This window comes from Tachyglossus aculeatus, chromosome 5 (genome assembly GCF_015852505.1).
Source record: "Tachyglossus aculeatus isolate mTacAcu1 chromosome 5, mTacAcu1.pri, whole genome shotgun sequence".
Lineage (NCBI taxonomy): Eukaryota > Metazoa > Chordata > Mammalia > Monotremata > Tachyglossidae > Tachyglossus > Tachyglossus aculeatus.
The window spans coordinates 8,339,514-8,483,692 of NC_052070.1; the positions used below are offsets into that span (position 1 = coordinate 8,339,514).

The following is a 144,179-nucleotide window of genomic DNA, read 5'->3' on the forward strand; positions in this document are numbered from 1 at the left end:
GCCATCAACGTGTCTCAGAAGAGGAAATACAGGTAGGTCTATTTCCCCTCCCATCCCGCCGCCAAACCGCGGCACGGACCCCCAGACTAGGCGCTTAAAACGGCAGCTGTGCGCTTAGTACAGTGCCTGGCACATAATAAGTGCCTAACCGTGTAAGAGAAGCAGCGTGGCTTAGTGGAAAGCGCCCGGGCTTGGGAGTCAGAGGACGCGGCTTCCAATCCCAGCTCCGCCACTTCAGTCATTCATTCAGCGCGGCTCAGTGGAACGAGCCCGGGCTTTGGAGTCCGAGGTCATGGGTTCAAATCCCGGCTCCGCCAACCGTCAGCTGGGTGACTTCGGGCGAGTCGCTTCACTTCTCTGGGCCCCAGTTCCCTCGTCTGTAAAATGGGGATTAAAACTGTGATCAGCGCGGCTCAGTGGAAAGAGCCCGGGCTTTGGAGTCCGAAGTCATGGGTTCAAATCCCGGCTCCACCAACCGTCAGCTGGGTGACTTCGGGCGAGTCGCTTCACTTCTCTGGGCCCCAGTTCCCTCGTCTGTAAAATGGGGATTAAAACTGTGAGCCCCCGTGGGACAGCCGAATCAACTTGTAACCTCCCCAGCGCTTAGAACAGTGCTTTGCACGCAGTAAGCGCTTAACAAATACCATTCTTATTTTAGTATTATTTATTCAGTGTATTTATTGAGCGCTTATTATGTGCAGAGCACCTGTCTGCTGTGTGACCCCGGGCAAGTCACTTCACTTCTCTGGGCCTCAGTTCCCTCACCTGGAAAATGGGGATTAAAAGCGTGAGCCCCACGTGGGACAACCTGATTACTTTGTACCCACCCCAGAGCTTAGAACAGTGCTTGATACATGGTAAGCGCTTAGCAAATACCACAATTATTATTATTATTATTAACAAATACCATAATTACTGTTATTATCATTGGGACTTGTGAACCTTTGGAAAAACAGCACAGTCCTTTTGCATTCGAGAAGCAGCACGGCCTAACGGATAGAGCCCGGGCCTGGGGGGTCAGAAGGCTCTGGGTTCTAATCCCGGCTCTGCCCCTTGGCTGCGGACCTTGGGCAAGTCACTTCACTCCTCTGGGCCTCAGTTCCCTCATCTGGAAAATGGGGATGAAGGCTGGGAGCCCCCCGTGGGACAACCTGATTACCTTGTATCTCCCCCAGTGCTTAGAACAGTGCTTGGCACATAGTGCGTGCTTAGCAAGTACTGTAATTATTATTGTTATTCTAAGTCACTTTACTTCTCTGGGCCTCAGTGACCTCATCTGGAAAATGGGGATGAAGACTGGGAGCCCCATGTGGGACAACCTGATTACCTTGTATCTCCCCCAGTGCTTAGAACAGTGCTTGGCACATAGTAAGCGCTTAACAAGTACCATAATTATTATTATTATTCTAAGTCACTTTACTTCTCTGGGCCCCAGTTACCTCATCTGGAAAATGGGGATGAAGACTGGGAGCCCCATGTAGAACAGGGACTGTGTCCAACATGATTAACTTGTATCTACCCAGTGCTTAAAACAGTACTTGGCACATAGTGTGCCCTTAACAAGTACCGTTATTATTATTATTATTATTATTATTATTATTATTATTATTATTATTATTCTAAGTCATGTCACTTCTCTGGGCCCCAGTTACCTCATCTGGAAAATGGGGATGAAGACTGGGAGCCCCATGTGGGACAGGGACTGTGTCCAACATGATTAACTTGTATCTACCTTAGTGCTTAGAACAGTGCTTGGCACATAGTGCGTGCTTAACAAGTACCATAATTATTATTATTATTATTCTAAGTCACTTCTCTGGCCCTCAGTTTCCTCATCTGGAAAATGGGGATTAAAATTGTGAGCCCCACGTGGGACAACCTTACAACCCTGTGTCTACCCCAGTGCTTAGAACAGTGATTGGCACATAGTAAGCGCTTAACAAATACCATTATTCTCCTTATTATTATTATTATTATTACCTGATTAGCTGTGTTCAGTGCCTGGCACATAGTAAGCACTTAACCGTCATCACCATCAGTGATATTTGTTGAGTTGTGTGCAGAGCACTGTACTGAGCGCTTGGCCTCAGTTACCTCACCTGGAAAATGGGGATTAAAACAGTGAGCCCCACGTGGGACAACCTGACTACCTTGTATCTTTTCATTCATTCATTCAGTCGTATTTATTGAGCGCTTACTGTGTGCGGAGCACTGTACTAAGCGCTTGGGAAGTACAAGTCGGCAACATCTAGAGACGGTCCCTACCCAACAACGGGCTCCCAGTCTAGAAGGGGGAGACGGACAACAATACAAAACATCATCATCATCATCATCAATCATATTTATTGAGCGCTTACTATGTGCAGAGCACTGTACTAAGCGCTTGGGAAGTACAAATTGGCAACATCTAGAGACAGTCCCTACCCAACAGTGGGCTCACAGTCTAAAAGGGGGAGACAGAGAACAAAACCAAACATACTAACAAAATAAAATAAATAGAACAGATAGGTACAAGTAAAATAAATAAATAGAGTAATAAATATGTACAAACATATATACAGGTGCTGTGGGGAAGGGAAGGAGGTAAGAAGGGGGGGATGGAGAGGGGGACGAGGGGGAGAGGAAGGAAGGGCCAAACATGTAGGCAGGTGTCAAAATCGTCCCACCTGGGGTTCACAGTCCTAATCCCCATTTGACAGATGAGGTCACTGAGGCCCAGAGAAGTGAAGCAACTTGCCCGAGGTCACCCAACGGACAAGTGGCAGAGCCGGGATTAGAACCCAGGTCTTTTGACTCCCAGGCCCGGGCCCTAGCCACTAGGCCTCGCTGCTGCTTCTTGTGTTCTTTGTTGTTTTTGTGCTTTTCTCACTGCTTGTTTCCTCACGCATCCATTGCCCACCCCTTCCCCAAGCTCCACATCTGTTACCTGTGGATTTAGCGGCGTGGCTCTTTTAGACTGTGAGCCCACTGTTGGGTAGGGACCGTCTCTATATGTTGCCAACTTGTACTTCCCAAGCGCTTAGTACAGTGCTCTGCACACAGTAAGTGCTCAATAAATACGATTGATTGATTGGAAAGAGCCAGGGCTTGGAAGTCACAGGTCATGGGTTCAAATTCATTCATTCATTCAATCGTATTTGTTGAGCGCTTACTGTGTGCAGAGCACTGGACTAAGCGCTTGGGAAGTACAAGTTGGCAACATATAGTGATGGTCCCTACCCAACAACGGGCTCACAGTCTAGAAGGGGGAGACAGGCAACAAAACAAAACATGTGGACAGGTGTCAAGTCATCAGAATAAATAAAAGTAAAGCTAGATGCACATCGTTGACAAAATAAATAGAATAGTAAATATGTACAAGTAAAATAAATACAGTAAAAATCCCAGCTCCGCTAGTTGTTAGCTGTGTGACTTTGGGCAAGTCACTTTACTTCTCTGGGCCTCGGTTCCCTCAACTGTAAAATGGGGATGAAGACTATGAGCCCCCGTGGGACAACCTGATCACCTTGTAACCTCCCCAGGGCTTAGAACAGTGCTTTGCACAAAGGAAGCGCTTAATAAATGCCATCATCATCAGCGTCTCATACAGTGCTATGCCAGAGTCAGCAGTTAACGGGCACAATAATAATAATCATTAATAATTATGGTATTTGTTCAGTACCTACTATGCGCTAGACACTGTTCTAAGCGTGGGGGAGATACAGCCATATTGGGGCAGACACAGTCCCTGTCCCACGTGGTGCTCACAGTCTCAATCCCCGTTTTCCAGATGAAGGAACTGAGGCCCAGAGAAGTGAAGCGATTTGCCCAAGGTCACAAAGCAGACAGGTGGCGGAGCTGGGATTAGAACCCAGGTCCCTCTGTCTGCCAGGCCCGGGCTCCATCTATTATTATTATTATTAGCAATAATAATAATAATAATGGTATTTGTTATGCCCAAAGTCACACAGCTGATGAGTGGCGGAGCTATTCATTCATTCATTCAATCGTGTTTATTGAGCGCTTACTGTGTGCAGAGCACTGTACTAAGCGCTTGGGAAGTCCAAGTTGGCAACATATAGAGACAGTCCCTACCCAACAGTGGGCTCACAGTCTAGAAGGGGGAGACAGACAACAAAACAAAGCATGTTAACAAAATAAAATAATAGAATAAATATGTACAAATAAATAGAGTAATAAATCCGTACAAACATATATACATATATACAGGTGCTGTGGGGAGGGGAAGAAGGTCTAGGATTAGAACCCACAACCTCTGACTCCCAAGCCGGGCTCTTTCCGCTAAACCTCGCTATCAGGCCACGCTGCTTCGCATTAGCATGAAACGGATGAAGCCAGACCCCAGATTTGATGATTGAAGCAAGTTTATGTTAATGTCTGTCTCCCCCGTGTAATAATAATAATAATGACGGTATTTGTTAAGCGCTTTCTATGTGCCAAGCACTGTTCTAGCACTGGGGGAGATATAAGGTAATCAGGTTGTCCCACATGGGGCTTACAGTCTTAATCCCCATTTTCCAGATGAGGGAACTGAGGCCTGGGGAAGTGAAGTGTCTTACCCAAGGTCACACAGCAGACAATAATAATAATGGCATTTATTCATTCATTCATTCAATTGTATTTATTTAGCGCTTACTGTGTGCTTAAGTGCTTACTATGTGCAAAGCACTGTTCTAAGCGCTGGGGAGGTTACAAGGTGATCAGGTCCCACGGGGGGGCTCACAGTCTTAATCCCCATTTTACAGATGAGGTAACTGAGGCCCAGAGAAGTGAAATGAATTCTAGACTGTGAGCCCACTGTTGGGTAGGGACCGTCTCTATATGTTGCCAACTTGTACTACCCAAGTGCATAGTACAGTGCTCTGCACACAGTAAGTGCTCAATAAATACGATTGAATGAAAGAATGAATGCCCAAGGTCACAAAGCAGACAACAATAATAATAATGGCATTTATTTAGCGCTTACTATGTGCAAATCAATCAATCAATCGTATTTATTGAGCGCTTACTGTGTGCAGAGCACTGTACTAGGCGCTTGGGAAGTACAAGTTGGCAACATATAGAGACAGTCCCTACCCAACAGTGGGCTCAAAGCACTGTTCTAAGCGCTGGGGAGGTTACAAGGTGATCGGGTTGTCCCACGGCGGGCTCCCAGTCTTCATCCCCATTTTCCAGATGAGGGAACTGAGGCCCAGAGAAGTGAAGTGACTTGCCCAAAGTCACACAGCAGACAAGCGGTGGAGCCGGGATTAGAACCCACGACCTCTGACTCCCAAGCCCGGGCTCTTCCCACTGAGCCACGGGTGTAGACCGTAAGCTCTTTGCGGCCAGGGAGCACATCTACCGACGTCTATCGTACCGTGCCAGGGGCTTAGCCCAGCGAGCGCTCAGTAAATACCACCGACCGGTGGATCGGTCTCTATTCCCAGCCGTTGTCTCCGCTTTGGCTAAAGATCATTCATTCATTCAGTCGTATTTATTGAGCGCTCACTGTGGGCAGAGCACTGTACTGAGCGCACGGGAAGTTGGCTGGATCACCTCATCCCCTTCTCAAACCCCTGACTTCTGCCCTCCCGTTTCAGGCAATACATGAATAGAAAAGGAGGATTCAACAGACCTTTGGATTTCATCGCGTGATGGCCTTCGCTTCAACCGGGAATCCCGACGGTCCGGCCGGGCGCCCGCTGACCCTCTTCTCTCACGCTTAAAAGGACTTGAAATGGAGGAGACGTTCGGAAAAACTCGCCCGGCCCGGGAGCCGAAGACCGGCGTCACTCCCCGCCTTTCCAGAAGACGGTATCCTGACGTCCTTCCCCGACTCACCCAGTTGGATGGGATTCGTTAGGTCGCCGCGTGTCTGCCTCGGGAATGCTGTTTTTGATATCGTTCCCAATGAAGTCGTATTTTTCCCCCCCCTCCCAACGGTGTTCTGGTTCCTGAACAAAATCAATCAATCAATCAGTCGTATTTATTCATCGTCAATCGTATTTATTGAGCGCTTACTATGTGCAGAGCACTGTACTAAGCGCTTAATGAAGTCGTATTTCCCCCCCACTTCCAACGGTGTTCTGGTTCCTGAACAAAATCAATCAATCAATCAGTCGTATTTATTCATCGTCAATCGTATTTATTGAGCACTTACTATGTGCAGAGCACTGTACTAAGCACTTAATGAAGTCGTATTTCCCCCCCCTTCCAACGGTGTTCTGGTTCCTGAACAAAATCAATCAATCAATCAATCGTATTTATTCATCATCAATCGTATTTATTGAGCGCTTACTGTGTGCAGAGCACTGTACTAAGCGCTTGGGAAGTCCAAGTTGGCAACACATAGAGACAGTCCCTGCCCAACAGTGGGCTCACAGTCTAAAAGGGGGAGACGGAGGACAAAACCAAACATACTAACAAAATAAAATAAATAGAATAGATATGTACAAGTAAAATAGAGTAATAAATATGCACAAACATATATACATCTATACAGGTGCTGTGGGGAAGGGAAGGAGGTAAGATGGGAGGGGATGGAGAGGGGGACGAGGGGGAGAGGAAGGAGGGGGCTGAGTGTGGGAAGGCTTCCTGGAGGAGGTGAGCTCTCAGTAGGGCCTTGAAGGGAGGAAGAGAGCTAGCTTGGCGGCTGGGCAGAGGGAGAACAAAAGAGGGAGAACAAAAGAATTCATTAGGCCTTCTGGTTGCCAGAGAAGCGGCGGCGTGGCTCAGTGGAAAGAGCCCGGGCTTGGGAGTCCGAGGTCACGGGTTCTAATCCCGGCCCCGCCACTTGCCTGCTCTGTGACCTTGGGCAAGTCACTTCACTTCTCTGGGCCTCAGTTCATTCATTCATTCATCCAATCGTATTGAGCGCTTACTGTGTGCAGAGCACTGTACTAAGCGCTTGGGAAGTCCAAGTTGGCAACGTATAGAGACGGTCCCTACCCAACAGCAGGCTCACAGTCTGGAAGGGGGAGACCTCTAACCTCTCAGTTACCTCCTCTATGAAATAATAATAATAATAATAATAATGGCATTTATTAAGCGCTTACTATGTGCGAAGCACTGTTCTAAGCGCTGGGGAGGTTACAAGGTGATCAGGTTGTCCCACAGAGGGTTCACAGTCTTCATCTCCATTGTACAGATGAGGGAACTGAGGCCCAGAGAAGTGAAGTGACTTGCCCGAAGTCACCCAGCTGACAATTGGCGGAGCCGGGATTTGAACCCGTGACCTCTGACTCCAAAGCCCGGGCTCTTTCCACTGAGCCACGCTGCTTCTCAAATGGGGATCAAGACTGTGAGCCCCAGTGTGGGACAACCTGATCACCTTGTATCTCCCCCAGCGCTTAGAACAGTGCTCGGCGCATAGTAAGCGCTTAACAAATACCAACATTATTATTAGTAGTATTATGTAAGCGCTCAATAAACTGGAATGAATGAATGAATGACCGGGCTGGACTTTTAAAATAGCAGGATTTTTGTAGTTTTTCCAACCAGATTCGTCTTCTACAACAGGCTAATTATACTTTAAACCCCTAAAGACTGGAAGCTCACTAGGGGCAGGGAACATGTCCGAAGCAGCGTGGCTCATCATCATCAATCGTATTTATTGAGCGCTTACTATGTGCAGAGCACTGTACTAAGCGCTTGGGAAGTACAAATTGGCAACATATAGAGACAGTCCCTACCCAACAGTGGGCTCACAGTCTAAAAGTGGGAAGAGCCCTGGGCTTGGGAGTCAGAGGATGTGGGTTCTAATCCCGGCTCCGCCACTTTTCTGCTGGGTGACCTTGGGCAAGCCACTTCACTTCACTGGGCCTCAGTTCCCTCATCTATTGATGATGATGGTATTTGTTAAGCACTTACTATGCGCCATTCATTCATTCATTCATTCATTCGATCGTATTTATTGAGCGCTTACTGTGTGCAGAGCACTGAACTAAGCGCTTGGGAAGTCCAAGTTGGCAACATCTAGAGACGGTCCCTACCCAACAGGGGGCTCACAGTCTAGAAGGGGGAGACAGACAACAGAACAAAACATTAACAAAATAAAATAAATAGAATAAGTACGTACAAGGAAAATAAATAGAGTAATAAATCTGTACAAACATCTATACAGGTGCTGTGGGGAGGGGAAGAAGGTAAGGCGGGGCGGATGGGGAGGAAGAGGAGGGGGAGAGGAAGGAGGGGGCTCAGTCTGGGAAGGCCTCCTGGAGGAGGTGAGCTCTCAGTAGGGCCAAGCACTATTTTAAGCACTGCGGTAGATACAAGGTACTCAGGTTGCCCCATGTGGGGCTCACAGTCTTCATCCCCATTTTCTAGATGAGGGAACTGAGGCCCAGAGAAGTGACTTGCCCAGAGTCACACAGCTGACAAGCGGTGGACCGGGGATTAGAACCCACAACCTTTGACTCCCAAGCAAGGGGCTCTTTCCACTGAGCCACGCTGCTTCTCTGGGTCTATTCGATGAGGACGACACGCAAATTCATGAAGCGTTCCATATTTTTATGTGTTGCCAACTTGTACTTTCCAGGCGCGTAGTACAGTGCTCTGCGCACAGTAAGCGCTCAATAAATACGATTGAATGAATGAATGAAGACAGTGAGCCCCATGTGGGACAACCTGATGACCTTGTATCTACCCCGGCGCTTAGAACAGTGCTTGGCACATAGTAAGTGCTTAAATAGCGCTTAACAAATGCCATCATCATTATTATTATTATTATAAGACCGTTAGACACAATCCCCGCCCTGAAAGAGCCAACACTCTACTGTGTGCCGAGCACTGTATTAATCATCATCATCATCAATCGTATTTATTGAGCGCTTACTATGTGCAGAGCACTGTACTAAGCGCTTGGGAAGTACAAATTGGCAACATCTAGAGACAGTCCCTACCCAACAGTGGGCTCACAGTCTTAAAGGGGGAGACAGAAAACAAAACCAAACATACTAACAAAATAAAATAAATAGAATAGATATGTGCAAGTAAATAAATAAATAAATAAATAAATAGAGTCCATTAGAGCTTTAGTAGACATGATCCCTGCCCTCAAGGAGCTGCCAGTCTACTGTGTGCAGCCTAAAATTGTGCTTTTCACCTAAGGTGCTGGGGTTGGGGTGGCAGAGGAGGGCTCAGGGGACCCTGAGGAGAAGCAGTGTGGCTTAGTGGCTAGAGCTGTCGGGTAGGGACCGTCTCTATATGTTGCCAACTTGTACTTCCCAAGCGCTTAGTACAGTGCTCTGCACACAGTAAGCGCTCAATCAATACGATTGAATGAACAGAGCCCAGGCCTGTGAGTCAGAAGGTTGTAATAATAATAATAATGATGGCATTTGTTAAGCACTTACTATGTGCCAAGCACTGTTCTAAGCATGGGGGGGATGCAAGGTGATCCGGTTGTCATCATCATCAATCGTATTTACTGAGTGCTTACTATGTGCAGAGCACTGTACTAAGCGCTTGGGAAGTACAAATTGGCAACATCTAGAGACAGTCCCTACCCAACAGTGGGCTCACAGTCTAAAAGGGGGAGACAGAGAACAAAACCAAACATACCAACAAAATAAAATAAATAGAATAGATATGTACAAATAAAATAGAGTAATAAATATGTACAAACATATATACATATATATATACCACGTCGTGCTCACAGTCTTCATCCCCATTTGACAGATGAGGGGAACTGAGGCCCAGAGAAGTGAAGTGACTTGCCCAAAGTCCCACAGCTGATTAGTGGCAGAGCCAGGATTTGAACCCATGACCTCTGACTCCCAAGCCCGGGCTCTTTCTGCTGAGCCGCGCTGCTTCTCTAATAATAATGGCATTTGTTAGGTGCTTACTATGTGCCAAGCACTGTTCTAAACGCTGGGCTAAATACAAGGTCATCAGGTTGTCCCAGGGGGGACTCTCAGTGTGAATCCCCATTTTACAGCTGAGGTAACTGAGGCCCAGAGAAGTGAAGTGACTGGTCCAAAGTCACGCAGCTGACAATTGGCAGAGCTGGGATTTGAACCCATGACCTCTGACTCCCAAGCCCAGGCTCTTTCCACTGAGCCACGCTGCTTCTCTGTGGTCATGCGTTCTAATCCTGGCTCACTTCACTTCTCTGGGCCTCAGTTCCCTCATCTGTATAATGGGGATGCAGACTGAAAACTGCATATTCATTCATTCATTCAATCGTATTTATTGAATGCTTACTGTGTGCAGAGCACTGTACTAAGCGTTTGGGAAGTCCAAGTTGGCAACATCTAGAGACGGTCCCTACCCAACAGTGGGCTCACAGGCTAGGAGGGGAAGATAGACAACAAAACAAAACATATTAACAGAATAAAATAAATAGAATAAATATGTACAAGTAAAATAGAGTAATACATCCGTACAAACATATAGACATATATACAGGTGCTGTGGGGAAGGGAAGGCGGTAAGGCGGGGGGGATGGAGAGGAGGAGGAGGGGGAGAGGAAGGAGGGATGGGGACTGTCCAACCTGATTACCTTATATCTACCCCAGCGCTTAGTATTCATTCATTTAATCGTATTTATTGAGCACTTACTGTGTGCAGAGCGCTGTACTAAGCACTTGGGAAGTACAAGTCGGCAACACATAGAGACGGTCCCTACCCAGCAATGGGCTCACAGTCAAGAAGGGGGAGACTAGACAACAAAACAAAACAGGTGGACAGGTGTCAAGTCATCAGAAGAAATAGAAATAAAGCTAGATGCACATCGTGAATACAATAAATAGAATAGTAAATATGTACAAGTAGAATAGAGTAATAAATCTGTACAAATATATATACAGGTGCTGTGGGGAGGGGAAGGAGGTAGGGCTGGGGGGATGGGGAGGGGGAGAGGAAAAAGGGGGCTCAGTGTGGGGAGGCCTCCTGGAGGAGGTGAGCGCTCAGTAGGGCTTTGAAGGGAAGAGAGCTAGTTTGGCGGATCAATCAATCAATCAATCATATTTTTTGAGTGCTTACTGTGTGCAGAGCACTGTATTAAGCGCTTGGGAAGTATAAGTTGGCAACATCTAGAGACAGTCCCTACCCAACAGTGGGCTCACAGTCTAAAAGGGGGAGACAGAGAACAAAACCAAACATACTAACAAAATAAAATAAATAGAATAGATATGTAGAAGTAAAATAGGGTAATAAATATGCACAAACATATATACATATATACGGGTGCTGTGGGGAAGGGAAGGAGGTAAGACGGGGGGATGGAGAGGGGGGCGAGGGGGAGAGGAAGGAAGGGGCTGAGTGTGGGAAGGCCTCCTGGAGGAGGTGAGCTCTCAGTAGGGCCTTGAAGGGAGGAAGAGAGCGAGCTTGGCGGATGTGAGGAGGGAGGGCATTCCGGGCCAGGGGGAGGACGTGGGCCGGGGGTCAATCAATCAATCAATCAATCAATCAATTAATTGTATTTATTGAGCGCTTACTGTGTGCAGAGCACTCGACGGCGGGAAAGGTGAGAACAAGGCCCAGTGAGGAGGTGAGTGGCGGCGGAGGAGCGGAGGGTGCGGGCTGGGATGGACAAGGACAGAAGCGAAGGGAGGGAGGAGGGGGCCAGGGGATGGATGGATGGATGGATGGATGGACAGCCTGGAAGCCCTGGGGGAGGAGTTCCTGCTTGGTGCGCAGATCGATTGGGAGCCACTGGAGATTTTTGAGGAGGGGAGTGACATGCCCAGAGCGTTTCTGCACAAAGATGATCCGGGCAGCGGCATGAAGTATGGATTGAAGTGGGGAGAGACACGAGGATGGGAGATCAGAGAGAAGGCTGGTGCAGCCGTCCAGTTGGGAGAGGATGAGAGATTGAACAAGCACCGGGGGCTCACAGTTTTAATCCCCATTTTCCAGATGAGGGAACTGAGGCCCAGAGAATTGAAGTGACTTGCCCAGCGTCACACAGCTGACAAGTGGGAAGCAGCGTGGCTCAGCGGAAAGAGCCCGGGCTTCGGAGTCAGGGGTCGTGGGTTCAAATCCCGGCTCCGCCAACTGCCAGCTGTGTGACTTCGGGCAAGTCACTTCACTTCTCTGGGCCTCAGTTCCCTCATCTGGAAAATGGGGATGAAGACTGGGAGCCCCCCGTGGGACAACCTGATCACCTTGGAACCTCCCCAGCGCTTAGAACGGTGCTTTGCACATAGTAAGCGCTTAATAAATGCCGTTATAAAAAAAAGCGGTGGAGCCGGGATTAGAAGGGGGTAGGAGTCAGGGAAACGGGGCCTTAATCAGGGAAGGCCTTTTGGAGGAGGTGGGATTTGGGGAGAGTTGATTCAATCGAATGAATGCTTAGAACAGTGCTTGGCACCTAGTAAGCGCTTAACAAATACCAACATTATTATTATTACTGCCTAGTGCAAGTGAAAGGCGTTATCATCATCATCACTGTGTGCAGAGCACTGTACTAAGCGCTTGGGAAGTACAAGTTGACAACATGTGGGATTAGAACCCACGACCTCTGAATCCCAAATCCGGGCTCTTTCCATTGAGGCAGGCTAATAATAGTAATATTTGCTAAGAGTTTACTATGTGCCAAACACTGTTCTAAGCGCTGTGGGGGGGATAGAAGGTCATCAGGTTGTCCCACGTGGGGCTTACAGAAGCAGCAAGGCTTAGCAGCAAGAGCCTTGTCTTGGGAGTCAGAGATCATGGGTTCTAAACCCATCATCAATGGGATTTACTGAGCGTTTACTGAATGCAGAGCGCTGTACTATCAATCAATCAATCAATCGTATTTATTGAGCGCTTACTATGTGCAGAGCACTGTACTAAGCGCTTGGGAAGTACAAATTGGCATCACATAGAGACAGTCCCTACCCAACAGTGGGCTCACAGTCTAAAAGGGGGAGACAGAGAACAGAACCAAACATACCAACAAAATAAAATAAGTAGGATAGAAATGTACAAGTAAAATAAATAAATAAATAGATAAATAGAGTAATAAATATGTACAACCATATATACATATATACAGGTGCTGTGGGGAAGGGAAGGAGGTAAGACGGGGGGATGGAGAGGGGGACGAGGGGGAGAGGAAAGAAGGGGCTCAGTCTGGGAAGGCCTCCTGGAGGAGGTGAGCTCTCAGCAGGGCCTTGAAGGGAGGAAGAGAGCTAGCTTGGCGGATGGGCAGAGGGAGGGCATTCCAGGCCCGGGGGATGACGTGGGCCGGGGGTCGATGGCGGGACAGGCGAGAGCGAGGTACGGGGAGGAGATTAGCGGTGGAGGAGCGGAGGGTGCGGGCTGGGCAGTAGAAGGAGAGAAGGGAGGTGAGGTAGGAGGGGGCGAGGTGATGGACAGCCTTGAAGCCCAGGGTGAGGAGTTTCTGCCTGATGCGCAGATTGATCGGTAGCCATTGGAGGTTTTTGAGGAGGGGAGTAATATGCCCAGAGCGTTTCTGGACAAAGATAATCCGGGCAGCAGCATGAAGTATGGATTGAAGTGGAGAGAGACACGAGGATGGGAGATCAGAGAGAAGGCTGGTGCAGTAGTCCAGACGGGATAGGATGAGAGCTTGAATTAGCAGGGTAGCGGTTTGGATGGAGAGGAAAGGGCGGATCTTGGCAATGTTGCGGAGCTGAGACCGGCAGGTTTTGGTGACGGCTTGGATGTGAGGGGTGAATGAGAGAGCGGAGTCGAGGATGACACCAAGGTTGCGGGCTTGTGAGACGGGAAGGATGGTAGTGCCGTCAACAGAGATGGGAAAGTCAGGGAGAGGACAAGGTTTGGGAGGGAAGACACGGAGCTCAGTCTTCGACATGTTGAGCTTTAGGTGGCGGGCGGACATCCAGATGGAGATGTCCTGAAAGCAGGAGGAGATGCGAGCCTGGAGGGAGGGGGAGAGAGCAGGGGCAGAGATGGAGATCTGGGTGTCATCAGCGTAGAGATGATAGTTGAAGCCGTGGGAGCGAATGAGGTCACCAAGGGAGTGAGTGTAGATTGAGAACAGAAGGGGACCAAGCACTGAACCTTGGGGAACCCCCACAGTAAGAGGATGGGAGGGGGAGGAGGAGCCTGCAAAAGAGACTGAGAAGGAACGACCGGAGAGATAAGAGGAGAACCAGGAGAGGACGGAGTCTGTGAAGCCAAGGTCAGATAACGTGTTGAGGAGAAGGGGGTGGTCCACAGTGTCATTACTGACTAAAACAGTAATTTACTGACTAAACAGTCATTCACATTTCTCGAGCGCTTACTATGTGCAAAGCACTGGGCTAAGCGCTTGGGAGAGGACAGTAGAACAACAGACACATTCCTGCCCACAGCAAGTCATTCATTCATTCAATCGTATTTATTGAGTGCTTACTGTGTGCAGAGCACTGTACTAAGCGCTTGGGAATTCCAAGTTGGCAACATATAGAGACAATCCCTGCCCAACAGTGGGCTCACAGTCTAGAAGGGGGAGACAGAGAACAAAACCAAACATATTAACAAAATAAAATAAATAGAATAGATATGTACAAGTAAAATAAATCAATAAATAGAGTAATAAATCTGTACAAACACATATACATATATACAAGTGCTGTGGGGAAGGGAAGGAGGGAAGACGGGGGGGATGGAGAGGGTTTGAATCAGGATTTGAAGGTGGAGAAAGTTGGATTTTAGACTGTGAGCCCACTGTTGGGTAGGGACTGTCTCTATATGTTGCCAATTTGTACTTCCCAAGCGCTTAGTACAGTGCTCTGCACACAGTAAGCGCTCAATAAATACGATTGATGATGATGATGATTTGAGGAGGGAGGGCATTCCAGGCCAGAGGCAGGACGTGGGTGAGAGGTCAGTGGTGAGATAGAGGAGATGGAGGTAGAGTGAGTAGGTTGGCTTTAATAATAATAATAACAATAATAATAGCATTTATTAAGTGCTTTCTATGTTCAAATCCCGGCTCCGCCACTTATATATGATGGTGTACTTCCCAAGCGCTTAGTCCAGTGCTCTGCACACAGTTAGCGCTCAATAAATACGATTGATTGATTGATTGATTGATCGCATTTATTCAGAGCTTACTATGTGTAAAGCACTGTTCTAAGCGCTTTTGTCAGCAGTGTGACTTTGGACAAGTCACTTAACTTCTCTAGGCCTCAGTGACCTCATCTGTAAAATGGGGACGAAGACTGTGAGTCCCCCGTGGGACAACCTGATCACCTGGTAACCTCCGCAGCGCTTAGAACAGTGCTTTGCACACAGTAAGCACTTAATAAATGCCATTATTATTATCATTATTATAGAAGGGGGAGAAATTGCCTTGTCCTAAATTGCCTTTTTCCTGCCAGGGGCCTTTCGTCTGTTGGCCCCAGTTCAAGCTGTGAGAAAATGACTCGATCAATCAGTCAATCAATCATATTTATTGAGTGCTTACTGTGTGCAAAGCACTGTACTAAGCGCTTGGGAAGTCCAAGTTGGCAACATCTAGAGACGGTCCCTCCCCAACAGTGGGCTCACAGTCTAAAAGGGGGAGACAGAGAACAAAACCAAACATACTAACAAAATAAAATAAATAGAACAGATATGTGCAAGTAAAATAAATAGAGTAATAAATATTTACATACATATATACAGGTATATATGTATATATATGTATATGTGTATATTTATATGTGTATGTGTGTATATATGTGTGTGTATATATATGTATATATACATATTCATTCATTCATTCATTCAATCGTATTTATTGAGCGCTTACTGTGTGCAGAGCACTGTACTAAGCGCTTGGGAAGTACAAGTTGGCAAAATATAGAGACGGATATACATATATACATATATACAGAGACTCGTTTCTCTGCCTCCCCAAAATCCTTTGTCAAATCAGTCAATCGTATTTATTGAGCGCTTACTGTGTGCAGAGCACTGTACTAAGCGCTTGGGAAGTACAAGTTGTCAACATATAGAGATGGTCCCTACCCAACAGTGGGCTCACAGTCTAGAAAGCAGTGTGGCTCAGTGGAAAGAGTCCCGGCTTGGGAGCCAGAGGTCCTGGGTTCGAATCCTGGCTCCGCCACCTGTCAGCTGGGTGACTTTGGGCAAGTCCCACTGTTGGGTAGGGACTGTCTCTATATGTTGCCAACTTGTACTTCCCAAGCGCTTAGTACAGTGCTCTGCACACAGTAAGGGCTCAATAAATACAATTGATTGATTGATTGAAGTCACTTCACTTCTCTGGGCCTCAGTTCCCTCATCTGGAAAGGGGGGATGAATAATAATAATAATAATAATAATGGTATTTGTTAAGTGCTTACTTTGTGCCGGGCACTGTTCTAAGCCCTGTGGAGGTTACAAGGTGATCAGGTTGTCCCAGCGGGGGCTCACAATCTTCATCCCCATTTTACAGATGAGGGAACTGAGGCCCAGAGAAGTGAAGTGACTTGCCCAAGGTCACACAGCTGACAAGTGGTGGAGCTGGGATTAGAACCCATGACTCCCAAGCCCGGGCTCTTGCCGCTAAACCGTGCTGCTTCTGTAAGCCCCACGTGGGACAACCTGATGACCTTCTATCCCCCCCACAGCGCTTAGAGCAGTGTTTGGCACATAGTAAACTCTTAGCAAATATTACTATTATTAGCCTGCCTCAGTGGAAAGAGCCCGGATTTGAGAGTCGGAGGTCGTGGGTTCTAATCCCACATGTTGTCAACTTTTCCTTCCCAAGCGCTTAGTCCAGTGCTCTGCACACAGTAAGCGCTCAATAAATACGATTGAATGAATGAATGAATGATCCCGCCTCTGCCACTGACCAGCTGCGTGACTTTGGACCAGTCACTTCACTTCTCTGTGCCTCCGTGACCTCATCTGTAAAATGGGGATGAAGACTGTGAACCCCCCCATGGGACAACCTGATCACCTTGTATCCCCCCAGTGCTTAGAGCAGTGCTCGGCCCGTAGTAAGCGCTTAACAAATACCAACATTATTATTATTACTTTATTCATTCATTAATTCATTCATTCAATCGTATTTATTGAGCGCTTACTGTGTACAGAGCACTGGACTAAGCGCTTGGGAAGTACAAGTTGGCAACATATAGAGACGGTCCCTACCCAACAGCGGGCCCACAGTCTATGTTAGTTTTCTGTGCCTCAGTGACCTCATCTGTAAAATGGGGATGAAGACTGTGAACCCCCCCCATTGGACAACCTGATCACCTTGTATCCCCCCAGTGCTTAGAGCAGTGCTCGGCACGTAGTAAGCGCTTAACAAATACCAACATTTTTACTATTACTTTATTCATTCATTAATTCATTCATTCAATCGTATTTATTGAGCGCTTACTGTGTGCAGAGCACTGGACTAAGCGCTTGGGAAGTACAAGTTGGCAACGTATAGAGACGGTCCCTACCCAACAGCGGGCTCACAGTCTAGTTTTCTGTGCCTCAGTGACCTCATCTGTAAAATGGGGATGAAGACTGTGAACCCCACCATGGGACAGCCTGATCACCTTGTATCCCCCCCAGCGCTTAGAACAGTGCTCGGCACGTAGTAAGCGCTTAACAAATACCAACATTATTACTATTACTTCATTCATTAATTCATCCATTCAATCGTATTTATTGAGCGCTTACTGTGTGCAGAGCACTGTACTAAGCGCTTGGGAAGTACAAGTTGGCAACGTATAGAGACGGTCCCTACCCAACAGTGGGCTCACAGTCTACTTTAGTTTTCTGTGCCTCAGTGACCTCCTCTGTAAAATGGGGATTAAGACTGTGAGCCCCACGGGGGACAACCTGATCACCTCGTATCTCCCCCAGCGCTTAGAACAGTGCTTGGCACATAGTAAGCGCTTAACAAATATTATTATTATTATTATTTTATTATTATTATTATTATTATTATCTCAGGTTTCTGCGACCTCTGCCCTCTCTCACCGTTTCTCTTCCGGCAGGTGGCGCTCGAGCACCTTGAAGCGCCTTTGGCTCCTTTAATGATGTTTTCTTTTTAAATTAATAATTAAACTTTATTAATTATTAATTAATAAAAATAAATAAATTAATAATAATGTTGGTATTCGTTAAGCGCTTACTACGTGCCAAGCACTGTTCTAAGCGCTGGGGGAGATACAAGGATTTCAGGTTGTCCCACGGGGGGCTCACAGTCTTAATCACCATCATCATCATCAATCGTATTTATTGAGCGCTTACTGTGTGCAGAGCACTGTACTAAGCGCTTGGGAAGTACAAATTGGCAATATATAGAGACAGTCCCTACCCAACAGTGGGCTCACAGTCTAAACGGGGGAGACAGAGAACAAAACCAAACATACTAACAAAATAAAATAAATAGAATAGATATGTACAAGTAAAATAAATAAATAGAGTAATAAATATGTACAAACATCTATCCATATATACAGGTGTTGTGGGGAAGGGAAGGAGGTAAGATAGGGGGAGGAGGGGGGGAGGAAGGAGGAGGCTCAGTCTGGGAAGGCCTCCTGGAGGAGGTGAGCCCCATTTTACAGGGGAGGGAACTGAGGCCCAGAGAATAATGATGGTATTTGTTAAGCGCTTACTATGTGCAAAGCACTGTTCTAAGCTCTGGGGAGGTTACAAGGTGATCAGGTTGTCCCCCGGGGGGCTCCCAGTCTTAATCCCCATTTTACAGAGGAGGGAACTGAGGCCCAGAGAATAATAATGATGGTATTTGTTAAGCGCTTACTATGTGCAAAGCACTGTTCTAAGCGCTGGGGAGGTTACAAGGTGATCAGGTTGTCCCCCGGGGGGCTCCCAGTCTTAATCCCCATTTTACAGAGGAGGGAACTGAGGCCCAGAGAATAATAATGATGGTATTTGTTAAGCGCTTACTACATGCCAAGCACTGTTCTAAGCGCTGGGGGAGATACAAGGATTTCAGGTTGTCCCACGTGGGGCTCACAGTCTTAATCCCCATTTTACAGAGGAGGGAACTGAGGCCCAGAGAATAATAATGATGGTATTTGCTTAGCGCTTACTATGTGCAAAGCACTGTTCTAAGCGCTGGGGAGCTTACAAGTTGATCAGGTTGTCCCCGGGGGGCGGGGGAACAGAATACCGTTTATTATTAAATAATTGTTACTTAGTATTACTTTAAAATATCATTAAATAATATTAGTTAGTCATAATACATACAATTAGAACAGAATAACATTTATTATTGAATAATTGTTATTTATTATTCTTTTTTAAAATATCATTAAATAATAATATTTATTAGTCATGATACATACGGCTGGAACGGAATAACGTTTATTATTAAATAATTGTTATTACTTTCCCAAATATCATTGAAAATTATATTTATCAGTCATAATCCATACGGTTAGAACAGGATAGCATTTATTATTAAATAATTGTTATTTATCATTACTTTTTAAAATATCATTAAATAATATGTATTAGTCATAATACATACGGTTAGAACAGAATAACATTTATTAGTAAATAATTGTTATTTATTATGACTTGAAAATATCATGAAATAATAATATTTATCAGCCATACTACATAGGATTACAACAGAATAACATTTACTATTAAATAATTGTTATTTATCATTATTTTTTAAAATATCATTAAGTAATGTTTATTAGTCATAATACATACGGTTAGAACAGAATAACATTATCAACTAATTATTTATTATTATTTTTAAAAATGCCATTAAATAATACTATTTATTAGTCATAATACATACGGTTGGACAGAATAACATCATTAAATACTTGTTATTCATTATTATTTTTTAAAATATCATTAAATAATAATATTTATTAGTCATAATCCATACGATTAGAACAGTGCTTCCAGCGCTTAGAACAGCGCTTTGCACAATAGTTAGCGCTTAATAAATGTATACGATTGAATGGGTGAATGAATGAATGAATGAATGAATGAATGAATGACTCGCTGTCATCGCCAACCGGCATTGGCTGTTCGGGGATGACGTCATACCTGGGATGGCGTCACACCCGGATGACGTCATGTCACGGGGGTGGGGCTCCGAGGGAATTAAATGGCCACGGCCAGCCAATCAGCTGCGCCCCAGCTGGCCCGGAGGGGGCGTGGCCGGAGGACCCGGGTGACGTCACCGACCGAGGGCCTTTCCGCCAATGGGAAGGCGGGACGGAGACTGGAAGCGGGGGGGGGGGGGGGGGGCGCGAGGGAAGGGGCGGAGCGAAGAGGGGGGAAAGGCGGCCCCCCCCCTCCGCCCGAGGAGCCAATGAGAGCCAATAGAAACGGCCGGGGGCGGAGCTTGGGGGGCGAGGACGTATTTATTCTATTTATTTTCTTTTGTTAGCATGTTTTGTTTTATTGTCTGTCTCCCTGTTCTAGACCGTGAGCCCGCTGTCGGGTAGGGACCGTCTCTAGATGTTGCCGACTTGGACTTCCCAATTGTTTAGTACAGTGCTCTGCACACAGTAAGCGGGTAGGGACCGTCTCTCTATGTTGCCGACTTGTACTTCCCAAGCGCTTAGTCCTGTGCTCTGCATACAGTAAGCGCTCAATAAATACGATTGAATGAATGATTGAATGATTGACTGACTGAATGAATGAATGAATGAATGAGCGCGGTGGGCGGGGCCGGGCGGCCAATGGTGCACGTCGGGGGCGGGCCGGGAGGGCCAATGGGAGCGTGGTGGGCGGGGAGATAGGGGCGTGGCCGTGAGGGTCGGCGGACCAATGGGAGTGCGGTGGGCGGGGCCGGAAGGCCAATGGGGGACGTCGGGGGCGGGGCGATAGGTGGGCGGGGCCGGGGGGGTTAGCGGACCAATGGGAGAGAGGCGGGCGGGGCCGGGCGGCCAATGGTGCACGTCGGAGGCGGGGTGGGCGGGCCAGTGGGAGCGCGGCGGGCGGGGCTCGTCGGGACGGGCGTCCAATGGGGCGTTTCGGAGGCGGGGCGATAGGGGCGGGGCCGGGCGGATCGGCGGGCCAATGGGAGCTCGGTGGGCGGGGTCGGACGGCCAATGGGGTCGACGGGGGCGGGGCGATAAGTGGGCGTGTCCGGGCGGGTCGTCGGACCAATGGGAGCGCGGCGGGTGTGTCCGGTCGGGCGGGGCGGCCAATGGGAGCGCGGAGGGTGTGTCCGGTCGGGCGGGGCGGCCAATGGGAGCGCGGAGGGTGTGTCCGATCGTGCGGGGAGGCCAATGGGAGCGCGGGGGGCGTGACGGGGGCGGGTCCCGGCGGTCGGGGCTGGGGGAGGCGGGCAGTCGGGGGTAAACAGTCGGCGGGCGGGCGGTAGGACGGGGCGGACGGACGGACGGGAGGAGAGGGAGGGAGGGATGGCGGCGGCGGCGGCGGAGGAGGTGCGGACCAACATCCAGATGTTGCTGGAGGCGGCGGACTACCTGGAGCGCCGGGAGCGAGGTCGGACGGGGGGGGGGGGGACACGGTGGGGGGGGTCAGAGAGTGGGGGGAGGGGACGGATCGGGGGGGGTCAGAGAGTGGGGGAGGGGACACATCTGGGGGGGCAGAGTGTTGGGGGAGGGGACACATCTGGGGGGGTCAGAGAGTTGGGGAGGGGACGGATTTGGGGGGGTCACACTGCGGGGAGGGGACACATCTGGGGGGGTCAAGAGAGTGGGGGGAGGGGACACATCTTGGGCCAGAGTTGGGGGGAGGGGACAGGTGGGGGGGGGCGAGAGAGTTGGGGGAGGGGACACATCTGGGGGGGGGGCAGAGTGGGGGGAGGGGACAGATTTGGGGGGGTCACACTGGGGGGAGGGGATACATCTGGGGGGGCCAGGGAGTTGGGGGAGGGGACGGATCGGGGGTGGGGGGTGAGACTGGGGGGGGGGCGAGAGAGTTAGGGGAGGGGACACATCTTAGGCCAGAGTTGGGGGGAGGGGACGGGTTTGGGGGGGCGAGAGAGTTGGGGGAGGGGACAGAATTTGGGGGGGCTCAGAGTGTAGGGGGAGGGGACGGATCTGGGGGGGGCGAGAGAGTTGGGGGAGGAGGCAAGAGGGGGGAAGGGAGCGATGGGAGCGAAAGATGGGGGAGGGGACGGGTGGGGGCAAGAATGGGGGGAGGGCGCAGATTGGGGGGCAAGAGTTCGGGGGGAAGGGACGGATTGGGGGGGCAGGAGTGGGGGGAGGGGACCAATCTGGGGGGGACAAGACAGCATCGGGGGGGACAGATCACGGGGGTAAAGGAGAGGGACAGATGGGGGGGCAGAGGGGAGGGGGAGGGGACAGGAGTGGGGGGGGACAGATCAGGGGGTGAGAGTGGGGGGAGGGGACAGATGGGGGGCAGAGTGTAGGAGGAAGGGTTAATATGTTTTGTCTTGTTGTCCGTCTCCCCCTTCTAGCCTGTGAGCCCGCTGTTGGGGAGGGACCGGCTCTAGATGTTGCCAACTTGGACTTCCCAAGTGCTTAGTCCAATAAGCGCTCAATCAATCAATCAATCAATCAATCGTATTTATTGAGCGCTTACTGTGTGCAGAGCACTGGACTAAGCGCTTGGGAAGTACAAGGTGGCAACAGATAGAGACGGTCCCTACCCAACAGTGGGCTCAATAAATACGATTGAATGAGTGAATGAAAAGATGGGGGGGCAAGAGTGGGGGAAGGGACTGATTTGGGGGGCAAGAGTGGGGGAAAGGGACAAATCGTGGGGGGATAGACTGGGGGGAGGGGACAGATTGGGGGGGAAAAGAGGGGGGGAAGGGACAAATCTGGGGGGGCTGGGAGTGTTGGGGGGCACGACAGTGCTCTGCACACAGTAAGCGCTCAATAAATACGATTAAATGAAATGAGAGGACCAGAGGGGCGAGAATGGGGGAGCCACCACCCGGGTGGGGGTCCCGGGGCGGGGTCCGGGGGGGCCCCCGAAGGAGGCCTCGACTTGGATTTTCATCTTCCAGAAGCGGAGCACGGCTACGCCTCCATCTTACCGTTCGACGGCAAGGCCGGGGCCGCCTTCAAGCGGAGGAGCAAGTCCAAGACCAACAGCAGCATTAACAGGTACAGACAGAAAGGGGCAACCGGACGGACAGCCCTCTCCAGTCAATCAATCAGTCAATCAATCAATCAGTCGTATTTATTGAGCACTTACTGTGTGCAGAGCACTGGACTGAGCGCTTCGGAAGTCCGAGTCGGCGACAGATAGAGACGGTCCCTACCCAACAGCGGGCTCACGGTCTAGAAGGGGGAGACAGACGACAAAACAAAACATATTAACAAAATAAAATAAATAGAATAGATATGTACGAGTAGAATAAATAGAGTAATAAATCCATACAAACATATATACATATATACAGGTGCTGTGGGGAAGGGAAGGAGGTAAGGTGGGTGGGAGGGGGAGAGGAAGGAGGGGGCTGAGTGTGGGAAGGCCTCCTGGAGGAGGTGAGCTCTCAGTAGGGCCTTGAAGGGAGGAAGAGAGCGAGCTTCCCTTCCTGCACTCTGTCGTATCGATTGAGCGCTTATTGTGTGTGCGGAGCACTGGACTGAGCGCTTGGGAAGGACAAGTCGGCAACATCTAGAGACGGTCCCCACCCGACGGCGGGCTCACGGTCTAGAAGGGGGAGACGGACGACAAAACAAAACAGGTGGACGGGGGGTCGATCCCGTCAGAATAAATGGAATTATAGCTATATAGGCATCATTGGCAGCGTGGCTCAGTGGAAAGAGCCCGGGCTTTGGAGTCAGAGATCGTGGGTTCAAATCCCGGCTCCGCCAACGGTCAGCTGTGTGACCTTAGGCCAGTCACTTTGCTTCTCTGCGCCTCCGTTCCCTCATCTGTAAAATGGGGATTAAGACTGTGAGCCCCCCGCGGGCCAACCTGATCACCTGGTAACCTCCCCAGCGCTTAGAATGGTGTCTTTGCACATAGTAAGCGCTTAACAAATACTATCGTTATTGTTATCGTTGATAAAATAGGGTAATAAATATGTGTAGTCAGTCAGTCAGTCAATTGTATTTATTGAGCGCTTACTGTGTGCAGAGCACTGTACTAAGCGCTTGGGAAGTACAAGTTGGCAACATATAGAGACAGTCCCTACCCAACAGTGGGCTCACAGATAGACGCAAGTGCTGTCGGGGTGGGGAGATGGGGAGGAGAGGAAAAGGGGGGGCTCAGTCTGGGAAGGCCTCCTGGAGGAGGTGAGCTCTCAGTAGGGCTCCTCACGGTCCGGCCCCACCGTGACCCCCACAGAGCCACCGGCTCCCCGACTTTTCCCGGCTCCGGAAAGGTGTCCTCCGTCCCTATGGCCGTATCGTACCTTCCCAGCGCTTAGTACAGCGCTCTGCACGCGGTGAGCGCTCCATAAATATCGTCGAATGAATGAATGAATGTCTAGCCACGTAGACCAGTACGCTCACTATAGCCCTCCTCCTCTTCCTGAAAAATCATCGTCGTAATATTCATTCGTTCATTCAGTCGTATTTATTGAGCGCTTACTGTGTGCAGAGCACTGGACTAAGCGCTTGGGAAGTCCAAGTTGGCAACATTATAGAGGCGGTCCCGTGGGCTCACAGTCTAGAAGGGGGAATAATGACGATGGTATTTGTTAAGCGCTTCCTCTGTGCCAGGCGCCGTACTGAGCGCTGCGGTGGATCCAAGCGAATCGGGTTGGACACGGTCCCCGTCCCACGAGGGGCTCACGGTCCCCGTCGCCGTTTGACAGATGGGGGAAACTGAGGCCCAGAGAAGGGAAGTGACCGGCCCAAGGTCACCCAGCAGACGAGGGGCAGAGTCGGGATCAGAACCCACGACCTTCTGACTGACCTTCTATCAATCAATCAATCGTATTTATTGAGCGCTTACTGGGTGCAGAGCACTGTACTAAGCGCTTGACTTCTTCTAGACTGTGAGCCCACTGTTGGGTAGGGACCGTCTCTAGATGTTGCCAACTTGGACTCCCCAAGCGCTTAGTACAGTGCTCTGCACACAGGAAGCGCTCAATAAATACGATTGAATGAATGGATGAATGATTCTCAGGCCCGGGCTCTACCTATTGGACCACACCGCTCCCCAGACATCCCTTCTTTGTTGGGGAGTGAAAAGGAAAACGTTCCCGGGATCTCTGAGTTATGATTTTTTTCCCACCTCCTGCCTCCCCGACGGGAGAAATCTCCGGGAAAAACATCAGTAAGGCAGTTCGGCTCTGCTTTTCCCCCGCCGCCCCAAATTCATTCATTCGATCGTATAGCGTTTCCTGGGTGCAGAGCGCTGTACTAAGCGCTTGGGAAGTACAGATCGGCAACAGAGAGAGACGGTCCCTACCCAACGACGGGCTCGTAGTCTAGAAGGGGGAGACGGACAACAAAACGAAACAAATCCAAAAGAAATCCAAGGCGATTTCTCCCCCAAAATGGACAGAGACCCCCGACCTGCCCCCCCATGTCCATTTCAAACGTAAAAAGTTCCCTTTTTCGTGTAGGATTTGGGGGTGGAAAAAGGAAAAACAAAAACAATCGCCCCAAACTGTGGTCTGAGAAAGGATGGGATTTCTCCTGGCCTCGTTTTAGGAAACCTTGCTACCAACTCGCTGTTGGGTAGGGACCGTCTCTATATGTTGCCAACTTGTCCTTCCCAAACGCTTAGTACAGTGCTCTGCACACAGTAAGCGCTCAATAAATATGAATGAATGAATGAATGAATGAATGAATGAACTCGCCTTTGGGCTGCCGGGCGGAAGGGCCCGTCGTGGGGTAGGGACCGTCTCTATCTGTTGCCGATTTGTACTTCCCAAGCGCTTAGTACAGTGCTCTGCACACAGAAGCCCTGTGACTCAGTGGAAGCAGCGTTGGCTCAGTGGAAAGAGCCCGGGCTTGGGAGTCAGAGGTCGTGGGTTCTAATCCTGGCTCCGCCACCTGTCAGCTGGGTGACCTTGGGCAAGCCGCTTAACCTCTCTGGGCCTCAGTTACCTCATCTGGAAAATGGGGATTAAGATTTGGAGCCCCACGGGGGACGACCTCATCACCTTGTATCCCCCAACAGCGCTTAGAACAGTGCTCGGCACATAGTAAGCGCTTAACAAATACCATCATCATTATTATTATTATTATTATGATCTGGAAAATGGGGATTAAGATTGGGAGCCCCACGGGGGACAACCTGATCACCTTGTATCCCCCCGCAGCACTTAGAACAGTGCTCGGCACATAGTAAGCGCTTAACAAATACTATTATTATTATTATTATGATCTGGAAAATGGGGATTAAGATAGGGAGCCCCATGGGGGACAACCTGATCACCTTGTATCCCCCCCACAGCCCTTAGGACAGTGCTCGGCACACAGTAAGCGCTTAACAAATACCATCATCATCATTATTATTATTATTATCTGGAAAGTGGGTATTAAGATTGGGAGCCCCACGGGGGACAACCTGATCACCTTGTATCCCCCCGCAGCGTTTAGAACAGTGCTCGGCACATAGTAAGCGCTTAACAAATACCATCATCATCATCATTATTATTATTATTATTATTATTATGATCTGGCAAATGGGGATTAAGATTGGGAGCCCCACGGGGGACAACCTGATCACCTTGTATCCCCCCGCAGCGCTTAGAACAGTGCTCGGCACATAGTAAGCGCTTAACAAATACCATTATTATTATTATTATTATTATTATTATTATGATCTGGAAAATGGGGATTAAGAATGGGAGCCCCATGGGGGACAACCTGATCACCTTGTATCCCCCCACAGCGCTTAGGACAGTGCTCGGCATATAGTAAACGCTTAACAAATACCATCATCATCATCATTATTATTATTATTACCTGGAAAATGGGGATTAAGATTGGGAGCCCCACGGGGGACAACCTGGTCACCTTGTATCCCCCTACAGTGCTTAGAACAGTGCTCGGCACATAGTAAGTGCTTAACAAATACCATCATTATTATTATTATTATTATTATTATTATCTGGAAAATGGGAATTAAGATTGGGAGCCCCACGGGGGACAACCTGATCACCTTGTATCCCCCTACAGTGCTTAGAACAGTGCTCGGCACATAGTAAGCGCTTAACAAATGCCATCATTATTAATAGTAGTAGTAGTAGTAAGCGCTCAGTAAATCCGATTGAATGCACGAATGAGTGCTGTTGCTTCTTGAAGTGTTGCAATGTCTTTCCTGCCGCCCTTCCTTTTCTTTCTTTTTTCTGTCTTTTTCGAAGAGGTCTCCGCTGCCTTCCGTTCGGGAGGCGTTTAGGGTGTAACCGGGGAAGCCAGGAAGTTACTGGTTAGACTTGAACCTTTCCTGTCGTAATAATAATAATGGTATTTGTTAAGCGCTTACTATGTGCCAACAGTGGTTCTAAGCTCTGGGGGGGAATACAAGGCGATCAGGTTCCCAGTCTTCATCCCCATTTCCCAGAGGAGGTCACTGAGGCCCAGAGAAGCGAAGAGACTTGCCCAAAGTCACACAGCTGCTAAGTGGCGGCGCCGGGATTCGAACCCACGGCCTCCGACTCCCAAACCCGGGTTCTTTCCACTGTCAGCTCACCCTGTTCGGCTGCCGGGAGTCACTCCGTGCTCGCTGGGGTCCTTTGGGGTCGTTTTTTCATTTCTCCCCACCCCGGAGGCGGATAAGGGTGTCGGTCTTCGTTCGGTCGTATTTATTGAGCGCTTCCCGTGGGCCTTTTCCGAATGGACGGGAATAATGAGGATGAATCCGGGATTGGCTCACGTCCCTGGAGTCGCTAGCATTTCCTAGCTGTCCCCTGCCCGCCCGAGGTTGGTTCCTGCCCCGCCCGGGACGTTTCGACATTTAAAATGCCACGGAGCCACGTGGCGCTAAGCCCCAATTCGAAGACTCGGCCTGGAGGAATGATGGTGACGGCGTTTGGTAAGCGCTTACTATGTGCCGAGCGCTGTTCTGAGCGCTGGGGCGGGTACGGGGTCATCAGGTGGTCCCACGGGGGGCCCACGGTCTTCATCCCGTTTTCCAGATGGGGGAACTGAGGCCCAGAGAAGTGAAGTGACTTGCCCAAGGTCCCACAGCTGACAACTGGCAGAGCCGGGGGAAGAGGTTTCGAGCTAGCGAGGCCTGTGTTTCTGGGAAGACGATAATAATAATAATAATAATAATAATAATAATAATAATAATAATAATAATAAATAATATAATATATAATATATAATTATATATTATATATATTATATTATGTTATGTTATATTATATTATATTATATTATATCAGATTATATTATATTATATTGTATTTATTATATTATATTATATAATATTATATTATATTATATTATGCTATATTATACTATATTACATTACGTTATACTATATTATATTACATTATACTATATTATATTACAGTATACTATATTATATATAATAATAATAATTATTATTATTATTACTCTGCACGCAGTAAGCGCTCAATAAATACGATTGATTGATTGATTGATTGATTGATTAAGACTGTGAGCCCCCCGTGGGACAACCTGGTCGCCTTGTAACCTCCCCAGCACTTAGAACAGTGCTTTGCACGTAGTAAGCGCTCAATAAATGCCATTAATAATAATAATAATAATATAATTTTATATATAATAATAATCAATAATAATATAACAATAATAATAATAATGAGGAGGCCTTCCCGGAATGAGCCCCCTCCTTCCTCTTCCCCTCCTTCCCATCCCCCCCCGCCTTACCTCCTTCCCCTCCCCACAGCACCTGGATATATGTACATATGTTTGTACGGATTTATTACTCTATTTATTTTACTTGTACATATCTATTCTATTTATTTTATTTTGTTAATATGTTTGGTTTTGTTCTCCGTCTCCCCCTTCTAGCCTGTGAGCCCGCTGTCGGGTAGGGACCGTCTCTAGATGTTACCGACTTGTCCTTCCCAAGCGCTCAGTCCAGTGCTCTGCACACAGTAAGCGCTCAATAAATACGATTGAATGACTAATAATAATAATATTCGTGGGGACCGTTCCTATTTCCAATCCGGCGATTCTTCCCGTCTTGCTAGCCAACGGCGATTTTGGGGCGAGCCGACGTTATGTTGGGGGTTACACCCGCCCGGCGGGGGCATGAGAAGCAGCGTGGCTCAGTGGAAAGAGCCCGGGCTTGGGGGTCTAAGGTCATTCATTCATTCAGTCGTATTTATTGAGCGCTTACTGTGTGCAGAGCACTGGACTAAGCGCTTGGGAAGTCCAAGTTGGCAACATATAGAGACGGCCCTACCCAACAGTGGGCTCGCAGTCTAGAAGGTCATGGGTTCTAATCCCGCCGGCTCTGCCGCTTGTTAGCTGGGTGACTCTGGGCAAGTCACTTCACTTCTCTCTTCCTTCCTCTCCCCCTCGTCCCCCTCTCCATCCCCCCATCTTACCTCCTTCCCTTCCCCGCAGCACCTGTATATATGGATATATATTTGTACAGATTTATTACTCTATTTATTTATTTTACTTGTACCTATCCTATTAATTTTATTTTGTTTGTTTGGTTTTGTTCTCTGTCTCCCCCTTTTAGACTGTGAGCCCACTGTTGGGTAGGGACTGTCTCTAGATGTTGCCAACTTATCCTTCCCAAGCGCTTAGTACAGTGCTCTGCACACAGTAAGCGCTCAATAAATACGATTGATTGATTGATTGATTCTCTGGGCCTCAGTGACCTCATCTGGAAAATGGGGATTCATTCATTCAACTGTATTTATTGAGCGCTTACTGTGTGCAGAGCACTGGACAGACTGTGAGCCCCACGTGGGACAACCTGATCACCTTGTATCCCCCCCCCCGAGCTTAGAACAGTGCTTCGCATATAGTAAGCGCTTAACAAATACCAATATTATTATTATTATTATGTATTGGGCGCCTGCTGGGTCTGACAGATTGGCTCCTGCCCAGAGGGGCAACTCCATGCCCCCTCAATCAATCAATCATATTTATTGAGCACTTACTATGTGCAGAGCACTGTACTAAGCGCTTGGGAAGTACAAATTGGCATCACACCCCGTCACACCCCTCACCCCGTCCACACCCACACATACAAACCCCCCCTCCTCCATGTAATGGTGTAATTGTTTTGGGGAGGAAGAGGGACAAAGAGGATGACAAATTGAAAGTTAAATAAGATAAGCGCTTAGTACAGTGCTCCGCACACAGTAGGCGCTCAATAAATACGATTGAATGAGTAGCAGAGCCCAACCGAGCTTATTCCCCAAAGAGATTGTAACGCCCGTCGAAATCTTTGCCCCGTCACCAAGTGAAAGCAATCGATTTTATTTTATTTTTTTTTATGGTATTTGTTCAACGCTTACTATGCGCCAGGCACTGTACTAAGTGCCGGGGTGGGGACGGAGCTTATCAGGTTGGTCATACTTCCCGGTTTTCCACGTGAGGCCCGCCGCCATAAACCCCCCATTTTCCGGATGAGGGAAGTAAGGCCCGAGAGAGGTGAATAATAATAATAATAATAATAATGGCATTTATTAAGCGCTTACTATGTGCAGAGCACTGTTCTAAGCGCTGGGGAATTTACAAGGTGATCAGGTTGTCCCCCGTCGGGCTCACAGTGTTAATCCCCATTCTACAGATGAGGTAACTGAGGCCCAGAGAAGTTAAGCGACTTGCCCAAGGTCACCCGGCGGACCGAGGGGCGGAGCCGGGATTAGAACCCGGATCCTCCTGATGCCCGGGCTCTACCCACTAGGCCGGTATTTCTAATCATTATTGTAATTATTATAAATGGTAATCGTTTATAATCATTATAATCATTATAAATGGTATTTATAATCATTATTGTAATTATGGTATTAGGCGCTTACTACGTGCCCAGCACCGTTCCCGGTGCTGGGGTAGATGCCAGGTAGTAATAATGATGGCATTTGTTGTTGTTTTTTTTTAATGGCATTTATTAAGCGCTTACTATGTGCAAAGCACCGTTCTAAGCGCTGGGGAGGCTACAAGGTGATCAGGTTGTGCCATGGAGGGCTCACAGTCTTCATCCCCATTTTCCAGATGAGGTCACTGAGGCCCAGAGAAGTGAAGTGACTTGCCCAAAGTCACACCCCGCTGACAATTGGCGGAGCCGGGATTTGAACCCATGACCACCGACTCCAAAGCCCGGGCTCTTTCCACTGAGCCACCCTGCTTCCCAGGTTGGACACATTGATTGAGCGCTTCTAATCCCGGCTCCGCCACTTGTCAGCTGTGTGACTTTGGGCAAGTCAATCAATCAATCGTATTTATTGAGCGCTTACTGTATGCAGAGCACTGTACTAAGCGCTTGGGAAGTACAAATTGGCAACATATAGAGACGGTCCCTACCCAACAGTGGGCTCACAGCCTAGAAGGGGGAGACAGAGAACAAAACCAAACATACTAACAAAATAAAATAAATAGAATAGATAGGTACAAGTAAAATAAATAAATAAATAGAGTAATAAATCTATATCTCTATATGTTGCCAAATTGTACCTCCCAAGCACTTAGTACAGTGCTCTGCACACAGTAAATGATCAATAAATCATCATCATCAATGGTATTTATTGAGCGCTTACCGTGTGCAGAGCACTGTACTAAGCGCTTGGGAAGTACAAGTTGGCAACATATAGAGACAGTCCCTACCCAACAGTGGGCTCACAGTCTAAAAGATATATGTATATATGTTTGTATTTATATGTATATATGTTTGTATGTATTTATTACTCTATTTATTTATTTATTTTATTTGTACATATTTCTTCAGACAGAGAACAAAACCAAACATACTAACAAAATAAAATAGATTAGATATGTACAAGTAAAATAAATAAATAGAGTAATAAATATGTACAAACATATATACAGGTATATACATATATACAAGTCACTTCACTGGGCCTCAATGACCTCATCTGTCAAATGGGGCTGAAGGCTGTGAGCCCCTCGTGGGACAACCTGATCACCTTGTAACCTCCCCAGCGCTTAGAACGGTGCTTTGCACATAGTAAGCGCTTAATAAATGCTATTATTATTATTATTATTATGCCATTATTATTATTATTATCAACTTCTCTGAGCCTCGTTCTCTCATCTGTAAAATGGGGATGAAGACCGTGAGCCCCCCGTGGAACAACCTGATCACCTCGTAACCTCCCCAGGGCTTAGAACAGTGCTTGGCACATAGTAAGCGCTTAATAAATACCATTATCATGATTTATTATGTGGACAGGTGTGAAGTCACCAGAATAAATAGAGATAAAGCTAGATGCCCATCACTAACAAAATAAATAGAGGAGTAAATATGTCCAAGTAAAATAAATAGAGTGATAAATCTGTACAAACATCTATACAGGGGCTGTGGGGAGGGGAAGGAGGGAGGGTGGGGAGGTGGGGAGGAGGAGAGGGAAAAGGGGGCTCAGTCTGGGAAGGCCTCATTCATTCAATCGTATTTATTGAGCGCTTACTGTGTTCAGAGCACTGGACTAAGCGCTTGGGAAGTCCAAGTTGGCAACATATAGAGACGGTCCCGACCCAACATTCATTCATTCGTTCAATCATATTGAGCGCTTACCGCGTGCAGAGCACTGTACTAAGCGCTTGGGAAGCCCAAGTTGGCAACATATAGAGACGGTCATTCATTCATTCAGTCGTATTTATTGAGCTCTTACCGTGTGCAGAGCACTGGAGTAAGCGCTTGGGAAGTCCAAGTTGGCAACATCTAGAGACGGTCATTCATTCATTCAGTCGTATTTATTGAGCACTTACCTTGTGCAGAGCACTGGACTAAGTGCTTGGGAAGTCCAAGTTGGCAACATATAGAGACGGTCATTCATTCATTCAGTCGTATTTATTGAGCGCTTACCGTGTGCAGAGCACTGGACTAAGCGCTTGGGAAGTCCAAGTTGGCAACATATAGAGACGGTCATTCATTCATTCAGTCGTATTTATTGAGCGCTTAGCGTGTGCAGGGCACTGGACTAAGCGCTTGGGAAGTCCAAGTTGGCAACATATAGAGACGGTCATTCATTCATTCAGTCATATTTATTGAGCGCTTACCGTGTGCAGAGCACTGGACTAAGCGCTTGGGAAGTCCAAGTTGGCAACATCTAGAGACGGTCCCTACCCAACAGCGGGCTCACAGTCTAGAAGGGGGAGACAGACAACAAAACCAAACATTTGAACAAAATAAATCATCATCATCATCAATCGTATTTATTGAGCGCTTACTATGTGCAGAGCACTGTACTAAGCTCTTGGGAAGTACAAATTGGCAACATCTAGAGACAGTCCCTACCCAACAGTGGGCTCACAGTCTAAAAGGGGGAGACAGAGAACAAAACCAAACGTACTGACAAAATAAAATAAATAGAATAGATATGTACAAATAAAATAGAGTAATAAATATGTACAAACATATATCCATATATACAGGTGCTGTGGGGAAGGGAAGGAGGCAAGATGGGGGCAAAGGAGAGGGGGACGAGGGGGAGAGGAAGGAAGGGGCTGAGTGTGGGAAGGCCTCCTGGAGGAGGTGAGCTCTCAGCAGGGCCTTGAAGGGAGGAAGAGAAATAAGTGGAGGCGGTGAGGTATCAATAGGGCTTTGAAACTAATGATAATAATGATGGTATTTGTTAAGCGCCTATTAAGCGCTTACTGTGCCCAGGTGAGAAGGGGAGGCTGTTTGGACCCCTGACGTTGGCGACTCCGCTGTTGACAACGGCCGGGGGTGGCCTCCTCACGGGGTTCAGGGGGTAGGGGGTCTTCGTGCCCTCGGCCGACACCTCTCAATCAATCAATCAATCCTATTTATTGAGCGCTTACTGTGTGCAGAGCACTGTTCTCTCTCCTCCCCTTCCCGATTGACAGCTGGGGCCTGGACCCAGAAGGTCATGGGTTCTAATCCCGGCCCCGCCACTCTTCTGCTGTGTGGCCTTGGGCAAACCGCTTCACTTCTCTGGCCCTCCTCTGGATGGGCAGGGACTGTCTCCAGATGTTGCCAACTTGGACTTCCCAAGCGCTTAGTCCAGTGCTCTGCACACAGTAAGCGCTCAATAAATACGATTGATTGATTAATTGATTGGAAAATGGGAACCCCACGTGGGACGGGGATTGCGCCCCACCCGATTTGCCCGGATCCGCCCCAGCCGCTTCGTCCACAACAAGCGCTTCGTCCAAGCGCTTAGTACAGTGCTCTGCACATAGTAAGCGCTCAATAAATACGATTGATGGTGATAATAGCCGCTTCGTCCACCCCAGCTGCTTCGTCCGCGAGAAGCAGCCTGGCTCAGTGGAAAGAGCCCGGGCTTTGGAGTCAGAGGTCATGGGTTCGAATCCCGGCTCCACCACATATCTGCTGTGTGATCTTGGGCAAGGCACTTCACTTCTCGGGGCCTCAGTGACCTCATCTGGAAAATGGGGATGAGATCCGTGAGCCCCACGCGGGACAACCTGATCACCTTGTATCCCACCCAGCGCTTAGAACAGTGCTTTGCACATAGTAAGCGCTTAACAAATGCTGTCATCATTGTTATTATTATAATAAGCGCTTGACAAATCCCTTAATTATGGACAGATGCCCTAATTATGCCCTGGGCCTCAGTTCCCTCATCTGTAAAATGGGGTTGAGACCGTGAGCCCCACGTGGGACGGGGATCGCCCCCAACCCGATTTGCTCAGATCCACCCCAGCCGCTTCGTCCACATAATAAGCGCTTGACAAATACCTTAATTACGGACAGATGCCCTAATTATGCTCTGGGCCTCAGTTCCCTCATCTGTAAAATGGGGTTGAGACCGTGAACCCCACGTGGGACGGGGATCGCCCCCAACCCGATTTGCTCAGATCCACCCCAGCCGCTTCGTCCACATAATAAGCGCTTGACAAATACCTTAATTACGGACAGATGCCCTAATTATGCTCTGGGCCTCAGTTCCCTCATCTGTAAAATGGGGTTGAGACCGTGAACCCCACGTGGGACGGGGATCGGGTCCAACCCGATTTGCTTGTAACCACTCCAGTGCCTGGCACGTAGTAAGCGTTTAACGAATACCACAGTTATTATTCTAATAATAATTCATTCATTCAGTCGTATTTATTGAGCGCTTACTGTGTGCAGAGCACTGTACCAAGCGCTTGGGAAATACAAGTCGGCAACATATAGAGATGGTCACTACCCAGCAACGGGCTCACAGTCTAGAAGGGGAGACAGACGACAAAACAAAACATGTGGACAGGTGTCAAGTCGCCAGAACAAATAGAATTAAAGCTAAATAGTAATCATAATAATAATGGCATTTAATAATGATAATGATGATGGCATTTATTAAGCGCTTACTACATTAGTTAGTAAGTTAGTATCTTTGGTTTTGTTCTCTGTCTCCCCCTTTTAGACTGTGAGCCCACTGTTGGGTAGGGACTGTCTCTATATGTTGCCAACTTGGACTTCCCAAGTGCTTAGTACAGTGCTCTGCACACAGTAAGCGCTCAATAAATGCGATTGATGATGATGCAAAGCACTGTTCTAAGCCCTGGGGAGGTTACAAGGTGATCGGTTTGTCCCACGGGGGGCTCACAGTCTTCATTCATTCATTCAGCCGTATTTATTGAGCGCTTCCTGTGTGCAGAGCACTGTACTAAGCACTTGGGAAGGACGAGTCGGCAACACCTAGAGACGGTCCCTACCCGACAGCGGGCTCACGGTCTAGAAGGGGGAGACGGGCGACAGAACCAAACATAACCCATTTTCCAGATGAAGTCACCGAGGCGCAGAGACGTGACGTGACTGGCCCAACGGACAGTTGGCGGGGCCGGGATTCGAACCCATGACCTCTGGCTCCAAAGCCCGGGCTCTTTCCACCGAGCCACGCCGCTTCTCTTGCTACGTCGGTGGGGGGGGATGAGAGACCCTTGGAAATCAATCAATCAATCAATCGTATTTATTGAGCGCTTACTGTGTGCAGAGCACTGTACTAAGTGCTTGGGAAGTACAAATTGGCAACATCTAGAGACGGTCCCGACCCAACAGTGGGCTCACAGTCTAAAAGACTAAATGAAAGTCTAAATCATCATCATCATCAATCGTATTTATTGAGCGTTTACTATGTGCAGAGCACTGTACTAAGCGCTTGGGAAGTACAAATTGGCAACATATAGAGACGGTCCCTACCCAACAGTGGGCTCACAGGCTAAATGAAATCTAGAGCTGATCCCGCGTCCCGCGGTCGTCCCAGCCGTGACCCCGTTGGTCAAGACGCCTCGTTCATTCATTCAGTTGTACTTATTGAGCGCTTACTGTGTGCAGAGCACTGGACTAAGCGCTTGGGAAGTAGAAATTGGCAACATCTAGAGACGGTCCCGACCCAACAGTGGGCTCACAGTCTAAAAGACTAAATGAAAGTCTAAATGAAATCTAGAGCTGATCCCGCGTCCCGCGGTGGTCCCAGCCTTGACCCCGTTGGTCAAGACGCCTCGTTCATTCATTCAGTTGTACTTATTGAGCGCTTACTGTGTGCAGAGCACTGGACTAAGCGCTTGGGAAGGACTCCTGTCTCCCCCTTTTAGACTGTGAGCCCACTGTTGGGTAGGGACCGTCTCTATATGTTGCCAATTTGGACTTCCCAAGCGCTTAGTACAGTGCTCTGCACATAGTAAGCGCTCAATAAATACGATTGATGATGATGATGATGACAAGTCCTCCTCCTCCTCAGCGACCGGACGCGGGGGCCCGAGACGACCCCACCCTCAGCGGCGCCAAGGCCGCCCGGGGACCGTGCACTTTGACCCCGGGACGTGACTAGCCCTGACACGTGCGCGGGAGAATATCACGCTTGTTCATTCACCCATTCAGCCGTACTTATTGAGCGCTTAGTCGTTCAGTCGTATTTACTGAGCGCTTACTGCGGGCAGAGCACTGGACTAAGCGCTTGGGAAGTCCAAGGCGGCGACATGTTGGGTCCCTACCCAACAGCGGGCTCCCAGTCTAGAAGGGGGAGACAGACGACAAAACAAAACATATTCACAAAATAAAATAAATAGAATAAATATGGACAAATAAAATAAATAGAGTCATAAATCCGTACAAACATCTCTACATATATACAGGTGGAGACAGAGAACAGAACATATTCACAAAATAAAATAAATAGAATAGATATGGACAAATAAAGTAAATGGAGTCATAAATCCGTACAAACGTCTCTACATATATACAGGTGGAGACAGAGAACAAAACAGAACGTATTCACAAAATAAAATAAATAGAATAAATATGGACAAATAAAATAAATAGAGTCATAAATCCGTACAGACATCTATACATATATACAGGTGGAGACAGAGAACAAAACAAAACATATTCACAAAATAAGTAGAATAAATATGGACAAATAAATAGAGTCATAAATCCGTACAAACATCTCTACATATATACAGGTGGAGACAGAGAACAGAACATATTCACAAAATAAAATAAATAGAATAAATATGGACAAATAAAGTAAATGGAGTCATAAATCCGTACAAACATCTCTACATATATACAGGTGGAGACAGAGAACAAAACAAAACATAGTCACGAAATAAAATAAATAGAATAAATATGGACAAATAAAGTAAATGGAGTCATAAATCTGTACAAACGTCTCTACATATATACAGGTGGAGACAGAGAACAAAACATATTCACAAAATAAAATAAATAGAATAAATATGGACAAATAAAGTAAATAGAGTCATAAATCCGTACAAACGTCTCTACATATATACAGGTGGAGACAGAGAACAAAACATATTCACAAAATAAAATAAATAGAATAAATATGGACAAATAAAGTAAATAGAGTCATAAATCCGTACAAACGTCTCTACATATATACAGGTGGAGACAGAGAACAAAACATATTCACAAAATAAAATAAATAGAATAAATATGGACAAATAAAATAAATAGAGTCATAAATCTGTACAAACATCTCTACATGTATACAGGTGGAGACAGAGAACAAAACGAAACATATTCACAAAATAAAATAAATAGAATAAATATGGACAAATAAAATAAATAGAGTCATAAATCCATACAAACATGTATACATCTATACAGGTGGAGACAGAGAACAAAACAAAACATATTCACAAAGTAAAATAAATAGAATAAATATGGACAAATAAAGTAGAGTCATAAATCCATACAAACATCTATACATATCTACAGGTGGAGACAGAGAACAAAACAAAACATATTCACAAAATAAAATAAATAGAATAAATATGGACAAATAAAGTAAATAGAGTCATAAATCCGTACAAACATCTATACATATATACAGGTGGAGACAGAGAACAAAACAAAACATATTCACGAAATAAAATAAATAGAATAAATATGGACAAATAAAATAAATAGAGTCATAAATCCGTACAAACGTCTATACATATATACAGGTGGAGACAGAGAACAAAACAAAACATATTCACAAAATAAAATAAATAGAATAAATCATCATCATCATCAGTCGTATTTATTGAGCGCTTACTATGTGCAGAAAACTGTACTAAGCGCTTGGGAAGTACAAATTGGCAACATAAATTCACAAAATATTCACAAAATAAATATTCACAAAATAAATATTCACAAAATAAAATAGGATAAATATGGACAAATAAAATAAATAGAGTCATAAATCCGTACAAACATATATAAATATATACAGGTGCTGTGGGGAGGGGAAGGAGGTAAGGCCGGGGGGATGGGGAGACTTACTGTGTAAGCGCTTAGTACAGTGCTCTGCACACAGCGCTCAATAAATGCGATGGAATGAATGCAGAGGACCGAGTCAGAGGTCAGGGGTTCAAATCCCGGCTCCGCCAATTGTCAGCTGGGTGACTTTGGGCAAGTCACTTCACTTCTCTGGGCCTCAGTGACCTCATCTGTAAAATGGGGATGAAGATTGTGAGCCCTCTGTGGGACAACCTGATCACCTTGTAATCTCCCCAGTGCTTAGAACAGTGCTTTGCACATAGTAAGCACTTAATAAATGCCATTATTATTATTATTATTATTATTATTATTACTAAGCGCTTGGGAAGTACCAGTCGGCAACAGATAGAGATGGTCCCTACCCAACGACGGGCTCACGGTCTAGAAAATAACGATGGTATTTGTGAAGCGGCGTGGCTCAGTAGAGAAGCAGCTATAGTAGAGAAGCAGCGTGGCTCTGTGGAAAGAGCCCGGGCTTTGGAGTCAGAGGTCATGGGTTCAAATCCCGGCACCGCCAATTCATTCATTCATTCCATCGTATTTATTGAATGAATGAATGACTTGGCACCGCCAATCGTCAGCTGGGTGACTTTGGGCAAGTCACTTGGAGAAGCAGCGGGGCTCGGTGGAAAGAGCCCGGGCTTTGGAGTCAGAGGTCATGGGTTCAAATCCCATTCCGCCAATTGTCAGCTGGGTGACTTTGGGCAAGTCACTTCACTTCTCTGTGCCTCAGTTACCTCATCTGGAAAATGGGGATTAAGACTGTGAGCCCCCCATGGGACAACCTGATCATCTTGTAACCTCCCCAGCGCTTAGAACAGTGCTTTGCATTTAGTAAGTGCTTAATAAATGCCATCATTATTGTTATTATTATCCCCATTTTCCAGATGAGGGAACTGAGGCCCAGAGAAGTGAAGTGACTCACCTGGGGTCGCACGGCAGACAAGTGGCAGAGCCAGGATTAGATCCCCAGACCTTCAGATCCCCAGGCCTGAGCTCTATTCCCTGAACCACGCTGCTTGGGCCAGTCACCTCACTTCTCTGGGCCTCAGTTCCCTCATCTGTGAAATGGGGATGAAGACTGCGAGCCCCACGCCGGATGGGGACTGCGTCCGACCCGATTAGCTCATATCTACCCCAGCGCTCAGTACAGTGCTTGGCACATAGTAAGTACTTGAGCAAGCAGCGTGGCTCAGTGGAAAGAGCCCAGGCTTTGGAGTCAGAGGTCATGGGTTCTAATCCTGACTGCTCCAATTGTCAGCCGTGTGACTTTGGGCAAGTCACTTCACTTCTCTGGGCCTCAGTTCCCTCATCTGGAAAATGGGGATAATAATAACAATAATGATGGCATTTATTACGCACTTACTATATGCAAAGCGCTGTTCTAAGCGCTGGGGAGGTTACAAGGTAATCAGGTTGTCCCACGGGGGGCTCACAGTCTTCATCCCCATTTTACAGAGGAGGGAACTGAGGCTCAGAGAAGTGAAATGACTTGCCCAAAGTCACCCAGCTGACAATTGGCGGAGCCGGGATTTGAACCCCTGACCTCCGACTCCAAAGCCCGGGCTCTTTTCCACTGAGCCACGCATGAAGACTGTGAGCCCCGTGTGGGACAACCTGATCACCTTGTATCCACCCCGGCGCTTAGAACTGTGCCTTGCACATAGTAAGTGCTTAATAAATATCATTAAAAAAAAAGTCACTGTGTGACCTTGGGTAAGTCACTTAACTTCTCTGTGCCTCAGTTACCACATCTGAAAAATGGGGATTAAGACTGGGAGCCCCATGAGGGACAGGGACTGGTTCCAACCTGATTAGCCTGTATCTCCCCCAGCGCTTAGAACTATGCTAGACACATAGGAAGTGCTCAACAAATCATCATCATCAATCGTATTTATTGAGCGCTTACTATGTGCAGAGCACTGTACTAAGCGCTTGGGAAGTACAAATTGGCAACATATAGAGACGGTCCCTACCCAACAGTGGGCTCACAGTCTAAAAGAACAAATACCATTATGGTTATTAGTATTATTATCATTATTATTATTAGCCGAGGGGAGGCCCGGCTCCCTCCACCTGCAGCCTCTAGGAAGTTTCTCAGACAGTCATATTTATTGATTATGGTATTAATAATAATAATAATAATGGCATTTATTAAGCACTTATTATGTGCAAAGCACTGTTCTAAGCGCTGGGGAGGTTACAAGGTGATCAGGTTGTCCCACGGGGGGCTCACAGTCTTCATTCATTCATTCATTCAATCGTATTTCTTGAGCGCTTACTGTGTGCAGAGCACTGTACTAAGCACTTGGGAAGTACAATTTGGCAACAGATAGAGACGATCCCTACCCAACAGCGGGTTCACAGTCTAGAAGGGGGAGACAGACAACAAAACAAAACATATTAACAGAATAAAATAAATAGAATAGTAAATATGTCCAAGTAAATTAAATAGAGTGATAAATCTGTAGAAACATCTATACAGGTGCTGTGGGGAGGGGAAGGAGGTAGAGCAGGGGGGATGGGGAGGGGGAGAGGAAGGAGGGGGCTCAGTGTGGGCCCCATTTTAAATCCCCATTTTCCAGATGAGGGAACCGAGGCCCAGAGAAGTGAAGCGACTTGCCCAAAGTCACCCAGCTGACAGGGGGCGGAGCCGGGATTTGAACCCATGACCTCTGACCTCCAAAGCCCGTATTGACACCCGTCTACTCGTTTTGTTCTGTTGTCTGTCTCAATCAATCGTATTTATTGAGCGCTTACTGTGTGCAGAGCACTGTAGTAAGCGCTTGGGAAGTCCAAATTGGCAACATCTAGAGACAGTCCCTACCCAACAGTGGGCTCACAGTCTAAAAGGGGGAGACAGAGAACAAAACCAAGCATATTAACAAAATAAAATAGAAAGAATAGATTTGTACAAGTAAAATAAATAGAGTAATAAATACATGCAAACATATATCCATATATACAGGTGCTGTGGAGAAGGGAAGGAGGTAAGACGGCACTGTAGATGGCACCATTCACTTATTCATTCAATTGTATTTATTGAGCGCTTACTGTGTGCAGAGCACTGGACTAAGCGCTTGGGAAGCTCTTTCCACTTAGTCCAGTGCTCTGCACACAGTAAGCGCTCAATAAATACGACCGAATGAAGGAACAACACCAAGTCACCCTGGTAGCTGTCCGAAAATGGAAAAGGGCCACCTCGATGGCCTCCTTGTCGGCCTTTGGGGCCCTGCTGAGAGCTCACCTCCTCCAGGAGGCCTTCCCAGACTGAACCCCTTCCTTCCTCTCCCCCTCGTCCCCCTCTCCATCCCCCCCATCTTACCTCCTTCCCTTCCCCCCAGCACCTGTATATATGGATATATGTTTGTACATATTTGTTACTCTATTTATTTTACTTGTACATATCTATTCTATTTATTTTATTCTGTTAGTATGTTTGGTTTCGTTCTCCGTCTCCCCCTTTTAGACCGTGAGCCCACTGTTGGGTAGGGACTGTCTCTAGATGTTGCCAATTTGGACTTCCCAAGCGCTCAGTCCAGTGCTCTGCACGCAGTAAGCGCTCAATAAATACGATCGATGACGATCGATTGATGATGATAAGGCCGGCGGGGGACACCGGGCGTCCCGGGACCCATGCCCGTGGCGTGGGCGTGCCCGGGGGCACACGGGCGTGTACGTGCCAGCGCGGACGCGGCCTGTGACTTGGACTTTTGGAATTGAGGGAGAGGTTTCCGACCAGAGATTCCGGTTCTTTCCCATCCCGGCCGAGACCGGGAGGCGGAGACCGGGCCGCTGGCTCATCCTGGGCAGGGAACGTGTCTGTTTCGTAATCGTGATAATAATAATAATAATAATGATGATAATGATGGCATGTTGTTAAGCATTTACTATGTGCCAAGCACCGTTCTAAGCGCTGGGGACGATACAAGGTGATCAGGTTGTATATATGTTTGTACACATTTATTACTCTATTTTACTTGTACATATCAATCAATCAATCAATCGTATTTATTGAGCACTTACTGTGTACTGTACTAAGCGCTTGGGAAGTCCAAGTTGGCAACATATAGAGACGGTCCCTACCCAACAGCGGGCTCGCAGTCTAAAAGGGGAAGACAGAGAACAAAACCAAACATACTAACAAAATAAAATAAACAGAATAGATGTGTACAAGTAAAATAAATAAATAGAGTAATCTATTCTATTTATTTTATTTTGTTAATATGTTTGGTTTTGTTGTCTGTCTCCCCCTTTTAATTCATAATAATAATAATAATGGTGGTATTTGTTAAGCGCTTACTGTGTGCCAGGCACTGTACTAAACTCTGGGGTAGATACAAGGTCATCAGATTGAACACAGTCCTTGTCCAAATCGCCATTCAATCGTATTCATTCATTCATTCATAGTAATAATAATAATAATAATGTTGGTATTTGTTAAGCGCTTACTATGTGCCAAGCACTGTACTAAACTCTGGGGTAGATACAAGGTCATAAGATTGAACACAGTCCTTGTCCCACATGGGACTCACAGTCCAAATCCCCATTCAATTGTATTTATTCATAATAATAATAATAATAATGGTGGTATTTATTAAGCGCTTACTATGTGCCAGGCACTGTACTAAACTCTGGGGTAGATACAAGGTCATCAGATTGAACACAGTCCTTGTCCCACATGGGACTCACAGTCCAAATCCCCATTCAATCATATTTATTCATAATAATAATAATAATAATAATAATGTTGGTATCTGTTAAGCGCTTACTATGTGCCAGGCACTGTACTAAACTCTGGGGTAGATACAAGGTCATCAGATTGAACACAGTCCTTGTCCCGCTTGGGACTCACAGTCCAAATCCCCATTCAATTGTATTTATTCATTCATAATAATAATAATAATAATGGTGGTATTTGTTAAGCGCTTACTATGTGCCAGGCACTGTACTAAACTCTGGGGTAGATACAAGGTCATCAGATTGAACACAGTTCTTGTCCCACATAGGACTCACAGTCTAAATCCCCATTCAATCGTATTTATTCATTCATTATAATAATAATAATAATAATAATAATGTTGGTATTTGTGAAGCGCTTACTATGTGCAAAGCACTGTTCTAAGCGCCGGGGAGGTTACAAGGCGATCAAGTTGTGGGCTCACAGTCTTCATCTCCATTTGACAGATGAGGGAACTGAGGCCCAGAGAAGTGAAGTGACTTGCCCAAGGTCACACAGCAGGCATCTGGGGGAGGCGGGATTCGAACCCACGACCTCCGACTCCCAAGCCGGCGCTCTTTCCACTGAGCCATGCTGCTTCTCAATGAATTCATTCATTCAATCGTATTTATTCATTCATTCAGTCGTATTTATTGAGCACTTACTGTGTGCAGAGCACTGTACTAAGCGCTTGGGAAGTACAAGTTGATCTATTGAGCGCTTACTGTGTGCAGAGCACTGTACTAAGCGCTTGGGAAGTACAAGTTGATTTATTGAGCGCTTACTGTGTGCAGAGCACTGTACTAAGCGCTTGGGAAGTCCAAGTTGGCAACATATAGAGACAGTCCCTACCCAACAGTGGGCTCATTTGTTTGTGTATGGTATTTGTGAAGCATTACTACATGCCAGGCACTGTACTAAGCGCTGGGGTAGCAAGCTAAGCCGGTTGGACACAGTTCATTCATTCATTCAATAGTATTTATGGAGCGCTTACTGTGGGCAGAGCACTGGACTAAGCGCTTGGGAAGCACAAATTGGCAACATCTAGAGACGGTCCCTACCCAACAACAGGCTCACAGTCTAGAAGGGGGAGACAGACGACAAAACAAAACATATTAACAAACTAAAACAAATAGGATAAATATGTACAAGTAAAATAGAGTAATAAATTCATTCATTCATTCAATCGTATTTATTGAGCACTGACTGTGTGCAGAGCACTGGACTAAGCACTTGGGAAGTCCAAGTTGGCAACATCTAGAGACGGTCCCTGCCCAACAGCGGGCTCGCGGTCTAGAAGGGGGAAACAGACAACAAAACAAAACATATTAACAAAATAAGATAAATAGGATAAATATGTACAAGAAAAATAGAGTAATAAATTCATTCATTCAATCGTATTTATTGAGCGCTCACTGTGTGCAGAGCACTGTACTAAGCGCTTGGGAAGTCCAAGTTGGCAACATCTAGAGACGGTCCCTGCCCAACAACAGGCTCACAGTCTAGAAGGGGGAGACGGACGACAAAACCAAACATATTAACAAAATAAAATAAATGGGATAAATATGGACAAGTAAAATAAATAGAGTAATAAATTCATTCATTCATTCAATCGTATTTATTGAGCTCTTACTGTGTGCAGAGCACTGGACTAAGCGCTTGGAAAGTACAAGTTGGCAACATCTAGAGACGGTCCCTACCCAACAGCGGGCTCACAGTCCCAGTCCCACATGGGGCTCACATCCCCATTTTAAAGATGAGGAAACTGAGGCCCAGGGAAGCGACTGACTCAAAGTTCCAACTTGTACTTCCCAAGCGCTTAGTACAGTGCTCTGCACACAGTAAGCACTCAATAAATACGATTGATTGATTCCACAGCAGGCGAGTGGCATTCATTCATTCAATCGTATTTATTGAGCGCTTACCACGCACAAAGCACTGGACTAAGCGCTTGGGAGAATCCAATACAGTTACATTCCCTGTCCACAATGAGGATCAGCCCACTGTTGGGTAGGGACCGTCTCTATATGTTGCCGACTTGTTCTTCCCAAGCGCTTAGTACAGTGCTCTGCACACAGTAAGCGCTCAATAGATACGGCGGAATGAATGAATGAATGACTCAGAACCTGGAATTCGAACCCAGGTCCTTCTGACCCCCAGGGCCGGACTAGGCCGTGCCGCTTCCGTGGGCTCGCCGTGGGCAGGGGCTGTGTCCGTTGGTCGTTGTATTGGACTCTCCCAAGCGCTTCGTACGGTGCTTCGCGCACCGTAGGCGCTCAGTAAGTCCCATCGAATGGACGAGCCATTTCGGGAGCGTCCAGTCCGCAGCTGGAGGCCGGGAGGAGGATCCGCGGGCTGAGGGGACGGGCCGGGATCGGGATTTGGAGATTCACCCAGGTGACGGGTCACATCCGTCCACCTGCAAGCCTGGAAGTGACTCATCGTTCATTCATTCCGTCCTATTTATTGAGCGCTTCCTACGCGTAGTAATACTACTACGAATAATGGCATTTATTAAGCGCTTACTACATGCAAAGCACTGTTCTAAGCGCTGGGGAGGTACAAGGTGATCAGGTTGTCCCACATGGGGCTCACAGTCTTCATCCCCATTTTCCAGATGAGGAAACCGAGGCCCAGAGAAGTTAAGTGACTCAATAATAATGATAATGGCATTTATTAAGCACTTACTATGTACAAAGCACTGTTCTAAGCGCTGGGTTAGATACAGTTAAGCAGGTTGGCCCCCTTGGGGCTCGCAGTCTTCACCCCCATTTTACAGATGAGGGAACTGAGGACCAGAGAAGGGAAGTGACTTGCCCACAGTCACACGGCGGACAAGTGGTGGAGCCGGGATTTGAACCCACGACCTCTGACTCCAAAAGCCCGGGCTCTTTCATCATCTGTCGTATTTATTGAGCGCTTACTGTGTGCAGAGCACAGTACTAAGCACTTTTCACTGAGCCACACTGCTTCCAGGTGATCGGGTGGCTTCAGAGAAGCAGCGTGGCTCAAGTGGAAAGAGCACGGGCTTTTTGGAGTCAGAGGTCATGGGTTCGAATTCCAGCTCTGCCACATGTCTGCTGTGTGACCTTGGACAAGTCACTTAACTTCTCTGTGCCTCAGTTCCCTCATCTGTCAAATGGGGATGAAGACTGTGAGCCCCCCGTGGGACAACCTGATCACCTTGTAACAGCCCCAGCGCTTAGAACAGTGCTTTGCACATAGTAAGCGCTTAATAAATGCCATCATTATTTTATCAGGTTGTCCCACGGGGGGCTCACAGTCTTAATCCCCACTTTTCAGATGAAGTAACTGAGGCACAGAGTAGTTAAGTCATCAGTCGTATTTATTGAGTGCTTACTGTGTGCAGAGCACTGTACTAAGCGCTTAAGTGACTTGCACAGTCACCCAGGTTGTCCCATGTGGGGCTCACTGTCTTAATCCCCATTTTACAGATGAAGTAACTGAGGCCCAGAGAAGTTAAGTGACTTGCCCAGTTACCCAGGTTGTCCCACGTGGGGCTCACAGTCTTAATCCCCATTTTACAGGTGAAGTAACTGAGGCACAGAGAGGTTAAGTGACTTGCCCAGTCACCCAGGTTGTCCCATGTGGGGCTCACAATCCTAATCCCCATTTTACAGATGAAGTAACTGAGGCCCAGAGGAGTGAAGTGACTGGCCCAAAGTCACCCAGCTGAAGAGTGGCGGACCTGGGATTCGAACCCGTGACCTCTGACTCCAAAGCCCGGGCTCTTTCCACTGAGCCACGCTGCTGTACTGAGCGCTTGGGAAGTCCAAGTCGGCAACAGATAGAGACGGTCCCTACCGGACAACGGGCTCACGGTCTAGAAGGGGGAGACGGGCAACAAAGCAAAACATGTACAGCGCTTAGAACAGTGCTTTGCACATAGTAAGTGCTTAATAAATGCCATCATTATTATTATCATTATGTTGGCAGGCATCAAAATCGTCAGAAGAAATAGAATTATAGCTATATGCACAGCATTAATAAAATAGAGTAGTAAGTATGTACAAGTAAAATAGAGGAATAAATATATACAATCAATCAATCGTATTTATTGAGCGCTTGGATGGCAGGAGGGATTTGGGGAGCACAGATTTTTCCCTCCGTCTAGACCAGAAGCTGGCCTTGGGCGTGAAATGCGCCTGTTCATTCATCCATTCATTCATTCAATCGTATTTATTGAGCGCTTACTGTGTGCAGAGCACTGTACTAAGCGCTTGGGAAGTCCAAGTTGGCAACATATAGAGACAGTCCCTACCCAACAGTGGGCTCACAGTCTAAAAGTACTAATTTACTTTGGTGTACATTTTCTAAATGTACAAATATATACAAATGCTATGGGGAGGGGAAGCAGCATGGCTCAGTGGAAAGAGCCCAGGCTTTGGAGCCACAGGTCGTGGGTTCAAATCCCGGCTCCGCCACTTGTCAGCTGGGTGACCTTGGGCAAGTCACTTCACTTCTCTGGGCCTCAGTTCCCTCATCTGGAAAATGGGGATGAAGACTGTGAGCCCCCCGTGGGACAACCTGATCACCTTGTATCCTCCCCAGCGCTTAGAACAGTGCTTGGCATATAGTAAGTGCTTAACAAATGCCATTATTATTATTATTATTATTATAGGGGAAGGGTGTAGGGAGGAGGAGAGGACTCGAAGGGATGAATCTTCCGAGATCACTGCCGGAAGTTCGCTGCGGGCAGGGAATGTGTCTCTTTTATCAATCAATCAATCAGTCGTATTTATTGAGCGCTTACTGTGTGCAGAACACTGTACTAAGCGCTTGGGAAGTACAAGTCGGCAACATATGGAGATGGTCCCTACCCCACAGCGGGTTCACAGTCTAGAAGGGGGAGACAGAGAACAAAACAAAACATATTAACAAAATAAAATAGAATAAATATGTACAAACGTATATACATCAATCAATCAATCGTATTGATTGAGCGCTTACTGTGTGCAGAGCACTGGACTATGCGCTTGGGAAGTACAAGTCGGCAACATATGGAGACAGTCCCTACCCAACAGCGGGTTCACAGTCTAGAAGGGGGAGACAGAGAACAAAACAAAACATATTAACAAAATAAAATAGAATAAATATGTACAAGTAAACTAGAGTAATAAATATGTACAAACGTATATACATCAATCAATCAATCGTATTTATTGAGCGCTGACTGTGTGCAGAGCACTGGACTAAGCGCTTGGGAAGTACAAATCGGCAACATATGGAGACGGTCCCAACCCAACAACGGGCTCACAGTCTAGAAGGGGGAGACGGACAACAAAACCAAACATATTAACAAAATAAAATAGAATAAATATGTACAAGTAAAATAGAGTAATAAATATGTACAAATATATATACATCAATCAATCAATCGTATTGATTGAGCACTTACTGTGTGCAGAGCACTGGACTAAGCGCTTGGGAAGTACAAGTCGGCAACATATGGAGATGGTCAATCAATCAATCAATCGTATTTATTGAGCACTTACTGTGTGCAGAGCGCTGTACTAAGCGCTTGGGAAGTACAAGTTGGCAACATATAGAGACAGTCCCTGCCCAACAGCGGGCTCACAGTCTAAAAGGGGGAGACGGGTCGTAGGCTCCTAAGTGCTTAGTACAGTGCCCTACACGCTGTCAGCACTCAGTAAATACAATTGACTGACTGTTGTATCTTCTAGTCCAGTGCTCTGCACACAGTAAGCGCTCAATAAATACGATTGAATGAATGAATGAATTGTGCTCTCCCAAGCGCTTAGGACAGTGCCCCGCGCATAGTAAGTGCTCAATAAACACCACGTCGTACTCTCTCGAGCGCTTCGTACGGTGCTCTGCACACAGTAAGAGATCAATAATTATGACTGACTATTTTGACATTCATTCGATTGTATCGAGCGCTTACTGTGTGCCGACTTGTACTTCCCAAGCGCTTAGTCCAGTGCTCTGCACACAGTAAGCGCTCAATAAATACGATTGAATGAATGAGTGAATGAAAGAAACAGCCTGCCTTAGTAGATAGAGCCCGGGCTTGGGAGTCAGAAAGTGGTGGGTTCTAATCGCGGCTCTGCCACTTGTCTGCTGTGTGACCTTGGGTAAGTCACTTCACTTCTCTGGGCCTCAGTGACCTCATCTGGAAAATGGGGATTAAGAGCATGAGCCCCATGCGGGACAGGGACTGGGCCCAACCTGATTAGCTTGTATCTCCTCTAGCGCTTAAAGAAGCAGCGTGGCTCAGTGGAAAGAGCCCGGGCTTGGGAGTCAGAGGTCGTGGGTTCTAATGCCGACTCCGCCACTTATTTATTTATTTATTTGACTTGTCCATATCTATTCTATTTATTTTATTTTGTTAATATGTTTGGTTTTGTTCTCTGTCTCCCCCTTCTAGACTGTGAGCCCACTGTTGGGGAGGGACCGTCTCTGTATGTTGCCAACCTGGACTTCCCAAGCGCTTAGTCCAGTGCTCTGCTCTCTGTACAGCGCTCAATAAATACGATTGATTGATTGATTGATTGATTGTCAGCTGGGTGACTTTGGGCCAGTCACTTAACCTCTCTGGGCGCTGTGTGACTTTGGACCAATCACTTAACCTCTCTGGGCCTCAGTTCCCTCATCTGGAAAATGGGGATTAAAGACTGTGAGCCCCCCCGGGACAACCTGATCACCTTGTAACCTCCCCAGCGCTTAGAACAGTGCTTTGCACATAGTAAGCACTTAATAAATGCCAGTATTATTATTGTCAGCTGGGTGTTTTTGGGCCAGTCCCGACTCTGCCACATGTCTGCTGTGTGACCTTGGGCGAGTCACTTAACTTCTCTGAGCCTCAATTCCCTCATCTGTAAAATGGGGATGATGACTGTGAGCCCCACGTGGGACAACCTGATCACCTTGTATCCCCCCCAGCGCTTAGAACAGTGCTTTGCACATAGTAAGTGCTTAACAAATGCCATCATTACGATTATTATTATTATTATTTGGGCCGGTCATTTCACTTCTCTGTGCCTCAGTTCTCTCATCTGTAAAATGGGGATGAAGACTGTGAGCCCCATGTGGGCCAACCTGATCACCTTATATCCCCCCAGTGCTTAGAACAGTGCTTGGCACCTAGTAAGCGCTTACCAAATGCCATCATTATGACAGCGCCTGACCCACAAAGAGCTTAGTCTAGTGCTCTTCACACAGTAAGCGCTCAATAAATACAATTAACTTCTCTGGGCCTCAGTTCCCTCGTCTGTAAAATGGGGATGAAGACTGTGAGCCCCCCGTGGGACAACCTGATCACCTTGTAAACTCCCCAGCGCTTAGAACGGTGCGTTGCACATAGTAAGCGCTTAATAAATGCCATCATCATTATTATTATTATTATTTAGAGAAGCAGCGTGGCTCAGTGGAAAGAGTCCGGGCTTTGGAGTCAGAGGTCATGGGTTCAAATCCCACCTCCATGACTTTGGGCAAGTCACTTAACTTCTCTGTGCCTCAGTTCCGTCATCTGTAAAATGGGGATTAAGACTGTGAGCCCCACATGGGACAACCTGATCCCCTTGTAACCTCCCCAGCGCTTAGAACAGTGCTTTGCACATAGTAAGTGCTTAATAAATGCCATTATTCTTATTATTATTATTATTATTATCATTATTATTATTGAATGAATTAACATAGTCAGACCTTAACAAATACCTTGGAGAAAAACCAAATTTGTGATGCCCAGTGGGGCTTCGAGCATGAGTTGGGCGTTTTCCGCCTCAGGCAGGGGAGGTTTGTGGGAAACGGTGTCGCCCCGCTTTTTCGGGCCTGCTCCCCCCGAGTACCCCAAAATAATCTTCACGTGGGGCGTTTTGTGTTTTTCAGGTCGACTCACAATGAAATGGAAAAGAACCGGTGAGTACTTTCAAACACCTCTTTGGAGGTGAGTCCTGGAAGGTGGGGAAGGGCTGCCACTTAATAATAATAATAATAATAGTAATAATAATAATAATAATAATATTGGCATTTATTAAGCGCTTACTATGTTCAAAGCACTGTTCTAAGCGCTGGGGAGGTTACAAGGTGATCAGGTGGTCCCACGAGGGGCTCACAGTCTTCATCCCCATTTTGCGGATGAGGTCACTGAGGCACAGAGAAAAATAATGATGGCATTTATTAAGCGCTTATTATGTGCAAAGCACTGTTCTAAGCGCTGGGGAGCTTACAAGGTGATCAGGTTGTCCCACGAGGGGCTCACAGTCTTCATCCCCATTTTGCAGATGAGGTCCCTGAGGCACAGAGAATAATAATGATGGCATTTATTAAGCGCTTATTATGTTCAAAGCACTGTTCTAAGCGCTGGGGAGGGTACAAGGTGATCAGGTGGTCCCACGAGGGGCTCACAGTCTTCATCCCCATTTTGCAGATGAGGTCCCTGAGGCACAGAGAATAATAATGATGGCATTTATTAAGCGCTTATTATGTGCAAAGCACTGTTCTAAGCGCTGGGGAGGGTACAGGGTGATCAGGTGGTCCCACGGGGGGCTCACAGTCTTCATCCCCATTTTCCCGATGAGGTCACTGAGGCCCAGAGAAGTGAAGTGACTTGCCCAAAGTCACCCAGCTGACAGTTGGCGGAGCCGGGATTTGAACCCATGACCTCTGGCTCCAAAGCCCGGGCTCCTTCCACTGAGCCACGCTGTGGCTGACCCTGGGCAAGTCCCTTCACTTCTCTGGGCCTCAGTTTCATCCTCTGTCAAATGGGGATGGAGACTGTGAGCCCCACGTGGGCCGGGGACTGTGTCCACCCCGATTGGCTTGTCTCCACCCCAGCGCTTAGTACAGTGCCTGGCACGTGACACACGGTAAGTGCTTAACAAATACCCCCTCTAGACTGTCAGCTGGTTATGGGCAGGGAATGTGCCCGTTTATTACGGCAGCCGTTCCTGGGCACCCCAAGCTGGCCTTCCCGCCTGGGCCCCGGCGCCGTCTTGGGGGGCCACAGTCCCCGAGCTCAGACCCGCCCAGAATGAGCCCTCTTCTTCTCCAGCGGTGCTTCCTGCGAAGCAGCATGGCCTAGCGGGTAGAACCCGGGCCTGGGAATCGGAAGGAGCTGGGTTCTAATCCCGGCTCCGACACTTGTCTGCTGTGTGACCTTGGGCAAATCACTTCGCTTCTCTGTGCCTCAGTTCTCTCATCTGGAAAATGGGGATGAAAAATGGGAGCTTCCTGCCCTTCTTTTCCCTCCCTTCCTTTCTTCTTTCCTCCCTTAATCCTTCCCTTCCTTCCCTGCCTTCTTCCTTGTCTTCCTTCCCTCCCTTCTTCCTTGTCTTCCTTCCTTCCCTCCTTTCCTTCCTTCCCTCCTTCCCTTCCTTGCTTCCTTTTCTTCCTTCCCTTCGCTCCTTTCCTCCCTTCCCTCATTTCCTCCCTTCCTTCCTCCCCTCCCTTCCCTCCTTTCCTCCCTTCCCTTCCTCCTTTCATCCCTTCCCTCCTTTCCTCCCATCCCTTCCCTCCTTTCATCCTTTCCCTTCCCTCCTCTCCTCCCTTCCCTCTCTTCCCTTTCCCCCCTCCTCCCTTCCCTCCTCTCCTCCCTTCCCTCCTCTCCTCCCTTTCCCCCCTTCCCTCCTCTCCTCCCTTCCCTCCTCTCCTCCCTTCCCTTCTTTTCTCCCTTCCCTCTCCGCCCTTCCCTCCTCTCCTCCCTTCCCCCCCTCCCTTCCCTCTCTTCCCTTTCCCCCTCCTCTCCTCCCTTCCCTCCTCTCCTCCCTTCCCTCCTCTCCTCCCTTCCCTCCCTCCTCCCTTCCCTCCTCTCGTCCCTTCCCTTCTCTCCTCCCTTCCCTTCTTTTCTCCCTTCCCTCTCTGCCCTTCCCTCCTCTCCTCTCTTCCCTTCTTTTCTCCCTTCCCTGTCCTCCCTTCCCTGTCCTCCCTTCCCTCCTCTCCTCCCTTTCCCCCCTCCTCCCTTTCCCCCCTCCTCCCTTCCCCCCTCTCCTCCCTTCCCTTCTCTCGTCCCTTCCCTTCTTTTCTCCCTTCCCTCTCTGCCCTTCCCTCCTCTCCTCCCTTCCCTCCTCTCCTCCCTTTTCCCCTCCTCCCTTCCCTCCTCTCGTCCCTTCCCTCCTCTCCGCCCTTCCCTTCTTTTCTCCCTTCCCTCTCCTCCCTTCCCTCCTCTCCTCCCTTCCCTCCTCTCCTCTCTTCCCTCCTTTCCTCCCTTCCATCCATCCATCCATCCATCCATCCTTCCCTCCTTCCCTCCTTCTGTCCCTCCCTCCCTCTGTCTCATCCCCAGGGACGTGTCTTGGGGCTTTCCCGGTGATTTCCGGTGATTCTCCCCACTTCTAGACTGTGAGCCCAGTGTGGGCGGGGATTGTCTCTTTTTATTGCTGTTTCCAAGCGCTTAGATCAGTGCTCTGCCCACAATAAGCGCTCAATAAATACAACCGAATGAATGAATGAAAGAATGAATGATCTCCCTCAGAGCCCCTTGGGCCGCCCAGCCCGATGACAGCTCCCGGGGATGAGTTTGCCGGGGGGCCGAGGGGGAAAATCTGCAGGCTCAGTGAAGGCCTTGGATTATCTCTGCTGTACATTGTCAACTGTGTGACTTTGGGCAAGTTACTTCACTTCTCTGGGCCTCAGTTACCTCATCTGTAAAACGGGGATGAAGACCGTGAGCCCCCCGTGGGACAACCTGATCAACTTGTAACCTTCCCAGTGCTTAGAACAGTGCTTTGCACATAGTAAGCGCTTAATAAATGCCGTCATTATTATTATTATTATTATTATTATTATTAAGCTCTTGGAAACTAGAAGAGAAGCAGCGTGGCTCAGTGGAAAGAGCCCGGGCTTTGGAGTCCGAGGTCACGGGTTCTAATCCCGGCTCCGCCCCTTGTCAGCTGGGTGACTCTGGGCAAGTCGCTTCACTTCTCTGGGCCTCAGTTCCCTCATCTGGAAAATGGGGATGGAGACGGCGAGCCCCGCTTGGGACAGGGACGGTGTCCAACCTGATTTGCTTGTCTCCACCTCATCATCGTCATCAATCGTATTTATTTAAGCACTTCAGTGCTTAGTACAGTGCCTGGCACCTAGTGAGCCCCCCGTGGGACAACCCGTTCACCTTGTAACCTCCCCAGTGCTTAGAACAGTGCTTTGCACATAGTAAGCGCTTAATAAATGCCATTATTATCATTATTATAATTATTACAATTCAGCAACAGAGGCAATCCCTACCCCCCAACAGGCTCACAGTCCAGAAGGGGAGAGACGTACCTAATAATAATGATGATGGTATTTGTTAAGCGCTTACTATGTGCCAAGCTCTGTTCTAAGCACTGGGGGAGATACAAGGTAATGAGGTCGTCCCACGTGAGGCTCACGGCCTTAATCCCCATTTTCCAGATGAGGGAACTGAGGCCCAGAGAAGTGAAGTGACTTGCTCAAGGTCACACAGCAGGCAAGGGGCGGAGCCGGGATTAGAACCCACGACCTCTGACTCCCAAGCCCGGGCTCTTCCCACTGAGCCACGCTGCTACTGTACTAAGCGCGGGGTGGATATGAAGAATCGGGTTGGACTCAGTCCCTGTCCCACGGGGGGCTCGCGGTCTTCATCCCCATTTTACAGATGAGGTCACTGAGGCCCAGAGAAGTGAAGTGACTGGCCCAAGGTCACTCAGCAGGCCGTGGTTTAGTGGACAGAGCATGGGGGTGGAGGTTAGAAGGAACTAGGCCCCAAACTTGGCTCTGCCACGTGTCTGCTGTGGGACCTTGGGCAAGTCATTTCACTTTTCCGTGCCTCAGTTCCCTCGTCTGGAAAATGGGGGGTGAGACTGTGAGCCCCACGGGGGATAGGGACTGTATCCAACTCTGTTTGCTTGCATCCATCCCAGTGCTTAGTACAGTGCCTTGCACATAGTGAGCGCTTAACAATTCCATGATTATTATCATTATTATTATTATTACAGTGCCTGGCACATAGTGAGCGCTTAACAATTCCATTATTATTATTATTATTATTATTATTATTATTATTACAGTGCCTGGCACATAGCGCTTAACAATTCCATTATTATCGTTATTATTATTATTATTATTATTATTATTATTATTACAGTGCCTGGCACATAGTGAGTGCTTAACAATTCCATTATTATCATTATTATTATTATTATTATTATTATTATTACAGTGCCTGGCACATAGTGAGCGCTTAACAATTCCATTATTATCGTTATTATTATTATTATTATTATTATTATTATTATTATTACAGTGCCTGGCACATAGTGAGCTCTTAACAATTCCATTATTATCGTTATTATTATTGTTATTATTATTATTATTATTATTATTATCATCATCATTACAGTGCCTGGCACATAGTGAGCACTTAACAATTCCATTATTATCGTTATTATTATTATTATTATTATTATTATTATTATTACAGTGCCTGGCACATAGTGAGCTCTTAACAATTCCATTATTATCGTTATTATTATTGTTATTATTATTATTATTATTATTATTATTATTATTATCATCATCATTACAGTGCCTGGCACATAGTGAGCACTTAACAATTCCATTATTATCGTTATTATTATTATTATTATTATTATTATTATTATTATTATTATTACAGTGCCTGGCACATAGTGAGCACTTAACAATTCCATTATTATCGTTATTATTATTATTATTATTATTATTATTATTATTATTATTATTACAGTGCCTGGCACATAGTAAGCCCTTAACAATTCCATGATTATTATTATTATTATTATTACAGTGCCTGGCACATAGTGAGCGCTTAACAAATGCCATGATTATTGTTACTATTATTATTATTACAGAGTCTGGCACATAGTGAGCACTTAACAATTCCATTATTATTATTATTATTATTATTATTACAGTGCCTGGCACATAGTGAGCACTTAACAATTCCATTATTATTATTATTATTATTATTATTATTATTATTATTATTATTATTATTACAGTGCCTGGCACATAGTGAGCGCTTAACAATTCCATGATTATTATTATTATTATTACAGTGCCTGGCACATAGTGAGCACTTAACAAATGCCATGATGATGATGATTATTATTATTACAGTGCCTGGCACATACTGAGCACTTAACAAATGCCATGATGATGATGATTATTATTATTACAGTGCCTGGCACATAGTAAGCGCTTAGCAAATGCCACGATTATTATAATTATTGGAGGGGGGAGCCAGGTTGCCCGGAGTCACCTCGCCGTTGCCACTGAGGCTAGAGAAGCTGCGTGGCTCAGTGGAAAGAGCCTGGGCTTTGGAGTCAGAGGTCATGGGTTCAAATCCCAGCTCTGCCAAATGTCAGCTGTGTGACTTTGGGCAAGTCACTTCCCTTCTCTGGGCCTCAGTGACCTCATCTGTAAAATGGGGATTAAGACTGTGAGCCCACCGTGGGACAACCTGATCACCTTGTAACCTCCCCAGCGCTTAGAACAGTGCTTTGCACATAGTAAGGGCTTAATAAATGCTATTATTATTATTATTATTATTATTATTATTATTATTATTATTATTATTATTATTCAGCGTGACTCATGGGCCAGCTGGACATGAAGCTGCCCTCTTCGGACGACCCCAGCTCCGGCTGACCTCCTCCTCCTCCCCCTCACCCCCAGAACCCCAGCCTAAAATAATAATCATAATGGTGGTATTTGTTAAGCGCCCACTACATGCCAGGCCCTGTACTAAGCGCTGGGGGAGATACAAGCTAATCAATCAATCAATCAATCAATCGTATTTATTGAGCACTTACTGTGTGCCGAGCACTGTACTAAGCGCTTGGGAAGTCCAAGTTGGCAACATATAGAGACAGTCCCTACCCAACAGTGGGCTCGCAGTCTAAAAGGGGGAGACAGAGAACAAAACCAAACATACTAACAAAATAAAATAAATAGAAATGTACAAGTAAAATAAATAAATAAATAGAGTAATAAATATGTACAAACATATATACATATATATATATCAGGTGGAACACAGCCCCTCTCTCACGCAGGGCAGATTTCTGCACTGTGGTGTTTACTGGTTGAGCCTGGTAATCCCTGTGGCTGGTTCCTCTCCACCCGCCCCGGTTTTCCCAACTGGATCCCGACTTTCCCCAGGGAATCGGCACATTCCGGGACCGGCCCAGGCTGGGATTGGTGTCTGGTTAAGGATACCCACCTGAAATCCTTCCAGGACCACAGTTAGGCTGATTACCAACCCTCTTTCCTCTTCGCCCAGTCACAGCAAAGTGGGTAATAATAATGATAATAACAATAATAATAATAATAATGGCATTTATTAAGCGCTTACTATGTGCAAAGCACCGTTCTAAGCGCTGGGGAGATTACAAGGTGATCAGGTTGTCCCACGGGGGGCTCACAGTCTCCTCTGCCGCCCGCCTTCTATCTCTCCTTGACGCTGCCAACCTCTTCCTCCACCCCACCTCACCCACTCACCAACTTGGTCATACCCTCGACCTCATCATCTCCTACCGCTGCACTGTGTCCACCCTCACCAACTCTGTGATCCCTCTCTCTGATCATAATCTTCTCACCTGCCTCCTCACTCACACTCCTTTCCCCTGTAAATCCGTATTACTCCCTCACAAAGATCTCCGCTCTCTGGACCCCACCCATCTTTCGGAGCGCCTCACACCCCGCCTCGCCGCCCTCTCCTCTCTACCCAGTCTTGATGATCAGATTACTGCTCTCAACTCTACCCTTTCTACTCAGCTAGACTCGCTCGCTCCCCTTTCCCTTCGCCGCTCTCGCACCCCTAACCCACAGCCCTGGATCACTGCCACTGTCCGCCTCCTTCGCTCTTATGCTCGAGCTGCTGAACGCTGCTGGCGAAAGTCTAAACACCGTGCCAACCTCGTTCACTTCAAGTTTATCCTTTCCTGCCTTAACTCAGCCCTCTCTTCTGCCAGACAAAACTATTTCTCCTCCCTTATTGCCACCCATGCCCATCACCCCCGCCAGCTCTTCCGTACATTCAACTCCCTTCTCAGGCCCCCGGTTCCTCCCCCTCCTCCTTCCCTCACCCCCAACGATCTGGCCTCCTACTTCATTAACAAAATTAAATCCATCAGGTCCGACGTCCCCAAAGTCTCTTCCCCCCTTTCTCCAACCCCCCGGCTCTCAACACTCTCTGCTACTCTCCCATCCTTCCCAGCGGTATCCTCAGAGGAACTCTCCTCCCTCCTCTCAAGTGCTACTCCGGCCACCTGTGCTTCTGACCCCATTCCCTCTCATCTTATGAAATCTCTCGCTCCATCCCTTCTCCCCTCCTTAACTTCCATCTTCAACTGCTCACTCTCCACTGGTTCCTTCCCCTCTGCCTTCAAACATGCCCATGTCTCTCCCATCCTAAAAAAACCCTCTCTTGACCCCACCTCACCTTCTAGTTATCGTCCCATATCCCTCCTACCATTCCTTTCCAAACTCCTTGAACGAGTTGTCTACACGCGCTGCCTAGAATTCCTCAACAACAACTCTCTCCTCGACCCCCTCCAGTCTGGCTTCCGTCCCCTTCATTCCACGGAAACTGCGCTCTCAAAGGTCACCAATGACCTCCTGCTTGCCAAATCCAACGGCTCCTACTCTGTCCTAATCCTCCTCGACCTCTCAGCTGCCTTTGACACTGTGGACCACCCCCTTCTCCTCAACACGTTATCTGACCTTGGCTTCACAGACTCCGTCCTCTCCTGGTTCTCCTCTTATCTCTCCGGTCGTTCTTTCTCAGTCTCTTTTGCAGGCTCCTCCTCCCCCTCCCATCCTCTTACTGTGGGGGTTCCCCAAGGTTCAGTGCTTGGTCCCCTTCTGTTCTCAATATACACTCACTCCCTTGGTGACCTCGTTCGCTCCCACGGCTTCAACTATCATCTCTACGCTGATGACACCCAGATCTACATCTCTGCCCCTGCTCTCTCCCCCTCTCTCCAGGATGGCATCTCCTCCTGCCTTCAGGACATCTCCATCTGGATGTCCGCCCGCCACCTAAAGCTCAACATGTCGAAGACTGAGCTCCTTGTCTTCCCTCCCAAACCTTGTCCTCTCCCTGACTTTCCCATCTCTGTTGACGGCACTACCATCCTTCCCGTCTCACAAGCCCGCAACCTTGGTGTCATCCTCGACTCCGCTCTCTCATTCACCCCTCACATCCAAGCCGTCACCAAAACCTGCCGGTCTCAGCTCCGCAACATTGCCAAGATCCGCCCTTTCCTCTCCATCCAAACCGCTACCCTGCTAATTCAAGCTCTCATCCTATCCCGTCTGGACTACTGCACTAGCCTTCTCTCTGATCTCCCATCCTCGTGTCTCTCTCCACTTCAATCCATACTTCATGCTGCTGCCCGGATTATCTTTGTCCAGAAACGCTCTGGACATATTACTCCCCTCCTCAAAAACCTCCAATGGCTACCGATCAATCTGCGCATCAAGCAGAAACTCCTCACCCTGGGCTTCAAGGCTGTCCATCACCTCGCCCCCTCCTACCTCACCTCCCTTCTCTCCTTCTCCAGCCCAGCCCGCACCCTCCGCTCCTCCGCCGCTAATCTCCTCACCGTTAGGCCTCGTTCTCGCCTGTCCCGCCATCGACCCCCGGCCCACGTCATCCCCTTGCCTGGAATGCCCTCCCTCTGCCCATCCGCCAAGCTAGCTCTCTTCCTCCCTTCAAGGCCCTGCTGAGAGCTCACCTCCTCCAGGAGGCCTTCCCAGACTGAGCCCCTTCTTTCCTCTCCCCCACGCCCCCCTCTCCATCCTCCCGTCTTACCTCCTTCCCTTCCCCACAGCACCTGTATATATGTATATATGGTTGTACATATTTATTACTCTATTTATCTATTTATTTATTTATTTTACTTGTACATTTCTATCCTACTTATTTTATTTTGTTGGTATGTTTGGTTCTGTTCTCTGTCTCCCCCTTTTAGACTGTGAGCCCACTGTTGGGTAGGGACTGTCTCTATGTGATGCCAATTTGTACTTCCCAAGCGCTTAGTACAGTGCTCTGCACATAGTAAGCGCTCAATAAATACGATTGATTGATTGATTGATTGATCCCCATTTTACAGATGAGGTAACTGAGGCACAGAGAAGTGAAGTGACTTGCCCAAAGTCACACAGCTGACAGTTGGCAGAGGCAGGATTGGAACCCATGACCTCTGACTCCAAAGCCCGGGCTCTTTCCACTGATCCACACTGCTACCCGGACCTGGGAATCAGAAGGTCGTGGGTTCTAATCACGGCTCCGCCACTAGTCTGCTGGGTGACCTTGGGCAAGTCGCTTCACTTCTCTGGGCCTCGGTTCCCTCAACTGTCAAATGGGGATGGAGACTGTGAACCCCACGTGGGACAGGGACTGGGTCCAAACTGATTTGCTTGAATAATAATAATAATAATGATAGCATTTGTTAAGCACTTACTATGTGCAAAGCACTGTTCTAAGCGCTGGGGAGGTTACAAGGTGATCAGGTTGCCCCATGGGGGGCTCACAGTCTTCATCCTCATTTTCCAGATGAGGGAACTGAGGCACAGAGAAGTGAAGTGACTTGCCCAAAGTCACACAGCTGACAATTGACAGAGCCGGGATTTGAACCCATGACCTCTGACTCCAAAGCCCGGGCTCTTTCCACTGAGTCACGCTGCTTCTCTTAAGGGCGTAACAAATATCATAATTTTTATTATTATTATTATTAAAGGCAGGGCAGCCATCCATCAACCCGTCCATCCATCCATCAATCCATTCTTGGAATTTAGAGAGCGCTTACTGTGCGCAGAGCACTGGATTGGGTGCTTTTCAATCGTTCATTCAGTTATTTTTATAATAATAATAATAGTAATGAGATTTGTTAAGCGCCAAACACTGTCCTAAGTGCTGGGGTAGATCCAAGGTAATCAGGTTGTCCCACGGGGGGCTCACAGTCTTCACCCCCATTTGACAGATGAGGGAACTGAGGCCCGGAGAAGTGAAGTGACTTGCCCAAGATCACCCAGCTGGCAAGTGGCGGAGCCGGGATTCGAACCCACGACCTCTGACTCCCAAGCCCGGGCTCTTTCCACTGAGCCACACTGCTTCCCACTTACTGTGTGCAAAGCACAGTACTAAGTGCTTGGGAGAGGACAATATCACAATCAATCAATCAATCAATCAATCAATCAATCGTATTTATTGAGCGCTTACTGTGTGCAGAGCACTGTACTAAGCGCTTGGGAAGTACAAATTGGCAACATATAGAGACGGTTCCTACCCAACAGTGGGATCACAACAAACAGACACATTCCTGCCAACAGTGAGCTCACAGTCTGGAGCGGGGGGACAGATATTAATATATAAAAAAAGATAAATTAGAACAGTGCTTGGCACATAGTAAGCACTCAACAAATTGTACGTATTTACTATTCTATTTATTTTGTTAATGATGTACTTTTAACTTTAATTCTATTTATTCTGACCACCTGACACCCGTCCACATGTTTTGTTTCGTGTCTGTCTCCCCCTTCTCGACCGTGAGCCCATTGTTGGGAAGGGTGTGTGACTTGGGGCTAGTCACTTCACTTCTCCGGGCCTCAGTTCCCTCATCTGGAAAATGGGGATGAATCCTGTGGGCCCCATGGGGGACAACCTGATTACCTTGTACCCCCCGCCCTCAGCGCTTAGAACAGTGCTTTGCACATGGTAAGCACTTAATAAATGCCATTATTATTAGGGACCGTCCCTAGATGTCTCCGACTTGTACTTCCCAAGCGCTTAGTCCAGTGCTCTGCACACAGTAAGCGCTCAATAAATGCGATTGAATGAATGAAATACCATTATTATTATTATTATTATTAATAATAATAAGTGCTTGGGAGAGGACAATATCACAATCAATCAATCAATCAATCGTATTTATTGAGAGCTTACTGTGTGCAGAGCACTGTACATTATTATTATTATTAATATTATAATAAATGACAGATCTATGCTGTGAGCCCACTGTTGGGTAGGGACTGTCTCTATATGTTGCCGATTTGAACTTCCCAAGCGCTTAGTACAGTGCTCTGCACACAGTAAGCGCTCAATAAATGCGATTGATGATGATGATGATCTATACAGATGTATAGATATGTTCTGTGGGGATGGGAGGGAGGATGAATGAAGGAGCAAGTGAGAGGGGCGCAGAAGGGAGAAGACAGTTCAGCCCATTGTGAATGCCCGGGCGCTCAGTACAGGGCTCTGTTGCGGAGTAGGTGCTCAGTAAATACCACAGATGGATTGACTTGAGCGCGAAAGGAAGAGGAGCAGATTGTTCTCCCCTTCCAGGCCGTAAGCTCTTTGTGGGCAGGAAACGTGTCTGTCACATTTATATTGGACTCTCCCAACCGCTTAGCACAGTGCTCCGCAGACAGTAAGCGCTCAATAAATCCGATTAACCGACTGTAAATTACTCCTCCGTAGCCTCTCCGCTGCGCCCAAGGCCTTCAAACCGGAACTGGCCGCTGGGTTTTTTTTTTTAATGGTATCTGTAAAGTGTTTACTAGGTGCCAGGCACTGTACTAAGCGCCGGGGCAGATCCAAGATCATCAAGTTGGACACAGCCCCAGTCCCCCGTGGGGCTCCCAGTCTTCATCCCCATTTTACGGATGAGCGAACTGAGGCCCAGAGACGTGTACCGACTGGCCCGAGGTGGCGCAGCAGACAAGCGGCGGAGCCGGGATTAGAACCCATGACCTCTGACTCTCAGGCTTGGGCTCTACCTAGTAGAGAAGCAGCGAGGCTCAGTGGAAGGGGCCCGGGCTTTGGAGTCAGAGGTCATGGGTTCAAATCCCGGCTCCGCCAATTGTCAGCCGGGTGACTTTGGGCAAGTCACTTCCCTTCTCTGGGCCTCAGTTCCCTCATCTGGAAAATGGGGATTAAGACTGTGAGCCCCAGATGGGACAACCTGATCACCTTGTATCCCCGCCAGAGCTTAGAACAGTGCTTTGCACATAGTAAGCGCTTAACAAATACCATCCTTATTATTATTACTAGGCCACGCTATCATCCGTGGGGGTTTTTTGTTCACAGAATGAACCCAGTGACTCCCATCACAGACGTCAGACAGCCAGTCTTTCTTGACGATAATGATCCTTTTTCGCATGAGGAACTTAGAAAGCCTTTAAAGAGATGGTTTAGTTCTAATCTCAAACCACAGTCTAGCTTCATTCCACCCAAAATTAGCCTTTTGTAGTCAAGCCCCAAAACGGGAATTGAGAATTACGCCGTAATAATAATGATAGCGTTTATTAAGCACTTACTATGTGCCAAGCACTGGGGATAAGCACTTGAGGAGAATGATCCTTTTTTGCATGAGGGACTTCAAAAGCCTTTAAAGAGTTGGTTTTGTTCTAATCTAAAAACCACAGTCTAGCTTCATTCCACCCGAAATTAGCCTTTTGTAGTCAAGTCCCAAAACAGGAGTTGAGAATTATGCTGTAATAATAATGATAGCGTTTATTAAGCACTTACTATGTGCCAAGCACTGGGGATAAGCACTTGAGGAGAATGATCCTTTTTTGCATGAGGGACTTCAAAAGCCTTTAAAGAGTTGGTTTTGTTCTAATCTAAAAACCACAGTCTAGCTTCATTCCACCCGAAATTAGCCTTTTGTAGTCAAGTCCCAAAACAGGAGTTGAGAATTATGCTGTAATAATAATGATAGCGTTTATTAAGAGCTTACTATGTGCCAAGCACTGTTCTAAGCACTGGGGATAAGCACTTGAGGATAATGATCCTTTTTTGGATGAGGAACTTAGAAAGCCTTTAAAGAGATGGTTTTGTTCTAATCTAAAAACCACAGTCTAGCTTCATTCCACCCGAAATTAGCCTTTTGTAGTCAAGCCCCAAAACAGGAGTTGAGAATTATGCTGTAATAATAATGATAGCGTTTATTAAGCGCTTACTATGTGCCAAGCACTGGGGATAAGCACTTGAGGATAATGATCCTTTTTTGGATGAGGAACTTAGAAAGCCTTTAAAGAGATGGTTTTGTTCTAATCGCAAAACCACAGTCTAGCTTCATTCCACCTGAAATTAGCCTTTTGTAGTCAAGTCCCAAAACAGGAATTGAGAATTACGCCATATTAATAATGATAGCATTTATTAAGCGCTTACTATGTGCCAAGCACTGGGGATAAGCACTTGAGGATAATGATCCTTTTTCGCATGAGGGAATTAGAAAGCCTTTAAAGAGATGGTTTTGTTCTAATCTCAAAACCACAGTCTAGCTTCATTCCACCCGAAATTAGTCTTTTGTAGTCAAGTCCCAAAACAGGAGTTGAGAATTATGCCACAGTAATAATGGTAGCATTTATTAAGTGCTTACTGTGTGCCAAGCACTGTTCTAAGCACTGGGGATAAGCACATGAGGATAATGATCCTTTTTCGGATGAAGAACTTAGAAAGCCTTTAAAGAGATGGTTTTGTTCTAATCTAAAAACCACAGTCTAGCTTCATCCCACCCGAAATTAGTCTTTTGTATTCAAGTCCCAAAACAGGAATTGACAATTACGCTGTAGTAATAATGATAGCATTTATTAAGTGCTTACTGTGTGCCAAGCACTGTTCTAAGCACTGGGGATAAGCACTTGAGGATACTGATCCTTTTTCTCATGAGGTATTTAGAAAGCCTTTAAAGAGATGGTTTTGTTCTAATCTCAAAACCACAGTCTAGCTTCATTCCACCCGAAATTAGTCTTTTGTATTCAAGTCCCAAAACAGGAGTTGAATTACGCCGTAATAATAATGATAGCATTTATTAAGAGCTTACTATGTGCCAAGCGCTGTTCTAAGCACTGGGGATAAGCACTTGAGGATAATGATCCTTTTTCGCACGAGGGACTTCGGAAGCCTTTAAAGAGATGGTTTTGTTCTAATCTAAAAACCACAGTCTAGCTTCATTCCACCTGAAATTAGCCTTTTGTATTCAAGTCCCAAAACAGGAGTTGAGAATTATGCTGTAATAATAATGATAGCATTTATTAAAAGCTTACTATGTGCCAAGCACTGTTCTAAGCACTGGGGATAAGCACTTGATAATGATCCTTTTTCGCATGAGGGATTTAGAAAGCCTTTAAAGAGATGGTTTTGTTCTAATCTAAAAACCACAGTCTAGCTTCATTCCACCCGAAATTAGTCTTTTGTAGTCGTCTCAAAACAGAAGTTGAGAATTGCGCCGTAATAATAATGATAGCATTTATTAAGCGCTTACTATGTGCCAAGCACTGGGGATAAGCACTTGAGGATAATGATCCTTTTTCGCATGAGGGACTTAGAAAGCCTTTAAAGAGATGGTTTTGTTCTAATCTAAAAACCACAGTCTACCTTCATTCCACCTGAAATTAGCGTTTTGTATTCAAGTCCCAAAACAGCAGTTGAGAATTACGCCGTAATAATAATGATAGCATTTATTAAGCGCTTACTATGTGCCAGGCACTGTTCTAAGCACTGGGGTGGTTACAGGGTGAACAGGTTGTCCCACGGGGGGCTCACAGTCTTCACCCCCATTTTCCAGATGAGGGAACTGAGGCCCAGAGAAGTGAAGTGACTTGCCCAAAGTCACACAGCTGACAGTTGGCGGAGCCGGGATTTGAACCCATGACCTCTGACTCCAAAGCCCGGGCTCTTTCCATTGAGCTGCGCTGCTAACTTTCCTCCTCCTTCTCCTCACTTTCCTTCCCCTTCCTCCCTCCTCCTCCCTTCCATCCTCCTCCTCTTTCCTCCTCCCTCCTTTTTTCTGCTTTTAAGCACTTACTCTGTACTAAGCGCTGGGGTAGATAGAAGACAATTAGGTAGGACCTAGTCCCCGCCCCTCAAGGGACTCCCAGACGAAGGAAGAGGGAACATCTTCTCCCAGTTTCCCCCAAAGTCCTGCCTGGAAAGGGAAGATTCCGAACCATTCCCCCTGAATTTATTCCCTCTATTTATTTATTTATTTATTTTACTTGTACATATCTATTCTATTTATTTTTTTTTGTTAGTATGTTTGGTTTTGTTCTCCGTCTCCCCCTTTTAGACTGTGAGCCCGCTGTTGGGTAGGGACCGTCTCTATATGTTGCCAACTTGGACTTCCCAAGCGCTTAGTACAGTGCTCTGCACACAGTAAGCGCTCAATAAATATGATTGATTAATGATTAATGAATTCCAGAGCCCCCCCCTGCAGATCCCTTTAATGGAGAAATTCCCTCCCGTCTGCCTCCCCCGAAGCAGAATTCCCAGTGACTTAAAAGGAAATATTAAATTGCTCTCACTCTGTTTCCTGGTTCCTTTGGAAACTGCAGCGAGAGAGGAAGAATTCCCCTTTCTTTCATAGGATGCCATGGGGGTGAACCCGCTGGGTAAAACCCAAGGAGGGAGGTGGATCAGCCAGTGGTATTTATTGAGCGCTTACTGTGTGCAGAGCACTGGACTGAGCGCTCGGGAGAGAACATCGCAACAGAATTAACCCCCTTTTTCCTCTCCCCTCCCCATCCCCCCCGCCCTACCTCCTTCCCCTCCCCACAGCCCCTGTACAGATGTTTGGACATCATCATCATCATCAATCGTATTTATTGAGCGCTTACTGTGTGCAGAGCACTGTACTAAGCGCTTGGGAAGTACAGCGCTTGGACAGATTTATCACTCTATTTTACTTGTACATATCTACTATGCTATTTATTTTGTCAGTGATGTGCATCTAGCTATAATTCTATTTATTCTGACGACACCCGTCCACATGTTTTGTTTTGTTGTCTGTCTCCCCTTCCTCGACTATGAGCCCATTGTTGGGTAGGGACCGTCTCTAGATGTTGCCGATTTGTACTTTCCAAGCGCTTAGTACCGTGCTCTGCACACAGTAAGCGCTCAATAAATACGATTGAATGAATGAATGGATGGATGAATGAACAGGCACATTTCACGCCCAAGGCCAGCCTCTGGTCTAGACGGAGGGAAAAATCTGTGCTCTCCAAATCCCTCCTGTCGTCCAAGCGCTTAGTACAGTGCTCTGCACACAGTAAGCGCTCAATAAATACGATTGAATGAATGAATGAACAGGCACATTCCACGCCCAAGGCCAGCTTCTGGTCTAGACGGAGGGAAAAATCTGTGCTCTCCAAATCCCTCCTGCCGTCCAAGCGCTTAGTACAGTGCCCTGCACACAGTAAGCGCTCAATAAATACGACTGAATGAATGAATGAACAGGCACATTCCACGCCCAAGGTCAGCTTCTGGTCTAGACGGAGGGAAAAATCTGTGCTCTCCAAATCCCTCCTGCCGTCCAAGCGCTTAGTCCAGTGCTCTGCACACAGTAAGCGCTCAATAAATACGACAATGAATGAATGAACAGGCACGTTTCACGCCCAAGGCCAGCTTCTGGTCTAGACGGAGGGAAAAATCTGTGCTCTCCAAATCCCTCCTGCCGTCCAAGCGCTTAGTACAGTGCTCTGCACACAGTAAGCGCTCAATAAATGCGATTGAATGAATGAATGAACAGGCACATTCCACGCCCAAGGCCAGCTTCTGGTCTAGACGGAGGGAAAAATCTGTGCTCTCCAAATCCCTTCTGCCGTCCAAGCGCTTAGTACAGTGCTCTGCACACAGTAAGCGCTCAATAAATACGATTGAATGAATGAATGAACAGGCACATTCCACGCCCAAGGCCAGCTTCTGGTCTAGACGGAGGGAAAAATCTGTGCTCTCCAAATCCCTCCTGCCGTCCAAGCGCTTAGTACAGTGCTCTGCACACAGTAAGCGCTCAATAAATGCGATTGAATGAATGAATGAACAGGCACATTCCACGCCCAAGGCCAGCTTCTGGTCTAGACGGAGGGAAAAATCTGTGCTCTCCAAATCCCTCCTGCCGTCCAAGCGCTTAGTACAGTGCTCTGCACACAGTAAGCGCTCAATAAATACGACTGAATGAATGAATGAACAGGCACATTCCACGCCCAAGGCCAGCTTCTGGTCTAGACGGAGGGAAAAATCTGTGCTCTCCAAATCCCTCCTGCCGTCCAAGCGCTTAGTACAGTGCTCTGCACACAGTAAGCGCTCAATAAATGCGATTGAATGAATGAATGAACGGGCACATTCCACGCCCAAGGCCAGCTTCTGGTCTAAGACGGAGGGAAAAATCTGTGCTCTCCAAGTCCCTCCTGCCGTCCAAGTGCTTAGTACAGTGCTCTGCACACAGTAAGCGCTCAATAAATACGATTGAATGAATGAATGAACAGGCACATTCCACGCCGAAGGCCAGCTTCTGGTCTAGACGGAGGGGAAAATCTGTGCTCTCCAAATCCCTCCTGCCGTCCAAGCGCTTAGTAGCATGGCTCAGTGGAAAGAGCCCGGGCTTTGGAGTCAGAGGTCATGGGTTCGAATCCCGGCTCCACCACATGTCTGCTGTGTGACCTTGGGCGAGTCACTTAACTTCTCTGAGCCTCAGTTCCCTCATCTGTAAAATCGGGATGAAGACTGTGAGCCCCAAGTGGGACAACTTGATCACCTTGTATCCCCCCCCAGCACTTAGAACAGTGCTCTGCACATAGTAAGTGCTTAACAAATGCCATCATTATTATTATTAGTAGTACAGAGCTCTGCACACAGTAAGTGCTCAATAAATACGATTGAATGAATGAATGAATGAATGAATGAATAGGCACATTCCACGCCCAAGGCCAGCTTCTGGTCTAGACGGAGGGAAAAATCTGTGCTGTCCAAATCCCTCCTGCCGTTTCTCCACCTTCCCCCCATTCATTCTTCCGATCGTATTTATCGAGCGCTTACTGTGTGCAGAGCCCTGTACTGAGCGCTTGGGAGAGGGCAATAGAACAATAAACAGACACGTTCCCTGCCCACAGCGAGCTGACAGTCTTGAGCCGAGGGAGACATCATCAGCATCATCATCAATCGTATTTATTGAGCGCTTACTGTGTGCAGAGCACTGGACTAAGCGCTTGGGAAGTCCAAGTTGGCAACATCTAGAGACGGTCCCTACCCAACAGTGGGCTCACAGTCTAAAAAGGGGGGGACAGAGAACAAAACCAAACATACTAACAAAATAAAATAAATAGAATAGATATGTACAAGTAAAATAAATAAATAAATAGAGTGACAAATATGTACAAACATATATATATATGTATATATACATATATATATATATATATATATATATATATATATATATATATACAGGTATATCCCCCCTTTTAGACTGTGAGCCCACTGTTGGGTAGGGACTGTCTCTATATGTTGCCAATTTGTACTTCCCAAGCGCTTAGTACAGTGCTCTGCACATAGTAAGCGCTCAGTAAATACGATTGATGATGATGATGATGAGGTATGTACATATATACAGGTGACAGACATGACTAGAAATAAATAAATGACAGATACGGACGGACGTGCTGTAGGACACACTCTCTAAACCCTCCCTGGGGCTGACCTACAATTCTCGATGGGTTCGAAGTTTTTCTCCACGGTCCCGCCTCGGTTATTAGGGTCCGCGTTCGAAAGAGGAACTGTTGGTGTTCAAAAGTGGCTCCGGTCATCATCATCATCAATCGTATTTATTGAGCGCTTACTTATGTGCAGAGCGCTGTCCGGTCCAGACGGTAGAGCCGGATTCCCTTACGGGGCGGTGGTTTTGTGGTTAAGTCGGCGTGAGGCCGACTTAAACTGAAACGCTTGCGGTGGGACTGGGGATTTTCGTCGCTCGAACTAGTCACACTCTCTGGTTTAAACTCCCGCATTTCGGATTTTTAACCTGGGAGTCAGAGGACGTGGGTTCCGGTCTGCTGTGGGACCGTGGGCAAGTCTCTTCACTTCTCGGGGCCTCAGTTCCCTCATCTGGAAAATGGGGATGAAGACTGGGAGCCTCACGTACGGTGCCTGGCCCATAGTAAGCGCTGTATGTGTGTATATATGTTTGTTCATATTTATTACTCTATTTTACTTGTATGTATCTATTCTATTTATTTTATTTTGTTAATGTGTTTGGTTTTGTTCTCTGTCTCCCCCTTCTAGACTGTGAGCCCACTGTTGGGTAGGGACTGTCTCTATATGTTGCCAACTTGGACTTCCCAAGCGCTTAGTACAGTGCTCTGCACACAGGAAGCGCTCAATAAATAAGATTGATTAACGAATACCATTATTATTATTATTATTATTAATATAATGCTATATAATATATATTATATATGCCATTATCATATGTATATAATATATGTAATATATTATATAATTATATAAATATTATATAATATACATTCTATATAATAATATGAATGAATTTTGTTACTATGTTTTGCTTTGTTCTCTGTCTCCCCCTTCTAGACTGTGAGCCTGCTGTCGGGTAGGGACCGTCTCTATATGTTGCCAACTTGTCCTTCCCAAGCGCTTAGTACAGTGCTCTGCACTCAGTAAGCGCTCAATAAATACGATTGAATGAATGAATGAATATTAATAATAATAACAATTCCCATTTTACAGATGAGGGAACTGAGACCCAGTGAGGTGACTTGACGAGGGTCACTCAACAGACACGTGGCGGAGCCGGGATCTTTCTTGACTCCCGGCCCCAGGCTCTATCCGCAGAAGCCACGCTCCTTCAATTCCATTCAAACGTATTTATTGAGCGCTCACTGTGTGCACAGCACTAAGCACTTGGGAAGGCCACTAGAACCCTATATATAATAATAATGATGGCATTTGTTAAGCGTTTACTATGTGCAAAGCACCGTACTAAGCACTGGGGAGGATATAAGGTGATCAGGTTGTCCCATGGGGGGCTCACAGTCTTCACCCCCATTTTCCGGATGAGGGAACTGAGGCCCAGAGAAGTGAAGTGATTTGCCTAAGGTCACTCAGCCGACAAGTGGCGGAGCCGGGATTCGAACCCATAATAATGATGGCATTTGTTAAGCACTTACGATTCATTCATTCAGTCGTATTTATTGAGCGCTTACTGTGTGCAATCAATCAATCAATCGTACTTATTAATAATAATAATAATGTTGGTATTTGTTAAGCGCTTAGTATATGCACAGCACTGTTCTAAGTGCTGGGTGGGGGATACAGAGTGATCAGGTTGTCCCCCATGGGGCTCACAGTCTTCATCCCCATTTGACAGATGAGGTAACTGAGGCTCAGAGAAGTTAAGTGACTTGCCCCAGGTCACACAGCAGACAGGTGGTGGAGCCGGCATTCGAACCCATGACCTCCGACTCCAAAGCCTGTGCTCTTTCCACCGAGCCACGCCGGAGCGCTTACTGTGTGCAGAGCACTGTACTAAGCGCTTGGGAAGTCCAAGTTGGCAACATGTAGAGACGGTCATCGTCATCATCAATCGTATTTATTGAGCGCTTACTATGTGCAGAGCACTGTACTGAGCGCTTGGGAAGTACAAATTGGCAACATATAGAGACAGTCCCTACCCAACAGTGGGCTCACTTACTATGTGCGAAGCGCTGTTCTAACTCATGACCCCCGACTCCCAAAGCCCGTGCTCTTTCCACTGAGCCACGCTCCGTATCACGTCTAGCGCGATGTAAATCCCGCCGGAAGGAAAGGGTGAGGATAATAATAATAAGAATAATGACATTTATTAAGCGCTTACTATGTGCAAAGCACTGTTCTAAGCGCTGGGGAGGTTACAAGGAGATCAGGTTGTCCCACGGGGGGCTCCCAGCCTCCATCCCCATTTTCCAGCTGAGGGAACTGAGGCCCAGAGAAGTGAAGCGACTTGCCCAAAGTCACCCGGCTGACAAGTGGCTGAAGCAGCGTGGCTCAGTGGAAAAGAGCCCGGGCTTTGGAGTCAGAGGTCATGGGTTCAAATCCCGGCTCCGCCACTTGTCACTTGTCCACCACTTATGTATATATGTTTGTGCATATTTATTACTCTATTTATTTTATTTGTACATATCTATTCTATTTATTTTATTTTGTAAGTACGTTTAGTTTTGTTCTCTGCCTCCCCCTTTTAGACTGTGAGCCCGCTGTTGGGTAGGGACTGTCTCTTTGTGTTGCCAACTTGGACTTCCCAAGCGCTTAGTCCAGTGCTCTGCACATAGTAAGCGCTCAATAAATACGATGAATGATGATGATGATGATAACGCTGTCCCGGCTTGCGGTTTCAGACGGGCCCACCTCCGCTTGTGCCTGGATAAATTGAAGGGACTGGTGCCCCTGGGGCCGGAAGCCAGCCGTCATACGACGTTGAGTCTACTCACCAAAGCCAAGATGCACATCAAGGTTCGTCGGGGATCCCGGGGACCCTCAGACCCTCCCTCCGCCGGAGGCCTCCCCCGGCTAAACCTCTCCCCTCATTCATCGATTCGTTCGGTCCTATTTACTGAGCGCTCCCTGCGTGCCGAGTCCTGGACTAAGCTCTTGGAGAAAACTGTAGAACAACGCACACGTTCATTCATTCATTCAAGCGCTTAGTACAGTGCTCTGCACATAGTAAGCGCTCAATAAATACGATTGATTGATTGATTCATTCATTCAGTCATATTTATTGAGCGCTCCTTGGGCGCGGACCGCTGGACTAGGCGCTTGGGAAGTACAAATCAGCAGCAAAGAGAGGCAATCCCTACCCGACAACGGGCTCCCAGTCTAGAAGGTGGGAGGCAGGCGTCAAAACAGGGAAACGGGAAGTAAGCGCTCAGTAAATACGATCGAATGAATGAACAATCAACGGACACATTCCCTGCCCACAACGAGGTGGCAGTTAATAATAATAATAATAATAATGTTGGTATTTGTTAAGCGCTTACTATGTGCCAAGCATCATCATCATCATCAGTCGTATTTATTGAGCACTTACTGTGTGCAGAGCACTGTACTAAGCGCTTGGGAAGTACAAATTGGCAACATATAGAGACAGTCCCTACCCAACAGTGGGCTCACAGTCTAAAATACGATCGAATGAATGAAGAATCAACGGACACATTCCCTGCCCACAACGAGGTGGCAGTTAATAATAATAATAATAATAATGATGTTGGTATTTGTTAAGCGCTTACTATGTGCCAAGCATCATCATCATCATCAATCGTATTTATTGAGCGCTTACGGTGTGCAGAGCACTGGACTAAGCGCTTGGGAAGTACAAATTGGCAACATATAGAGACAGTCCCTACCCAACAGTGGGCTCACAGTCTAAAATACGATCGAATGAATGAACAATCAACAGGCACTTTCCCTGCCCACAACGAGGTGGCAGTTAATAATAATAATAATAATAATGATGTTGGTATTTGTTAAGCGCTTACTATGTGCCAAGCATCATCATCATCATCAATCGTATTTATTGAGCGCTTACGGTGTGCAGAGCACTGTATTAAGCGCTTGGGAAGTACAAATTGGCAACATATAGAGACAGTCCCTACCCAACAGTGGGCTCACAGTCTAAAATACGATCGAATGAACAATCAACAGACACTTTCCCTGCCCACAACGAGGTGACAGTTAATAATAATAATAATAATAATGTTGGTATTTGTTAAGCGCTTACTATGTGCAAAGCACTGTTCTAAGCACTGGGGTAGATACAAGGTAATCAAATTGTCCCACATGGGCCTCACAGTCGTCACCCCCATTTTCCAGATGAGGGAACTGAGGCCCAGAGAAGTGAAGTGACTTGCCCAAGGTCACACAGCAGACATGTGGTGGAGCCGGGATTCGAACCCATGACCTCTGACTCCAAAGCCCGGGCTCTTTCCACTGAATAACAATGGTAGCCCTACCCCTGTCCCCGCCTGCTCCGTCGGGCGGTCGTATTTATTGAGCCCTGACTCTGTGCTTTGGAGTACAGTGCTAAGCTCTCAGTACGGTGCTCTGCACACAGTGAGCGCTCAATAAATACGATTGAATGAATGATAATTTTGGTATTTGTTAAGCGCTCACTATGTGCCAAGCGCTGTTCTAAGCGCTGGGGGAGTTACAAGGTGATCAGGTTGTCCCATGTGGGCTCACCGTCTTAATCCCCATTTGACAGGTGAGGGAACCGAGGCCCAGAGAAGTGAAGTGACTCGCCCAAAGTCACACAGCTGACAAGTGGCGGAGCCGGGATTAGAACCCGTGACCTCCGGCTCCCAAACCCGGGCTCTTTCCACGGAGCCGCGCTGCTTCTCTGGAGAAACCTACATTTAACTTGTGTCTACTCCGGTGTTTTGAACAGCGATAGCCCTTAACAAGTACCATTGTTCGTTCATTTATTCAGTCGTGTTTACTGAGCGCTTACTGCGTGCAGAGCGCTGGACTAAGCGCTTGGAAGAAGATGGGAGTCCAATAAAGAGACCTATTTGAGTCTAGAGGATGGGCTATATCTACCCCAGGGCTTAGTGGACTGCCTCTTAAGTAGTAAGTGTTTCCCAAGGATTATTTAAATAAAAAGTAGAACGGAAGCGGGGCGGTTGGTCATCGTCATCATCATCAATCGTATTTATTGAGCGCTTACTGTGTGCAGAGCACTGTACTAGGCGCTTAGGAAGTACAAGTTGGCAACATCTAGAGACAGTCCCTACCCATCAGTGGGCTCACAGTCTAAAAAGGGGAGACAGAGAACCAAACCAAGCATACTAACAAAATAAAATAAATAGAATAGATAGGTACGAGTAAAATAAATAAATAAATAGAGTAACAAATGTGTACAAACGTATATACAGGTGCTGTGGGGAAGGGAAGAAGGTAAGATGCGGGGGATAGAGAGAGGGACGAGTGTCCTGGGCAGTGGGCTTTGCCCGGCCCGGGGACCCCTATAATTATCTCCCCACCGCGCTCCCACCGCCCCCGCAGAAACTGGAAGATTGCGACCGCAAAGCAGTGCACCAGATAGACCAGCTGCAACGGGAGCAGCGACACCTGAAGAGGCAGCTGGAGAGGATAAGGACCAACAGCCTCGGCTCCACCATCTTTTCGGAGCGCTCCGACTCGGACCGAGGTGAGGGCGGGCTCCCGGGGCGGGGGGACCGGCCCCCTCCGCCTCCCCCAACCTCTTCCCCTCCGCCGGGTCAGGCCTCAGCCGGGAGTGGGCCGCCAGCTTGCTCCCTGAATTCTCTGGGCCACCGGGGCCAAAGCCATTCCTTCAAGTTGGGATGGTCAAGGTGGCCACGTCCCTTCAGCCCTCTTTCTCCACTCCCCCATCCCCCTCTCTCGCCATCCCTCTTCCTCCCTCTGCCTCTCTCATCCTCTCTCATCCATTCTCTCCCTCTCTCTCTTCCCCCATTCCCTTCCCTCCCTCTCTCCCCCTCTCTTCTTCCTCCTCTCCCTCCTGTTCTTCCTTTCCTCCTCTTCCTCTCCTCCTCCCCCTTCCCCTCTCTTCCTTTTCCTCTCCCTCTCTACCTGCTCTCCCTCTTCTCCTTGTCCCCCTCTCCCTCTTCTCCTCCTCTCTCTCTCCTCCTTCTCTCCCTCTCCTCTCCCCCTCTCCTCTCCCTCTCTCCCTCTTCTCCCTCTTCTCTCCTCTCCCCCTCTCCTCTCCCTTTCTCCCTCTTCTCCCTCTTCTCTTCTCCCTCTCCTCCTCTCCCTCACTACTTCCTCTCCCTCTTCTCTTCTCCCTTTCCTCCTCCTCTCCCTGTCCTCCTCCTCCTCTCCCTTTCCTCCTCCTCTCCCTCTTTTTTCCCTGTCCTCCTCTTCTCCCTCTCCTCCTCTCCCTCATCTCTTCCTCTCCCTCTTCTCCCTGTCCTCCTTCTCTCCCTCCTTTCTCCCTCTCCTCCTCTTTCTCCTCCTTTCCCTCACCTCTTCCTCTCCCTTTTTTCTCCCTGTCCTCCTCCTCCCCCTTTCCTCCTCCTCTCCCTCTTTTCTCCCTGCCCTCCTCCTCTCCCTGTCCTCCTTCTCTCCCTCTTTTCTCCCTCTCCTCCTCTCTCTCCTCCTTTCCCTCACCTCTTCCTCTCCCGTTTTTCTCCCTGTCCTCCTCCTCTCCCTTTCCTCCTCCTCTCCCTCTTTTCTCCCTGTCCACCTCCTCTCCCTGTCCTCCTTCTCTCCCTGTTTTCTCCCTCTCCTCCTCTCTCTCCTCCTGTCCCTCACCTCTTCCTCTCCCTCTTTTCTCCCTGTCCTCCTCCTCTACCTTTCCTCCTCCTCTCCCTATTTTCTCCCTGTCCTCCTCCTCTCCCTTTCCTGCTCCTCTCCCTCTTTTCTCCCTGTCCTCCTCCTCTCCCTCTTTTCTCCCTGTCCTCCTCCTCTCCCTCTTTTCTCCCTCTCCTCTTCTCCCTCTTCTCCTCTCTCTCCTCCTCTCCCTCATTTCTTCCTCTCTTCTCCCCGTCCTCCTCCTCTCCTTTTCCTCCTCCTCTCCCTCTCCTCCTATCCCTCACCTTTTCCCCTCCCTCTTCTCCCTGTCCTCCTCCTCTCCCTGTGCTCCTCCTCCCCCTCTCCCCCGTCCCCCTCTGCCCCCCTCCATCTGCCCGCCTGCAGAAGAAATGGACGTGGACGTTGAAAGCACAGACGACTACCTCACGACGGGCGAGCTGGACTGGAGCTGCAGCAGTGTGAGTGATTCCGATGAAAGGGGCAGCCTGCAGAGCCTCTATAGCGATGAGGGCTACTCTAGCTCTAGCGTTAAGAGAATAAACCTCCAGGACGATCACAAGACGTGCCTCGGCCTATAAGAGGCAGCCCCGGAGCCGGGCCCACCACCTCTCGGGGTCTCCTCCCCCCGTCGGACCTCGCTAGGTAGCGGGCACGTTTACCGCCTTCCCGCCCCAAAAGCCGTTCTGGCCGGGTTTCCCAGCAGCGCGCGAGGTTGCGGGTTACTGCCGAGCTACTCTTTGGAGGACACGCGTCTGATCCCATCCACTAGCTTCTCTGTCTCTCTCTCGGTGTCTCTTTCTCCCTCCATCTCTCGCCCTCCATCACTTGTCCCCAGGAGACTGTCCATTCCATCCCCCCTCCGTCCGAGAGCTTCCCGCCAAATCTCAGCCAGGTCCCTGACCTCCTCCTCCTGTTTTTCTGTCCGTGCCTCTCACCTAGCCACCGGGTCCAAGCCGGGCCTACTCTGTGAAACCTGAAGGAATCAAACCACTTCTGTTTTGGGGTATTTTTCGTCCCCCACCCCACCCTTCTTCTCTTTTTTTTTTTCTGCTTTCAAACGGGTTGAAACCCAGAGCTTAAAAACCCCGAAGCCAGCTTTGACGGCCGCGTTTTCACTTAGCCACGTGCCGGCCCGGGCACTGGGTTTTCCCTGGGAATTTGCAGAAGCCAGTCCCCACCCCAAGCCGCACTCCACCCAACTTTCACCTCCAGGGGAACCGCCAGTCACTTCCTCCAGAGCCGGGTCCTGGAGGGGGTCTCCAGGGGCCCGGCGCCCCGACCCCCTGTCCTCAGCCTCCTCCTCACAAGTCAGGCGGTCCCCCCCCAACTCCAACCCGGTGGGTCAGAGACCCCGCTCCCCATCCGTTCTCCGCCTCTGAGACGAAGAAATCCCCTCCACCCGCTTCCCCTCAACACAGAGCTCACGCGGCGGTTGATCCGATCGATTCGGGCCTGTGTTTTTTACCAGGAAACGTAGCAAAAAACGGAGCTGGGAAGTTACCTTCGCGCTCCCCACCTCCTCAGAGGCCTAGCCCCCTCTCCCTCTCTCCCTGCTTCTCCTTCTAATGTCAAAAAGGACACCAGGGTCAGCTCTTTGGGGCTATTGCAACTCGACAGAGCACTTACTAGGAAGGAAAGCTGGCCTTCACCTGGTTGAATATGTTTTGTTTTTTTTTGACGATTATTATTTTTGTTATTCTTTTTTTTTTATTATGTCCCCCCCTGCCCTCAAACCGCGTTTATGGTTTGCCGATCTAGAAGCCCGATTTTACATTTGGCTCCGGCTCCGCCCCGCCATCCCTTCTCGTAGCATTTTTATCCAAGCAACACAGAGCACACGGTTCTGTACATAAAAGCCCCGAATCTATAAATACTGTTTATTCATTTTTATATAAAAGAATGCAGCGGAGACAACTTCTTACGACTCTGCGCTTTTATAGATGTTTCGGAACTTTGTACGTAAGATTTCGCCCCCACCCCGCCCACCGAAGCGGCTCTGTTGTATCCGCCCGATATCCACCCGGCCCGATTGTTTTTCGACCTCTTTTGAGGTGTGGCCATTCGGACGGATCCCTTCCTTGGAATTGATACATTCCGTGATGGAGAAATGGGCACAGAGCGAGTCGAGCATCCCTAAGGTCCAGCTGAGAAGCGGCCACTTCACATAGAAGGCTACCAGAGCTCAGAGGTCGGGGGCTTATTGACGTGTGCTTTCCTGCTGCCCGGCGGTCTTTAAAATACACACGTGTGTGTGTGCAGATGTGTATTCACGTCCGCACGCGTGCACCCCCCATTCACTCAAACATTCAATGGTCAGCAGCCTAAATAAAAAACTAGATTTCCTTTCTTTAGCTCCTTTTGGATTTTTTCGATGAGACTAACTTTTAAGAGATGGGAATCGGGCTGGTGGATTTCTTAGAACTCCAAAACCTTCTCTCTTTCTCCTGCGCTCTCTCTCTCTCTCGCTTTGTTTTTGGGTTTTTTTTTCGTGTGTTTTGGGGGGGAAAAGAAGGAATTTTGTGTTTGTTTGTTTTTAAATGGCTGGGATTTTTCCGATAACCAGCAGAAGATTTGCACTGAAATTACAACGTGTATATGCCTTGGCGATTTTTAGCCTGCTCTTTGAGTCCAAACAGAAAAGTAGTCTTCAGAGAGCTAGCTCAGCCTGTAAGGTGGCTGGAAAAAATAAATATACGCGCACTTTGAGGTCTGTACTCAGATGCATTTTGAGAGGCCTCGCAAGCTTTTTTTTTTCTCCCATTGTTAATTAAATGTTACATTAAGGATTCTCACAAGTCCTGAGCTACAGTTGCGATTGCCTGGTTTAAGGCAACGGAGGAGCTTCGGATCTGGGGACAGCTTGTGGGTGTGAATTGGGAGAGGGAAAGGGAGAGAAAATGTGTACTTGTCTGTTTAATTTAGAAACGAGAAGTCTGAAAGACTCAAATCTTTTCTGTAATTTGATTGTCATGCATCTTTGAGTTCAACTCCATCTTTGTCTCTTTGGTTGAAATATCAAATGTGTTTTGCCCCGCTATATAAAACCGTGATTATTTGACCTCAGCACTGTTTGTCTGGTCCTTTTCCATTTGACTGCCTAAGAATGGGGAACTCTGGAGATGTTTTGAGGGGTTCTTTTTTTCAAATCCACACCAGCATCAAGCTGGCTTTCCACAACACTTTCTCTGTCCCGTGCGCAAGCGGACACGGCCCCCACGCCCCCCCACCCCGACATTCCCAAAAGGAGAGCCCGATGGTCTCGCCTCGGCTCCGGAATTCACCGGTCCACCAGCATTTAACGTCCAGCCGAGTTTGGGAGCGGGGTAGAGAAGCGAGGCGGCATTCCGGATGGGATGCGGAAGCAGCGGGAGGGAAAGGAGGCCGGTGGGGAGGGGCTGGGGGGGTGAAGGGGAGGGGGTGGGGACTGGAAAAAGCCTCCAGCCTCTAGGACTTGGACGGGTGAACCTCGAAACGAGCGTATCTAGAGAGGCGCATCTTGGGGTGAAAACCCGATTTCTTTCCAGATAAAAAAACCTGCACTTACCCGGGGCCGTCTCCGCCGTCCGAAAAGGGAAAAAGAGGTGGGTGAGATCCGTAATCGGAAAAGAATCAACCCAGACCTTTGTTCGATGAGCCAAGCGAGACCCTCGCGGTGATGAGACCCTTGTCTAATACAGACCCATCTATGTAGAGATGCTCTTGTCTCCCCTTTTTCCAAAATAGCACTTTCCCCTTTATCAGCTTGACACCCAGGATCTAGTTAGTTCGAGGGGGCTTTTTTTTGTTCTTTTGGCTTCTGCCCAACGGTTCTTCAAGACGCTGTCCATCTTGGGCATCTCAGAGCCCGCCGTGCCAGGCCGGGCACGGACCTCAGGCTCCCATCCAGAGGCGATCCGTTCCCGCGTCTCTTAACCGAGACCGCGAAGGCCCCGGGTCCCTGGTTTCACCGTCAGCTTCTCCTCTCCCATCCGCTTCCATCCTCATTTTTAAGGAGAAGCAGCGTGGCTCAGTGGAAATCAATCAATCAATCGTATTTATTGAGCGCTTACTATGTGCAGAGCACTGTACTAAGCGCTTGGGAAGTACAAATTGGCAACATATAGAGACAGTCCCTACCCAACAGTGGGCTCACAGTCTAAAAAGCCCGGGCTTTGGAGTCAGAGGTCATGGGTTCAAACCCCGGCTCTGCCGATTGTCAGCTGTGTGACTTTGGGCAAGTCACTTCACTATATGTTGCCAACTTGTACTTCCCAAGCGCTTAGTACAGTGCTCTGCACACAGTAAGCGCTCAATAAATACGATTGATTGATTGATTGATTGATTCTCTGGGCCTCATCTGGAAAATGGGGATTAAGACTTTGAGCCCCCTGTGAGACAACCCGATCGCCTCGTAACCTCCTCAGCGCTTAGAACAGTGCGCTGCACATAGTAAGTGCTTAATAAATGCTGTCATTATTATTATTAAGGGAAGCCTTGGCTCATTGCAAACTGGACAGAACTGGGATTCCTAGCAATATCTCGGGGTGGAAGGGTGAATTTGGGGGTTTCTTTTTTTGGGGAGTTTTCCTCCTTCCACTTTGTAGAAAAATAACCGATTCAGGTTCTTGACACAGTATTGTATTGGGAAGAATCCTCTTTTTTGGACACCCCGCCTCCCCACCCGCCAAGCTCCATGGGGCCTATCGGCTCCCGGGCCTCTCGGTCTGTCTTTCCGTTAGGACTGTTGCCATTCCCAACCCTCCCCACTTTCCCTACGTGACTGGGGGCTTCCAGGGACTAGAAAGAAGCCAGGAGCCCCCTCCCCGTGTACCGAGGCATTTAGAAGCTGCAAGACAACACCAGCCAGATGCTACCTCGCTTTGGGCAGGAAATGTGTCCGTTTATTGTTCTATTGTCCCCTCCCGAGCGCTTAGTACAGTGCTGTGCGCACAGTAAGCGCTCAATAACTACGACCGTCTTTCAGACTGTGAGCCCACTGTTGGGTAGGGACTGTCTCTATATGTTGCCAATTTGTACTTCCCAAGCGCTTAGTACAGTGCTCTGCACATAGTAAGCGCTCAATAAATACGATTGATGGTGATGATGATGACCGAATGACGGAATGATTGGTAGGAACCATCGCTGGAGGGGAAAGAGACCAAAAAACCCCAACCTCAGCCTAGATAAAGTGATTGTCTGTTGCTCTTAGGCCTCTGGATACTCTATATTTTGAAAGAAAATCCAAGCTGGGGGCCATCTGATGTGTGATTTATCGTGATTCTTTTGCGTGTGTGTCAGTGTGATACGGATGAATTTCACGTTCCCTGTTCTTGCGGGAAGAATCGTCTCGCGGCGCCGATCCGCGCGGGCCGTTCTTTTCTACGCGGCTGTTCCCCGATCGAGAAAAATACCTCCGTCACCTCTGAGAATCCAAAGATCGGTCACACAGCCCCACCCGTAGATTGATCCTTGTTTAATTCGATGCCACAGAAGAAAAAAAAATGTGTTTTTTTTTTCTTTCAGTTCTCCGTTTCCTAAATTGAACCTGAGAACCAAACTTGCCTTTATGACTTATTCCTAGAACCGGTGCTCTTTGTAACGCTGCGGTTTAGCCTTCGGTTTTTGGGGGGCCGCCTTCCGCTCGGCGAACCCCATCCAAAACGGGGAAGCAGCAGACGGGAGGATGAGTTGTGTTTCCAGACGTACGATTCGGTCCCTCGCGTATATTACCTCGCCGATTGTAAATCCTCTGTCAAGACCACAGAGAATGGTGCTTTTATTACCGGTAGCGCGTGGATTTTTTTCTAGAAACTCCGTGTCTGAGAGAAACTTGCTGTGTGTATGTAAACTTCTGTAACGTTTGATTGTTAAAAGAAATAAATTATTTCATTAGCAAAGAGATCGTTTTCATCCTGGGGTTTTTTCCCGGTTCTTTCTGTGGCCGGCTGGGGTTGATTTCTGGGAGGATTCCCCCCGCCCGTCTCGTATGGGTCAGATTCTCCCCACCTGAACCGGAATTTGAATCCTTTGCATCATCATCAATCATATTTATTGAGCGCTTACTGTGTGCAGAGCACTGTACTAAGCGCTTGGGAAGTACAGATTGGCAACATCTAGCGACAGTCCCTACCCAACAGTGGGCTCACAGTCTAAAAGGGGGAGACAGAGAACAAAACCAAACATACTAACAAAATAAAATAAATAGAATAGATATGTACAAGTAAAATAAATAAATAAATACAGTAATAAATATGTACAAACATATATACATATATACAGGACAAATAATAATGATGATGGCATTTTTAAGCGCTTACTATGCGCAAAGCACTGTTCTAAGCGCCGAGGAGGTTACAAGGTGATCAGGTTGTCCCACGGTGGGCTCACAATCTTCATCCCCGTTTTACAGATGAGGTAACTGGGGCACAGAGAAGCGAAGTGACTTGCCCAAAGTCACACAGCTGACAAGTGGCGGAGCTGGGATTCGAACCCATGACCTCCGACTCCGAAGCCCGTGTACTTTCCATTAAAATGCCATCATTATTATTTGCATCGTGTTGGCTGTCTGCTGGTCTGGGAATCAAATCCATTCCCTGATCAAAATAAGTCGAGGTTGTTTTTTTTTTTTTGTGGTATTCGTTAGGCCCTTAAGTTTGTTTATTGTTATAGTGTACTCTCCCAAGCGCTTAGTACAGTGCTCTGCATACAATAGAGGAGCAGTCTGGTGTAGTGAATAGAACACAGGCTTGGGAGTCAGAAGGTCATGGGTTCTAATCCCGGCTCCGCCACCTGTCTGCTGTCTTCTCTCTGTGCCTCAGTTACCTCATCTGTAAAATGGGGAGTCCCATGTGAAGCAGCGTGACTCAGTGGAAAGAGCCCGGGCTTTGGAGCCAGAGGTCATGGGTTCGAATCCTGGCTCCGCCACATGTCGGCTGTGTGACCTTGGGCAAGTCACTTCTCGGAGCCTCAGTTCCCTCATCTGTAAAATGGGGATAATAATAATAATAATAATGGCATTTATTAAGCGCTTACTATGTGCAAAGCACTGTTCTAAGCGCTGGGGAATTTACAAGGTGATCAGGTTGTCCCACGTGGGGCTCACAGTCTTCATCCCCATTTTACAGAGGAGGTCACTGAGGCCCAGAGAAGTGAAGTGACTTGCCCAAAGTCACACAGCTGACAAGTGGCAGAGCTGGGATTTGAACCCAGGACCTCTGACTCCAAAGCCCGGGCTCTTTCCACTGAGCCACGCTGCTTCCCTACTTCCCAAGCACTTAGTACAGTGCTCTGCAAACAGTAAGCGCTCGGTAAATACGACGGAATGAATGAATGAATGAAGCACTGTTCTAAGCGCTGGGGGGTTACAGGGTGATCAGGTTGTCCCATGGGGGGCTCACAGTCTTCATCCCCATTTTCCAGAGGAGGTAAGTGAGGCCCAGAGAAGTGAAGTGACTTGCCCAAAGTCACACAGCTGACAAGCGTCCACCAAGTACTCACAACAAAACAGAGGGGCCTGCTTTCTGGGGCCCCCTGAAGTGCCCAGAGATGGCTTCGCAGATGACTGTGAGCCCCATGCGGGACAACCTGATCACCTTGTATCCCCCCAGCGCTTAGAACAGTGCTTTGCACATAGTAGGCGCTTAACAAATGCCATGATTATTATTATTATTATTATTATTATTATTATTATCATTATTATTTGGGACAAAGACTGTGTCCAACCCTATTTGCTTGCATCCACCCCAACGCTTAGTACGGTGCCCGGCACATAGCACTTAACAAATACCACAATAAACACTCAATAAATACCATTAATAAATGAATGAACTTGCTATGTACCATTCATTGTCGTGTTTATTCATTCATTCAATCATATTTATTGAGCGCTTACTGTGTGCAGAGCACTGTACTAAGCGCTTGGGAAGTACAAATCGGCACATATAGAGACGGTCCCTACCCAACAGTGGGTTCACAGTCTAGAAGGGGGAGACAGACAGCAAAACAAAACATATCAACAAAATAAAATAAATAGAATAAACATGTACAAATAAAATAAGTAAATAAAGAGTAATATAAGATAAATAAATAAATAAATAAATAAATAGAGTAATACACATGGTAAGAGCCCGCTGCGGGACAAGGCCTGCGTCCAACCCGATCTCCTTGGGAGCCACCCCGGCATTCATTCATTCATTCAATCGTATTTATTGAGCGCTTACTGTGTGCAGAGCACTGTACTAAGCGCTTGGGAAGTACAAGTCGGCAACATAATAGAGACGGTCCCTACCCAACAATGGGCTCACAATCTAGGAGGGGGAGACAGACAACAAGACAAAACACGTAGACAGGGGTCAAAATCGTCAGAACAAATAGAATTAAAGCTAGATGCACAGCATTAACAAAATAAAAAGAATAATAAATATTTACTAAATGTTTTCCAATGGCTGTTAACACAGTCCACATTGTACTGAGCGCTGAACTAGATCCAAGATAATCAGTTTGGACACAGTCTACACTGAAGGGAGGATGATTTAATCCCCATTTTACAGGTGAGGGAAATGAGGCACAGAGACTTGCCCAAAGTCACAGAGCAGATAAGTGGCAGAGCCAGGATTCGAACCCAGATGTTCTCTGTCTCCCCCTTCTAGACTGTGAGCCCACTGTTGGGTAGGGACTGTCTCTATATGTGGCCAACTTGGACTTCCCAAGCACTTAGTACAGTGCTCTGCACACAGTAAGCGCTCAATAAATACGATTGATTGATTGATTGATTCCCGTGCCTGGGCTCTTCCCACTAGGCCCTGCTGCTTCCCCAGGAGTTCTGGCTGCCCACTGTATCTAGTAATAATAGTAATATTATAGTAATAGTAATAATTTTATTTTATTTTATTTTATTTTATTTTGTTAGTATGTTTTGTTTTGTTCTCTGTCTCCCCCTTTTAGACTGCGAGCCCGCTGTTGGGTAGGGACCGTCTCTAGATGTTGCCAACTTGTACTTCCCAAGCGCTTAGTACAGTGCTCTGCACACAGTAAGCGCTCAATAAATACGATTGATTGACTAATAATAATAATTGTGGTGTTTGTTAAGCCCTTACTATGTGCCAGGCGCTGTACTGAGCGCTGAGGTGGATACAAGCAGCATGGCTCGGTGGAAAGAGCCCGGGCTTTGGAGTCAGAGGTCATGGGTTCAAATCCCGGCTCCGCCCCTTGTCAGCTGTGTGACTTTGGGCAAGTCACTTCACTTCTCTGGGCCTCAGTTACCTCATCTGTAAAATGGAGATTCATTCATTCATTCATTCAATCGTATTTATTGAGTGCTTACTGTGTGCAGAGCACTGGACTAAGCGCTTGGGAAGTATAAGTTGGCAACATATAGAGATGGTCCCTACCCAACAGCGGGCTCACAGTCTAGAAGGGGGAGACAGATCAATCAATCAATCAATCGTATTTATTGAGCGCTTACTGTGTGCAGAGCACTGTACTAAGTGCTTGGGAAGTACAAGTTGGCAACATAGAGAGACAGTGAATTGTCATTAGAGGAGCAGCGTGGCTCAGTGGAAAGAGCCCGGGCTTTGGAGTCAGAGGTCATGGGTTCAAATCCCGGCTCCGCCACTTGTCAGCTGGGTGACTTTGGGCAAGTCACTTCACTTCTCTGGGCCTCAGTTCCCTCATCTGTAAAATGGGAATTAAGACTGTGAGCCCCCCCGTGAGACAACCTGATCACCTTGTAACCTCCCCAGCGCTTAGAACAGTGCTCTGCACATAGTAAGTGCTTAATAAATGCCATCATCATTATTATTACAAGCAAACTGGGTTGGACACAGTCCCCTGTCCCACATGGGGCTCACAGTCTCAATCCCCATTTTACAGATGAGGTAAAAAAAGGACGGGGAGGGGGAAGAGAAAGGGGATGTTCTGAGGAATGGGTGGGGTGGGACGGAGGGGTATGGTGATAAAAACCCACTCCTCTCCCCGGCTATTTGGGTGGTTTCTCCCCACCATCTCTTCTCCAGCCCTAGTGGGCTCCTCCTGTGAGAGATGCAGCCTGGTGGAGTGGATAGAACTTGGGCTTGTGAGTCAGAAGGTAATTAATAATAATAATAATAATAATAATAATAATAATAACAATAATAATAATAATAATGGTATTTGTTAAGCGCTTACTATGTGCAAAGCACTGTTCTAAGCCCTGGGGGGATACAAGGTGATCAGGTTGTCCCACGGGGGGCTCACAGTCTTCATCCCCGTTTTACAGATGAGGTAACTGAGGCACAGAGAAGTTAAGTGGCTTGCCCAAGGTCACACAGCTGAGTGTGCTATAATAATAATAATAATGATGATGGCATTTGTTAAGCGCTTACTATGTGCAAAGCACCGTTCTAAGCGCTGGGGAGGGTACAAGGTGATCAGGTTGTTCCACGGGGGGCTCCCGGTCAATCCCCATTTTCCAGATGAGATAACTGAGGCCCGGAGAAGTGAAGTGACTTGCCCAAAGTCACACAGCTGTCAAGTGGTGGAGGCGGGATTAGAACCCACGACCTCTGGCTCCCAAGCCCGGGCTCTTTCCACTGAGCCACGCTGCTTCTCTAATGGCATTTGTTAAGCACTTACTATGTGCAAAGCAATCAATCAATCAATCAATCGTATTTATTGAGCGCTTACTGTGTGCAGAGCACTGGACTAAGCGCTTGGGAAGTACAAGTTGGCAACACATAGAGACAGTCCCTACCCAACAGTGGGCTAACAGTCTAAAAGGGGGAGACGGAGAACAAAACCAAACATACTAACAAACTAAAATGAATAGAATAGAGATGTACAAGTAAAATAAATAAATAGAGTAATAAATATGTACAAACATATATACATGTATACAGGTGCTGTGGGGAAGGGAAGGAGGTAAGATGAGGGGGATGGAGAGGGGGACGAGGGGGAGAGGAAGGAAGGGGCTCAGTCTGGGAAGGCCTCCTGGAGGAGGTGAGCTCTCAGGAGGGCCTTGAACAAAAATATGGAACGCTTCACGAATTTGCGTGTCATAAATAAATAAATAGATTAAAAAAATAAAAATAAATAGAATAGATATGTACAAGTAAAATAAATAAATAAATAAATAAATAGAGTAATAAATATGTACAAACATATGTACATATATACTGTTCTAAGCGCTGGGGAGGATACAAGATGATCAGGGTGTCCCACGGGGGGCTCACAGTCTTCATCCCCGTTTTCCAGATGAGGTCACTGGGGCACAGAGAAGTGAAGTGATTTGCCCGAAGTCACACAGCAGACAAGTGGCAGAGCGCTGGGGAGGATACAAGGTGATCAGGTTGTCCCACGGGGGGCTCACAGTCTTCATCCCCGTTTTCCAGATGAGGTCACTGAGGCACAGAGAAGTGAAGTGATTTGCCCGAAGTCACACAGCAGACAAGTGGCAGAGCCAGGACCTCTGATTCCCAAGCCCGTACTCTTTCCACTGACCCACGCTGCTTCTCTAGGGTCATGGGTATATATTTACTATTCTATTTATTTTATTTGGTTAATATGTTTTGTTTTGTTGTCCGTCTCCCCTTTCTAGACTGTGAGCCCGCTGTTGGGTAGGGACCATCTCTAGATGTTGCCAACTTGTACTTCCCAAGCGCTTAGTCCAGTGCTCTGCACACAGTAAGCGCTCAATAAATATGATTGAATGAATAAATATTTACTATTCTATTTATTTTATTTTGTTAATATGTTTTGTTTCGTTGTCTGTCTCCCCCTTCTAGACTGTGAGCCTGCAGTTGGGTAGGGACCGTCTCTAGATGTTGCCAACTTGTACTTCCCAAGCGCTTAGTACAGTGCTCTGCACACAGTAAGCGCTCAATAAATGCAATTGATTGATTGATTGATTGAGCCTGCAGTTGGGTAGGGACTGTCTCTATCTGTTGCCAACTTGTGCTTCCCAAGCACTTAGTCCAGTGCTCTGCACACAGTAAGCGCTCAATAAATATGACTGACTGAATGAATATTTACTATTCTATTTATTTTATTTTGTTAATATGTTTGGTTTCGTTGTCTGTCTCCCCCTTCTAGACTGTGAGCCTGCAGTTGGGTAGGGACCGTCTCTAGATGTTGCCAACTTGTACTTCCCAAGCGCTTAGTACAGTGCTCTGCACGCAGTAACGATTGAATGAATGAATGAATGAACGAATCCCGGCTCCACCATGTGTCTGCTGTGTGATCTGGGGGAAGTCACTTCCCTTCTCTGGGCCACTTTCACCTCATCTGTAAAATGGGGATTGAGACCGAGAGCCCCACTGGGACAGGGTCTGCGTCCAACCCGATTTGCTTGTATCCACTCCCCCGCGCTTAGTACAGTACTTGGAATATAGTGAGCGCTTAATAAATACCACAATTATCATCCAGCACTTAGCACAGTGCTTTGCACATAGTAAGTGCTTAATAAATGCCATCCTCATCATCCTCATCATCATTATTATTCCTTCTCGTTCCCCATCCCACCCCACCACTCCCATCCCTCTCCTTCCTTTCCTTGGGAGCCCACTTCATCCGCTTCTACCATCCACTCTTAGACTGTGAGCCCACTGTTGGGTAGGAACTGTCTCTATATGTTGCCAACTTGTACTTCCCAAGCGCCTAGTACAGTGCTCTGCACACAGTAAGTGCTCAATAAATACGATTGATTGATTGATTGATTGATTGATCCACTCCGGTTACTAGTCACAGTCATCCGTCAGCTCCGCCCTCTCCTCTGGCTGGCAATAACAATAATAATAATAATAATAATAATAATGACATTTATTAAGCGCTTACTATGTGCAAAGCACTGTTCTAAGCGCTGGGAAGGTTACAAGGTGATCAGGTTGTCACAGCCTTAATCCCCATTTTACAGATGAGGTCACTGAGGCCCAGAGAAGTTAAGCAACTTGCCCAAAGTCACACAGCTGGCAATTGGCAGAGCCGGGATTTGAACCCATGACCTCTGACTCCAAAGCCCGTGTTCTTTTCCACTGAGCCACGCTGCAATATTATTTCTCCGTTGTCCATATCTATTCTATTTATTTTATTCTGCTACTATGTTTGGTTTTGTTCTCTGCCTCCCCCTTCTAGACTGTGAGCCCGCTGTTGGGTAGGGACTGTCTCTGTATGTTGCCAACTCGTACTTCCCAAGCGCTTCGTCCAGTGCTCTGCACACAGTAAGCGCTCAATAAATACGATTGATTGATTGATTGATTGATTCCTGACTCCCAAACTCACCGCCCTCACCAGTTTTCAGATGTTTAGCTCTCTCCTCCTCCTCATCAATCGTATTTATTGAGCACTTACTGTGTGCAGAGCACTGTACTAAGCGCTTGGGAAGTACAAATTGGCAACATAGAGAGACAGTCCCTACCCAACAGTGGGCTCCTCACACCTCCTGTCTCCCCGTCCCCCAATCTCTTGCTCCCAAGGATCTGCTCGCCTACTTTATTGAGAAAATTGAAACCATCAGGTGTGATGTCCCTAAAATCTCCCTTGGTCCTCTCCAGTCTCTCCCTCCTTCTATGCCCTCTTGGAGCCTCCCATCTTGCCCCGCAGAATCCCATGAGGAAAACTACCGCCTTCCCTCAAAATCCACCGTCTTCACCGGCACTTCTGGCCCCATTATTAAAGCGCTCGTTCCCTCCCTTCTTCCCTCCCTAACAGCCATCTTCAACCGTTTGCTCTCCGGTGGCTTCTTCCCCACTTTTTTCAAACAGGCTTATCATCATCAATCACATTTATTGAGCGCTTACTGTGTGCAGAGCACTGTACTAAGCTCTTGGGAAATACAAGTTGGCAACATATAGAGACAGTCCCTACCCAACAGTGGGCTCACAGTCTAAAAGAGCGCTTACTGTGTGCAGAGCACCATACTAAGCGTTTGGGAAGTCCAAGTTGGCAACATCTAGAGACAGTCCCTACCCAACAGCGGGCTCACGGTCTAGAAGCGGGAGACAGATAACAGAACAAAACAGATTACCAAAATAAAATAAATAGAATAAATATGTACAAATAAAATATTATTATTTGTTAATATATGGCTTAATATTGTTAAACGCTTGGCAACACAGTAAATAAGACTGAATGAAAGACGTGAAACCCCTCGAGCTTAAATGATTGTGAATGCGTCCGTTTTGCGAAAGACAACACAAAAACTGGGTGCCGGAGAAGAGACGTCCATCCTACCTGGCTCTACATCATGATGGGCGGTTTCGATCTCGTGGCTTGGTCCTCTCTCGGCGGTGTCTGGTCGGGGGCTGCCTTATGTCTTCCCTATCCTAAATAAATCCTCCCTTGACCCTCCCTTCTCCGGGTCCCTCCGGTTATCGCCCCGTCTCCCTCCTACCCTTCCTCTCCAAGCTCCTTAAGCGAGTTGTCTACACACACTGCCTCAAATTCCTCTCCTCCGATTCTGGCCTTCTGTCATTCATTCAGTCGTATTTATTGAGCGCTTACTGTGTGCAGAGCACTGGACTAAGCGCTTGGGAAGGCCAAGTTGGCAACATCTAGAGACGGTCCCTACCCAACATTCATTCATTCATTCAATCGTATTCCGTCCCCTTCACTCCCCAGAAACCACTGTCTCAAAGATCACCGATGACCTCCTTCTTGCCAAATCCGCCGGCCTCTACTCCCTCCTCATCCTCCCTGACTTCTCAGCTGCCTTCGACACTGTGACCCGCCCCCTTCTCCTGGAAACTTTATCCCACTTTGGTTTCACTGACTCTATCTTCCCAAGCGCTTAGTACAGTGCTCTGCACACAGTAAGTGCTCAATAAATCCGATTGAATGAATGAATGAATGAATGAATGTCTTCTCCCGGCTCCTCTTGTCTCTCCGGCCGCTCATTCTCGGTCTCTTTCGCGGGCTCCTCCTCTGCCTCCCGCCCCTTGACTGTGGGGATCCCTTAAAGTTCAGATCTAGGCCCTCTTTTATTCATCATTGTACACTTATTTATTTTGTTAATGATGTGCATTTATTTATTTTACTTGTACATATCTATTCTATTTATTTTACTTTGTTAGTATGTTTGGTTTTGTTCTCTGTCTCCCCCTTGTAGACTGTGAGCCCACTGCTGGGTAGGGACTGTCTTTATATGTTGCCAACTTGGACTTCCCAAGCACTTAGTACAGTGCTCTGCACACAGTAAGCGCTCAATAAATACGATTGATGATGATGATGTGCATCTAGCTTTAATTCTATTTGTTCTGACGACTTGACCCCTGTCCACGTGTTTTGGTTTGTTGTCTGTCTCCCCCTTGTAGACTGTGAGCCCGTTGTTGGGTAGGGACCGTCTCTATAGGTTGCCGACTTGTACTTCCCAAGAGCTTAGTACAGTGGTCTGCACACAGTAAGCACTCAATAGATACGATTGAACGAATGAATGAGAACTCATGATTATGATTGTGATTATTTCTCTCATCTGATCTGTCCACTTTTAGACTGTGAGCCCACTGTTGGGTAGGGACCGTCTCTATATGTTGCCAACTTGTACTTCCCAAGCGCTTAGTCCAGTGCTCTGCACACAGTAAGCACTCAATAAATCATCAATCGTATTTATACGATTAAATACGATTGATTGATTGATTGATTGGACTTGGAGTCTCCCTCCCTCCCCTTCCTCCTCCCTCCCGGCTTCATTCATTCATTCAGTCGTATTGATTGAGCGCTTCCTGTGTGCAGAGCACTGGACTAAACGCTTGGGAAGTACAAGTTGGCAACATATAGAGACGGTCCCTACCCAATGATGGGTTCACAGTCTAGAAGGGGGACACAGACAACAAAACAAAACACGTAGACAGGTGTCAAAATCGTCAGAACAAATAGAATTTGTTCATTCAGTGAGCCTGTGAACCCGTTGTTGGGTAGGGACTGTCCCTAACAATGATGGCATTTATTAAGCGCTTACTATGTGCAAAGCACTGTTCTAAGCACTGGGGATTACAAGGTGATCAGGTTGTCCCACGAGGGGCTCCCAGTCTTCATCCCCATTTTACAGATGAGGGAACTGAGGCCCAGAGAAGTTAAGTGACTTGCCCAAAGTCACCCAGCTGACAACTGGCGGAGCCGGGATTTGAACCCACGACCTCTGACTCCAAAGCCGGGCTCTTTCCACTGAGCCACGCTGCTTCTCTATATGTTGCCGACTTGTACTTCCCAAGTGCTCAATAAATATGATAGAATGAACTGAATGAATTCCTTCACCGTCTCCCTTTCTTCTCCTCCCCCGCCCCCGCGCTTAGAACAGTGCTTTGCACATAGTAAGTGCTTAACAAATACTATCATTATTATTATTCTCTCCATCCCTCCCTCTGTCCTTAATCCAGCTGCGGGGGTGGACCGCGGCCTATTTGGACGGATCCAGTTCTCGGTTTCCGGCCCGGTTGTTGTGGGTGTGGAAGGGATTGGGTGTTGATTGATGGATCGATCAAGCTACTGATTATGGTATTTATGGAGCACTCCCTGGCCCCTGGGCTAAGTGCTGGGTGGAAACCGAATGAGGGCCGAGGGGCTGTTTCTGTGCCTCGGTGTCTCCGTGTCTCTGCTCGGCACCGGCCCGGAAGTCCGGATGTCATGGGTTTTTATTTATTATGGCATTTATTAAGCACTTACTATGTGCAAAGCACCGTTCTAAGCGCTGGGGAGGTTACAAGGTGATCAGGTTGTCCCACGGGGGGCTGACAGTCTTTATCCCCATTTTCCAGATGAGGTCACTGAGGCCCAGAGAAGTGAAGTGACTTGCCCAAAGCCACACAGCTGACAAGTGGCAGAGCCGGGATTTGAACCCAGGACCTCTGACTCCAAAGCCCGGGCTCTTTCCATTGAGCCACGCTGCTTCCCCGGCTTCACCTCGGGACCTCGGGAAAGCCGCTTCACTTCTCTAGGCCTCATCTGGAAGCAGAGAAGCAGAGGTCGTGGGTTCTAATCCCGGCTCCGCCACTTGTCTGCTGTGTGACCTTGGACAAGTCACTTCACTCCTCTGGGCCTCAGTGACCTCATCTGGAAAATGGGGACGAAGACCGTGAGCCCCCCGTGGGACAACCTGATCACCTTGTAACCTCCCCAGCGCTTAGAACGGTGCTTTGCACATAGGAAGTGCTTAATAAATACCATCATTTATTTTATTTATCTGGAAAATGGGGATGAAGACTGAAGACGTGGGAGAGGAACTGTGTCCAACCGATTGGCTGGTATCCACCCTAGCGCTTAGGACAGAGACTGGCGCATAGTAAGTGCTTAAAAAATACCGTAATAATTATTATTATTCAGTTGTATTTATTGAGTGCTTACTGTGTGCAGAGCAGTGTACTAAGCACTTGCGAGAGGACAATACAACAATAGATATAGTCCTGCCAACGACGAGTTTACAGTCTAGAGAATTCCTAGAGACTGTCTCTGTGTCTCTGTGTCTCTGTCTAAGAGGGTGTGGATCTCAAAGCGCGGTGGACTGGCACAAAGAAATTTGAAGCAGGGGGTGGGAAGTGGTGGCGGGGAGGGGGCTGAACCGGGAGAAGCAACAGGAAATGATTCTGGTACTGTCCCAATCGCTTAGTCCAGTGCTCTGCACACAGTAAGCACTCAATAATAATAATAATGATGTCATTTATTAAGTGCTCACTATGTGCAAAGCACCATTCTAAGCGCTGGGGAGGTTACAAGGTGATCAGGTTGTCCCACGGAGTCGTGGGCTTGCAATCTTTATCCCCATTTTCCAGATGAGGTCACTGAGGCCCGGAGAAGTGAAGTGACTTGCCCAAAGCCACACAGCTGGCAATTGGCAGCGCCGGGATTTGAACCCGTGACCTCTGACTCCAAAGCCCGGGCTCTTTCCACTGAGTCACGCTGCTTCTCAATAAATACGATTGATTGACTCACTGACTGATTTGGCCAGGGGCAGGAGACACCAGGTCTCCAGGTCTAGAGAAGCAGCGTGGCTCAGTGGAAAGAGCCCGGGCTTTGGAGTCAGAGGCCATGGGTTCAAATCCCGGCTCCGCCAATTGTCAGCTGGGTGACTTTGGGCAAGTCACTTCACTTCTCTGGGCCTCAGAGACCTCATCTGGAAACAATGGGGATTAAAACTGTGAGCCCCCCGTGGGACAACCTGATCACCTTGTAACCTCCCCAACGCTTAGTACAGTGCTTTGCACATAGTAAGCGCTTAATAAATGCCATCATCATCATCATCATCATCATCATCATTTCCAGGTTTGTTCCGGGCCTCGTCTGTAAAGTGGGGAGCAGGTTTCCCGCCCCCAACCCCACCTTCCCGAGACCCCCACCCCCAGCCTCCCGAGAGAGATGGCCAAGGCTCGAGAAGCAGTGTGGCTCAGTGGAAAGAGCCCGGACTTGGGAGTCCGAGGTCTTGGGTTCTAATCCCGGCTCCACCACTTATCATCATCATCAATCGTATTTATTGAGCGCTTACTATGTGCAGAGCACTGGACTAAGCGCTTGGGAAGTACAAATTGGCAACATATAGAGACAGTCCCTACCCAACAGTGGGCTCACAGTCTAAAAGGGGGAGACAGAGAACAAAACCAAACATACTAACAAAATAAAATAAATAGAATAGATATGTACAAGTAAAATAAATAAATAAATAGAGTAATAAATATGTACAACCATATATCCATATATACAGGTGCCATGGGGAAGGGAAGGAGGTAAGATGGAGGGGATGGAGAGGGGGACGAGGGGGAGAGGAAGGAAGGGGCTTCCAAAGTCAGCTGTGTGACTTTGGGCAAGTCACTTCACTTCTCTGGGCCTCAGTTACCTCATCCGTAAAATGGGAATGAAGACTGTGAGCCCCACGTGGGACAACCTGATCACCTTGTATCCCCCCCAGCGCTTAGAACAGCGCTTGGCACATAGTAAGCGCTTAACAAATGCCATCATCATTATTATTATTAGAAAGGCCAGGCCGGAACAGAGCCCTCATCCTTAGGGAAGCAGCATGGCTTAGTGGAAAGAGCTTGGGCTTGGGTGTCAGAGGGTGTGGGTTTTAATCCCGGCTCCACCGCTTGTCTGCTGTGAGACCCTGGGCAAGTCACTTCACTTCTCTGGGCCTCAGTTACCTCACCTGTCAAATGGGGTAATTTTATAATTCTTTATATTCTGACGGTTTTGACACCAGTCTACTTGTTTCATTTCATCATCTGTCTCCCCCTTCTAGACTGTGAGCCCGCTGTTGGGTAGGGACCCTCTCTATATGTTGCTGATGCGTAATATTAATAATGATGGCATTTGTTAAGCGTTTACTATGTGCAAAGTCCGCTGTAATCGCTGAAGCGCTCTTTGAAGCGCTGACTTCCCAAGCACTTAGTCCAGTGCTCTGCACACAGTAAGCACTCAATAAAGAGAGAAGCAGCATGGCTCAGTGGAAAGAGCCCGGGCTTTGGAGTCAGAGGTCAGGGGTTCAAATCCCGGCTCCTCCATTTGTCAGCTGTGAGACTTTGGGCAAGTCACTTCTCTGGGCCTCAGTTACCTCATCTGTCAAATGGGGATGAAGACTGTGAGCCCCCCTTGGGACAACCTCATCACCTTGTAAGCTCCCCCACACTTAGAACAGTGCTTTGCACATAGTAAGTGCTTAATAAATGCTATTATTATTATTATTAAATATGATTGAATGAATGAAAGAATGAATTGGGATGAAGACTGTGAGCCCACCATGGGACAACCTCATCATCTTGTAACCTCCTCCCGGCTTAGAACAGTGCTTTGCACATAGTAAGTGCTTAATAAATGCTATCATCATCATTATTATTATTATTATTAAATATGATTGAAAGAATGAATGAATGAATGGGGATGAAGACTGTGAGCCCCATGTGGTACAACCTGATTACCCTGTGTCTACCTCAGCGCTTAGAACAGCGCTTGGCACATAATAATAATGATGACATTTATTAAAAGAGCTTACTCTGTGCAAAGCACCATTCTAAGCGCTGGGGAGGTTACAAGATGATGAGGTTGTCCCATGGGGGCCTCACAGTCTTCATCCCAATTCATTCTTTCATTCATTCAATCGTATTAAATGATTAAGTCGTATTAAGTCTTAATCCTCATTTTACAGATGAGGGAACTGAGGCCCAGAGAAGTGAAGTGACTTGCCTAAGTCACACAGCTGACAACTGATGGAGCCGGGATTTGAACCCACGACCTCTGACTCCAAAGCCTGGGCTCTTTCCACTGAGCCACGCTGCTTCTCTAGTGAGTAAGCATAGTAAGAGCTTAACGAATACCATAATAATAATAATAATTATTATTATTATTGTCTCCCCCCACCCTTCCCCATCGTTCCCCCCTCTTCCCTCTTGCCATCCTCCATCCCTCCCTTCTCCTCCTCTCCCCGGATCCCCCCATCAGTACACCGCTCATCGTGTGTGGCCAATTATTCTTTATTGGTTCAAGCAGGGATAGTGGGGAAACGCGAACCACGCAATTCGGGATGCCCAGGCTCCCTTTTCCATCCCCCAAGCAAACCCAGCCCTTCCCCTCCGCGACCCCCTTACTGGTCGAACACCACTTTGGACAAGGGAGGGATGGGCGGCCTTCCCCGTCCCCCGGACGGGGCCTTCTCCAGAGAGAGGCCTACGGGCGTTGAAACTCTGAGAGAGACTTCGAGGGACGGAAGGCGGGAATGAAGGGGAACCGGGATGGAGGTTGGAGGAGGAGGAGGATGAGGAGGAAGGGAGCCGCGGCGGTCGTCGCGAGCCTCAGGGCCGCTCTTCGATGAGCTCCAGGTCGAACTCCTCCTCCAGGGATCCTCCCACGGGCAGCAGGCGGAACTTTTTGCCCTTGAGGGTGCAGGTGTGGTGCTTGAAGTCCAGGATGGCGCCGTGGTCCTGAAGCAGGTCCGTGCCGATGATGGCCTCTTCCGCGGCCTCGCCGGCCACCAGGAACTGGGCGTCCATCTCCAGCTTGCCCAGGGTGACGACCGTGTCCCAGACGCCCAGGATCTTCAGCTCGGCCCCGTTGGCCACCCTGACCACGTTCTCGAAGGGCCGGAGGGTGTCCGGGTCCCCGTCGGTGGCCCGCTCCCACAGGTCGGGGTGGGCCACGGACACCTGGGCCCCGGAGTCCACCAGGAAGCGCACGGGGACCCCCTCGATGCTGCCCTTGAGGTAGTAGCCCTTGCCCATGCTGAGGGCCAGGAGGATCTCCCGGGGGCCGGGCCCGCCGAAGGCCCCGAGGAGGGCGGCCCGGACGGCCGGGTAGTTGTGGCGGGCCTCGGGGCCGAGCCCCCCGTACAGGTCGAGCGGCCCGCCGCGCAGGGCCGAGCCCAGGAAGCGCAGCTTGGTGGCCTCGTCCCAGTTGTTGAGGTCGGCGACGACCTCCAGCTGGTGCAACCACCGGCCCGCGTCCCCCCGAGACCCGTCGAAGGGTTCGGGCAGGAAGGCGTGCTCCCTGGGGAGCTCCCGGCTTCCAGCCTCGGCCATGGCTCTCCTGCCCCGGCCTCCGACCCTCGGGGAGGAAGGCGAGATGACCCCGGCCTGGGCACCGACGAGCAGCAACAAGAGCGGGAAACCCGGGGCTGCGAAGACCGGGGCCTGGGGCCTACGGAGGGGAATGGCAGCGGGCCCTTGGGAGCGGGGAGGGGGATCCCCGGGAACCGGAAAGGGGGCTGAGGCTGGAGAGGGAGCGGTGGCCTCGGCCTCGGCCTGTCCCGCTGCCAGTGGTGTTGTCGGGCCTGGTCTGTCCCCCGCCTCTGTGCGGGGCCCTTTTGAGGCCGGGCCTAGGGCCGCCCGCTGCCCCGGTCCTCCTCTGCCCTCAATCGTCCCGCCCCCGCCAGCATCCGGCCCGACCGGCAGAGCCAGGGTGCTGCCCTTCCGCCCACCTGGCATCCATGGCCGCTGCCCTGGACCGTGTGTGGGCGCACGGGACGGCCCGCTCTGGGGGGCGGGGTGCGCCTCCACACCAAAGAGGTCCAGCCTCTTGTCCCCACCTCGGGGCCGTCGGCTCACTGAGGGCAGGGAACGTCTCTTTTTGTAGTTCTATTGGACTCTCCCAAGTGCTTAGTCCAGTGCTCTGAACGTGGTAAGTGCTCCATAAATACCACTGACTGACTGACTGACTGCTCCCCGGAGGGGAGGCCGGGAGCCGGACAGGTGGTAGAACACGGCGATGAAGAGGTCTAGATGTGGGCAGGGAATGTGTCTGTTCTGTTGTTCTAATGGACTCTCCCAAGCGCTTAGTCCAGTGCTCTGAACATGGTAAGCGCTCAGTAAATACCACTGACGGACTAACTGACTGTTCCCCTGAGGAGAGGCCGGGAGCCGGACAGATGGTAGAACACGGTGACGAAGAGCTCTAGATGTGGGCAGGGAATGTGTCTGTTCTGTTGTTCTAATGGACTCTCCCAAGCGCTTAGTCCAGTGCTCTGAACACGGTAAGCGCTCAATAAATACCACTGACGGACTAGCTGACTGTTCCCCGGAGGAGAGGCCGGGAGCCGGACAGGTGGTAGAACACGGTGACGAATAGGTCTGGATGTGGGCAGGGAATGTGTCTGTTCTGTTGTTCTACCGGACTGTCCCAAGTGCTTAGTCCAGTGCTCTGAATACGGTAAGCACTCAATAAATACCAATCAATCAATCAATCAATCGTATTTATTGAGTGCTTGCTGTGTGCAGAGCACTGGACTAAGCGCTTGGGAAGTACAAGTTGTTGGCAACATTTAGAGACGGTCCCTACCCAACAGTGGGCTCACAGTCTAGAAGGGGGAGACAGAGAACAAAACCAAACATATTAACAAAGTAAAATAAATGGAATAGATGTGTACAAGTTACATAAATAAATAGAGTAATAAATATGTACAAACATGTATACATTTATACAGGTGCTGTGGGGAAGGGAAGGAACTGACTAACTGACTGTTCCCCGGAAGAGAGGCTGGGAGCCGGACTGATGGTAGAACACGGTGACGAAGAGCTCTAGATGTGGGCAGGGAATGTGTCTGTTCTGTTGTTCTACTGGACTCTCCCAAGCGCTTAGTACAGTGCTCTGAACACGGTAAGCGCTCAATAAATACCACTGACTGACTAACTGACTGTTCCCCGGAGGAGAGGCCGGGATCCGGACAGATGGTAGAACATGGTGACGAAGAGCTCTAGATGCGAGCAGGGACCGTATCTGTTCTGTTGTTCTACTGGACTCTCCCAAGCGCTTAGTCCAGTGCTCTGAACACGGTAAGCGCTCAATAAATACCACTGATGGACTAACTGACTGTTCCCTGGAGGAGAGGCCGGGAGCCGGACAAGTTTTAGAGCGCGGAGACAATGGTCTCTGGTTGTGGGCATTCATTCATTCATTCATTCAATCGTATTTATTCATTCATTCATTCAATTGTATTTACTGAGCGCTTACTGTGTGCAGAGCACTGGACTAAGCGCTTGGGAAGTCCAAGTTGACAACATAAAGAGACGGTCCCGACCCAACAGCGGGCTCGCAGTCTCGAAGGGGGAGACAGACAAGAAAACAAAACATATTAACAAAATAAAATCAATAAATATCTACAAATAAAATAAATAAATAGAGTAATAAATACGTACAAACATATATTGTTCTATTGGACTCTCCCAAGCGCTTAGTCCAGTGCTCTGAACACAGTAAGCACTCAATAAATACCACTGACGGACTAACTGACTGTTCCCTGGAGGAGAGGCTGGGGGCCGGACAGGTGGTAGAACACAGGGGCGATGGTCTCTGGTTGTGGGCATTCATTCATTCATTCATTCGTATTTATTGAGCACTTACTGTGGGCAGAGCACTGTACTAAGCGCTTGGGAAGTCCAAGTCGGCAACATATAGAGACGGTCCCTACCCAACAACGGGCTCGCGGTCTAGGAGGGGGAGACGGACAACGCAACAAAACATGGAGACAGGATGGCTTGATGAAGTGACCGATCAACTGGTGGATGTTTTACTCCAGTCAATCAATCAATCAATCAATCAATCAATCGTATTTATTGAGCGCTTACTGTGTGCAGAGCACTGTACTAAGCGCTTGGAAAGTACAAGTTGGCAACATATAGAGACGGTCCCTACCCAACAGTGGGCTCACAGTCAGTCAGTCAGTGAGTGGTATTTATTGAATGCTTACTGAGCCCACTGTTGGGTAGGGACCATCTCCCCCTCTCTCCCCCTCTCTCCCCCTCGTCCCCCTCTCCATCCCCCCCATCTTACCTCCTTCCCTTCCCCATAGCACCTGTATATATGGATATATGGTTGTACAGATTTATTACTCTATTTATTTATTTATTTATTTATTTTACTTGTACATTTCTATCCTATTTTATTTTGTTGGTATGTTTGGTTCTGTTCTCTGTCTCCCCCTTTTAGACTGTGAGCCCACTGTTGGGTAGGGACTGTCTCTATGTGTTGCCAATTTGTACTTCCCAAGCGCTTAGTACAGTGCTCTGCACATAGTAAGCGCTCAATAAATGCGATTGATTGATTGATTGATTGATTGACCATCTCTATATGTTGCCAACTTATACTCCCCAAGCGCTTAGTACAGTGCTCTGCACACGGTAAGCGCTCAATAAATACGATTGAATGAATGACTGAATGAATGAGTGCAGAGCACTGTACTAAGCGCTTGGGAGAGTCCAATAGAACAATAAACAGACACATTCCCCGCCCACAACCAGAGCAAAACAAACAAACAAAACAAAATAAATACCACTGATTGACTGACTGACTGTTTCCCGGAGGAGAGGCCTGGGGCTGGGCGGGTTGTGGAACGCGGGGATGATGGGCTCTGGTTGTGTGCAGGGAATGTGTCTGTTCTATTGTTCTACTGGACTCTCCCAAGCGCTTAGTACAGTGCTCTGCACAAGGTAAGCACTCAATAAATACCATTGACTGACTGACTTTTCCCCGGAGGAGAGGCCGGGAGCCGGACAGGTTGTAGAACGCGGGGACGATGGGCTCTGGTTGTGTGCAGGGAATGGGTCTGCTTTATTGTTCTACTGGACTCTCCCAAACGCTTAATACAGTGCTCTGAACATAATAATAATAATAATAATGCTGGCATTTGTTAAGCGCTTACTATGTGCAGAGCACTGTTCTAAGTGCTGGGGGGGAATACAAGGTGATCAAGTTGTCTCACGTGGGGCTCACAGTCTTAATCCCCATTTTCCAGATGAGGCTCAGAGAAGTGAAGTGACTTGCCCAAGGTCACACAGCAGACATGTGGCGGAGGCGGGATTCGAACCCGTGACCCGTGACTCCAAAGCCCGGGCTCTTTCCACTGAAGTGCTCAGTAAATACCACTGACTGACTGACTGACTGTTCCCCGGTGGAGAGGCCGGGGGCCGGAGAGGTTCGAACACGGCGACGATGGGCTCTGGTTGTGTGCAGGGAATGTGTCTCATCTATTGTTCTACTGGACTCTCCCAAGCGCTTAGTACAGTGCTCTGCACATGGTAAGCGCTCAATAAATACCACTGACTGACTGACTGACTGACTGCTCCCCGGAGGAGAGGCCGGGAGCCGGACAGGTGGTAGACCGCGGCGACGAGGAGCTCTGGATGTGGGCAGGGAATGTGTCTGTTTATTGTTCTATTGGACTCTCCCAAGCGCTTAGTACAGTGCTCTGCACTCAGTAAGCGTTCAATAAATACCACTGACTGACTGACTGGAGTAAAATGTTCACCAGTCGATAGGTCAGTTCATCAAGCCATCCAACATGCCAACGTTCAATCAATCAATCAATTGTATTTATTGAGCGCTTACTGTGTGCAGAGCACTGTACTAAGCGCTTGGGAAGTCCAAGTTGGCAACATATAGAGACAGTCGCTACCCAACAGTGGGCTCACAGTCTAATCAATCCATACTCAATCAATACTCCGACCAATCCATCCATTCATAATAATAGTAATAATAATAATATTAATGATGGTATTTGTTGAGTGCTTACTATGATGTGCCAAGCACTGTTCTAAGCGCTGGGGGGGATACAAGGTGATCAGGTTGTCCCACGGGGGGCTCACAGTCTTCATCCCCATTTTACAGATGAGGTCACTGAGGCCCAGAGAAGTGAAGTGGCTTGCCCAAGGTCATACAGCTATGTGAGCCCACTGTTGGGTAGGGACCGTCTCTATATGTTGCCAACTTGTCCTTCCCAAGCGCTTAGTACAGTGCCCTGCACACAGTAAACGCTCAATAAATACGATTGATTGATTGATTGATGTGGCAGAGCCGGGATTCGAACCCACGACCTCTGACTCCCAAGCTCGGGTTCTTTCCACTGAGCCATGCTGCTTCTCTGTAATAATAATTATGGTTCTTCTCAAGCGCTTACTATGTGCCAAACGCCATTCTAAGCACTGGGGTAGACGCAAGATAATCAAGGAGCTCCCAATCTTATAAGAAGCAGCATGGCTCAGTGGCAATCAATCAATCAATCAATCAATCGTATTTATTGAGCGCTTACTATGTGCAGAGCACTGTACTAAGCGCTTGGGAAGTACAAATTGGCAACATATAGAGACAGTCCCTACCCAACAGTGGGCTCACAGTCTAAAAGGGGGAGACAGAGAACAAAACCAAACATACTAACAAAATAAAATAAATAGAATAGATATGTACAAATAAAATAAATAAATAAATAAATAGAGTAATAAATCTGTACAAACATATATACATTTATACAGGTGCTGTGGGGAAGGGAAGGAGGTAAGATAGGGGGGATGGAGAGGGGGCGAGGGGGAGAGGAAGGAAGGGGCTCAGTCTGGGAAGGCCTCCTGGAGGAGGTGAGCAAGGAGCAAGGAGGAGGCAAGAGCCCGGGCCTGGAACTCAGAGGTCGTGGGTTCTAATTCTGGCTCCGCCGCTTGTCTGCTATGTGACCTTGGACAAGTCACTTCACTTCTGCGTGCCTCAGTTTCCTCATCTGTAAAATGGGGGTTAAGACCGTAAGCCCCAAGCGGGACAACCTGATCACCTTGTCTCTATCCCAGCGCTTAGAACAGTGCTTGGCACATAGTAAGCGCTTAACTAATACCATCATTATTTTGGTTTTAGACTGTGAGCCCACTGTTGGGTAGGGACTGTCTCTATATGTTGCCAACTTGTACTTCCCAAGCGCTTAGTACAGTGCTCTGCACACAGTAAGCGCTCAACAAATACGATTGATTGATTGATTGATTGATTTTGTTATTATTACCCCAGTCCTTAGAACAGTGCTTGGCACATAGTAAGCGCTTAACTAGTACCATCATTATTTTTGTTTTAGACTGTGAGCCCACTGTTGGGTAGGGACTGTCTCTATATGTTGCCAACTTGTACTTCCCAAGCGCTTAGTACAGTGCTCTGCAAACAGTAAGCGCTCAACAAATACGATTGATTGATTGATTGATTTTGTTATTATTACCCCAATCCTTAGAACAGTGCTTGGCACATAGTAAGCGCTTAACTAATACCATCATTATTTTTGTTATTATCACCCCAGTCCTTAGAACAGTGCTTGGCACATAGTAAGTGCTTAACAAATACCATAAGTATTATTATTATTATTATACATCCCCTGCCCACAACAAGTTTCCAGTCTAGAGTGGCAGAAAGACATTAATAGAAATAAATAAATTATGGAAATGGACATTAGTACTTTGAGGCTGTGAGGAATAACAATAATAATAATAATAATAGTATTTGTTAAACGCCTATTATGTGCAAAACACTGTTCTAAGCGCTGTGGAGGTTACAGGGTGATCAGATTGTCCCATGGGGGGGCTCACAGTCTTCATCCCCATTTTGCGGATGAGGGAACTGAGGCCCAGAGAACTTAAGTGACTTACCCAAAGTCACACAGTTGGCGGAGCTGGGATTTGAACCCATGACCTCCGACTCCAAAGCCCGTGGTCTTTCCACTGAGCCACGCTGCTTCTCTAATAGAGTAGACTGTAAGGTGGTTGTGGGCAGGGAATGTCACCATTTATTGTGCTTAGCACAGTGCTGTGCACATAGTAAACGCTTAACAAATCCTTTCACTCATTCATTCCTTCTGGACTCCTTCTAGATTGTGAGCCCGCTGTCGGGTAGGGACCGTCTCTCTATGTTGCCAACTTGTACTTCCCAAGCGCTTAGTCCAGTGCTCTGCACACAGTAAGCGCTCAATAAATACGATTGAACGAATTCATTCGTTCAATCGTATTTATTGAGCGCCTACTGTGTGCAGAGCACTGGACTAAGCGCTTGGAAAGTGCAATTCAGCAATAAAGAGGGACAATCCCTGCCCACAACGGGCTCACAGTCTAGAAGGGTGAATGAGCGAAGGGAGCAAGCCAAGGTGACGCAGAAGGGAGTGGAAGAAGAGGAAAGGGGGGCTTAATCAGGGAATAATAATAATAATAATGGCATTTGTTAAGCGCTTACTACATGCTTACTAAGCGCTGGGGTGGATACAAGGTGATCAGGTTGTCCCACGTGGGGCTCACCGTCTTAATCCCCATTTTACAGATGAGGGAACTGAGGTATGGAGAGATGAAGTGACTTGCCCAAAGTCACACAGCTGATACGCTCAGTAAATACCACTGACTGACTAACCGACTGCTCCCCGGAGGAGCGGGCTTGGACTCTGGTCTAGTTGGCGACCCCAAAGGATCATTCATTCATTCATTCTTCCAGACTGTGAGCCCGCTGTTGGGTAGGGACCGTCTCTCTGTGTTGCCAACTTGGACTTCCCAAGCGCTTAGTCCAGTGCTCTGCACACAGTAAGCGCTCAATAAGTACGATTGAATGAATGAATGAATGAAGGAGGCTTCTTGGAGGAGACTGGGCCTTCAATAAGGGGTTGAAGTGGGGGAGAGTCATCGTCTGTGGGATGCGAGTTGCCAATTTGTACTTCCCAAGCGCTTAGTACAGTGCTCTGCACATAGTAAGTGCTCAATAAATACGATTGATGATGATGATGTGAGGAGGGAGGGCGTCCCTGGCCAGAGACGGGACGGGGCCTGTGGCCCAAGGTCAGGCCGAGGGGTTTTTGGTCCTTGAGAGGCTGACCAGCCCAGTGGATTTTTAGGCCTCAGTTTTCCAGATGTATCAGACGCCTCCCAGACAAACTCCAGCTCTCCGGGAGCCAGGGGGCCAGCGGTCTCTGCCGCCGATATCAAAGTCGTCTCAGACAGCAAATCGTAATAATAATAATAATAATGATGATGTTGGCATTTGTTAAGCGCTTACTATGTGCGAAGCACTGTTCTAAGCGCTGGGGAGGATACAAGGTGATCAGGTTGTCCCATGTGGGGCTCACAGTCTTCATCCCCAGTTTACAGATGAGGGAACTGAGGCCCGGAGAAGTGAGGTGACTTGCCCGAAGTCACCCAGCTGACAAGTGGCGGAGCCAGGATTCGAACCCACGACCTCTGACTCCCAAGCCCGGGCTCCTTCCACTGAGCCACGCTGTGCGACAGTTGTCCTGGGACGTTGCCCAACGGAAAACCAAACAAAGGCCGGGAATCCAGAAGCAGCGTGGCTCAGTGGAAAGAGCCCGGGCTATGGAGTCAGAGGTCATGGGTTCAAACCCCGGCTCCACCAGTTGTCAGCTGTGACTTTGGGCAAGTCACTTCACTTCTCTGTGCCTCAGTGACCTCATCTGTAAAATGGGGATGAAGACTGTGAGCCCCCCGAGGGACAACTTGCTCACCTTGTAACCTCCCCAGCGCTTAGAACAGTGCCTTGCAATCGATCAATCAATCAATCGTATTTATTGAGCGCTTACTGTGTGCAGAGCACTGGACTAAGCGCTTGGGAAGTCCAAGTTGGCAACATCTAGAGACGGTCCCTACCCAACAGTGGGCTCACAGTCTAGAAGGGGGAGACAGAGAACAAAACCAAACATATTAACACAATAAAATAAATAGAATAGATAGGTACAAGTAAAATAAACATATGATGGGGGCTGAAAAAAAAAATTCAGGGTATCCTAATAGGGCCCTCGGTGTCTTATTTTTTTAAATCCCACTTAACCTAGAGTTAGAACCCCAAGTAGAGGACGAGTTTCTTTCCCTTCTTCTGAAACAGAGCAATGTGAGGTGGCTAATCTCCCCCATGGGCCTGCTATTTATGCCTTGGAAAGCGCTTAATAAATGCCATTATTATTATTATTATTATTATTATTATTATTGTTATTATTAATGGCGACCCATGGGGCCGGGGCCGCCCACAGACTGTTCATTCGTTTGCTCGTTAATCATTTGTTCGTCCATTCCCGGGCCCTGACGTGGAGAGGGAGGCCTGGGTGATTGATCGATTGGGAAGGAGGAGAGGGGCTGGGTCCCCGGTCTCCACCTGCCCGCCTCTTACTGCGCTCACACGCACAAACACACACCCAATCAATCAATCAATCAATCAATCAATCGTATTTATTGAGCGCTTACTGTGTGCAGAGCACCGGACTAAGCGCTTGGGAAGTACAAGTCGGCAACATGTAGAAACGGTCCCTACCCAACAGTGGGCTCACACAGCTTACCTGTTTTGTGAAGGCCCAGAGAGGTGAAGTGACTTGCCCAAAGTCACACAGCTGAAAGCTGGCGGAGCTGGGATTTGAACCCGTGACCTCTGACTCCAAAGCCCGGGCTCTGTCCACTGAGCCACGCTGCTTCTCTAATAGAATAGACCGTAAGCTGGTTGTGGGCAGGGAATGTAACACTGTACGCTGTAACGCTGAGGCGCTGAGGCAAATAATAATAATAATAATAATAATAATAATAATAATGGTATTTGTTAAGTGCTTACTAAGTGCAAAGCACTGTGAGGAATACAAGGTCAGCAGGTTGTCCCACGTGGGGCTCACACTCTTCATCCCCATTTGACAGATGAGGAGCAGCGTGGCTCAGTGGAAAGAGCCCGGGCTTTGGAGTCAGAGGTCATGGGTTCAAGTCCCGACTCCGCCACTTGTCAGCTGTGTGACTTTGGGGAAGTCACTTCACTTCTCTGGGTCTCAGTTCCCTCATCTGTAAAATAGGGATGAAGACTGTGAGCCCCCCATGGGACAGCCTGATCACCTTGTAACCTCCCCAGCACTTAGAACAGTGCTTTATGCATAGTAAGCGCTTAACAAATGCCATCATTATTATTATTATTATTATTATTCTCTATGCCTCAGTGACCTCATCTGTAAAATGGGGATGAAGACTGTGAGCCCCCCGTGGGACAACCTGATCAGCTTGTAACCTCCCCAGCGCTTAGAACAGTGCTTTGCACGTAGTAAGCGCTTGCCGTTATTATTATGAGGTCACTGAGGCCCAAAGAAGTGAAGTGACTCGCCCAAAGTCACACAGCAGACACGTGGCGGAGCCGGGATTCGAACCCATGACCTCTGACTCCCAAGCCCGGAATCCTTCCACGGAGCCACGCTGCTTCTCTAAGTGTGAGGTGTGAAGCCAAAAGTGTCTCCTTGTTGGCTGACAGGAGACCCTGCCCCTCTAAGGGGATGCAGGCTCGGATCTAATAATAATAGTAATAATAATAATAATAATGGCATTTATTAAGCGCTTACTATGTGCAAAGCACTGTTCTAAGCACTGGGGAGGTTACAAGGTGATCAGGTTGTCCCACTGGGGGCTCACAGTCTTAATCCCCATTTTACAGATGAGGAAACTGAGGCCCAGAGAAGTGAAGCGACTTGCCCAAAGTAACACAGCTGACAGTTGGTGGAGCCGGGATTTGAACCCATGACCTCTGACTCCAAAGCCCGGGCTCTTTCCACTGAGCCACGCTGCTTCTCGTGAGGATCTGAGGACTGTACCCCCATACTGGGATGGAGGAGCGCTCAAACAGTCCCTCCCTCCCCCCTAAATACCGTAAACTGGAGATTACTATGTGGTTAGAGAAGCAGCGTGGCTCAATGGAAAGAGTCCGGGATTTGGAGTCGGAGGTCATGGGTTCAAATCTCAGCTCCGCCAATTGTCAGCTGTGTGACTTTGGGCTAGTCACTTCACTTCTCTGGGCCTCAGTGACCTCATCTGGAAAATGGGGATGAAGACTTTGAGCCCCCCGTGGGGCAACCTGATCACCCTGTATCCTCTCCAGTGCTTAGAACAGTGCTTTGCACATAGTAAGTGCTTAATAAATGCCATTATTATTATTACTACCATTCATTCATTCAATCGTATTTATTGAGTGCTTACTGTGTGCAGAGCACTGGACTGAGCGCTTGGAAAGTGCAACAGGGTTTTGCACATAGTAAGTGCTTAACAAATGCCATTATTATTATTATTTTTATTATTATTAAAATAATATATATATTATTTAAAATAATATATATATTATTATTTAGCAACAGATAGACACAGTCCCTACCCAACAACGGGCTCACAGTCTGGGGAAGGGGGAGACAGGCTTGGGAGTCGGAGGATGTGGGTTCTAATCCCAGCCCCGCCACTTGTCTGCCGCGTGACTGTGGACAAGTCACTTCCCTTCTCTGGGCCTCAGTTCCCTCATCTGTAAAATGGGGGTGAAGACTGTGAGCCCCACCTGGGACAACCTGATTATCCTGTACCTCCCCAGCGCTTAGAACAGTGCTTGGCACCTAGTAAGCGCTTAACAAATGCCATCATTATCAATTATTATTATTATTATTGTGGGCAGCGACTGTGTCTGTCCGCCACTTGTCATACAACAGTATGACCTTAGGCAAGTCACTTAACTTCACCGGGCCCCAGTTCGGCATGGCCTAGTGGATAGAGCTCGGGCCTGGAAATCAGAAGGACGTGGGTTCTAATCCTGACTCTACCACGTGTCTTCTGCGTGACTTCGGACAAGTCACTTCACTTCTCTGGGCCAGAGTTCCCTCATCTGTAAAATGGGTTGGAGACTGTGAGCCCCACGGGGGACAGGGACTGTGTCCAACCTGATTTCCTTGGATCTACCCCAGCGCTTAGTACAGTGCCTCGTACGTAGTAAGTGCTTCACAAATGCAGCGCTCTGCACACAGTAAGCGCTCAATAAATACGATTGAAAGAATGAATGAAATGCCATAATCAATCAATCAATCAATCATATTTATTGAGCGCTTATGGTGTGCAGAGCACTGTACTAAGCGCTTGACTGTTGTAACTAACCATAACTATTGTAGTCTCCCAAGTGCTTAGTACAGTGCTCTGCACACAGTAAGCGCTCAATAAATAAGATTTTTTGACTGATAATAACTATAAGAATGGTACTTGTAAAGCGCTTAGTACAGTGCTCTCCACACAGTAAGCGCTCAATAAATAAGATTTTCTGACTGATAATAACTATGAGCGGTACTTGTAAAGCGCTTAGTACAGTGCTCTGCACACAGTAAGCGCTCAATAAATAAGATTTTTTGACTGATAACTATGAGTGGTACTTGTAAAGCGCTTAGTACAGTGCTCTGCACACAGTAAGCGCTCAATAAATACGATTGATTGATTGATTGTAAGGGGCTTGCTATGTGCCAAACGCCGCTGCTCTAAGCCCTCAGGCAGATAATAATAATGGTATTTAAGAATAATAATGATGGTATTTGTTAAGCGCTTACTATGTGCCAAGCACTTATTATGCTCCTGGCACTGTATGAAGTGCGGAGGAAGAAACAAGCAAATCAGGTCGGGCAGAGTTCCTGCCCCACATAGGGCTCACAATCTTAATCTCCACTTGAGCCCATCGTTGGGTAAGGGACTGTCCTTCTTTGTTGCCGAACTGTATTTTCCAAGCGCTTAGTACAGTGCTCTGCACACGGGAAAGCGCTCAGTAAATGTGATTGAATGACTGTGACATGTGAATGATTGAATGACACTCTTTTAGACTGTGAGCCCAATGTTGGGTAGGGACCGTCTCCATATGTTGCCAATTTGTACTTCCCAAGCGCTTAGTACAGTGCTCTGCACATAGTAAGCGCTCAATAAATATGATTGATTGATTGACTGAGGGAACTGAGGCAAAGAGAAGTGAAGTGACTTGCCCAAGGTCACACAGCAGACAGCTGGCAGAGCTGGAATTGGAATCCAGGTCCTTTTGATTCCCAGCCCCGGGATCAATCAATCAATCGATCGTATTTATTGAGCGCTTACTGTGTGCAGAGCACTGGACTAAGCGCTTGGGAAGTACAAGCTGGCAACATATAGAGACGATCTACCCACTAGGCCCAGAATCAGGTAGGACATAATAATAATAATTAATAATAATGATAATAATAATAATGGCATTTATTAAGCGCTTACTATGTGCAAAGCACTGTTCTAAGCGCTGGGGAAGTTACAAGGTGATCAGGTTGTCCTGTGTCCTTGTCCCCCGTGGGGCTCACAGTCTAGATAATAATAATAATAATAATGAAGGCATTTATTAAGCGCTTACTATGTGCAAAGCACTGTTTTAAGTGCTGGGGAGGTTGCAAGGTGATCAGCTTGTCCCTCGCGTGGCTCAGTGGAAAGAGCACAGACTTTGGAGTCAGAAGTCATGGGTTCAAATCCCGGCTCTGCCCATTGTCAGCTGTGTGACTTTGGGCAAGTCACTTCACTTCTCTGGGCCTCAGTTCCCTCATCTGGAAAATGGGGATGAAGACTGTGAGCCCCCCGTGGGACAACCTGATCACCTTGTAACCTCCCCGGCGCTTAGGACAGTGCTTTGCACATAGTAAGTGCTTAACAAATACCATTATTATTATTAATTCCCATTTTATAGACAAGGTAACTGAGGCACAGGGAAGTTTAAGTGACCTACCCAAAGTCACACAGCTGACAACTGGCGCTTAGTAGAGTACTCTGCACACAGTAAGCGCTCAATAAATACGATTGAATGAATGAATTGGTGGATCAGGGATTTGAACCCATGACCTCTGCCTCCAAAGCCCGGGCTCTTTCCACTGAGCCAGCTACCGGAGTCCCCATTATACAGACAGAGGTAACTGAGGCCCAGAGAAGGCAAGCAACTTGCCCAAGTTCACACAGCCGACGAGTGGAACATCCGGGATTAGAACCCAAGTCTTGTGACTCCCAAGCCAAGCAGCGTGGCTCAGTGGAAAAGAGCCCGGGCTTTGGAGTCAGAGGTCATGGGTTCAAATCCCGGCTCCACCAATTGCCAGCTGTGTGATTTTGGGCAAGTCACTTAACTTCTCTATGCCTCAGTTCCCTCATCTGTAAAATGGGGATGAAGACTGTGAGCCCCCCGTGGGACAACCTGATCACCCTGTAACCTCCCCAACGCTTAGAACAGTGCTTTGCACGTAGTAAGCACTTAATAAATGTCATTATTATTATTATTATTATTTCCGCTAGGCTGTAATGCGTCTGTGGGTTTATGTTTTTCTCCCCACCTGGGAATGTTCTTCATTCATTCGTTCATCCAATCGTATTTATTGAGCGCTTACTGTGTGCAGAGCACTGGATTAAGCGCTCGGGTGCTCCGATAATAACAATGATGGTATTTGTTGAGCACTTACTCTGTGCAAAGCACTGTTCTAAGCGCTGGGGAGGCTACAAGGTGATCAGGTTGTCCCACGGGGGGCTCACAGTCTCCATCCCCGTTTTCCAGATGAGGGAACTGAGGCCCAGAGAATCAATCAATCGTATTTATTGAGCGCTTACTGTGTGCAGAGCACTGGACTAAGCGCTTGGGAAGGACAAGTTGGCAGAGGAGTGAAGTGACTTGTCCAAAGTCACACAGCTGACAGTTGGCAGAGAAGCCACGCTGCTCCTCGATAGGCCAGCTCCTTCCTTCCTTCAATCGTATTTATTGAGCACTTACTGTGTGCAGAGCACTGTACTGAGCTCTTGGGAAGTCCAAGTTGGCAACATCTAGAGACGGTCCCTACCCAACAGCGGGTTCACAGGCTAGAAGGGGCAACTCGCATTGCAGAAGGACTTTTAGACTGTGAGCCCGCTGTTGGGTAGGGACTGTCTCTATATGTTGCCAATTTGTACTTCCCAAGCGCTTAGTACAGTGCTCTGCACACAGTAAGCGCTCAATAAATACGATTGATGATGATGTTGATGATGAGAAGGAGAGGCTGACCTGCTGAGAGAGGACACTCCCAAGGTTACACAATTTTGGTCAAAGGAGGCCACAAGGACTATTAGAAAGACACCTGGATTCTAATCCGGGTTCATTCACTCCATCGTATTTATTGAGCGCTTACTGTGTGCAGAGCACTTTACTAAGCGCTCGGGAATTACTTCCCAGAGAAGGGAAGTAATTTGTCCCAGACCTCTCAGGAGGGTGATGGCAGAACCGTCAGTCTTCTAGACTGTGAGCCCACTGTTGGGTAGGGACCGTCTCTATATGTTGCCAACTTGTACTTCCCAAGCGCTTAGTACAGTGCTCTGCACACAGTAAGCGCTCAATAAATACGGTTGATTGATTGATTGATTGATTGAAGTACAAGTTGGCAACATATAGAGACGGTCCCTACCTCACAGTGGGCTCACAGTCTAGACGGCTGATGGTTCTGTCATCACCCTCCTGAGAGGTCTTGGGCAAATTACTTCCCTTCTCTGGGCCTCAGTTTCCTCATTTTAAAATGGAGAGAATAATAATTGTCTCTATATGTTGCCAACTTGTACTTCCCAAGCGCTTAGTACAGTGCTCTGCACACAGTAAGCGCTCAATAAATACGATTGATGATGATGATGATTTATTAAGTGCTTACTATGTGCCAAGCACTGTTCTAAGCGCTGGGGGGATACAAGGTGATTCATTCATTCATTCAATCGTATTTATTGAGCGCTTACCGTGGGCAGAGCACTGTACTAAGTGCTTGGGAAGTACAAGTTGGCAACATATAGAGACGGTCCCTACCCAACAAAGGTGACCAGGTGGGGCTCTCACTCTTAATCCCCATTTTCCAGATGAGGGAAGTGAGGCCCAGAGAAGGGAAGTGACTTGCCCAAAGTCACCCAGCTGACAAGTGGCAGAGCCGGGATTAGAACCCACGACCTCTGACTCCCAAGCCCGGGCTCTTACCACTGAGCCACGCTGCTTCTCTGGTTATATGATATAACCATTCCATCCTTTTAACCCTCCTAAAATCACATCTCCTCCAAGAGGCCTTTTTTTAAAATGGAATTGGTTAAGTGCTTACTATGTGCAGGGCACTGTTCTAAACGATGGGGAAGATTCAAGCTAATGATGATGATGATGATGGCATTTATTAGGCGTTTACTCTGTGCCAAGCACTGCTTTAAGCACTGGGGAGGTTACAAGGTGATCAGGTTGTCCCATGGTGGGCTCACAATCTTAATCCCCATTTTCCAGATGAGGGAACTGAGGCCCAGAGAAGTTAAGCAACTTGCCCAAAGTAACACAGCCGACAGTTGGCGGAGCCGGGATTTGAACCCACGACCTCTGACTCCCAAGCCCGGGCTCTTACCACTGAGCCACGCTGCTTCTCTGGTTATATGATATAACCATTCCATCCTTTTAACCCTCCTAAAATCACATCTCCCCCAAGAGGACTTTTTTAATCAATCAATCAATCAATCGTATTTATTGAGCGCTTACCGTGTGCAGAGCACTGTACTAAGCGCTTGGGAAGTACAAGTTGGCAACGTATTTTTTAAATGGAATTGGTTAAGTACTTACTATGTGCCGGGCACTGTTCTAAACGATGGGGAAGATTCAAGCTAATCAGGTTGGACACGGTCCCTGTCCCATGTGGGGCTCGCAGTCTTCATATATATTTGTACAGATTTATTACTCTATTTATTTTACTTGTACATATTTACTATTCTATTAATTTTGTTAATGATGTGCATTTAGCTTTAATTCTATTTGTTCTGACGATTTTGACGCCTGTCTACATGTCTTGTTCTGTCGTCTGTCTCCCCCTTCTAGACTGTGAGCCCGTCGTTGGGTCGGGACCGTCTCTATATGTTGCCGACTTGTCCTTCCCAAGCGCTTAGTCCAGTGCTCTGCACACAGGAAGCGTTCAATAAATACGATTGAATGGATGAAGGAATGAATCCCCATTTTCCAGATGAGGGAACTGAGGCCCAGAGAAGGGAAGTGACTTGTCCAAGGTCCCACAGCAGACAAGTGGCAGAGCTGGGATTAGAAACTAAGCTCCCTCTTTCCTCTTGTCCCACTCCCTTCTGCGTCACCCTAATTTGCTCCGTTTATTTATCCCCCCCCAATCAATCAATCAATCAATTGTATTTATTGAGCGCTTACTGTGTGCAGAGCACTGTACTAAGCGCTTGGGAAGTACAAGTTGGCAACATATAGAGACAGTCCCTACCCAACAGTGGGCTCACTTATGTCCATATCGCCTAATAATAATAATAATAATAATAATGACGGTTTTTGTTAAGCGCTTACTATGTGCCAAGCACTGTTCTAAACACTGGGGTAGATACAGGATGATCAGGTTGTCCCACGTGGGGCTCACACTTTTAATCCTCATTTTAAGCAGCATGGCCTAGGTGCAAGAGCCCCGGCTTGGGAGTCGGAGGTCGTGGGTTCTAATCCCGGCTCCGTCACCTGTCTGCTGCGTGACCTTGGGCAAGTCACTTCGCTTCTCTGGGCCTCAGTTAACTCATCTGTAATACGGGGATGAAGACTGTGAGCCCCACGTGGGACGATCTGATTACTTTGTATCCACCCCAGCGCTTAGAACAGTGCTTGGCACATAGTAAGCGCTTAACAAATATCATTATTATTATTGTTATTATTACTTTCCCAAGCGCTCAGGCCAGTGCTCTGCACTGTAGACTCTGTGGGTAGGGAATGTGTCAGTTCTATGGTTCTGTTGTCCCCTCCCAGTAATAATAATAATAATAATAATAATAATGGCATTTATTAAGCACTTACTATGTGCAAAGCACTGTTCTAAGCACTGGGGAAATTACCAGGTAATCAGGTTGTCCCACGTGGGGCAGTCCAGTGCTCTGCACAGAGTAAACGCTCAATAAATACCATGAATCAATTGATTGGTTTCCTCACCTCTTAGAGGTGATGATGAAGGTGGTGTTTGTTAAGCGCTTACTATGTGCCAAGCACTGTTCCAAGCGCTGGGTTAGATACAGGGTAATCAGGTTGTCCCACGTGGGGCTCAAAGTCTCCATCCCTATTTTACAGATGAGGGAACTGAGGCCCAGAGAAGTGACGTGACTTGCCCAAAGTCACCCAGCTGACAGGTGGCGGAGTTGGGATTCGAACCCACGACCTCTGACTCCCAAGCCCGGGCTCTTTCCACTAAAGCCACGCTGCTTTGAGAGTGAGACGCCCACCCCCGCCAGGTGGGACAGGCCTGATTAACTTGCAACTTCTAGACTGTGAGCCCGCTGTTGGGTAGGGACCATCTCTATATATTGCCAACTTGTACTTCCCAAGCGCTTAGTCCAGTGCTCTGCACACAGTAAGCGCTCAATAAATACGATTGAATGAATGAATGAACTGCCCCAGTGTTTAGAGCAGTGCTTGGTACTGAGCCCCTTCCTTCCTCTCCCCCTCCTCCCCCTCCCCATCCCCCCTGCCTTACCTCCTTCCCCTTCCCACGGCACCTGTATATATTTATATATGTATTTATTACTCTATTTCTTTATTTTATTTGTACATATTTATTCTATTTTATTTTGTTAATTTGTTAATATGTTTTGTTTTGTTGTCTGTCTCCCCCCCTCTAGACCGTGAGCCCGTTGTTGGGTAGGGACCGTCTCTATCTGTTGCCAACTTGTACTTCCCAAGCGCTTAGTCCAGTGCTCTGCACACAGTAAGCGCTCAATAAATGCGATTGAATGAATGAATGAATGAACTATCCCAGTGTTTAGAGCAGTGCTTGGTGCTGAGCCCCTCCTTCCTCTCCCCCTCCTCTCCCTCCCCATCCCCCCTGCCTTACCTCCTTCCCCTCCCCACAGCACCTGTATATATGTATAGATGTTTGTATGTATTTATTACTCTATTTATTTATTTTATTTGTACATATTTATTCTATTTATTTTATTTTGTTAATTTGTTAATATGTTTGTTTTGTTGTCTGTCTCCCCCTTCTAGACTGTGAGCCCACTGTTGGTTAGGGACCGTCTCCATATGTTGCCAACTTGGACTTCCCAAGCGCTTAGTCCAGTGCTCTGCACACAGTAAGCGCTCAATAAATATGATTGAATGAATGAACTACCCCAGTGTTTAGAGCAGTGCTTGGTGCTGAGCCCCCTCCTTCCTCTCCCCCTCCCCCCCAACCCCCCTGCCTTACCTCCTTCCCCTCCCCACAGCACCTGTATACATGTATGTATGTTTGCATGTATTTATTACTCTATTTATTTATTTATTTTATTTGTACATATTTATTCTACTTATTTTATTTTGTTAATTTGTTAATATGTTTGTTTTGTTGTCTGTCTCCCCCTTCTAGACTGTGAGCCCACTGTTGGTTAGAGACCATCTCTATATGTTGCCAACTTGTACTTCCCAAGCGCTTAGTACAGTGCTCTCTCTGCACACAGTAAGCGCTCAATAAATACGATTGAATGCATGAATAATGAGCACTTCAGGAAATCCCCAAGTGCATCTTCGCCCTTGTTTCCTTTTGTTGTCTGTCCCTCCCTTCTAGACCGCGGGCCCGTTGTTGGGCAGGGACCGTGTCTATCTGTTGCCGAATTGTACTTCCAAGCGCTTAGTCCAGTGCTCTGCACACGGTAAGCGCTCAATAAATACGATTGAATGAATGAATGAATCTTTGCGACCATACCGTCTGCTGTGTGCCAAGCACTTGGGAGAGTCCAGTAGAATAAGGAGACATAATCTCGGTTCAGAGCGTTGGACTGAACGCCTCAAGAGAAGCAGCACGGCTCAGTGGCTAGAGCCCGGGCCCGGGATTCAGAAGGTCATGGGTTCTAATCCCGGCTCTACTTGTCGGCTGGGTGACCTTGGGCCAGTCACTTCACTTCTCTGGGCCTCAGTTCCCTCATCTGGAAAATGGGGATGAAGACTGTGAGCCCCATGTGGGACAACCTGCTTTCCTTGTATCCTCCCCAGCGCTTAGAACAGTGCCTGGAACATAGTAAGCGCTTAACAAATACCTTAATTATTATTATTATTATTATTAAGATCCGTGGGAGAGTACAGTAGAGTAGATATGATCCCTGCCCTTAAGGAGCTGATTGTCTACTGCGTGCAGAGCACTGTGCGAAGAGCTTGGTAGACAACAGCAGAGTTAGTGGACATGAACCTTTTAGACTGTGAGCCCACTGTTGGGTAGGGACTGTCTCTATATGTTGCCAACTTGTACTTCCCAAGCGCTTAGTACAGTGCTCTGCACCTAGTAAGCGCTCAATAAATACGATTAATGATGATGATGATGATGAATCCTGTCCTCAAGGACCATTAGAAGCAGCGTGGCTCAGTGGAAAGAGCCCGGGCTTGGGAGTCAGAGGTCGTGGGTTCTAATTCCGCCTCCGCCGCTTGTCTGCTGTGTGACTTTGGGCAAGCCACTTCACTTCTCTGGGCCTCAGTTCCCTCATCCGTAAAATGAGGATGAAGACTGCGAACCCCACGTGGGATAACCTGATCACCTTGTATCCCCCCCAGTGCTTAGAACAGTGCTTGGCACTTAATAAGCGCTTAACAAATGCCATCATTATTATTATTATGGCTTCTAATCCAGGCTATACCACATGTCTGCTGTGTGACCTTGGGCAAGCCACTTCACTTCTCTGGGCCTCAGTTCCCTCATCCGTAAAATGAGGATGAAGACTGTGAACCCCACATGGGGCAACCTGATCACCTTGTATCCCCCCCCCAGTGCTTAGAACAGTGCTTGGCACATAGTAAGCGCTTAACAAATGCCATCATTATTATTACTATGGCTTCTAATCCAGGCTATACCACATGTCTGCTGTGTGACCTTGGGCAAGCCACTTCACTTCTCTGGGCCTCAGTTCCCTCATCCGTAAAATGAGGATGAAGACTGCGAACCCCACGTGGGACAACCTGATCACCTTGTATCCCCCCCAGTGCTTAGAACAGTGCTTGGAACTTAATAAGCGCTTAACAAATGCCATCATTATTATTATTATGGCTTCTAATCCAGGCTATACCACATGTCTGCTGTGTGACCTTGGGCAAGCCACTTCACTTCTCTGGACCTCAGTTCCCTCATCCGTAAAATGAGGATGAAGACTGCGAGCCTCACGTGGGACAACCTGATCACCTTGTATCCCCCCCCCAGTGCTTAGAACAGTGCTTGGCACATAGTAAGCGCTTAACAAATGCCATCATTATTATTATTGAGAAGCAGTGTGGCTCAGTGGAAACAGCGCGGGCTTTGGAGTCAGAGGTCATGGGTTCAAATCCCAGCTCTGTCAAATGTCAGCGGTGTGACTTTGGGCAAGTCACTTCACTTCTCTGTGCCTCAGTTACCTCATCTGTAAAATGGGGATTAAGACTGTGAGCCCCACGTGGGACAACCTGATCACCTTGTAACCTCCCCAGCGCTTAGAACAGTGCTTTGCACATAGCGCTTAATAAATGCCATTATTATTATTATTATTATTATTATGGGCTCTAATCCAGCGCTTAGAACAGTGTGGGAAGGCCTCCTGGAGGAGGTGAGCGCTCAGTAGGGCTTTGAAGGGAGGAAGAGAGCTAGCTTGGCGGATGTGAGGAGGACGGCATTCCAGTCCTTTTATTGTCTGTCTCCCCCCTTTCCAAACTGTGAGCCCGCTGTTGGGTAGGGACCGTCTCTATCTGTTGCCAACTTGTACTTCCCAAGCGCTTAGTACAGTGCTCCGCACACAGTAAGCGCTCAATAAAGGCGATTGAATGAATGAATGAATAGGTGATCATCAGTTGCCCCAGTCCTTGGCGCTTGGGTGGATTTAGCAAAGGGAAAAAAACACAGCCATGCCATCAGAGGAGTTGGCAATCAATCAATAGTCCTTAATGGCTACTTACTCGATGAGGCAGGTAGACAAAAATTGTTTACGCTTTAGTGGCGCAGGAAGGAGGACAGAGACACAGATGTGTAACCGCGAGGGTGTGGGAGAATGAATAAATGAATAAAGAAGAAGGGTATGAACGTTGTTATTGACATGATAACAAGGGCATGCTTATTTATATATGTATATATGTTTGTATGTATTTATTACTCTTTTATTTGTACATATTTCTTCTATTTATTTTATTTTGTTAATATGTTTTTATTTGTTGTCTGCCTCCCCCTTTTAGACTGTGAGCCCACTGTTGGGTAGGGACTGTCTCTAGATGTTGCCAACTTGGACTTTCCAAGCACTTAGTCCAGTGCCCTGCACACAGTAAGCGCTCAATAAATACGATTGAATGAATGAATGAATAAAGCGCTTGCTTTGTGCTGGCCAGTCAGTCGATCATATTTATTGAGCCCTTACTGTGCGCTGTACTAAGCGCTTTGGAGGGTACGGCACAAGAAAAAACAGACACATTCCCTGCCCATAATGAGCTTATGGTCATTGAGCTTAGGAGAAGCAGCGTTGCTCAGTGGAAAGAGCCCGGGTTTGGGAGTCAAAGGTCATGGGTTCTAATCCCGGCTCTGCCGCTTGTCAGCTGTGTGGCTTTGGGCAAGTCGCTCCACTTCTCTGGGCCTCAGTTACTTCATCTGGAAAATGGGGATGAAGACTGTGAGCCCCAAGTGGGACAACCTGATCACCTTGCATCCCTTCCAGCATTTAGAACAGTGCTTGGCACATAGTAAGTGCTTAACAAATGCTATTATTATTATTATTATTATTATTATTATTATTACGGTCGAGAAGGGCCCAGGGCTAGATACAAACAGATCAGTTCTCTAGACTGTAAGATCCTCATGGGCAGGGAATCTGTTCTAATCCCGGCTTTGCCACTCATCTGCTGTGTGACCTTGGGCAAGTCAATGCACTTCTCTGGGCCTCAGTTCCCTCATCTGGAAAATTCATTCATTCATTCATTCAATCGTATTTATTGAGCGCTTACTGTGGGCAGAGCACTGTACTAAGCGCTTGGGAAATACAAGTTGGCAACATATAGAGACGGTCCTTACCCAACAGCGGGCTCACTTTGGGGATGGAGACTGTGAGCCCCACAAGGGACAGGGACCGTGTCCAACCCGATGTGCTTGTATCCACCCCAACGCTTAGTACAGTGCCTGGAACATAGTAAGTGCTTAACAAATACCATTAAAACGGGAGGGAGGACAGGTGTCGAATCCCCACTTCACAGATGTGGAAACAGAGGCCCAGAGAAGTCAAGCGACTCGTCCAAGTTCACGCAGCAGACTGGCGGAGGAGCCGGGACTCGAATCCAGCTCCTCTGACTCCCGGCCCGTGAAACATTCACTAGGTCATGTTGCCTTCCTGGGTGGTTTTGTGGGGTTGACGTGAGATGGGATGGGAGAAATAATAATTATAATGGTATTTGTTAAGCGCTTACTATGTGCAAAGCACTGTTCTGAGTGCAGGGATGAGTCAGTTATTCCCTGGCTTTTCTTGGCATAATAATAATAATGATGATGACGGCATTTGTTAATCGCTTACTATGTGCCAAGCACTGTTCTAAGCACCGGGGGGATACAAGGTAATCAGGTTGTCCCACGTGGGGCTCACAGTCTTCATCCCCATTTTGATTATTTTGATTTTGATCCCCATATTTTACTTGTACATATTTATTGCTCTATTGATTTTATTAATGATCTACATATAGCTACAATTCTACTGTCTCTATGTGTTGCCGACTTGTACTTCCCAAGCGCTTAGTCCAGTGCTCTGCACACAGTAAGTGCTCAATAAATACGATTGATTGATTGATTGATTGATTCTGATGGCTTGGACACCCGTCTACTTGTTTTGTTTTGTTCTCTGTCTCCCCCTTCTAGACTGTGAGCCCCTTTTTGGGTAGGGCCCGTCTCTAAATGTTGCCGACCTGTACTTCCCAAGCGCTTAGTCCAGTGCTCTGCACACAGTAAGCGCTCAATAAAGACGATTGAATGAATGAGCAGACTGAGGCCCAGAGGAGTGAAGTGACTCGCCCAAAGTCACCCAGCTGACAAGTGGCGGGGCCAGGATTAGAACCCATGACCTCTGACTCCCAAGCCTGGGTTCTTTCCGGCGAGCCACGCTGCCACAGGGAGTAAACCCAGAAATTCCGACCTCCCTCTCATTCATTCATTCATTCAATCGTATTTATTGAGCACTTACTGCGTGCAGAGCACTGTACTAAGCGCTTGGGAAGTACAAGTCGGCAACATATAGAGACCCTACTGAGAGCTCACCTCCTCCAGGAGGCCTTTCCAGACTGAGCCCCTTCCTTCCTCTCCACCTCGTCCCCCTCTCCATCCCCCCGTCTTCCTTCCTTCCCTTCCCCACAGCACCTGTATATATGGATATATGTTTGTACATATTTATTTCTCTATTTATTGATTGATTGATTGATTTTACTTGTGCATATCTATTCTATTTATTTTATTTTGTTAATATGTTTGGTTTTGTTCTCTGTCTCCCCCTTCTAGACTGTGAGCCCACTGTTGAGTAGGGACTGTCTCTATATGTTGCCAACGTGTACTTCCTAAGCGCTTAGTACAGTGCTCTGCACACAGTAAGCGCTCAATAAATGCGATTGATTGATTGATTGATTGACGGTCCTCCAGAGGGGCACCGCCAGTTGGAGATGGAGAGGTCAGTCGATCAAGGGGAAACAGCCCAACCGGAGTATGGCGAGTCGCTTGCCAATTTGTCCTTCCCAAGCGCTTAGTACAGTGCTCTGCACATAGTAAGCGCTCAATAAATACGATTGATGATGATGAGTCGCTTGGACTCCAGAAAGCAGGCTTGCGTGGCCCAGTGGGCGTGGGAATCAGAGGACCTGTGTTCTCATTCCGGCTCCCCCAAAACCTTGCTGTGTGAAGCGCTTAGTACAGTGCTCTGCACACAGTAAGCGCTCAGTAAATAGGATTGAATGAATGAATGACCTTGGGCAAGGCACGTCACTGTGCCTCAGTGCGGTGTGGCCTAGTGGCTAGAGCCCGGGCCTGGAAATCAGAAGGATGTGAGTTCTAATCCTCATTCCACCGCATTTGTTCATTCATTCAATCGTATTTATTGAGCGCTTACTATGTGCAGAGCACTGGACTAAGCGTTTGGGGAGTCCAAGTCGGCAACAGATAGAGACGGTCCCTACCCAACAACGGGCTCACAGGCTAGAAGGGGGAGACAGATGACAAAACAAAACATGTGGACAGGGGTCAAGTCGTCAGAACAATGTCTGCTGGGTGACCTTGGGGAAGTCACTTCATTCATTCATTCATTCATTCATTCAATCGTATTTGTTGAGCGCTTACTGTGTGCAGAGCACTGTACTAAGCGCTTGAGAAGTACAAGCTGGCAACATGTAGAGACGGTCCCTACCCAACAGCGGGCTCACAGTCTAGAAGGGGGAGACAGAGAACGAAACAAAGCATACTAACAAAATAAAATAAATAGAATAAATATGTACAAATAAATAAACCAATAGAGTATGAATAAATAAACAAATAGAGTATGAATAGAGTGGAAAGAGCACGGGCTTGGGAGTCAGAGATCATGGGTTCAAATTCCAACTCCGCCGGCTGACTTTGGGCAAATGACTCAACTTCTCTGTGCCTCAGTTACCTCATCTGTAAAATGGGAACCAAGACTGTGAGCCCCACATGGGACAACCCGATCACCTTGTATCCTCCCCAGAGCCTAGAACAGTGCTCTGCACATAGTAAGCGCTTAACAAATACCAAAATTATTATTATTATTATTACTGCTGGCAGTAGGACTCCCAAGGTGTACCATGGATAGGTCATGGATGGTCTACCTCAAGGTAGCCCTGGACTTCACTTCTCTGGGCCTCAGTTCCCTCATCTGTGAAATGGGGGTGAAGACAGTGAGCCCCATGGGGGACAGGAACCATGTCCAATTTGATTAACTTGTATCTGCCCCAGCGCTTAGAACAGTGCCTGGCACATAGTAAGTGCTTAATAATAATAATAAATAATAATGGCATTTCTTAAGCGCTTACTATGTGCAAAGCACTGTTCTAAGCGCTGGGGGGGATACAGTGTGATCAAGTTGTCCCACGTGGGGCTCACAGTCTTAACCCCCATTTTTGCAGATGAGGTAACTGGGGCTCAGAGAAGTTAAGTGACTTGCCCAAGGTCACACAGCAGACTTGTGGTGGAGCCAGGATTCGAACCCATGACCTCTGACTCCAAAGCCCGGGCTCTTTCCACTGAGCCACGCTGCTTAAGAAATACCACAGCTATTATCATCTTTGGCCTGGGAGTCAGAGGACCTGGGTTTTAATCCTGGGTCTGCGTTGTTGGGTAGGGATGGTCTCTTTTTGTTGCCGAATTGTACTTTCCAAGTGCTCAGTACAGTGCTCTGCACACAGTAAGTGATCAATAAATACGATTGAATGAATGATTATCTTGTATCTACCCCAGTGCTTAGAACAGTGCCTGGCACACAGTAAGCGCTTAAGAAATACCACAACTATTATCATCTTTGGCCTGGGAATCAGAGGACCTGGGTTTTAATCCTGGGTCTGCGTTGTTGGGTAGAGATGGTCTCTTTTTGTTGCCGAATTGTACTTTCCAAGTGCTCAGTACAGTGCTCTGCACACAGTAAGTGATCAATAAATACGATTGAATGAATGATTATCTTGTATCTACCCCAGTGCTTAGAACAGTGCCTGGCACACAGTAAGCGCTTAAGAAATACCACAACTATTATCATCTTTGGCCTGGGAATCAGAGGACCTGGGTTTTAATCCTGGGTCTGCGTTGTTGGGTAGAGATGGTCTCTTTTTGTTGCCGAATTGTACTTTCCAAGTGCTCAGTACAGTGCTCTGCACACAGTAAGCGCTCCATAAATACCACTGAATGAATGAAATCCTTGCTGTGTGATCTTGGGCAAGTCACTTCACTGCAACTCAGCCGTCCTGTTCCCCCTCCTACACAGATGGTGATCCCCATGCGGGCCAGGGACCGTGCCCAGCCTAATTCACTTACCTCTACCCCAGCGCTTAGAACAGTGCTGTGCACACAGTAAGCGCTCAATAAATACGATTGAATGAATGGACAGTGTTGGACACATAGTAAGCGCTTAGCAAATACCATTAGAAACAAACAAACCAAAAGGAAGCCGCTGAGCTGCACAAAAATGACAGGTGTCTGTCAAAGCTTCTCCTCCCCCCGACCCGGGGATTCAATCAATCAATGAATCAGTGGTTGGTATTTACTGAGCGCTTACTGCGTGAAGAGCACTGGACTAAGCGCTAGGGAGAGTCCGGTAGACACATTCCCTGCCCTCAGTGAGCTTACTGTCTAGAGGGGGAGACGGACTTTAATAGAAATTACAGATATTCATTCATTCAATCGTATTTATTGAGCGCTTCCTGTGTGCAGAGCACTGGACTAAGCGCTTGGGAAGTCCAAGTTGGCAACATATAGAGATGGTCCCTACCCAACAGCGGGCTCACAGTCTAGATATGGATATAAGCTCCGTGGGGATGAGGGAGGGAGGAATAAAGAGAACAAATCCAAGTACGACGGGGATGCAGAAGGGAGCGGGAGAAGCGGAAATGAGGGATTTGTCGGGGAAGGCTTCTTGGAGGAGGTGGGATTTTAGTAAGGCTTTGAAGGCAGGGAGCGATCATCGGTCATATTGTACATTTTGGTACAAATATTGTACATATTTACTATCCTGTACCTATTTACTACCTTGTACCTATTTACTATGCTGTACATATTTACTATTCTATTTATTTTGTTAATGATGCGCATTTAGCCAACTTTGTGACTTGGGACCTTGGGCAAATCACTTATGTATATATGTTTATATATGTATATATGTTTGTACATATTTATTACTCTATTTATTTATTTTACTTGTACATATCTATCCTATTTATTTTATTTTGTTAGTATGTTTGGTTTTGTTCTCTGTCTCCCCCTTCTAGACTGTGAGCCCACTGTTGGGTAGGGACTGTCTCTAGATGTTGCCAACTTGTACTTCCCAAGCGCTTAGTCCAGTGCTCTGCATACAGTAAGCGCTCAATAAATACGATTGATGATGATGATGCTATGTTTGTACGTATTTATTACCCAGACTGAGCCCCTTCCTTCCTCTCCCCCTCGTCCCCCTCTCCATCCCCCCACCTTACCTCCTTCCCTTCCCCACAGCACCTGGATATATGTATATATGGTTGTACGTATTTATTACTCTATTTATTTATTTATTTATTTTACTTGTACATATCTATTCTATTTATTTTATTTTGTTGGTATGTTTGGTTCTGTTCTCTGTCTCCCCCTTTTAGACTGTGAGCCCACTGTTGGTTAGGGACTGTCTCTATGTGTTGCCAATTTGTACTTCCCAAGCGCTTAGTACAGTGCTCTGCACATAGTAAGCGCTCAATAAATACGATTGATTGATTGATTGATTGATTACTCTATTTATTTTACTTGTACATATCTATTCTATTTGTTTTATTTTGTTAATATGTTTTGATTTGTTCTCTGTCTCCCCCTTCTAGACTGTGAGCCTGCTGTGGGGCAGGGACCGTCTCTATATGTTGACAACTTGTACTTCCCAAGCGCTTAGTCCAGTGCTCTGCACACAGTAAGCGCTCAATAAATACGATTGATTGATTTAGCTTTAATTCTATTTGTTCTGACGACTTGACACCCGTCCCCATGTTTGGTTTTGTTGTCCGTCTCCCCCTTCCAGACTGCGAACCCCGTCGTGGGGTAGGGACCGTCTCTATCTGTTGCCGACTTGTACATCCCAAGCGCTTAGTCCAGTGCTCTGCACACAGGAAGCGCTCAATAAATACGATTGAATGGATGAACGAACATTTTCATAGAAAAACGACGCGGGCGGCAGAGTGAAGTATGGACTGGAGTGGGGAGAGACGGGAGGCAGGGAGGTCAGTCAGGAGGCTGATACATTAAAAAAAAAAAAAAAACCATGGTACTTGTTAAGTGATTATTATTTGCCAGGCACTATTCTAAGCACTCAGGTAGGTATAAATTAATCAAGTTAATCAAGTAGAGAAGCAGCGTGGCTCAGTAGAAAGAGCCCGGGCTTTGGAGTCAGAGGTCATGGGTTCGAATCCCGACTCCACCACATGTCTGCTGTGTGATCTTGGGCAAGTCACTTAACTTCTCTGAGCCTCAGTTACCTCATCTGGAAAATGGGGATTAAGACTCTGAGCCCCACGTGGAACAACCTGATCACCCTGTATCCTCCCCAGCGCTTAGAACAGTGCTTCGCACATAGTAAGCTCTTAACAAATGCCAATTATTATTACTAAGTTGGGTACAGTCCCTTGTCCCGTGTGTTTTAATCCCCCTTTTACACCCTGGGGGAACTGAGGCACAGAGAAGTGACTTAGCCGAGGTCACACAGCAGACAGGGGGTGGAGCCGGGATTAGAACCCAGGTCCTTCGGACCCTCAGGCCCGGGCTGTAGTCGCTAGGCCGTGCCCAGTTGCTTAATCCAGTGCTCTGCACACAGTAAGCGCCCAATAATCACAATTAACTATCGACTGAATGACAGAGGAAGCATATTTCTTAATCAAGTTCTCCCTCCCAGATGGCGTCATCCCCACCTCCTCCCAGTGAGCTTTTGGATTCAATCCGTCAATCGGATTACTCCATTGATTTATTCCCTTTATTCGTCTTTCCACACCCCGGCTATGGCCAGTTGGAACTTGATTCTTTCGCCTGCTTCTGCTCTTGAAAATAATCCGTGCCTGTCCGTCTCCCCGACTGGGTCATCGTCAATCACCAATCGTATTTATTAAGCGCTTACTGTGGGCAGAGCACTGTACTAAGCGCTTGGGAAGTTCAAGTTGGTAACATATAGAGACGGTCCCTACCCAGCAGTGGGGTCAGAAGAGATCATGCTGACTCGCTGTATTGGACTCTCCCGAGCGTTCAGTACAGTGCTCTGCACATAGTGGAGAAGCAGAGAGGCAAGCATTGTACATATTTGCTATTCTATTTATTTTGTTGATGATGTGCATGTAGCTTTACTTCTATTTATTCCGATAATAATAATCATGATGGCATTTATTAAGCACTTACTATGTGCAAAGCGCTGTTCTAAGCCCTGGCGGGGTTATAAGGTGGTCAGGTCGTCCCATGGGGGCTCACAGTTTTAATCCCCATTTTACAGATGAGGGAACTGAGGCATAGAGAAGTTAAATGACTTGCCCAAAGTCACCCAGCTGACAATTGGCGGAGCCGGGATTTGAACCCATGACCTCTGACTCCAAAGCCCGGGCTCTTTCCACTGAGCCACGCTGCTTCTGATGACTTGACCCCTGTCCATATGTTTTGTTCTGTTGTCTGTCTCCCCCTTCAAGACTGTGAGCCCGTCGTTGGGTAGGGACCGTCTCTAGATGTTGCCAACTTGTACTTCCCGAGCGCTTAGTACAGTGCTCTGCACATGGTAAGTGCTCAATAAATACGATTGAATGAGTGAATGAATGAATGAATGAAAGCAGAGTGGCTCAATGGAAAGAGCCCGGGCTTGGGAGTCAGAGGTCATGGGTTCAAATCCCGGCTCCGCCAATTGTCAGCTGTGTGACTTTGGGCAAGTCACTTCACTTCTCTGGGCCTCAGTGACCTCATTTGGAAAATGGGGATTAAGACTGTGAGCCCCCCGTGGAACAACCTGATCACCTTGTATCCTCCCCAGCGCTTAGAACAGTGCTTGGCACATAGTAAGTGCTTAACAAATGCCATTATTATTATTATTATTGTAGTACACTCAGCTGTGTGACCTTGGGCAAGCCACTTAACTTCTCTGTGCCTCAGTTACCTCATCTGTAAAATGGGGATTAAGACTGTGAGCTCCACGTGGAACAACCTGATCATCTTGTATCCCCCCAGTGCTTAGAATAGGGCTTTGCACATAGTAAGCGCTTAACAAATACCATCATCATTATTATTATTATTATTATTACATTGTCAGCTCCTTGAGGTCAGGGATTCTTTCTCCTAACTCTATTGTTCTCTCTCAATTGGCGTGTAGTGCTAAAACCCAGGCATGGGAGTCGGAAGGTCATGGGTTCTAATCCCAGCTCCACCACTCGTCGGCTGTGTGGCCTTGGGCAAGTCACTTCTCTGTGCCTCAGTTCCTTCATCTCTAAAATGGGGATTGAGACCGCGATCCCCGCGTGGGACAAGGTCTGTGTCTAACCTGATTTGCTTGCATCCACCCCAGCGCTTAGGACAGTGCCTGACACATAATAAGTGCTTAACAAATACCACAGTTATTATTATTATTAAGAGCTCAGTCCAATGCTCTGCACACGGTAGAGCTCACTAAATAATAATAATAATGGCATTTATTAAGCGCTTACTATGTGCAAAGCACTGTTCTAAGCGCTGGGGAGGTTACAAGGTGATCAGGTTGTCCCACGGGGGGCTCACAGTCTTCATCCCCATTTGACAGATGAGGGAACTGAGGCCCGGAGAAGTGAGGTGACTTGCCCAAAGTCACACAGCTGACCATTGGTGGAGCCCGGGATTTGAACTCGTGACTTCTGACTCCAAAGCCCGGGCTCTTTCCACTGAGCCATGCTGCTTCTCTAAATACCACTGATTAGTCGGTTGATTGCACACAGTAAACTATCGGATCTTCGAAGGCAGATATTCGAGTTTACTAACTCTGTTGTCCTCTCCCAAGCGCTCTGCTCAGTGTTTTGCACACAGTAGACCGTCAGCTCTTTGAGTGTCCACTATTGGACTCTCCCACTGAGTATTACACTCCCCCAACCGCTTAGTACAGCACTCTGCACTCAATCAACCGTAAGCACCCTGAAGTGAGCGATCGTGTCTACTAACTCTATTGTGCTCTCCCAAGTGTTCAGTACAGTGCTCTGTGCAAGTACTACTACTACTAATAATAATGTTGGCATTTGTTAAGCGCTTACTATGTGCCAAGCACTGTTCTAAGCACTGGGGTAGATGCAATGCAATCAGGTTGTCCCACATGAGGCTCACAGTCTTCATCCCCATTTTCCAGATGAGGGAACTGGGGCCCAGAGAAGTGAGGTGACTTGCCCAAAGTCACACAGCTGACCATTGGTGGAGCCCGGGATTTGAACCCATGACCGCTGACACCAAAGCCCAGGCTCTTTCCACTGAGCCACGCTGCTTCTCTAAATACCACTGATTAGTCGGTTGATTGCACACAGTAAACTATCGGATCTTCGAAGGCAGATATTCGAGTTTACTAACTCTGTTGTCCTCTCCCAAGCGCTCAGCTCAGTGTTTTGCACACAGTAGACCGTCAGCTCTTTGAGTGTCCACTATTGGACTCTCCCACTGAGTATTACACTCCCCCAACCGCTTAGTACAGCACTCTGCACTCAATCAACCGTAAGCCCTTTGAAGCGAGCGATCGTGTCTACTAACTCTATTGTGCTCTCCCAAGCGTTCAGTACAGTGCTCTGTGCAAGTACTACTACTACTACTACTAATGTTGGTATTTGTTAAGCGCTTACTATGTGCCAAGCACTGTTCTAAGCGCTGGGGTAGATGCAATGCAATCAGGTTGTCCCACATGAGGCTCACAGTCTTCATCCCCATTTTCCAGATGAGGGAACTGGGGCCCAGAGAAGTGAGGTGACTTGCCCAAAGTCACACAGCTGACCATTGGTGGAGCCCAGGATTTGAACTCGTGACTTCTGACTCCAAAGCCCAGGCTCTTTCCACTGAGCCACGCTGCTTCTCTAAATACCACTGATTAGTCGGTTGATCGCACACAGTAAACTATCGGATCTTCGAAGGCAGATATTCGAGTTTACTAACTCTGTTGTCCTCTCCCAAGCGCTCAGCTCAGTGTTTTGCACACAGTAGACCGTCAGCTCTTTGAGTGTCCACTAACTATTGGACTCTCCCACTATTACACTCTCCCAACCGCTTAGTACAGCACTCTGCACTCAATCAACCATAAGCCCTCTGAAGCACGCGATTGTGTCTACTAACTCTATTGGGCTCTCCCAGGCGTTCAGTACAGTGCTCTGTGCAAGTACTACTGCTAATTATAATAATGTTGGTATTTGTTAAGCGCTTACTATGTGCCTAGCACTGTTCTAAGCACTGGGGAGGTTACAAGGTGATCAGGTTGTCCCACGGGGGGCTCACAGTCTTCATCCCCATTTTCCAGATGAGGGAACTGAGGCCCAGAGAAGTTAAGTGACTTGTCCAAGGTCACACAGCAGACATGGGGCAGAGCCGGGATTCGAACCCATGACCCCTGGCTCCAAAGCCCGGGCTCTTTCCACTAACTATTGGACTCTCCCACTATTACACTCCCCCAACCGCTTAGTACAGCACTCTGCACTCAATCAACCGTAAGCCGTAAGCCCTTTGAAGCGAGCGATCGTGTCTACTAACTCTATTGTGCTCTCCCAAGCGTTCAGTACAGTGCTCTGTGCAAGGACTACTACTACTACTAATAATGTTGGTATTTGTTAAGCGCTTACTATGTGCCAAGCATTGTTCTAAGCGCTGGGGTAGATGCAATGCAATCAGGTTGTCCCACATGAGGCTCACAGTCTTCATCCCCATTTTCCAGATGAGGGAACTGAGGCCCAGAGAAGTGAAGTGACTTGCCCAAGGTCACACAGCAGACATGGGGCAGAGCCGGGATTCGAACCTGTGACCTCTGGCTCCAAAGCCCGGGCTCTTTCCACTAATAATGTTGGTATTTGTTAAGCGCTTACTATGTGCCAAGCACTGTTCTAAGCGCTGGGGTAGATGCAATGCAATCAGGTTGTCCCACATGAGGCTCACAGTCTTCATCCCCATTTTCCAGATGAGGGAACTGAGGCCCAGAGAAGTGAAGTGACTTGCCCAAGGTCACACAGCTGACAAGTGGCGGAGCCGGGATTTGAACCCGTGACCTCTGACTCCAAAGCCCGGGCTCTTTCCACTGAGCCACGCTGCTGCTAAGTAGACTGACAGCTCCTTGAGGGCAGGGATCATGTTTACTAACTTATTGTCCCCTCCCAAGTGCTCAGCGCGGACCAAAAACTCCTTGAACAGCATGGCCTAGTGGGTAGAGCCCGGCCCTGGGTGTCAGGAGGTCATGGGTTCTAATCCTGACTCCGCCCATTGTCAGCTGTGTGACTTTGGGCAAGTCACTTCACTTCTCTGGGCCTTAGTTCCCTCATCTGTAAAATGGGGATTAAGACTGTGAGCCCCATGTGGGACAATCTAATTACCTTGTATCCCCCCCAGCGCTTAGAACAGTGCTTTGCACATAGTAAGCGCTTAATAAATGCCATTATTATTATTATTATTATTAATGCCGGCTCTGCCACCTGCCTGTTGTGTGGCCTTGGTTAAGCTGCTTTGCTTCTCTGGGCCTCAGTTCCCTTATCTGTAAAATGGGGATCAAGACTGTGAGCCCCCTGTGGGACAGGGACTGTGTCCAACCCAATTTGCTTATAAAAATAGTAATAATAATAATAACAGTATTTGTTGCCAACTTGTACTTTCCAAGCGCTTAGTACAGTGCTCTGCACACAGTAAGTGTTCAGTAAATACGATCGAATGAATGAATTTGAAGAACTTACTCTGTGCCAGGCACTGCTCTAAGCATCAATCATATTTATTGAGCGCTTACTGTGTGCAGAGCACTGTACTAAGCACTTAGCACTGTACTAAGCGCGGCTAGATACAAGATAACTGGGTTGGACACAGTCCCTGTCCCACTTGGGGCTTTCAGTCTTCATCCCCATTTTACAGATGAGGGAACTGAGGCCCAGAGAAAAGTGACTTGCCCCTGCTCCTATAACGATATTAATAATAATAATAATAATAATAATAATGGTATTTGTTAAGCACTATGTGCAAAGCACTGTTCTAAGCACTGGGGAGGATACAAGGTGATCAGGTGTCCCACGGGGGGCTCACAGTCTTAATCCCCATTTTATAGGTGAGGGAACTGAGGCCCAGAGAAGTGAAGTGACTTGCCCAAAGTCACACAGCTGGCAGTTCATTCATTCATTCATTCAATCATATTTATTGAGCGCTTAGTGTGTGCAGAGCACTGTACTAAGCGTTTGGGAAGTACAAGTTGGGAACATATAGAGACATATAGAGTTTTTATCCCCATTTTACAGATGAGGTAACTGAGGCCCAGAGAAGTTAAGTGACTTGCCCAAGGTCACCCAGCTGACAATTGGCAGAGCCGGGATTTGAACCCATGACCTCTGACTCTCAAGCCCGGGTTTTTTCCACTGAGCCACGCTGCTTCTCACATTTCTGGACTGTTTGGAGCTAGGACAGGTGGGAAAGAACCTGGGGGCTGTTCTGTCCAGCAGAGATAGATGCCTCCATTTCTATAATTCATTCGTTCATTCAATCGTATTTATTGAGCACTTATTGTGTGCCGAGCACTGTACTAAGCGCTTGGGAAGTCCAAGTTGGCAACATCTAGAGACGATCCCTACCCAACAGTGGGCTCACAGTCTAGAAGGGGGAGACAGATGACAAAACAAAGCATATTAACAAAATAAAATAAATAATCAAGGGAATAAGAAGGAATGGGGTATTTGTTAAGTGCTTACTATGTGCCAAGCGCTGTCCTAAGCACTGGGTTAGATAATAATAATAATGGCATTTATTAAGCGCTTACTATGTGCAAAGCACTGTTCTAAGCGCTGAGGAGATACAGGATAATCAGGTCAGACACAGTCCCTGTCCCCCATGGGACTCACAGACTAAGGGAGATGGAGAACAGACATTAAATCCCCATTTTGCAGATGAGGGAACTGAGGACCATTCATTCATTCAATCGTATTTATTGAGCGCTTACTGTGTGCAGAGCACTGGACTAAGCGCTTGGGAAGTCCAAGTTGGCAACACGTAGAGACGGTCCCTACCCAACAGTGGGCTCACAGTCTAGAAGGGGGAGACAGAGAAAAGAGAAATTAATAATAATAATAATAATAATAATAAATAATGGCATTTATTAGTGCTTACTATGTGCAAAGCACTGTTCTAAGCGCTGGGGAGGTTACAAGGAGATCAGGTTGTCCCACGGGGGGCTTACAGTCTTCATCCCCATTTTACAGATGAGGGAACTGAGGCATAGAGAAGTGAAGTTCTGTTGCCAACTTGTGCTTCCCAAGCGCTTAGTACAGTGCTCTGCACACAATAAGCACTCAATAAATACGATTGAATGAAGTGACTCGCCCAAAGTCACTCAGCTGACAATTGGCAGAGTCAGGATTCGCACCCATGACCCCTGACTCCAAAGCCCGGGCTCTTTCCACTGAGCCACGCTGACTTGCCCGAGGTCACACGGCAGACGAGTGGCCTAGAGGAAGCAGTGTGGCCTAATGGAAAGAGCCCAGTCCTGGGGAGTCCGAGGACCTGGATTCTAATTCCGACTCCTCCACCGGTCTGCCTTGGGCAAATCACTTCACTTCTCCGTGCCTCAGTTCCCTCATCTGCAAAATGGGGATTCAGTACCTGTTCTCCCTCCTACTTGGACTATGTGGGACTTAATAATAATGATTAATAATAATAATGGTATTTGTTAAGCACGTACTATGTACCAGACACTGTACTAACGGCCGGAGTGGATACAAGCAGCGTGGCTCAGTGGAAAGAGCCCGGGCTTTGGAGTCAGAGGTCATGGGTTCAAATCCTGGCTCCGCCAATTGTCACCTGTGGGACTTTGGGCAACTGAGCCCCCTCCTCCCACCCCCCACAGCACCTGTATATATGTATAGATGTTTGTATGGAATTATTACTCTATTTAGTTATTTATTTTATTTGTACATATTTATTTTATTTATTTTATTTTGTTAATACGTTTTATTTTGTTCTCTGTCTCCCCCTTCTAGACTGTGAGCCCCCTGTTGAGTAGGGACCGTCTCTAGATGTTGCCAACTTGGACTTCCCAAGCACTCGGTCCAGTGCTCTGCACGCAGTAAGCGCTCAATAAATATGATTGAATGAATGAATGAAAAATCATTTACTTGTACATATCTATTCTATTTATTTTATTTTGTTAGTATATTTGGTTTTGTTCTCTGTCTCCCCCTTTTAGACTGTGAGCCCACTTTTGGGTAGGGACCGTCTCTATATTTTGCCAACTTGTACTTCCCCAGCCTCAGAGAAGCAGCGTGGCTCAGTGGAAAGAGCACAGGCTTTGGAGTCAGAGGTCATGGGTTCAAATCCCGGCTCCGCCAACTGTCAGCTGTGTGACTTTGGGCAAGTCACTTTGTTTCTCTGGGCCTCATCTGTAAAATGGGGATGAAGATTGTGAGCCCCATGTGGGACAGCCTGATCACCTTGTAAACTCCCCAGCTCTTAGAACAATGCTTTACACATAGTAAGCTCTTAATAAATGCTATTATAATTATTATTATTACAAGGAAATTGGGTTGAACACAGTCCCAGCCCCCCATGGGGCTCACAGTCCTACTCCCCATTTTACAGATGAGGGAACGGAGGCCCAGAGAAGTGAAGTGACTTCCCCAAAGTCACACAGCTGACAGGCGGCAGAGCCGGGATTAGAACCCATGACCTCTGGCTCCCAGGCCCAGGCTCTAGCCACTACACCATGCTTAGTACAGTGTTTGGTACCTAGTAAGCGCTTATCTAATAATAATAATAATAACAATAATAATGATGGTATTTGTTAAGCGCTTGCTATGTGCGAAGCACTGTTCTAAGCGCTGGAGGGGATCCCAGCTCTGCCAATTCATTCATTCATTCAATCGTATTTATTGAACGCTTACTGTGTGCAGAGCACCGTACTAAGCGCTTGGGAAGTACAAATTGGCAATTGCCAGCTGTGTGACTTTGGGCAAGTCACTTCACTTCTCTGGGCCTCAGTTCCCTCATCTGTAAAATGGGGATGAAGACTGTGAGCCCCCCGTGGGACAACCTGATCACCTTGTAACCTCCCCAGCGCTTAGAACAGTGATTTGCACATAGTAAGTGCTTAATAAATGCCATTATTATTATTATTATTATTACTACAAGGTGATCAGGTTGTCCCATGTGGGGCTCGCAGTCTTCATCCCCATTTTCCAGGTGAGGGAACTGAGGCCCAGAGAAGTGAAGTGACTTGCCCCAAATCACAGAGCTGACAAGCGGGGGAGTCGGGATTAGAACCCATGACCTCTGACTCCCAAGCCCGGGCTCTTTCCACTGAACCAGCCTGCTTCTCTAATCTCTATCTAATATCACTATCATTATTATTCTTGTTATTAAGTGGTGGAGGAGAGAATAGAACCCAGGTTTTCGAACTCCAAGGCCCAGGCTCTTTTCCACTAGGACACACTGAAGCAGCGTGGCTCAATGGAAAGAGCCCGGGCTTGGGAGTCAGAGGTCGTGAGTTCAAATCCTGACTCTGCCACTTGTCTGCTGTGTGACGTTGGGCAAGTCACTTCACTTCTCCGGGCCTCCGTTCCCTCATCTGGAAATTGGGGAATAATACTGAGCCCCTTCCTTCCTCTCCCCCTCGCCCCTCTCTCCATCCACCTCATCTTACCTCCTTCCCTTCCCCACAACACCTGTATATATGTTTGTACATATTTATTACTCTATTTATTTATTATTTTACTTGTACATATCTATTCTATTTATTTTATTTTGTTGGCATATTTGGTTTCATTCTCTGTCTCCCCCTTTTAGACTGTGGGCCCACTTTTGGGTAGGGACTGTCTCTATATGTTGCCAACTTGTACTTCCCCAGTGCTTAGTACAGTGCTCTGCACACAGTAAGCACTCAATAAATACAAAAAAATAATAATAATAATGGCATTTATTAAGCACTTACTGTGTGCCAAGCGCTGCTCTAAGCGGTGAGATTGTGAGCCCAATGTGGGACAACCTGATTACCTTGTATCGACCCCAGCGCTTAGAACAGTGCTTGGCAAATAGTAAGCGCTTAAGAAATACCACCGTTATTATTATTATTATTATTATTATTATTATTAATTGTGCTTTTCCTGCTGTATTCTCCCACTCATTTCTTTTCAGAGCATCTTTCTTCTCCCTTCCTTTTAGACCAGGAGCCCCAGGGTCTGGTTTTTTCCCCAATCCTCAACGCCGTGCTTAGCATACAGTAAGCACTAACCGAGTCAGGAATAATATAAAAAATGATAATAATTCTGAGGAACAACATCAGCACCTTCTTTATTAACCAACGCAACCTCACCGGTAATTAAATAGGCTTAAATTTCAGAGGAAGGATTAAATGCTGATTCCTAGTTTACTGAAGGATTTCCAAACCACTAAGCCCTTGAATGACTCAGAAACATAGAGAAGCAGCGTGGCTCAGTGGAAAAAGCCCGGGCTTTGGAGTCAGAGGTCATGGGTTCAAATTCTGGCTCCACCGCTTGTCAACTGTGTGACTTTGGGCAAGTCGCTTCACTTCTCTGGGCCTCAGTTCCCTCATCTGTAAAATGGGGATGAAGGCTGTGAGCCCCACGAGGGACAACCTGATCACCTTGTAAATTCCCCAGTGCTTAGAACAGTGCTCTGCACATAGTAAGCGCTTAATAAATGCCATTAAAAAAAAAACAGGCGATGTAGAATCTCTTTCCCCAGAGATCTTTGAGACGAGAATCGGTATACCCCTTGGTCTCCCTCCAGCTCTCTGACTCTCTCTCCCTCTCTCTGTATTATTTCATTACTCTATTTATTTATTTTACTTGGACACATCTATTCTATTTATTTTATTTTGTTAATATGTTCGGTTTTGTTCTCTGTCTCCCCCTTCTAGACTGTGAGCCCGCTGTTGGGTAGGGACCGTCTCTAGATGTTGCCATGAGTGATTAAGTGAAAAGATGAATGATTGAGTGAGGGACTGAGTGGGTGAGTTAGTGAGGGATTGAATGAGTGAGTGAGTGAGTGAGTGTGTGTGTGTGTGAGTGAGTGAGAGAGTGTATTGTCCTGGCTTTGCTGGGAGAAAGAAAGAAACCTCAATTTCTCCCTGATTAATCAAATAGCAGCCGGGCTTGGGAGTCAATCAATCAATCAATCGTATTTATTTATTTATTTATTTTTAATGGTATTTGTTAAGTGCTTACTATGTGCAAAACACTGTTCTAAGCACTGGGCAGGTTACAAGGTGATCAGGTTGTCCCATGTGGGGGGGCTCACAGTTTTAATTCCCATTTTACAGATGAGGTAACTGAGGCCCAGAGAAGTGAAGTGACTTGCCCAAAGTCACACAGCTGACAGTTGGCAGAGCCGGGATTTGAACCCATGACCTCTGACTCCAAAGCCCGGGCTCTTTCCACTGAGCCACGCTGCTTCTCTAATTATTGAGTGCTTATTGAGCGCTTACTGTGTGCAGAGCACTGTACCAAGTGCTTGGGAAGTGCAAGTTGGCAACATATAGAGACGGTCCCTACCCAACAGTGGGCTCACAGTCTAGAAGTCAGAATAATAATAATAATAATAGCATTTTATTAAGTGTTTACTATGTGCAAAGCACTATTCTAAGCACTGGGGAGGTTACCAGGTGATCAGTTTGTCCCACGGGGGGGCTCACAGTCTTCATCCAGCGCTTAGAACATTGCTCTGCACATACTAAGCGCTTAACAAATACCATCATTATTATTACTATTATCCCCATTTTCCAGATGAAGGACGTGGCTTCTCATCCCAGCTCCACCACTTGTCTGCTGTGTGACCTTGGGAAAGTCACTTCACTTCTCTGGGCCTCAGTTCCCTCATCTGATGAAAACTGGGAGTGTCATTTGGGACAGGGACTGTGTCCAACTTGACTATCTTGTCCCTATCCCAGTGTTTAGAACAGCGCCCGGTACATAGTAAGTGCTTAACAAATTACCGTTATCATTATTATTATTATTGTTAATAATAGTAGCTGCTGGGCTACTAGCTGCCGGGCTGCCTCTTCCACTTTTCCTAGCACTAGTGTCTTTTCCAGAGAATCCATCCTCCTGATCACGTGTCCAAAATATGCCAATCTAAGTCGAGTCATTTGGTCTTCCAAAGACCACTTTGGCTTCATTTGTTCCCAAATCCCTGGACTTTTCCTAGTATTAGTGTCTTTTCCAGAGAATCCATCATCCTGATCATGTGTCCAGAATATTCCAATCTATGTCGAGTCGTTTGGTCTTCCAAAGACCACTTTGGCTTCATTTGTTCCCAAATCCCTGGACTTTTCCTAGCATTAGTGTCTTTTCCAGAGAATCCATCTTCCTGATTGTGTGTCCGAAATATGCCAATCTAAGTTGAGTCGTTTGGTCTTCCAAAGACCACTTTGGCTTCATTTGCTCCAAAATCCCTGGACTTTTCCTAGCATGAGTGTCTTTTCCAGAGAATCCATCCTCCTGATCATGTGTCCAGAATATGCCAATCTAAGTCGAGTCGTTTGGTCTTCCAAAGACCACTTTGGCTTCATTTGTTCCCAAATCCCTGGACTTTTCCTAGCATGAGTGTCTTTTCAAGAGAATCCATCCTTCTGATCATGTGTCCAAAACATGCCAATCTAAGTCAAGTCATTTGGTCTTCCAAAGACCACCTTGGCTTCATATGTTCCAAAATCCCTGGACTTTTCCTAGCATTAGTGTCTTTTCCAGAGAATCCATCCTCCTGATCATGTGTCCAAAATATGCCAATCTAAGTCGAGTCGTTTGGTCTTCCAAAGACCACTTTGGCTTCATTTGTTCCCAAATCCCTGGACTTTTCCTAGCATTAGTGTCTTTTCCAGAGAATCCATCCTCCTGATCACGTGTCCAAAATATGCCAATCTAAAGTCGAGTCGTTTGGTCTTCCAAAGACCCCTTTGGCTTCATTTGTTCCAAAATCCATTTGTTTGTTTTTTGGGCAGTCCACGGTATTCGCGAAAGCCTTCCCCAACACCACATTTCAAAAGAATCGATGTTCTTCCTATCGTATTTCTTCACTATCCAGCTGCAGCGTGGCTCAGTGGAAAAAACCCGGACTTGGGAGTCGGAGGTCATTCATTCAATCGTATTTATTGAGAGCTTACTGTGTGCAGAGCACTGTACTAAGCGCTTGGGAAGTACAAGTCGGCAACATATAGAAACGGTCCCTTCCCAACAGCGGGCTCACAGTCTAGAAGGTCATGGGTTCTAATCCCAGCTCCGCCACTTGTCAGCTGTGTGACTTCGAGTAAGTCACTTCATCATCATCATCATCAATCGTATTTATTGAGCACTTACTATGTGCACAGCACTGTACTAAGCGCTTGGGAAGTACAAATTGGCAACATATAGAGACAGTCCCCACCCAACAGTGGGCTCACAGTCACTTTTCTGGGCCTCAATTCCCTCATCTGGAAAATGGGGATTAAGACTGTGAGCCCCATGTAGGACAGCCTGATTACCTTGTATCCCCCGCAGTGCTTAGAACAGTGCTCGGCACATAGTAAGCGTTTAACAAATGCCATCATTATCATCATTATCACTGGAAACACCATAGAATTGACCATTTGTATTTTTGTGGCGATTCATCATCATCATCATCAATCGTATTTATTGAGCGCTTACTGTGTGCAGAGCACTGTACTAAGCGCTTGGGAAGTACAAGCTGGCGATTGTTACATCAGCACATTTTCATGACTTTTTCAATCATTCAATCACATTTATTGAGCACATACTGTGTGCAGAGCACTGTACTAAGCGCTTGGGAAGTCCAAGTTGGCAACATATAGAGATGGTCCCTACCCAATAATGGGCTCACAGTCTAGAAGGGGGGCTCTTCATAGCAAGTCTTTCTTCCATGAATCTTCTAGACTGTGAGCCCACTGTTGGGTAGGGACCGTCTCTATATGTCGCCGACTTGTACTTCCCAAGCGCTTAGTACAGTCCTGTGCACACAGTAAGTGCTCAACAAATACAATTGAATGAATGGATGAATGAATGAATGAATCTTCGGCGTATTACTTGACTACTGGTTCCTTTATTATTGATTATCGATCCCGGGACAGAAAAATTGTCAACTATTTCAGTCTTCTCTCCATCCACTACAAATGTGTTAAAACTTTCAGTTTAACAAATACCATTAAAAAAACCCACCCTGGTACTTATTCATTCATTCAATCATATTTATTCAAGCGCTTAGTACAGTGCTCTGCACGCAGTAAGCGCTCAATAAACACGATTGATTGATTTATTGAGCATTTACTGTGTGCAAAGCACTGTGCTAAGTCCTTGGGAGAGTGCAATAGAATAATAAATGGACACATTTCCTGGCTACAAGTATTCATTCATTCATTCAATCGTATTTATTGAGCGCTTACTGTGTGCAGAGCACTGTACTAAGCGCTTGGGAAGTAAAATTTGGCAACATAAGTAGTGGAAAGAACCCCAGGCCTTGGAGTCAGTGGGACCTGGGTTCTGCATCGCCCTGACACTTGGATTTACTCTGTTTATTCCCAGCCTCATAGCGCTTAATGTCCATCTGATGATGATGATGGTATCTGTTAAGTGCTTACTAGGTGCCAAGCACTGTGATAGACACAAGGTTACCAGGCTGGACGCGTGGGGCTCACATTCTCATCCATCATTTATTTATTTCTCTTAACGCCTGTCTCCCCACCTGGACAGCAAGTTCTTCATGGACAGCCAACGTATTTACCGACTCAAATTTGTTCTAGCATCCTCTCCCGAGCGCTTAGCACAGTGCTCTGAGCACAGAATGCTCCCAATTCACTCAGTCGTATTTATTGAGCACTTACTGTGTGCAGAGCACTGGACGGAGAAGCAGCGTGGCTCAGTGGAAAGAGCCCGGGCTTTGGAGTCAGTGGTCATGGGTTCAAATCCCGGCTCTGCCAATTGCCAGCTGTGTGACTTTGGGCAAGGCACTTAACTTCGCTGTGCCTCAATTACCTCATCTGTAAAATGGGGATTGACTGTAAGCCCCCCGTGGGACAACCTGATCACCTTGTAGCCTCCCCAGCGCTTAGAACAGTGCTTTGCACATAGTGAGTGCTTAACAAATGCCATCATTATTATTACTAAACTTATAATTTTTGTACTTTTTAAGCGCTTACTATGTGCAAAGCACTGTTCTAAGCAGTGGGGAGGATACAAAGTGATCAGGTTGTCCCATGTGGGGCTCACAATCTTAATCCCCATTTGACAGATGAGGTAACCGAGGCAAAGAGAAGTTAAGTGGCTTGCCCAAGGTCACACAGCTGACAAGCGGAGGAGCCGGGATTTGAACCCAGGACCTCTGACTCCCAAGCCCGGGCTCTTTCCACTGAGCCACGCTGCTTCGCTATAAATACCACCGTTAGATTGGTTGATTGACTTATCCGCTGTGTGACCTGGGGCAAGTCATTTGACTTCCCCGTGCCTCAGTTTCCTCATCTTTAAAATGAGGATTCAATACCTGTGCTCTTTCCTATCTCAACTGTGAACCCCACGTGGGACAAGGAATGTGTCCCACTTGATTATCTTGAACTTATCCCAGCGCTTAGAACAGTGCTGGGCATCTAGTAAGCACTTAGTAAATGCCACAATTAGAGAAGCAGCGTGGCTCAGTGGAAAGAGCCCGGGCTTGGGAGTCAGAGGTCATGGGTTCGAATCCTGGCTCCGCCACTTGTCCGCTGTGTGACCTTGGGCAAGTCACTTCACTACTCTGGGCCTCAGTTCGCTCATCTGTCAAATGGGGATGAAGACTGTGAGCCCCACGTGGGACAACCCGATCACCTTGTATCTCCCCAGCGCTTAGAACAGTGCTTGGCACATAGTAAGTGCTTAGTAAATGCCACAATTAGAGAAGCAGTGTGGCTCAGTGGAAAGAGCCCAGGCTTCGGAGTCAGAAGTCATGGGTTCGAATCCCAGCTCCGCCACTTGTCCGCTGTGTGACCTTGGGCAAGTCACTTCACTTCTCTGGGCCTCAGTTCGCTCATCTGTAAAATGGGGATGAAGACTGTGAGCCCCACGTGGGACAACCCGATCACCTTGTATCTCCCCAGCGCTTAGAACAGTGCTTGGCACATAGTAAGCGCTTAGTAAATGCCACAATTAGAGAAGCAGTGTGGCTCAGTGGAAAGAGCCCAGGCTTCGGAGTCAGAAGTCATGGGTTCGAATCCCAGCTCCGCCACTTGTCCGCTGTGTGACCTTGGGCAAGTCACTTCACTTCTCTGGGCCTCAGTTCGCTCATCTGTAAAATGGGGATGAAGACTGTGAGCCCCACGTGGGACAACCCGATCACCTTGTATCTCCCCAGTGCTTAGAACAGTGCTTGGCACATAGTAAGTGCTTAGCAAATACCACCATTATTATTATTATTATTCATACCCATCTCTGGCACTTGGTATAAATATATCTTCAATAGGCCACCCAGCCCCTTAATCTGATTACTCTGTTTGTAAAGATTTTTATTTATTTTTTTTTTTTGTTGTTTTTTGATGGTATTGGTTAAGTGCTTACCATGTGCCTGACACTGTACTAAGTACTGGCTCAGTGGAAAGAGCCTGGGCTTGGGAGTCAGAGATCATGGGTTCTAATCCCGGCTCTGCTGCATGTCTGCTATGTGACCTTGGGCAAGTCACTTCACTTCTCTGAGCCTCAGTTCTCTCATCTGTCAAATGGGGATTAAGACTGTGAGCCCCACGTGGGACAACCTGATCACCTTGTATCCCCCCCAGCGCTTAGAATAGTGCTTTGCATATAGTAAGTGCTTAACAAATGCCATAATAATAATAATAATTATACTAATGGCATTTATTAAGCACTTACTATGTTCAAAGCACTGTTCTAAGCACTGGGGAGGTTATAAAGTGATCAGGTTGTTCCACGGGGGGTTCACAGTCTTAATCCCCATTTTACAGATGAGGGAACTGAGGCCCAGAGAAGTGAAGTGACTTGCCCAAAGTCACACAGCTGACAGTTGGCAGAGCCAGAATTTGAACCCGTGACCTCTGACTCCAAAGGCTGGGCTCTTTCTACTGAGCCATGCATCATCATTATTTTAAAGAGCACAGGCTTTGGAGTCAGAGGTCATGGGTTCAAATCCCGGCTTCGCCACTTGTCATCTGGGTGACTTTGGGCAAGTCACTTCACTTCTCTCCCTGACTTTCCCATCTCTGTTGACGGCACTACCATCCTTCCCGTCTCACAAGCCCGCAACCTTGGTGTCATCCTCGACTCCGCTCTCTCGTTCACCCCTCACATCCAAGCCGTCACCAAAACCTGCCTGTCTCAGCTCCGCAACATTGCCAAGATCCGCCCTTTCCTCTCCATCCAAACCGCTACCCTGCTCATTCAAGCTGTCATCCTATCCCGTCTGGACTACGGCATCAGCCTTCTCTCTGATCTCCCATCCTCGTGTCTCTCTCCACTTCAATCCATACTTCAGGCTGCTGCCCGGATTATCTTTGTCCAGAAACGCTCTGGGCATGTTACTCCCCTCCTCAAAAACCTCCAATGGCTACCCATCAATCTGCGCATCAGGCAGAAACTCCTCACCCTGGGCTTCCAGGCTGTCCATCCCCTGGCCCCCTCCTACCTCCCCTCCCTTCTGGCCTTGCCCAGCCCAGCCCGCACCCTCCGCTCCTCTGCCACCGCGGATCTCCTCACTGTACCTTGCTCTCGCCTGTCCCGCCATCGACCCCCGGCCCACGTCCTCCCCCTGTCCTGGAATGCCCCCAATCCCTCTGCCCCTCCGCCAAGCTAGCTCTCTTCCTCCCTTCAAGGCCCTGCTGAGAGCTCACCTCCTCCAGGAGGCCTTCCCAGACTGAGCCCCTTCTTTCCTCTCCCCCTCGTCCCCCTCTCCATCCCCCCGTCTTACCTCCTTCCCTTCCCCACAGCACCTGTATATATGGATATATGGTTGTACATATTTATTACTCTATTTATTTATTTATTTATTTATTTTACTTG

General features: G+C 47.4%; 3 protein-coding genes across 7 annotated transcripts in view; 2 read left to right on the forward strand and 1 right to left on the reverse strand.

Annotated features, from left to right (window-relative positions):
- SNRNP27 (small nuclear ribonucleoprotein U4/U6.U5 subunit 27) overlaps positions 1 to 5,961 on the forward strand; it is a 30,028-nt gene extending 24,067 nt beyond the window's left edge. The window contains exons 5-6 of the mRNA XM_038747182.1: positions 1 to 32; positions 5,583 to 5,961. The exon at positions 1 to 32 is cut by the window's left edge and continues 33 nt beyond it. Coding sequence (XP_038603110.1) covers positions 1 to 32; positions 5,583 to 5,637 — 87 coding nt within the window. The 3' untranslated portion in view covers positions 5,638 to 5,961. The remainder of the gene's footprint in view (positions 33 to 5,582) is intronic.
- Positions 5,962 to 21,230: 15,269 nt separating this feature from the next.
- MXD1 (MAX dimerization protein 1) lies at positions 21,231 to 82,184 on the forward strand. Of its 5 annotated transcripts, none has more exons than XM_038747180.1 (8): positions 21,231 to 21,315; positions 22,811 to 22,910; positions 51,200 to 51,229; positions 72,488 to 72,602; positions 75,150 to 75,294; positions 76,761 to 76,834; positions 79,901 to 79,957; positions 81,879 to 82,184. In XM_038747180.1, the coding sequence occupies exons 1-8, from the start codon at positions 21,231 to 21,233 to the stop codon at positions 81,891 to 81,893; spliced, it is 621 nt and encodes a 206-aa protein (XP_038603108.1). In that variant the 3' UTR covers positions 81,894 to 82,184. The 5 variants fall into 5 exon arrangements, with proteins under 5 accessions (XP_038603108.1, XP_038603107.1, XP_038603104.1 ...); XM_038747179.1 differs by having other exon boundaries at positions 81,937 to 82,184; XM_038747176.1 differs by lacking the exon at positions 81,879 to 82,184 and having other exon boundaries at positions 79,901 to 80,382.
- A 14,906-nt stretch (positions 82,185 to 97,090) lies between these two features.
- Positions 97,091 to 97,813, reverse strand: ASPRV1 (aspartic peptidase retroviral like 1). Its single transcript, XM_038747174.1, has one exon. It carries the CDS (start codon positions 97,811 to 97,813, stop codon positions 97,091 to 97,093), a length of 723 nt encoding a protein of 240 aa, XP_038603102.1.
- Positions 97,814 to 144,179: the final 46,366 nt, after the last annotated feature.

Bases quoted from the DNA above. Each gene is read 5' to 3' on its own strand.
- ASPRV1 (XM_038747174.1), bottom strand. From the start codon at position 97,813: ATGGCCGAGGCTGGAAGCCGGGAGCTCCCCAGGGAGCACGCCTTCCTG.
- MXD1 (XM_038747176.1), top strand. From the start codon at position 21,231: ATGGCGGCGGCGGCGGCGGAGGAGGTGCGGACCAACATCCAGATGTTG. The intron at 21,316-22,810 runs GTCGGACGGGGG...TTCATCTTCCAG, and splicing joins CCTGGAGCGCCGGGAGCGAG to AAGCGGAGCACGGCTACGCC. The intron at 72,603-75,149 runs GTTCGTCGGGGA...CCGCCCCCGCAG, and splicing joins AAGCCAAGATGCACATCAAG to AAACTGGAAGATTGCGACCG.